Raw genomic sequence first — 138,265 nt, 5'->3', positions numbered from 1 at the left:
GAAGTGCGAAGGATACATTTTGGTAGGAAGAACGAGGACAGGCAATATAAATTAAAGGATACAATTTTCAAAGGGGTGCAGGAATATAGAGATCTGGGGGTATATGTGCACAAATAGTTGAAGGTGGTAGGGCAGGTTGAGAAAGTGATTTTTTAAAAAAAGCATACGGGATCCTGAGCTTTATAAATAGAGGCATAGAGTACAAAAGCAAGGAAGTTCCAATGAATCTTTATAAAACACTGATTCGGCCATGACTGGAGTATTGTGTCTAATTCTGGGCAGCGCACTTTAGGAAGGATGTGAAGGCCTTAGAGAGGGTGAAAAAAGATTTACTAGAATGGTCCCAGGGATGAAGGACTTCAGTTACGTGGATAGACTGCAGAAGCTGGGGTTGCTCTCCTTAAGCAGAGAAGGTTGAGAGGAGATTTGATAGAAGTGTTCAAAATCATGAGGGGTTTAGGCAGCGTAGATAGAGAGCAACTGTTCCCATTGGCGGAAGGGTCGAGAACCAGAGGACACAGATTTAAGGTGATTGGCAAAAGAACCAAAGGCGACATGAGGAAAAACATTTTTATGCAGTGAGTGGTTATGATCTGGAATGCACTGCCCGATCATGGCTGATCTGTGATCTAACTCCATATACCCGCCTTTAGCCCATATCCCTTAATACCTTTGATTGCCAAAAAGCTATCTATCTCAGATTTAAATTTAGCAATTGAGCTAGTATCAATTGCCGTTTGCGGAAGAGAGTTCCAAATTTCTACCACCCTTTGTGTGTAGAAATGTTTTCTAATCTTGCTCCTGAAAGATCTGGCTCTAATTTTTAACCTGTGCCCCCTACTCTTAGAATCCCCAACCAGCGGGAATAGTTTCTCTCTATCCACCCTATCTGTTCCCCTTAATATCTTATAAACTTCGATCAGATCACTCCTTAACCTTCGAAACTCCAGAGAATACAACCCCAATTTGTGTAATCTCTCCTCATAACTTAACCCTTGAAGTCCGGGTATCATTCTAGTAAACCTACGCTGCACTCCCTCCAAGGCCAATATGTCCTTCCGAAGGTGCGGTGCCCAGAACTGCTCACAGTGCTCCAGGAGCGGTCTAACCAGGGTTTTGTATAGCTGCAGCATAACCTCCACCCCCTTGTACTCTAGTCCTCGAGATATGAAGGCCAGCATTCCATTAGCCTTTATGATTATTTTCTGCACCTGTTCATGACACTTCAATGATCTATGTACCTGAACCCCTCGGTCCCTTTGGACATCCAGTTTTTTTTTACCATTTAGAAAGTACCCTGTTCTATCCTTTTTTGGTCCAAAGTGGATGACCTCACATTTGTCTACATTGAATTCCATTTGCCACAGTTTTGCCCATTCACCTAATCTATCAATATCCCTTTGTAATTTTATGTTTTCATCTACACTGCTTACAATGCCACCAATCTTTGTGTCATCGGCAAACTTAGATATGGGACTTTCTATGCCTTCATCTAAGTCGTTAATAAATATTGTGAATAATTGAGGCCCCAAGACAGATCCCTGCGGGACTCCACTAGTTACATCCTGCCAATATGAGTACCTACCCATTATCCCTACTCTCTGTCGCCTTTCGCTCAGCCAACTTCCGAACCAAGTCCGTACCTTTCCCTCGATTTCATGGGCTTCAATCTTAGCTAACAGTCTCTTATGTGGGACCTTATCAAATGCCTTCTGGAAGTCCATATAAATAACATGCATTGACATACTTGAAAGGAAAAAAAAATTGCAGGGCTCCGGGGAAAGGGCGGGGGGAGTGGGGCTAGCTGGATTGCTCTTGCAGAGAGCCGGCAAGGGCTCGACGGGCCGAATGGCCTCCTTCTGCACTGTAACCATTCTAGGATTCTAACTGAAATATCTAATATGCAAGATGATGTTTTAAACAAAACTACAAAAATCAAACAAACATTTTACAGTAGCATGGTTTACTTTTATCATTTGAATTGTCTTTTGTACCTTCATTAAAGTTTTCACTTGAAGGCCTCACCTCACCTAAATGCTTAATATTTTTACCCAGAGCTTTGACTCTGTGAGATAAATTTAGATGGAGAAATCTGAGCATATGTAGTGTGCTTAATCCCCTCGGATGCATCAGTACCATTATGTATTGATGGAATATCTATCTTAGGTTTCTAACATCTTCTGGTTAGTTATTTTTCAAAGTCATTTGAAGAAGAGCTAGAGGACAAATTTTAAAGGCTTTATTCAGGTAAAATTTATATTGTATATTTGTAATAAAGAAAATACAAACAAAAGGTTTTATATGTGTGTGTGGAAAAAATAATTGGGTAGAAATCGGGCGTAGCAGTGAACCGACACTGCTCGCCGCTCCATAGATTTATACTAACCCACTAACTTACCGCCATCTTTTCATCGGCCACTTTCTCTAATAGGAAGTGGAGAAGAGCCCAGCGTCAGTTCAGGCGAAGCTAGGACCCTGGGAGAAGCGAGAGGATTGATCTCTCCCCTCGATCAATGAGATCGCAGCATTTTTGACAGCTGCCTCTGTAGGCTTGGAATATTAAACCAGGAAATGAAAGGGACAACATTTTAAATCAATGTTAAAACAGTAATAGAGATAAAAAATGAGGATAAGAAATAATTGAATTAAATAAAATAGACCGAAGGGAAAAGTTTTTAACAAAATATTTTTTAATGTTAAAAAAAATGTAATGACCAAAAACAATTAAAATAAGGAATAATGAGACTCCACATTTTTCAGTTAATTTTTAGTTGTTTGGCAGTTATTAAGACTTACCATGCTGTTAAAACTTACTTTAGACCTGGTATTTTTAAGCATGCCTGTTTGGTGGCATAATTAGTTACTTTGTCAGATGAGCAAGTTTGCGCTGTTTCAATGATTTCTCAGATTGCAGCGTGCAATGTCCCTTTAATTCAAAGCTGTCATATCGGCAGCAAACCAATAGGAGCAAGTTCCGGATTTCCGCGTTTCATTGCGCATGTGCGAATGCCGGAACTTGCTCCTCCATTTCGCTACTAACAATGGAGAGCGCTGTTGAGTTCTCCATTATTTCCCAAGCGATTTCTGCCCCAACAGTTTAATGATTACCTGTTGTAGCTTCTCTTTTATCTTCTATAAACTTCAGAAAGAATATTAAATGGAAGGGAAAAGAGACAATGAGAGTGATTGGTTAGAGGGAGAGGGAGATTTCTTAATTGGTTTGAAAATTGAAATAACATTAACTATCTCATTGATACTTTCATGACAGTTAAAAAAGGTAATTGCTAATTGTTTACGCTGTGAGACAGCTATTCAAATTGCTAACATCTATAAGAGAGAGGCAATGTCTTTCTCCATTCTGATTTGATTTATTTTTATGTAAAACCATGCAAGTTGCATTTCAAAAGCAAATAAAGCTTCTTTTGAGGGAAACAGATAAAATGGGAGGGGAAGGGAGAAGAGAAACAAGTTTAGGGTGAGCAGCACTTTGGGCTTTCCAAGCCCACCCTCGAGGGAGCAAGTGGGAATGGTGGTAAGTAGATGGAGGATTAAGGATTTGGTGAGAGAAAGTTGAGCAAGAAGAAGGAGGAGATATAGGGGTTGAGTGAGTAGTTCAAAGAGATTGAAGTAGGGGTAGTGTTAAGAGTGAGGGGGTGGTAGGAAGGGGAGAAGGTAGTGAGAAGGGAGCTGTTAAGGACTTTATTATCTCTACAACCTGCAGCCCAAATCGTCCCTAGCTGTTGCTGGCTCCTTTCCCTGACATACCACGTCTTACCACCCACTGGGGGAGAAATTGGATATTGTTTTGCCCATTTTTTGGGGTGAAAAATTAAGATGGGGAGACCAATTTGAGGTTAAGATTTTTCGTACCTGGTCACCGCCAGATGTACGCCAGCTGCCAAATTGGAAGCCGACAACTTCTAACTAAGCAAGGCACCTTGAGTGTGCAAATTGGGGTCCTAACAATGGTTTTAAGACCCCAATACATAATAGGTTATCAACTGGGCAGAGCATGTGTTCTGGGTCTTCAGCCTAACTAGTGGTCCTTAAAGGGACCATGGGCGTGCTCCTTCTGGCTCCACAAAAATACTGCAGGCTACTTCCGGCCCGGGCTCATCCCCTCCCTCCAGCTCGCCGCCTCCACCTTTTGAGGACCTACCTGCAGGCTAGCTCAGAGTCTGAGCCGGCTGAAATTCCTGAGGCCCCAACCGGAGAGTTGCTTTGAGAAACTCGATTGGTATCTGCAGCTCAGCAGTTTCGTGCAGATGAGGCGGGAGGCTCAATTTTGATTGGGCCACAGGCTGTCATCTTGGCAGCCGTTCTGCACCGGAAACCAGCACATCTCCAATTTTGCCCCCACCATCTCCTGCCCAAAAGGGAAGAAGAAAAAATAGAGAAAAGCAAAACAAGACAGAAAGCGAAGCAAGTGTATGGGAGAGAAAAGTAGAAGAGAACAGACTGAAAGAAGCAGAAGAGAGAAACAGCAGCACAAAGACAGCAGGCAAGTATGAGAGAGACCAAATTCTCCAACTTATGTATGAAATACCATGAAGATGGACTAGTATGTAGACATCATGGCCTAGGTTTACCAATTGTAATGCTGACAGTAACCAATTTAAAATGAATGAGTTACCAATGGTATTATGATTGGGAAACCTAGGCCAAAAAGTAAGAACATGCAATAGCTGGAAATCTGAAACATGTCGGGTTGGGCCCTACTAATGAACTGAAAAATGAAAGATGAATAAGCATTCAAATAGAATTAGAAAATAAAGCGAGGAAGAGAGGAAACCAACAAACACAGAGAGGAAGTATTGCTGAATTGATTGTGAAATGATGTGAATAATCATCTCAGTCAGGCAATGGAAAGAAGCATTAAAGAAATGAAAGACAGAGAAACAAAGAGCATGTAAATATCTAATGCACTAAATGCCATGGTTACTAGAGCAGATCAGAGGCTCAAGAAGCTTGATACTATCCAGGACAAAGCAGTTCATTTGATGAGCACCCCATCCACTGGCTTAAACATCCACTCCCTCTACCATCGGCGTACCGTGGCTTCAGTGCGTCCCATCTACAGGATGCAATGCAGCAACTCGCCAAGGCTTCTTCAGCAGCACCTCCTAAACCCGTGACCTCCACCACCTAGAAGGACAAAGGGCAGCAGGTGAATGGGAACACCACCGCCAAGTTCCCCTCCATCACATATCATCCTGACTTGGACTTATATCGCTGTTCCTTCATCGTCGCTGGGTCAAAATCCTGGAACTCCCTACCCAACAGCATTGTGGGATCCCCTTCACCACACAGACTGCAGCAGTTCAAGAAGGAGGCCCACCACCTTCTCAAGGGCAACTAGGGATGGGCAATAAATATTGGACTTGCCAGTGATACCCACATCTTGAGAATGAATATTTTTTTAAAAAGTGAGTTTTGCCCAAAATGGTGGCAAGATTACTTATTTTGTTATTTGTTATGGAAATAGATATAGATCACTGGAAAACTGTATTCTGTTCTTTCATGTATTCTATGCAAAATAAGCCAGTTTGTTGGTTTGCAGTCAACTTTGACTCACTAGGCTGCTTTTCAGTCCACCTTCCTCAAAGAAAGGAGAATGCAGGAGGCATCATGTACAATGTCATACTATCCAGTGCATGCAAGAAGGGAGTTTATGTTATGATTCCCGGGTCACACTATTGTTTAATTACATATGGCAGTATAGGTGTAGTCCAAATCATAAGGGACATGAGGTCTGTTTAAGAGATTGATTGGTGACGCTGAGCCCAAGACAATATCTACTGTGGACCGGTGAAGTTTGTAACAGACAGAAATGAGTCTTGCTGTCGACCATAACTTGTATCAAGGCTAGATTTTAGAATACTAACGAAATATTCTGTCAATTTTAATTCCAATACACTAACTCCCACCCCATTGAGAGGAGACTCTTGCATGCATTTGCCATTAATACATGTATTCCTTCAGAGAAGTGATGATGTGGAGATGCTCGTGATGGACTGGGGTTGACAATTGTAAACAATTTTACAAGACCAAGTTATAGTCCAGCAATTTTATTTTAAATTCACAAGCTTTCGGAGGCTACCTCCTTCCTCAGGTGAACGATGTGGAAATGAAATCCTCGAAATGAAATCGCATTTATAATTCACAGAACAATGCATGGTGATTACAGACAGTTTTTTCAACTGCCCGTTGCCAAGGCAATCAGTGTGCAGACAGACAGGTGTTACCTGCAAGGTCTCAGAATATACAAATCACCAAAAAAAACAACAAACACAAAAAAAAACAGAGATAGAGAGGTAGAAACATAGAAAAGACAGCAACTGACCCGTTATATTAAAAACAGATAACATTTGTTCGCTGGTGGGGTAACGTGTCGCGTGACATGAACCCAAGATCCCAGTTGAGGCCGTCCTCATGGGTGCGGAACTTGGCTATCAATTTCTGCTCGACGATTTTGCGTTGTCCTGTGTCTCGAAGGCCGCCTTGGAGTACGCTTACCCGAAGGTCGGTGGATGAATGTCCATGACTGCTGAAGTGTTCCCCGACTGGGAGGGAACCCTCCTGTTTGGCGATTGTTGCGCGGTGTCCGTTCATCCGTTGTCGCAGCGTCTGCATGGTCTCGCCAATGTACCATGCTCTGGGGCATCCTTTCCTGCAACGTATGAGGTAGACAACGTTGGCCGAGTCACAGGAGTATGAACCATGCACCTGGTGGGTGGTGTCCTCTCGTGTGATGGTGGTATCTGTGTCGATGATCTGGCATGTCTTGCAGAGGTTACCGTGTCAGGGTTGTGTGGTGTCGTGGACGCTGTTCTCTTGAAAGTTAGGATATGACGCTCGACTCATCGATCGACAGTTCCGACGGGCCACAGCAAAAAATCGCATAGACCTCCTCAGGAGACTAACACGGGACACAACCAACAGAGTACCCTTTGTCGTCCAGTACTTCCCCGGAGCGGAGAAACTACGCCATGTTCTCCGCAGCCTTCAACATGTCATCAATGACGACGAACACCTCGCTATGGCCATCCCCACACCTCCACTACTCGCCTTTAAACAGCCACCCAACCTCAAACAGACCATCGTTCGCAGCAAATTACCTAGCTTTCAAGAGAACAGCGTCCACGACACCACACAACCCTGCCACGGTAACCTCTGCAAGACATGCCTGATCATCGACACAGATACCACCATCACACGAGAGGACACCACCCACCAGGTGCATGGTTCATACTCCTGTGACTCGGCCAACGTTGTCTACCTCATACGTTGCAGGAAAGAATGCCCCAGAGCATGGTACATTGGCGAGACCATGCAGACGCTGCGACAACGGATGAACGGACACCGCGCAACAATCACCAAACAGGAGGGCTCCCTCCCAGTCGGGGAACACTTCAGCAGTCATGGACATTCATCCACCGACCTTCGGGTAAGCGTACTCCAAGGCGGCCTTCGAGACACACGACAACGCAAAACCGTCGAGCAGAAATTGATAGCCAAGTTCCGCACCCATGAGGACGGCCTCAACCGGGATCTTGGGTTCATGTCACGCGACACGTTACCCCACCAGCGAACAAATGCTATCTGTTTTTAATATAACGGGTCAGTTGCTGTCTTTTCTATGTTTCTACCTCTCTATCTCTGTTTTTTTTTGTGTTTGTTGTTTTTTTTGGTGATTTGTATATTCTGAGACCGTGCAGGTAACACCTGTCTGTCTGCACACTGATTGCCTTGGCAACGGGCAGTTGAAAAAACTGTCTGTAATCACCATGCATTGTTCTGTGAATTATAAATGCGATTTCATTTCGAGGATTTCATTTCCACATCGTTCACCTGAGGAAGGAGGTCGCCTCCGAAAGCTTGTGAATTTAAAATAAAATTGCTGGACTATAATTCAGAGAAGTGAGTTTTTACATATCACTGCCAGTAGAGGGTGTGGTAGTCCTTCTAAGTATTGTATGAGCTGTGTCATTGCTAGTCGTACATTTATTGTAACCACTTATAGTAATGATGGGCTTACATCCTGTAAAAGTTTGATTAGCTCCATCCTAAGTTGAATTTTAATTTGTGAAACAATATTCAATGGCATTTCCTCCCCGAAATCTCACTGAAGTGATAGGATGAAGGATGTATGCTCACCCGTACACCACAAGGATTGAGCTCCTTATTCCAATCAGCCTGCCATGGAAAATTGATGCAAGCTTTCATTGCTGGACTGCCAGGAATTAGATGCTTCCCCCCATACTCTTAATGTAAAACTATTACGCTACCACCTGGAAGCACACTGCCAGAGAATGAGACATGGCTCAGGAAGGCAAAGCAATAGCTTAAAATTGAGCTTGAAAGTAAATTTTTTAAAAGTAGCACTCCAGTGACAGTGAGTTGCTGCAATAACTATGCCACAGAGTGGTAACACGAGTGTAGTGCCTGTGACATTCCTCACACAGTGAGTGCTCAATTAGAATTCCACAGTCAGTGAGATATGTCAAAAGAGGTCGGGCTCTCTCTCAGTAGGAAGGCGGGAAAATGGGAGGGTGTGCTAATTTACAATACCTTTTCTGCACCTCCTAGCAACAGGTTGCTAGGAAAAACTGGCTGACGCCTGTCAAATTGCCAGACCCACCCTTCAGCTTGGAAATGGTGTCTGCTGCAGGAGAAGGATTTTTTATTAAAAGCATTGAAATATTAACCCTTTCCTAAACGTATTGTATGCAATTCACATTCTATCCTTGAATATCTGAAAATATCAAGGAGCAGACCACTGTTGTGTTTGTTTTACTAACAGAAGTGAAGTTAGAATTTACATGCTTCTGATTTAGTTCTGTGAACTTGTAAAGGATACTTCAGATGGTAATGATGAAATTGTGTAATAAATTAATGTTTGCAATGTAATTAAATAACTAAGGTTAAAATGAACAAACTCCAGGAAAGTGTCTTTTAATAGTTCTACTGATGGATTGGTTGAGATCTTTAAAGCTGAAATTATTTTCTAACAATGTATCTTGTGTTTTTCCTCAGCCTTCCCCACCCCCACCCCTAATTCCTTTATTGCCTCTCTGTTTATGCGTGCACAGATAATCCGACTTGCACCCATTGTACAGTAAAGAAGCCATTGTGGCTTTGATAGTTTTGAAGAGGTTGGTTTTGCAGTGCATGTGCTGGTATGGATACGTTCAAACTCAAAACCTTTTGTAAAGAAAAAAGGTGACAACCCAATATTTCTATAGTAATGTGTTCTGCCCAGTGTAGAATTCTAATTATTTTTTTGTTTAACTGTGTAGTTGATATACAGCAAGCAAGCAGCTTATTGGAATAATAGCTACTTAAGTATATGCTTACTTATGTGAAGGAATACACATATCTGTTTTGGAAATATTAATAATTAAAGGTTAATCTGAAGAAGTGACAACCACTTCATTATTTGACAACAACTAGAGTCCATCTAATATAAAAACCAGATATCCAAGCTTATTTTTAAATTGTGTTCTATTATCATGAATCTAAAATTGCATTATTGTTGATTATGCATCTAAAAACAATATTATTACAACATAACAAGAACCTTTTATTAAAGTATTTTTATATCTGTTTCTCTCTGAAAATTCAGTCTTTGGGTTTCCAATGAAGGAATTTCATTATAGGATTATCCAGTCCATTAGTCATGTTCTTCAAATTTGAAATAAAGTTAATATGATCAGGTAAACTTCAACTAAAGACACATCATATGGAGAACCTGAGCTTTTATCTTTAGTTATGGCCATAATGTGGTGTATTATAGTTAAATCTTATTTACGCATGACATACTCAATTGCTAAATTATGAATTATAAATACAGTCTGTTTCCTAGTGGGTGCCTGTGCCTTCCTGAAATTGGCATGCTCAGATGCACAGATCAAAGCCAGACTCCGGACTCAATTGTAACTCACATCTGATAAAAGGAACCACAGAAGCCACAGAAGAAAATGTGCCTGGGGATTAAGATGTCTTGCAAAGACAAATGTACCTGCACGTGAAATGATCTAATAGGTTTCATCAGTGATTTTAAATGCCCTGGTTTCTCTATCTCCTTTGCAACTTCTTTATAATACACTGTAAGCTGATTCTCATCTCTTTCACTCCCTCCCCACCCCCTTTTTTCACTAAAACTTCACATTGATTGTACCTCCCCTAATAAATATCGAACTAAAATAATATCATTTTGTTGGCTTTATTTTTCAAGGATTTTTAAAAAATATATATGAAATAGCTAATGATTTTATGCAGTCAGCAAGGAGCTGAATAAAGTGATATACCACCTGTCACAGAAACTGCTGCTGAGCATTTAATATTAAACTGTTTATGTGTAAACATTATTTTGAAATGCATTCGTTAATATAGTTATCAGAATTTCCATGGCATAATATTCTTAGATTCCAAAGGTCTATCTCCACCACTTCCTTTGACCCCAAGATCATCGATGTGTTATTAGGCTGCCTGTCTGACATCAAATCATAAATGAGTCAAAATTTCCTCCAACTGAATACTGAGAAGACCAAAGCCATTGTTTTTGGCGTCCACCATTAGCTCTGGTCTTTTGACACTGACTGAAACCCCTCTTCAGCCCACCGAACCAAACTATACAATGCCTCGGTGCTCTGTTCGATCCAAAGTTGCACTTCAAATCCCATATCCTATCCATCACCGAGAATGCTTATTTCCACCTCCAGAACTTCACCTGCATCCACCTGTACCTCAGCTCCACTGTGATTGATACCCTAATCTACGTTTTTTTACCTCAACACTCATTGGGCTGGATTTCCCTCTTCTTGATGGTATTGCCGCAAGGTAGGACTTCTGCCCATGACCCCAGCCCACGATTAACCAAGACCTATTTTTGTGGGTTGATGGCCAGTAGGATCCAAGAGGGAACCAACTGCTGTAGAGAAGGAAAATAGGGTTTTGCTGCAGTGAGAGACTCACTATAGCACCGGAAGAGGAGGAGAACACCTTAAACGGGACAGAAGTGCTCCAAAGATGTTGTCAATTTTTTTCATTAAAGGCATCAAATTTGACCAAAGCTTTCAGTAGGTAAGCTCCTGCGGACATTATTTAGGGAAGGAGGTCACTACTGAGCCCTCTACCTTCCTTCAGAGACGTTGAAGACTCGAGAGTCATATTTTAATCTTTGCAATTATAATGTGAGCATAATATTACAAACAATGATTTTGCATATATTCTCTTGCTTCACTATTCCTTATGCTCTCTAGAAACTCCCAATATTTGAACTGCTGACTTGCTCCTAAGGGATAAACTGTTTCAGCTAGCTATTAGGAACATAGGAACAGGAGTAGGCCATTCAGCCCCTCAAACCTGCTGCGCCATTCAATTAGATCATGGCTGATCTGTATCTCAGCACCATTTACCCAATTTAGATCCATAGCCCTTGATAATTCTTACCTAACAAAACCTATGATCTCAGTCTTGAAAGCGCCAATTGTCCCAGCATCCACAGCCTTTTGGGGCAGAGAATTCCAGTGAAAAAGTGCTTCCTGATTTCCCTTATAAATGGTTAGTTCTAATTTTAAGATTATGTCCCCTCGTTGTGGGATCTCATGTTCTTATGTACAGTGATACTATCAGGCCTTTTGTGAATAATTATTAATGCATTCTGTTTTGTTAACTGTGAATTACATTCCTATGCATATTTGCCTTTCTCTTTTGCATTGTAACATCTATAATTAGATCGTGATCAGTTTCAGAACTGCTCCCTTTAACAGGTCTTTAATTCAATAAAACAACTTTTTCCACAATTTTGTTTTAACATATTTTTCAGGCTTTAAGGGTACACTTAAACAAAAGATGTATTCAGAATTAGAATAATTATATCCTGTTTTCCAAATCTAATAGTGTCTGAGTGAATAATATCGCTTTGTGTGTGAAGTACATTGACTTGCATATGAACCATATAGTTCAAGGGTGATATACTGGTTTTGAAACAGCATGTGCTAGTTATGGTGCAGATTGATTTGTGGGTGAATCATCCTGGAAAGGGCATTAATGTTGAAGAGACATCTGGTGCATCATAAGTAATGTAAATATACTGGTTTCCAGGGTGTGACGAATCAAAGTCTTTATAGATGTGGATGACACACTTGGGTGTGCCACCCAATGTCATTGTGAGATAGATTTTTTTAGGTGGGGGGAATAATAAAATATTAGTAGTCCTTGAGCTAAATATTCCTCATCATAATCACAAACCTATGTTCCAAAGAACAAACAAGTATATTTTCCCCTGATCTGTGTCTCTGTGGAGACATTAAAAGGGTAGAACTTCTGTGGGAGGTCGTCTGATCTCCCAACGTAACTTTGGCTGTTTACGCTATTTCTCCAGAGATTCTGCTAAAGTTATGGCAGGAGTTTGGGAGAACCCCCATGGAAATACTTCTCCAATAGCAGCCATTGAGTTGAGTTAGTTGGACACGGGATGCAGGACAGCCCCACTTGACAAAAGGATGACAGATATGTATCTGTGTTCATGAAATAAACTTTTTTTTATTCGTTCATGGGATGAGGGCGTCGCTGGCAGGGCCAGCATTTATTGCCCATCCGTAATTGCCCTTGAGAAGGTAGTGGTGAGCCGCCTTCTTGAACAACTGAGTGGCTTGCTAGGCCATTTCATAGGGTGATTAAGAATCAACCACATTGCCTTGGGTCTGGAGTGACATATAGGCCAGACCGGGTAAGGACAGCAGGTTTCCTTCCCTAAAGGACATTAGGGAACCAGATGGGTTTTTATGACAATCCGGTAAGGCTGCTTTCCCAATTCAGAAGTTCCAAGTAAAAGCAATAAAATATTCTTAGATCTTGCTGGAGTGGGGCATCTTGTGGCGTACACCGTTAGTTAGACTTCTTCCTGCACCCTTCAGCCGTAACTTGCTGGAAGCGTGAGCTTATAAGGGGGTAGCGAGGGCAACGGGGCATCTGGGACCTTAGTAAATGGTGGGACCAACGGTGTATCTCCTTAATCAATGAGATTTAAGAATTGAGAAAGAAACAGAGGAACAACGGAGAAGGAGGGTGAATTAGAATGGCTGAAATAGAGTCAAATCAGGTACAGATAGAGAAATAAAGAGAGGCAAAGAAAGATTGGATTAAGAGCGAGAGAGAAAAAAAGAGACAAAGGAAAAGTAAGAAAAAAATTTAAAATGTGACATTTTTAAAATCTCCAACAATTTACTACATGCAGGAATGAGATTGAACAGTTTAAATTGTTCCCTTTCTGGTTATCCGTGACAATTGTATATATTTCACAGAAAGATTAATAGAGCAGGACATACTGGACAAAATGAGCAATATACCTTACTCAAAGCACGATCACTTTAAAAAATCTACTCACAAATGTTAGTTAAAATTAATGAAGGGACATATTGGGTTATATTTACCTCTGTTCACTAATGCTAGCAAAAGAGTTGCTGTGAGCATAAAGGTTTATGGATATAAGTCAGCATGTATTTTTCACTAATATTAGCAAGTGGTTGAAAATATTCCCTGCTGTTTAAGAAGTTGGGATTTTTTTTTAAAACTTGTGAATCTTGCAATACGAACACCAAATTTGAACAAACGTGATGAGACCATAACTAATTATATGATGATCAGCAATATGCCAAATAATCTGCTGAAGTTTCACTTGATTTGAATCTGTCTTACAGTTAAACGGAAGATGAAGGTTATTTAATGTCATCATGACAGATAATTTTGTCACCCAATTGTCTAAACTATGAAATATAAAACCAATGTACATTCGTTGATGAAGTGGATACACCCAAGGTGTCACCCAAAAACAGAAATTATACATTCTACACCTTAAAAACTAACGTGCTTAACTTCAAGAACATCCTTTTACAAGAACCGGCAGTGTCAATTCCCTCAATCCCTGATCTCTCCGAGGCCGATTTTACTCACTGCACCGGGCCGAGCAGGTGGTGCAACTGTCTGTTTGGCCAGTTCGGCGAGATTTTGGAATGAACCTCCTGCCCACGTTTGTGTTCAATCTTCCTTGTAAAAATGATTCACACACAAGCCAAGGAAATTAATGATTCAACTCAAAAATGACACTGTTTTCTTTGCTGATGATGCCACCCTATAAATTCCCTATCTAAAAGATAAGTGGCAACTTAATCACTGTAGCTAAACACAAGCAATGTTGGGGTTTGAGCCAATAAATGGTATGTTATCATCAGAGCTGAGAAAGATGGACCAAAATATTGTCAATCTACTTTTACTATATAAGGCCTGCAAACTAATCAGCTGCAAGCATTCAGCTTTTTTGGAATGGTAATCACCTGTGTTGCACCAAGAAAGTGGTAAAGATTATTGGAAAAGCGAATGGTAAAAGGGGAAACCTCAAGAACCTCAAACTCTAATACTCACTTTTTTTGCCAACTAATACATATTTCAGATGTAAACTAATATAATTCACACACAAATCAGATAACTCTCCACAAAAATATGCTTATACTGAACTCAACATTATTTGGAAAGTACAAGTCTTTATGAACATAGCAGGTCAGAGCCAAAATCAAAAGAAGACTGAGCTTAGAAATTACAATGGGACAAAATTACTCTCGGGCCTAGAAATTTGATCGCACCCGAAAACGGGCATTGTATATTGTTCTTTTTTTTGAAGCAAGCTCAGAGATACATACTTCAGATGATTTTAATGATTTAAGGTAAGTGTAACATGCATCACAGATGTGGAAGGGGCAGAACCGGTGGCTTTAAAAAAGCTGTTTGCTTTGCAATTTTAATGTCACAAGTTCACCCATGAAATGCAGGATTTTTTTTTTACCAGTAGCCTTTACAACAGTCACTTGTGTTCTTGAAAAAACATCATGGAAACAGGTTTGATTAGTACTTATGGAATCCACTATCCTGTTATGCACTGTTGTGGAGCAACGGTAACAAATGCAGGACAGATCTTGGACACTATCTGCTCTTCTCAGGACTGTTGTTGAGGCATTTAGGTCTAAAATCAAAGGCATGATAAAGGCCCCAGCTTCCATATCACTAGAACAACTACAAGGGAAAGTTTCTGAGACTTCACACAAGTGAACCAATCTATGCTCACGCAAATTATGGGCGATTTAAGGACTTGTCCTCCAATAGCAAAATTTTACAGATACTATTATAATGTAAGTCATGACCTTGAAAACTTGCCTGGATCTGCATCGTACCAATAGCCACGAGTGCATATTGGGAAATTGTGCACCCCCACTTTATGACCATCCATTACAAATATTGGTTTAAAAATTATAGGCTGAGAGTGCGCAATATCTTAATATGTGCTCCAGGTGTGCTTCAGGTGCACTGAAGTAGACAATCTCTTCTACCATCTTCACCACCTCCCCTTCTACAGAGATACCAGTATTGGAAGAGTCAATCCTCATCACATCCACTGCTGCAGCTACCACAACCAGTTCTAGCATGACAATTACCACAGCTGTAAGATTGACCAAATCGTGCACACACATGTCTGCTACTATAGTCTTGTAGATGGTACGATGCAGATCCAGGCAAGTTTTCAAGGTCATGACTGTTACATTATAATAGTATCTGTAAAGTTTTGCAAAAATGCACTTAAGTGCATGTTTTTAGAGCTGTTTTTCCACTTACAACAAAGAGCACCAACAGTGAACATTTAGCAGGCCAGGAAATGGATTCTGCTGTGATGTTTAATGCACACATCACTGGCAACCAAGATAGCATGTGATGCCTACAAATTTTGCAGGCTTTATCTCTGTATTATGTTGAATGAGCTTGCACAATACAATTGGAGATGAATTAGAACAGAATTTCATTCTCGGCTTGTGTCAAAAATAGATTTTTTGGTTATTTATTTTGAGGAAATAACATCCCAGAAGAAATGATCAAGGTGTTAAGATCAGAAAGCTCTCAATCTGGCATTTTACAAGGCAGAATAATGGATAATAGGGTCTTCAGCTCAGATTTTAATCTCTTGATTGTCGTGCATGATACATCTGCTCTTTGCATTATGGAGTACTGAAGCTAGAAGCCTGCTCACCATCCCATATGCTTAGCATATGAAAATGTGTCCTAAAAGTGCAACCAGATTTGCACAGCTCTTCAACAACAGAACTAGCTCAGCCACAGTCAAGACGACCACAGCTTTGAATGTTATGCTGCTGGGTTGTTCCAAACAACGGCAAAAACTACCTGCCAAACCTCCAACCTGTATATGCAAGTGACAGATTCCTTCTTTGCCAGAGCTTCTCAAATCATCAATTTCCCCACAGGAAGCAGACAGAAACACAAAGCAGTACTGCACTTTTCCCATAGTGCAGCGCATTATTGATGACAAGGATGTGGCCATAAGGGTCACTACTTCCAATGTTGCTGCTTTAACTCTTGGCTTGTTGTGTCAAAAATAGATTTATTGGTTATTTATTTTGAGGAAATAACATCCCAAAAGAAAGGATCAAAGTGTTAAGATCAGAAAGCTCTCAATCTGGCATTTTCCAAGAATATGCTAAGATGGAATAATGGATAATAGGGTCTTCAGAACAGTTAAGGGTTTCATTTCATCAATGTACAGCTGGTCTGTGACCACAGGAACTGAACCATAATTGTTAATGGAAATTGCCATAAGAACATAGGAATGTAGAGGATCGGAAAATACCATTGTGATCTATCGGGCTGGTCTCAGTCTAAGAAAGATAACTCTCATATCCTCTATCAAATTTTAAACCAGGTACTTATCCAACTCTCTCTTGAATTTGCTGCTACAATCAGCCCCCACTGCCTCCCCAGGCAGTCCATTCCATATATTCACCACTCTGCATAAAGTAGTTAAATCTAAACTGTCTTTCACCCATCCTCTCCTAAATCTGAGGATATGTCATGATTCATTCATTTTACAGAAATCCATGTTCCAACATAATATTAAGGGTGAATACTTGATAGTTGGCTGCTGCAAGATCAAGGCTATCCACTATAGCCACGGCTGCTGACCCCATTGAGGAATCCAAGGCGAAGAGGAAAAGAACAATAAGGAGAAAATCAGACAGACCTATCAACAAATACCGAGATATTGTATCAGGATAAAACTAAGTAATCAGCCTAATCAATCCTGCAATGTCCTCCTCACTAACATCTGAAGGCTGGTCCCCAGTTTGTAAACAATTTTACAACACCAAGTTATAGTCCAGCAATTTTATTTTAAATTCACAAGCTTTCGGAGGCTTCCTCCTTCCTCAGGTGAACGAAATGAAATCCTCGAAATGAAATCGCATTTATAATTCACAGAACAATGCTTGGTGATTACAGACAGTTTTTTCAACTGCCCGTTGCCAAGGCAATCAGTGTGCAGACAGACAGGTGTTACCTGCAAGGTCTCAGAATATACAAATCACCAAAAAAAAACAACAAACAAAAAAAAACAGAGATAGAGAGGTAGAAACATAGAAAAGACAGCAACTGACCCGTTATATTAAAAACAGATAACATTTGTTCGCTGGTGGGGTAACGTGTAGCGTGACATGAACCCAAGATCCCGGTTGAGGCCGTCCTCATGGGTGCGGAACTTGGCTATCAATTTCTGCTCGACGGTTTTGCGTTGTCGTGTGTCTCGAAGGCCGCCTTGGAGTACGCTTACCCGAAGGTCGGTGGATGAATGTCCATGACTGCTGAAGTGTTCCCCGACTGGGAGGGAACCCTCCTGTCTGGTGATTGTTGCGCGGTGTCCGTTCATCCGTTGTCGCAGCGTCTGCATGGTCTGGCCAATGTACCATGCTCTGGGGCATCCTTTCCTGCAACGTATGAGGTAGACAACGTTGGCCGAGTCACAGGAGTATGAACCATGCACCTGGTGGGTGGTGTCCTCTCGTGTGATGGTGGTATCTGTGTCGATGATCTGGCATGTCTTGCAGAGGTTACCGTGGCAGGGTTGTGTGGTGTCGTGGACGCTGTTCTCTTGAAAGCTAGGTAATTTGCTGCGAACGATGGTCTGTTTGAGGTTGGGTGGCTGTTTAAAGGCGAGTAGTGGAGGTGTGGGGATGGCCATAGCGAGGTGTTCGTCGTCATTGATGACATGTTGAAGGCTGCGGAGAACATGGCGTAGTTTCTCCGCTCCGGGGAAGTACTGGACGACAAAGGGTACTCTGTTGGTTGCGTCCCGTGTTAGTCTCCTGAGGAGGTCTATGCGATTTTTTGCTGTGGCCCGTCGGAACTGTCGATCGATGAGTCGAGCGTCATATCCCGTTCTTACTAGGGCATCTTTCAGCGTCTGTAGGTGTCCATCGCGTTCCTCCTCGTCTGAGCAGACCCTGTGTATTCGCAGGGCCTGTCCATAGGGGATGGCCTCTTTGACGTGGTTAGGGTGGAAGCTGGAAAAGTGGAGCATCATGAGGTTGTCTGTGGGCTTGCGGTAGAGTGAGGTGCTGAGGTGCCCGTCTTTGATGGAGATTCGTGTGTCCAAGAAAGAAACTGATTCTGAGGTGTAGTCCATGGTGAGCTTGATGGTGGGATGGAACTTGTTGATGTTATCGTGTAGTCTCTTTAGTGATTCCTTGCCGTGGGTCCATAGAAAGAAAATGTCGTAGATGTATCTGGTGTATAGTGTTGGTTGGAGGTCTTGTGCAGTGAAGAAGTCCTGCTCGAACTTGTGCATGAAAATGTTGGCGTATTGGGGTGCGAATTTGGTCCCCATGGCTGTTCCGTGTGTTTGGGTAAAGAACTGGTTATCGAAGGTGAAGACATTGTGATCCAGGATGAAGCGGATGAGTTGTAGGATGGCGTCCGGAGATTGGCTGTTGTTGGTGTTGAGTATTGATGCTGTCGCAGCGATGCCGTCATCGTGGGGGATACTGGTGTAGAGTGCCGAGACGTCCATCGTGGTGAGAAGTGTTCCTGGTTCAACTGGTCCGTGGGTTCTGAGTTTTTGTAGAAAGTCTGTAGTGTCGCGACAGAAGCTGGGGGTTCCCTGTACGATGGGTTTCAGGATGCCCTCGATGTATCCAGAGAGGTTCTCACACAGGGTTCTGTTGCCTGATACGATAGGACGTCCGGGTGTGTTGGCTTTGTGTATCTTTGGGAGGCAGTAGAAGTCTCCCACGCGGGGAGTACGTGGGATGAGAGTGCGTAGGATGCTTTGAAGGTCTGGATCGAAGGTCTTGATCAGTTTGTTGAGCTGGTGGGTGTGTTCTTTGGTCGGATCTGCGGGTAACCGTCTGTAGTGTTCCTGGTTGTCCAGTTGTCGTTATGCTTCTTTGCAATAGTCCGTTCTGTTCTGTATGACGATGGCTCCTCCTTTGTCTGCTGGTTTGATGACGATGTTGCGGTTGGTCTTGAGAGCGTTGATGGCGTTGCGTTGTGCTCGGGTGACATTCTGGACTGTCTTCTGAGTGCGGCTGATGAATCTGGCATTGACGCATTTCCTGACAGCTTGAGCATACATGTCAAGCTGAGGGCAGCGACCCTCTGGAGGAGTCCAGTTTGACTCTTTCCTCTTCGGTTGCTATACCGCGGATCCCTCTGTCTGCTGTTCCGGATCGTCGATTGTCTCATTGGGTTCGCTGCTGAAATCTTGGGGTTTGTGGTAGAATTCCCGGAGCCTCATTCTCCTGATGAATTCCTCTGTGTCCGCCGCGAGACTAGTGGGGTCCATTTTGGTAGTGGGGCAGAAATTGAGCCCTCGGCTGAGAACTTCGATTTCGTCTGGTTGAAGGGTGTGGTCGGACAAATTGACGATAGACTTCCCTGTGGTTGCAACCGTGGTACCAGGGGAAGCTTGGTCGATGCTGGTGGTGATGCCGAGTTTCTCAAGCTTCCTGCTCTTGGTTTTCATGTAGGCAGCGTAGTTCCGTTGCCTCGTCTGTTTGGCGGTATATCGTAGCTGGTCTGCTGTGTCCTGAGTACAGGTTGAGAGTATGGACTCTATCTTGGTTTCGAGGTTGTGGCGTCTGCTGTAGAGTTGGTGTATGAGATGGTTGCGGAGTGTGCGAGAGGTACGGCGGCAGAGTCTCTCAGCGTAATCCGAGTTGTATGTGGACTTGAGTGGGTTCGTGATCTGTAGTCCTTTCGGGATCTTGTCTGCTTTCTTGCAGCTCTGTAAAAACTTGATGTCTGTGTCTAAATGCGCGATCTTCTTGGATATCCTTTCCACTGTGAGCCGGCAGTTTGTGGTGTCGATGGTAGCCATGATGTGGTACATCATGGCTACCATCATGGTCCCCAGTTTGGGAGACTTGTCTCACTGATTAGTCAAGCAACAGCCTGACCTAGTCATACTCAGTGAATGATATCTATCAGCCAACATCCCAGACTCCTCCCTCACCATCCCTGGAGATGTCTTGTCCTACCAGCAGAATAGACACACTAGAGGTGGGGGCACCGTGGTATACTGTCAGGTGGGAGTGGCCTTGGGAGTCCTCAATATTGACTCCTGACCCCATGAAGTCTCATGGCTTCAGATCAAGCAAGGTCAAGGAAACCTCCCACTGATCGCCACCTATCACCCCCTTCAACTAACAAATTAGTACTCCTCCATGTTGAACATTACTCGGAGGAAGCTCTGAGAAAAGCAATGAGATAGAATGTACTGTGAGTGGGGAACTTCAATGTCCACCACTAAGAGTGTCTTGGTAGTATCACCACTGACTAAACTGGCCAAGTCCTAAAGAATATAGTATCATGTGGTGAGGAAACCAACATAAGGAAGCAACCTACTTGACCTCATCCTCAACAACCTGCCCGTCACAGATACGTCTGTCCATGAAAGCACTGGTATAAATGACCACCACACAGCCCTTGTGAAGATAAAGTCTCAACTTACCTGTGAGGATATCCTTCATTGTGCAGTGTTGCACTACCATCATGTTAAGTAGGACAACTAAGGACAGATCTAGCAGCCCAAAACTGGACATCCATGAAGTGTTGAGGGCCATTAGCAGTAGCAGAATTGTAAAATCTGTCACTTCATGGCCCAGCATTTCCTTCTTGATCACGATTAAGCCATGAGGCCAAATCTAAATCAATGCGGAGTAAAGAGAGGTATGTCAGGACCAGCACCAGGCATACCTTAAAATCAGGGAACTTCACAAAATAGTGAAGCTACAACACATGGCTACATATATCCTAAATACCAAAAGCAACAGGCTATACACAGAGTTAAGCGGTCCTACAGATCAGATGGATCATGGAGGCCTAACACATCCAGTCGAGAATGGTGGTGGACAACCAGGCAACTCACAGAAGGAGGAGGCTCCATGAAGATATCCATCTTCAATTATAGTGGAGCTAAGCACATGAGTGCAAGAGACAAGGTTGAAGTGTTTGTAAGTGTCTTCAGCCAAAAGTGTCTTCTCCCACGGTCCCTACCATCAGTGTCTAGCCCAAATTAGTTCACTGCACATGACAGTAAAAAGAAACTGAGTGCGCTGGACACAGCGAGGGCTGTAGTACTAAAGGCCTGTACACCAGAGATAGTTGCTTCTCTAGCCACGCTGTTCCAGAACAGCTATGACTAGGTTAACAGATATTTACTTCTGATAATCAATTCCATTATTTTACACGGAATGAAAGTTAGACTAATGGGTCTGTAGTTGCCAGTGAATGTTTTGTCTATTTTTCAATATGGGGGCCACTTCAGCTTATTTAAAATCTAATGGTGCTTCCCCAGTATTCATTGACTCCCTCATAATGATTGTCAATTTCTCACAAATCTGCTCTCTAGTCTCTCTTAGCACTCTGGGATGGATACCATCGCTCCCTAAATAATTTTTGTTTTGAGCCCATTTAGCCTCATTAAGATTTCCATCGCTTTTATAAAAAGTTATTGATTTTACTTGGGATATCCCTTATGGTTACTTGGAGGAAGTAGCCTTTCAGAATTCTTACTGTTTGGTGCTCATCCTCAATTTTGAGGCCATTTGCATCTTTTATGGGTTTCACCTCTTCAACTGCCCTGTTGCTGCTGTGGTAATGATATAGTTTTTTACTGTTATGTTTAGCCTCAGGTGCTATGCTTTTTTCTAGGTCTCTGGAGTAGATCTTGACTTTATGCGATAGTGTAAAATGGGTGATGGCGAGTCGGCAGCCCGTTTTATATCTCTCCTGATTAAATTAAAATTTACCCCTCTTTGTCTGACATGTTTTTGCATTTTGTTTAATCCCTTCTCTTTTCTCTCTAAAGGATTTGTACAGGTCACTTTCCCCTTTATCCCACTTTTAATTTGTTGGTTAACCTATTTCGGGCCATTTTTGTTTCATCTGAGCTTGTTGGTTTGGGAATGTTTTTATCCTAAATGCTCACCATTGTACATTTAAAAGAACAGCTGGCTAATTGACGGCTAGACGATTCTTCAGCTCAAAGGTTTGTGATAAAGCCCAACAAGTGAGTCACCTGGGTCCACACACATCTTGTAACAAAAGTCAAAACATTTTTAGCTGACAATATATCATAAAAAGGTTGTAGACTGAAGGTGTGCAGACATAACTATTTTGATTCTACCTGTTAGACTGTATTAGTAAAGAAATCATGACTGGACTTTTTTAATATTGCTCTCAGGTAACAACCCCACCTGTGATTAAGTGCCCAGATATGAATATTATATTACCTGAATAATCATTTGTCCCCTCATTCTGAGAAAATAATAGTTACTGCTACTAATTAGTAATGGTGGTAATCAGAAGCAGTCACTATAGCCTAGAAATTATTTATGATATTTGAGGACAAAAACGTTCGTATTATATTCGTCTATCTGTTGTTTTAACAGAAATGTTAATCTGCATAAAATGAACCAATTAACACATCCCTTAAAACAATTGAGCGATGTCATATGAATGCTTTGGACATCCATAAATTAACACTGCAAACAGTAATTTCTGGCATTATTTTTTTTTATTCGTTCACGGGATGTGGGCGTTGCTGGCGAGGCCAGCATTTATTGCCCATCCCTAATTGCCCTTGAGAAGGTGGTGGTGAGCCGCCGCCTTGAACCGCTGCAGTCCGTGTGGTGAAGGTTCTCCCACAGTGCTGTTAGGAAGGGAGTTCCCGGATTTTGACCCAGTGATGATGAAGGAACTGTGATATATTTCCAAGTCGGGATGGTGTGTGACTTGAAGGGGAATGTGCAGGTGGTGTTGTTCCCATGTGCCTGCTGCTCTTGTCCTTCTAGGTGGTAGAGGACGCGGGTTTGGGAGGTGCTGTCGAAGCCTTGGCGAGTTGCTGCAGTGCATCCTATGGATGGTATATGTCTTACTGAGGACAGGATAAGGCTTGGTTATGATATCAATCCCCAAGTCAATTGTGCGGCACAAACATAAATAATGGCCACTTCAATGAGGTAGCAAAATGGACCTGGCATGTGTGGAACTGTAGCCCCTAAAGGAACCAAGAGTTTTCGGGCAGGAAGGGAGAGAATTGGGGAGAAATTTTTAACCTTCATTGTCTTTTTTTTCCAATGCTACATATATTTACAGCGTTTTCTATTTTCTTACTTTTTAAATGACGCCTTATACAAATAACCCCTTTAAACGCTCTGGGCACGATTGACAGTATAGTCAATCACACCAATTATAGCTCCACCCAGGCTCTTGCTCATCAGGTGCAGCGCTGGGCGGGGCGGGGAAAAGGTATTAAAGTCTGAGGGAGGTAAAACTTGAAGCAAGCAGAGAGAGAGGAGGGAATCAAACGGGATAAAAGAGTGGTTGTAGTTACCAGGGAGAAAAACTAATGGAAATGGCTTATGTGAAGACTGTTACAGCCAGTGAATGTTTTGATAATCAAGCTAATTCTACATTAGCTCTGCCGCCGCCCGACAAGCTAAGCACTCTGGCCCGAATGGACAGTGAGAAGAGAGTCAACAACCAAGTGCGGATGATGATGCAGAATAAGAAAAATCAGCAAACGACTATTAAAAAAGGTACGGACCCCCCTCTCCATGTTTCCTCTCGCTCATTTTGACAAAACGTTTCCATTCTCTTTAGAAATGTAATTAAGAAACAAATCAGATTTTTTGCATTTTTCATAATCTTACATTTCGAGTGATTATGCTTATAGCGATTAATATTAGAGTATTAGTACATTGCTTTATTGATGTAAAGTGAGTGGTGCGTTAATTACATTAATATCAACGTATTAATATCTGAATGTGATACATAAAATATGTTTAACATCACTGATTAAAAAGTTCTCTCGCGCGTGTTTAAATAATTTCATCTTTTGTAAAAAAAAAACTTTCAATTAATGCTATGTAAACACGTAGATAGATTCAGATTCAAAAATAAAATGTGTTCTTATGATCATTAGAGTTTACCTGTTATATATTCCATTTTGCCTCGTAATCAAAGGTAACTGTGAGGGAAATTGAAATGTGTACAACTGGGGTGCAAAGCTTCTTTGATCTGAATATGTCTTTCAGGGCATGATTTCTTTTAGTCCAACTCACATACATTAATCAAAGATGACAAGCATTTGTAATTTTAGATACTTTTTACTAAAATCATGTGTATATATAACGCAGTATATGTATAACACTGATCTTTATAATTCATAGGACAAGAATAATTGTGTTAGATTTCATTGGTTTAGTTCCTTTTTGCACAATTACCTCAATGTAATTAAAACTGCCCAATACAACTATCAAACCACTTGGGTTCAGATCAAGTGCCTCATATCATACAATGCTGGTGTGGGACATACTGCTAGAACTGACAACAGACAGATGGTACTATGTTGTGAAAGCATGGATTGGTAATTTTTTAAGTGATCTGATACACAATGCGAAATGGCAGATGAATATATTGTTTTAAAAATGGCTTTACAATGTGTTTTTTTTCTACTTCTGTCTGTTGAATAGAATGGTCAAATGGTCCACATAACGCAAACCAAAGGGAATTTTTTGACTTTGGAAGAAATACATTTTCAAATATGAACATGAAGAATCGAGGAACTCAAAGGCACAAGGTAACTTAAAAACACCCATAAACCTGATCTTTGCTAATAATAATAATAGACAGCATACCACAAACTTTCAAATCTTTTACAAGTTGTGGGAAGGTGATGTAAAGTCAGATTAATATTGTGTAACAATTCATGCAGCAGGTTATGGAATGCTGTCTAATAAATTGCAGCCCACATTTGTTTTTCAAATGGATAGATTCTACAACAGAATTCTTATCTAATTTCCAGTAGCGTTGCTAAAATCCTATTGATTTTTTATTCTTGAAAGAATGGGAATAAAATCCAATTATTCTTATCATTTGATTTTTTTACACTACATCAAAATTCTGTATCATTTAGTAAAATAGTACCTGATTCAAAGATCATTCAAGTGAATTTCTGTTTAATGATTTGAGTTACTGGATAATACTAAGTGTGAAATGGAGAACTATTATGAAAAAAAGAAAAAAGACATAGGGCTAGAAATTGCATGATGTATTTATTTATTTGTTCATGGGATGTGGGTGATGCTGGTAAAGGTGCCTGTCCTGAGTTGTCCTGAGAATGTATTGGTGGACCTTCTTCTTGAACCGTTGCAATCCTTATGGTGATGGTATTAGGCAGGGAAACAATAATTTATATTTTCATTGTAACGTTTGAAATATAGTTATTGTTGTTTTTAGGCAACCACAACAGCCAATTTGTGCTTAGCAAGATCCCGCAAACAGCAATGAGATGAATAATCAGTTCATTTGTTCTGTTGGTGTTGCTTGTGGGAGAAATGTTCGCTAGTACACAGAAACACTGCCCAGCTCCTGTTCTAATAGTGCAGTAGAACCTTTAGTATCCACCAGGGAACAGATGGATGGAGCATCGGTTTAACATCTTTTTTTAAAAGATAGCAACTCTGACAGCGCTGCAGCAGTGCTCCAGAACTGAACTGATGTGTCAGCCTAGATTATGTGCTGAAGTTCTGGAGGGGGTGCTGAAACCCACAACCTTCTGACTCCAACGTGACAGTGGTACCAACTGAATATAAGCTGACACTTAGGCTTAGAATTTTTTTGGATCGTCTCCTTCTCCGCTGCTGAAACTTCGCAGGAAGTGCGACGGAAACCCTGTTTACACATGGATCTTGTGCATCCCTCCGCCCCCCCCCTTCCTTTGCCTCACCATTGGTGGCTGTGTCAACCCCTTAAATCCATACCTCTCTCCACCACCCTCTCCTTTGTTAGGACCCTCCTTAAAACATCTTTGACCAAGCTTCAGGTGACCCCTCCTAGTATCTCCTTCTTTGACTCCACGTCCATTTTTTGATTACGCCTCTGAAGCACTTTGAGACGTTTTCCTGTGTTAAAGGTGCAATATAAATGCAAGTCATTGTTGTAACTCATTTTTTTGAGCAAAAGCCTCTTCCTGTACTGTTTTATTTAAATTGTTTAATTCACACTGCTGTATAAGTTGAATGTTTATCAAGCAAAAATGACATTGAATTAATAGGTTATAATGCAACCAATTGAGATGATTGAATTATGCAATATTGCTGGGAACATAATGGTTAAAGTATTTTCAAGCACAATGCTTTCAAAATGAAAATCAAAAATTGAATAGTATCCCTTATACCGAACACAAATTGTCCTTTCTTCAGTTTTGAGTAACAAGTGTTTTAAAATATCCTTCCTAAATTGATAATATAAGAGCTGACAACTCTTTCAAAAAAAAAAGTGATGTGATCAGTGTTATTAGTCTTGCCATTGTTAGATTTAATTAACCATGTTGTGGAACAAAGAATTATAATGAATTACAATTAAGTGGACTACGAACCTGTAAATGCATAACAGTATCCAGTTTATAAATATTTGAAAACATTGATTATTAATTTATAATAATCTGTGGTACTGAAATCTGTTGTCACTTTTGGTTGCACCATCTAAAGCTTATTGCCTTACTCTGAACCGTATGTAATTTTTTTTAGATTATCATTTCAAAATGGAAAAAGGCACGTTATTAATAAGATTGTATTATGGCAATAAAATATTTATAATTAAGATTGCTGCAAGTAAATTCACATATTTTGCAATGAAAACAACACTTCTAAATGTTTCGTAACAAATAATTATCACAAATTAATAGCATGACCAAACATTTCAGAAATGGCTATCTTTAATAAAATATGGCTTTAGATTGATTATTCCAATTATATTAAACACATGCTACTTAATTGTACTATTAGGAAACAGGATATCAGTGCTGCAAGAAATTATCTTAAATCATAGCTGCCAAATTTTGTAAAATATATTACTGTATAAAAAGGCAAATTAAAGGATTTTATTTAAGGCTGTGAAAGCTGTAACAGAAAATTCATATGATGCTCTTACCTTAAAAATAAACTAACTGTGGCAGGTGTGCTTGTATCAGCTAGTTGTTTTTGTTCATTAATTTTAGTTAGTGGTGGTAAAACGTTGTTATTATATAGAATCACTGATTCAGAAATAGTAAATCAAACTTGGCTTTTAAAGGTTAAGCACCTGGCAACGTATGGAAATCTGTATCAAAAGAATAGAGACTAGATTTTTTTTATGTGGTCAACGGCAAGTAACTACATAAATGATTTTCCATGTTTATAAATGGTGTTTATCTAGTTACTGTAACTTGATAATTTAAGATCATCACTGAGCTTATTAGTTACTTACATTTATCAGATTGTAGTGGATAGCTAAACATTTTAATATTTGATAGTTGAGAGAGTGGGGCTACAGCTACAAAACGATACATTTGAAAAAAAATGTTCTTTTATATAGTGAACCAAACAGACATTCATAGAAATGACAAAGAAAATTGTGACTTTAAATAAAACTACATTTAAAAGTGGTGCACTCAGAAAGCAGTAAAGAAAGAATTTGAATTCTCAAGATGACCCAAAGTGCTTCACATCCTGTAAATTACTTTTTGAAGTGTAGTCATTGCTTTGTATGCACAACGGGTTGTGTACACCACACCCACCCCGCCCCACCCCGCCCCGCCCCTAATGATCTTGTCCAGTCATATGTCCTCCATGCATCCTGCAATCCTCCTACACTGGATGACTTCTTGTTTTGCTTTCCCCCACATCACCAGCAGTGGGTGCACTATGACATTCTGTGCTTAAATGTGTTGACTGCATGGGCTATAAAATAAAAAAATAACTTGACCGCACAAAGTGGGACTGCAGGGATCAAAATTAATACTTGACCTTTGACCTATTCATGTCTGGTGGCCAGTGGATACATTCCAGTAGAAGGTCAGTTGATTGAGGGTTAGGCTTAGTATCAGAAGATCTTTGATTTAAACCCAGGTGGTTTATTCAACCCTTTATCTGTTCGAGTTGGGAATGAGTACTAAGTCTTGGGGAGAAAACGTGAGAATGCAGGAACTAAGCTTGCCTCACAGTTTAAGTATCATTTGGTAGTTTAGCAGTGGAAATGGAGAGCAGAACTACACCCAATTGACATTTTATGACCAGTTAAGACAGACTTCGGTGGGTAATCCCTCACTGCAGCCACATACTTCTTGTACAAGCTTTTTCAAAACCACTCCAACAAATGTGCATAAGATATAATAAGTACATTTCAATTTCTATTATTTACTGTGAATCTGTAATTTTTCTCTGCTGTCAAATGATTCTTAATTTCAATCACTACAACTTCAGAGAACTAGTATAACAAAGCATTAACTGAATGTTAGCCATATTGTCACAACTAACAGAACAGATTTCCATTTAAAAAAATGTTTTACAACATTAAGAAAAAGGTTATTATGTGTATAGTTAGAGTAAGCTGCTTTGGTAATTTGTGAATGGCATGACACTCAGAATATAATAAAATATTGGACAAAGCTTGTCCCTGGCAGTTTGAATAAAAAGAACAGTCTGCAAGAATCTCGCGTTTGAATCATTAACTTGTACAAACTGCATAAATTTCTCAATTTCCTAATCACTGGATCTAATATTTGAAATACTGCTCGGTCATAGTGTAGCCGCAACTTTTGGAAAACGCCTTCAACCCGCAGTAGGTCAAGGAAAAGCTTTTTTCCACCTTTTTAAAGAGATCCAGCATGCAGTAGAAGCTATTTAATCAGCCACTTTGGGAGCTTCTTTTTTGATTACACTAATGGAATTAACCAAACTAGTCATTTCTTGTTCAAAACAGTACTTAATGCTGACATTATTCCTGTACACTACCCATTTTCTTCTGTTTTCCTTACATTTTATGGATTATTTTTTGCCACTGTTTCAATATAAGTGAAAACATTGAAAAAACATTATTTTGGTAGCAGTAAAGAATAGCTGTAACCTGGTTGTGACTGGTTTATCTAACCTACATGTGAGTTTTCTTTCTGTAATAAACTCTGTGCATTGAAAATTATACCCTTGGTGATATCTCGTTCCAGACCCTGAAGGATGTACTTATCTTGCCTGTTCTATTTCATGTAGCTCATCTTATCCCCGTTTTAAAATTCCATCATGACAACATGTGCAGACAGGCTTTGTGTCTGATAAGCTAAATACACATTACTCATGCAAAAAGCTGAACATGCTTTTCTAATGCCATTTAAAAAGAGCTTAAACAGACTCTGTAGTTATCCTGCCACTTTCATGTTAACCCACATCTGGAAATGGCCACATAATGGCAGCCAGAGATAGCTTCCAAGATGTGTCTAATAGTCGAATTGTGTGCACCCACTCCTTTACTGTGCTTGAAACATGATAAATTAAGGATGCGACCATTTTTAACATGATACTTTAAGGATGTGTCCATTAACAATATAAATAAAAAGTATGTTTGCTAAAATTAGTGTAAAATATGAATTGCAGATATGTCTTAAAGTGAGTTGTAACAAGAATGAATTGAAAACTAAGTCTAAAACAGCTGCAATCACTGCCAGACAGAAAAATTAAAGGGTTTGAAGAGTTTTTGCCATAGTGCCTTTTCAGATATGGTGACTTTTAAAAACATGAGCACTTTATATATTTCTTAGAATAAAAGCTGTCACAGGTTTGGATAAAACTGAGAAAAAGCTGTGTTTTGATTATATTTGTACATTGTACAGTGCCATTAATTCTGACATTTTCCCAGTGAAGCATAAGTTGCCCTTCATGATGTCTTTCAGAAATAATCTGAAGTGCTTCACATTACATTATGCAGTTACTGTTATGTGGGAAAATGTGGCAACCATACTGCAAAGTCCACAAATAGCAATGAAGTAAATGACCAGTTGGTTGAGGGAAGAATGATGCCTAGGACATCAGAAATCCCTGCTCTTTGGATAGTGCCTTGGCATCTTTAATGGGCACCTGAACTGCCAGAGAGGGCTTTGTTTTAACATCTCATTGGAAGATTAGTACCTCCGATAATGCAGCACTCCCTTAGTAAGAAACACGGAAAACATCTATGATTGTTTTGGAGTTTGGAAGATTGAGCTGTAACGTGGGGTTAGGAGGGATCTATCTATTCTCATTGAAGTGAAGAAATTTGATAGAAATAAGATTCAAGTGTTTAAAATTACAAGGGAAGATGCTAAGGTGGAGGTTGATGTGTTCTTAATTCGGAATCAGAACTAAAAAGAACCAAGCCAGGATTCTTAGAGTTCGACCAGTTGTGCTTTTCCTCTGATTTTTCTCTGCGATGTTCTTTTGCCTATCTTCAGAAAACTGTGATGCAATTCAATAATTGGCAGCACCTCATCCAAGCACTCATTTTGGATGCGTAGTCTGGGCAGTGAGTATCATCAGGCTATTTGACTGTGATGCCATCACAGCTGAGCCAAATCTTTTTCTCATCTGACATCCATACACACACACTTCCAGCAGGAGTTACTGAATACCAATGAGATACAGCAACCCTGGTCACTTTCTTCTCTCTAGCCCAGAGGAATGGAAGAAATTGAAGCATCCCAATGATACCCCAGCAAAGATTGGCTAATTCAAGACAGATCAAAATTCTTTCTCCTGTCTGAGATATGATATTCCCAGTTTTTCCAATGGAAAAAACACTGTGCCATCTTGAGTTTCCTGGCTGGGAAAACCCTTCTTGAGTGCATTCCAACTCTCAGCCAGTGCTGAACTTATTAGTTGAGCCTTTTGACTAGGATCAGCATCCAGGACTTGGAGTAATGCCAGTTTCCATTAAGCTTAATGACTAACAACTAAACACCGTCCAGCCATAAATGTCAACTCGGCTAACCTTTGGTAGCCAGAACACCCAATGCAGCTGCTTCTCGACTCACATAATTGGGAACATCTCCTTTCAGTGTTACAGTTTCATTACAATCTTATATTTAGCAGGACATATTGGACGAGCAAATAAATAATTGGCTTTATATTGGTGTATTAACATTTAATTTCCCTTTATTTTCAAATAATAAAACATGAAGGAACATGAATGAGTTTGCTTCTGTTTTGACCATGTACTGACAGATTTTAAATCTTTTCTATTTCACTTGTCTGGTACAAAACAGTTACTGTACAACCTTAAAGACAATGGTTGGTTTGCCCCTTTAATGTTGGCACAAATTCTTATTTGTAATTAGTTAGTTCAGAAGTGTAGATGAAAGCAATTTTGCTACATGTCAAATTTGACATTATTATGCTTTGCAGATGGCGTATCCACACCCAAGCAGGAGAAAAAGGTGCTCTTGTTAACTTTTCCACACCTATTCTCCACCTAGCTTTTAGGGTGTAACGTGATGTAATCAGGCTTCCATATAAAGAAACTAGTTTTGCAACAAAACATCTGAATCCAGTTGCTGCACATTGCTAGCTTCTCATTTTAACTAACTTTTTCTTCAGGCAAGAGTAATAGTTTGCAGCCTGGCAAAATATTCTTTCTGGGAATTTCCTTCTCCCATCGGCCACCATAAATTCGGAAGACTCGCGGAAACTTCGGATACACGCGTAAACAGAGTTTCAGCTGATCTTCCGCCAAAGTTACAGTGGCCGATTGGGAGAACCCTTGGGGAAATTCATGGTGTTTGTACCAAAGGAAGTAGTTCTTACTCAGTGTGATTCTGATGGTATTTCTAAAGTTTTTTGACTTCAGTCAATTGTACTTGCAGCTTCAACTCTTATTATTGTATGTCAACCGTGGTTCTCGCCTCTGAGTCTTAAGGTTCTGGGTTCAAGTCCAATGCTCCCTCTAATTTTTTTCAGCCATGTGTGGAATGAATTTGGGTTTGTGCACTGATATAAAGGCTGTGTGCGCCACCATAAAAAAAAATCACAACTTTGAATAGAACATCATTTTAGAAATCATTATTCAGGGTATGTAACAAACAGAACAAATGTACAAAATAGTGGATAATTGTAACAATTTAATGTTATACTGGCTGATAAATTTATATAATGAGGGTGATGCTGGCAAGGCTATATTTATTGCTCATTGCTGGTCGAACTGAGGGCATTCAGAGTCAACCACATTGTGTGAGACTGGAGTCATGTGTAGGCCAGACCAGATAGTGATAACAGGCTCTCTTCCCTGAAGGACATTAGCAGCAGCTTCCATGGTCTTTTTCTGATGCCAGGCTACAAATGATCAGATTTATTGAATTCAGTTTTATAACTTGCCCTGGTGGGATTTGAACTCTCAACCTCTGAGGCTGCTGGTCTAGTAACCAAACCACTGCAGTACTGTCCAGACTCTCTCTTGACAGTTTGAAGTTTGGACACCGTGATGTCTGTGTTTCCTGTGACCCCCCCCCCCCCCCCCCCCACCCCAAAAAGTTATGCCAGCCTGCCCCATACCAGCGCTTGCTGCAGTCTCTATACCACAGCCACATTCAACAGTGCCATCCTGCCAATGCAGACATTAATGTAAACAAATCCACAAAGTAGACTTCAACCCTGTGCAGTCATTCTGTACAGTGTAGGAAAGATTTTGAATGCTTATAAGCAGTTGTCTAAAAGCTTAGTACCCCTGAGATTCAACTAATAGCTAGGACAATTTGATCATTATTGTTGGCACAAGGAACGACAGGATGGAGCAAACTTGGCAACCGCTCACTTGAGTAATCATAATCACTGTCATCTGGAGGCCTATAGGGTGAAACTGGTCTTCTGTGGTGGTGCAAAATGGGGCATCAATGGAAAAGAGAATCGGGTGGCGTGTAAAATGGGGTGCAGATCTGCTAATGCCGCTTTTGCGTTAGAAGCAAAGACCAATTTCACGGCCCTAGATATTAGTTGTCATAATAACAGGTCCTAAAGCCACTTGAACAGAGGAGCAAAATGATTTGGTATCATCTAGAATTGCAATAGTATGTTTTCAAAATGATGTTTATAATTGTAAAACTACTTGGAAGAAGTTGATATACTCCAGTTAAAGCTGAGTTGTGAATCTCAAAGGTTTAACTGTGAACCAGGCTATTCTAATTGGGCCTACCCAAAAGGACCTCCGTGCAGGGCTTTTGTTTCTTCATATATTTGACCCACTGACTCTGCTACAGTCAATGTTGCCTCCCCTCTTAAAGGAAATTGATGAGGTAATTGTCTAGCGGCTGGGTCAGAAACAATTAAGTCTGTCACCATATTAGATTCTGAACATCAGTGGAAACTGCAGTTCAAACTCAGGCTCCAGACTCTCTCGTGAAAGATGCTACATCTGGAACTGCCAACCTTTCAACTATGCTAATTCCTGGAGTAAAGCTGCAATGATACACACCTTATTTTTCTGAAGCTTTAGTCGCTGCCATTCCTGAAGTACAGCTCGCCGTTTCTCTATTTTCATTCTTTGTTCCTCTAACCTCTTTCTCCGATCTTCCGCCTGTTTCGCTCTACATTCGGACATTCTCAGTACAACGTTCCCGTCCAACCTAACTTTAACTCCTGCCCTTGCTGCAAAGTGATTGGTAGCTGACGTCACCTCAGCAGCGTCTCCACCAGAGAGATCTGGTTTGGTGCGCGGACAGAATGATTACTTGCGCGGCACACAACAAACTGCTGCGCAGCCATGCATGCGCGCAGCTTAGAGGGAACCGTGTTCAAGTCCCATTCCAGAGACTTGAGTACTTGATCTAGGCTGACATGTTAGCGCAGTTTCAAGGGAGTGCTGCACTTTCGGAGGTGCTGTCTTTCAGGTGAGACGTTAAACTGAGGCCTTGTCTGGCTCTCAGATGGACATAAAAGGTCCCATGGCACTATTCAAAGGAGAGCAAGGGAGTTCTGATTTGTTTCCCTACATTGCAACAGTGACTACACTTCAAAAGTACTTCATTGGCTGTAAAGCACTTTGGGGCATCCTGAAATCGTGACTGGTGCTATATAAATGCAAATTATTTTTTTCTTTCTGATCCCCTGTCATGTTCTCCCATTTAAAAAAATCCAGATATGCTTTATCAGTGACTTTCATTTTCTTAATAGGCCATAATTGCCGCAATAATTTGGGCATCTAACATTGTCTGCCATTAGTTAGACTTGCCCTTTAATGATTAGGTTTTAATATTTTTTGCATGGTAAGTTGCTGAAACTGCGAGCTGATAACGGCACAGCGAAGATAAACCGGGCATCTGGGTCCTGAGTGAACAGGGCAAATAACTGTGTATATCCTTAACCATCAGAATGAAGGACTGTGACATTAACAGCACAAGGAATGAAGAGAAAGTATAAGTTAGAGTGGGTGAATTCAGTGTCAAATCAGGTTCAGAAAGAGAAATAAAGAGGGAAAGAAAGATTGGAGTGAGAGAGAGAAAAAAGAGACAGAAAGGAAAAGAAAAAAAATAATAAAAATTTTACATTTTTAAAATCTCCAACAATTAAAACCTGAAGGAATGAGGCTCCCACTTGTAATAGTTAATTTTCAGTGCCAGAAAGGTTGACTGGCAGCAATTAACACTTATCACATTGTTAAAGGGGTACTTAGACTGAAATGGACAAGACTTAACTTTCTGTGGTGAGTTTAGTTCGTATCTACCGCGCAAATACAGCAACTTTACGCTGTTCAATGCATTTCAATGGTGAGGCAGAGTGTGCGATGCCGTTTTCACAAAGCTAACAGCGGAGCAGCGCAACTTGCACAGCAACTTTTGGATATTTGAGCTTAACTACGTAACTGCCCCTCGCCTGAGGTTGCTGTACCATTTACGCATAAATAACGGTGAGCGCCATTAGTCTCCCCTTATTTTGACAGCAAATTCTGGTCCAATAAAACAACTTGCTTGCTCCCTCACTGGGCTAGTTGTACCAAGCCATACAGACCAGAAGATCCCAGGGTTGATTCCTGTTCTGTTGTGGTTTTGATATCTCAGTCAGGGCAGTAGCTGAGGCAATGGGCAAACAGTCTGTTGGCTGAGGACAGGTCTCTGGTGCTCCCTCTGGTCAAATAGTGCAATACACATTCATTTTCTAAGGTAAACAAACTGTCAACATCCTCAGAAGTGAAATATGGGGAAAAAATGCCAAAAAACAAACTTTCCTCCACACAATATAAATTCAGTGTGGTTGGGGACGTGGATTAGCTTAACCTACGAATGCCATGAGTGGCTAACCGAGTGCATGACCGAAGTAAACCTAGGGGATGACGTTAGTTCAAGGACAGTGTATTTTCTTTTGGAGTATTCGTAAAAATTAAAATTATCCCAAATCTTCGGAAATTTTGATGTTTTTAGATGTTACACTCTTTGCCCCCTTTTAAAAGTTTATCAAACCAGCTAGCTGTAGTTTGTCTGCAAAAATCAATGGAATTGAAAAATGAGAAATAAAACCAGGGACATTTTTTGGTATGTGCTATGTCTACACTCTGTTAATGATTCAAATTTTATATATACTTTGTCAGTGGTAGGAATGGCTGTGTAAATATGGAAAAAGTCAGAGCTCTCGCACAAAATTTTTCACGTCACACATTAACATTTTAAAGTTGTAGCCATCCAGTTTGCAACTGATACAGTACATCGTGACCTCCTGTTGCTCCCTTCCTACCTGTTATATATCTACTTGGTTGTTTTTCTGTTGCCATTGTAATATGATTTATAAAAGAAAATATTAAAGAAGTCATCTTAGCACTACATTGGGAGGAACTGAAACATCTTAACTTCCTGTCTGTGGCATGATACGACTGTTATTACTTAATCATATATTGGACATTTAGGAGGCTGTGAGGCAGATTTTTGTGTTCCAACGACTAGGCATATTGGATCATCTGGGCCCAGCACATCAATCTGGTGAGGAGGATCACATGTCTATTAGGGAGCCCACCTCATTTTCCATCTATTTAAATTAATAGACAGGAAATTGTGCAGGCTCCCTTACAGGCATGCAATCTTTCCCATCTGCTTTTCCTCTATTCAATATGCCCAGGGGTTCCAATAAGCCCAGACACAGGAACAGGAAAATCTGGCCTTACAAGTTTTATCCGATGTAGTAGCTTCCTGAAATTAGCTTCAAACCCAACATCCAATGCATCACCAAGAAGTGCTACTTCCCCATCTGACACACCCATTCTCATCCCTAACTCATCCCCACTGCTGCAGAGATCCTCTTTCATATCTTTGTTACCTGAAGGCTTGAATTTTCTAAAGTCTTGCTCATCGGCCTCCCAAGTTCCTCTCTACATAACCTCTAAATCATCCAGAACTCAGCCACCTGCATCCTTTCAGGTACAAAGTTCCACTCATCTATTGCCCCTGTCAGTGTAAACCTTCATGTACTGAGGGATAAGGAGCCAATCGACTTCAAAATTCTCATCCTCATCTGCAAACTCCTCTATGATCTCGCTCTTCCCTATTTCTGCATCCTCCCAGCCCTATCCCCTTGCTTGCTTCCTCTATTTGCTGTACCAATGCTGTATTCTGTGACAAATTAGAACTAGTTGTCAAAAAGTAAACAACGAGGACCAATTGACACCTGTAAAATGGGCACTATACACAGAAAGAAAAATAGGTGATAATTCTTTGCCCCTGTTATGTGCCTGAATATCACTACCTCTGAATTTCCCATATGGCCTTTCAGGTGGTTAGACCTGACTGCACCTGAAGAGAGTGCATCAATTTAAATTTCATGCAAACGAGTGACAGAGACCTGTGCACTCAGATTTCCTGCTCTCGGGCCAGGTGCTGTAGCTTCCAGAGCTGCCATTTAAATGCTATCTGTCTTAGAGACAAGCTACCCCTGTCTAGAAAGGTCTTTTTTGGCATTTTGAATAAAAATGGGTTTTCAGCTAAGAGATTATAGCAGAATGTTGTTGCTCTTTCATTCACTGATGGACATTGGACATGTGTTCAGTACAGTAGTACTCCCCCCCCCCCCCCCCACCCAGCTTTTGCGATAATGGCTTATTGGGAGGCAGATATCCTTTGACAGGTGCTGAAGATAGTTGCCTGCCGCTCTCCAGAGTCATTATCAACTACTTCACGAGCAAAGGACAGGAATTTTCCTGACCCCTTTCCATATAATAGCTCCATTCTGCAATCAATACAAACAGAATCCTTCCATTTAAACCTTCATGGCAGCAGTTTGAGCTGTCATCATTTGTCTCTTGCTGCATGTCCAAAGTCTGTCTTTTGTATTCAAATGAGCACATCCAGGAAATCCAGGCATTCCAGTTCTGCCCAGGGCGTAGCACATTGCACACATTTCACCAAAAAATCAGCCCTATGTGTTCAACTAGCATCTGCCATGCAAACTTAGAATTCGCATGACCACAGTTTTGAAATAGAGATGAACGTGATTTCTTTCAGGTGTATACCTTTCAGTCTGAATCCGCATTTCTAGGCAGGAAACACTTGAAGCTTGCTTCATGACAAATTTTATAAAATAAGTGAGTTCAGAGCATGCTCCAAATGAGAAATGGTTCGTAGAAATTAGAAATGTAAATGGAAATGATTTTTGGGGGTATTCTGTCCATTGTGCAGATTTTTTTTAAGTTTAAAAATATGAATGCTCCAATAGTTAGCACAATAAGTAAACAAATCTACTGAGCTAATTACAGTATGACAAAAGGACACAATATTCAATTAACAGCAGCAATTATCCGTCTTTGTCACAAAGCAAACAGTAGATAGTGGGTGACAACTTCAGCTTTTTCTCTTGGAATAGAGATAGCACCAAGTGCTGTATACGGATCCACCCTATTTGCACAAAGGCTGTGACATGCCACACCCTATTTTGAAGTTCTGTATCTCTTATCTCTTGATCAAACTCCAAGCAAATTGCCACAATAGTTTAAATGAGATGATAGAACATTAACTCTTGCTGCTCTCTGCAAGGCATGCACATGTTTCTACAAAAATGATGTTGCATACAATTAAAATGATCAGTTGTACAGGAGCTCAAACTTGACCAGGCGGTCGTGTATTTGAGTTCCAGGACTGTCCATTACTCAAATTCACATTGGACAAGTTCAGTGTTTTCATTTGAATCAACAGATGAAATACTTGTATTGTTATGTTTTATATAATACAGTAGTTTTAAATCTTTAAGACTCCTTTTAATGCAAAATTCTACTGATTCCAACTATATTAAATATATTGTTAAAATTTTCAGTGCCCTACCCAATGCATAAGCAATAGAACTAGTTAGGGCAGATCTTTTAAGCATCTGAGCTTAAGGGATCACCTGAGGGATGCACAATAAAAAAAAATCAGGCAGAAAGTGTCACACACCTGAAATGGAGCCTGCCCAATCTTCCATCCTAACATTGGGAAGGCTCTGTTATGGGTATGCGATTCTCCATACCTGATTGCCCTCTCTTTGCTCTGCCCTGATGATCTCTTACACCCAAGTGCTATAAGAGGAAAATCAGCCTTGATATTGTCACTTATTTTTAATTTAATTTCCAACTGGCAAATAGAGAAACCTAGACACCGATACATTTTTCTAGTTGAGGTTAAAGCCACATTAAATTAATGATTTTCCTTTGTCAAGTTTCAAAGGACATTGCTGAAGTAATTCTTCAACAAATTACTTTTCTGTTATTTTTATGGAGCATTGAACTTTTGTTCTTGTAAGTATGGCTGAATTAACTCTTCCCACACCAAGGACAACTAGAAATTACTATTGTTGTTAATAGAGCATACATGCGTAATGTGTTTCATTGACAAATCTGTTCTCACGATTTTAACAGAGGCACTGGGTTAACATCCACATGAAAATAGCAGCTAGAAGAATATCATAGCAAATAGAGGGATCTAACATGAGTACAGTAAGCATTCACCTGCTAATATTAGCTGTCATTGTATTCTTTTGGGGATCAATCAATCAGAGGCCAATTTTCCAAAGTTGTTTCCACCTCCAAAATATAAAATAGGTCCCAGGAGGTACAGGAAATAAAATTAAGTATTTTAGAGTTAAATTCTAGAACAGATTATATTAGAAATTAAAATAATAAAAATGAAGGAAGAATGAGGGGAAAAAGTAGAATGAGGGACGGGAAGAAGAATTACTCACTGTAAAGTATTTAATAGCTTTTCAATTTAAAATTGTTTGTTTTACTAAACTAGCTTTACTAATGCCCCCAGGGAACCTGGAATTTCCCAAAGCCTTTCAACAGTCTATGGTTAAATAACATAGTGAGTTCAGCCCTGGTTAGTGGTTGGACCGAAATTACATTGCAAGATTGAGTTCACTATAACTTAGAAACACACACCATATTAAAAAAAGCAGGAATCTTGAATAGAAAGTTAATCTCAAATAATTACTGAAGTTATATCGAACATTTGTTGGTACTGTACTAACTTGTGTAATGTACTAGCTTCAAACATAGGGTGTAATAATAATTTATTTTTGATTTCAAATGGCACTGATGGTAAGGCAATCGCAAAAAGTTGAATTTGTTGCATAATTTCAATATATTTTGGCTGCATAGTACAGTGCAAAACACATGTTGACATCACATACGTGTATGCATGAACTGAAGCATGTGTGGGACTGCAGTTTCGCAATCTTTAACCTCCTAATTGGCGTGGGTGGATATATAGCTGTGATGTACACGCACACAACTCAAAAAGCAGTACAAGTATCGTACTGATACCAGCATAAAAACGAAAGCACAAGATTTAATCTGAGGTGTGCTCTTTGATCAGTCTAAATCAAACATTGTAATGGATTGCAGCACCGAATTTCATTCTAAAAGACTGCAATCATTCACCTTGATAAGCATAAAAGAGGAAAAGTCTATGGGACCTAAATTCCTTAGCTTCCCAAGCCAGGCACAATTCCGGCAGAACACAATGATGGCGCCGGAACGGGGAGGCCCAAGGACCGAAGTAAATTCGTCCTTGGGCCTCATCAGAATAAATCGGGCAAGATGCGGGTGCCAATCAGGCTACTCAACTGTCGGGGCCTTAAGTATTTTGGCCCATACCCATGGCCAAAGGTAAGTACATGGTGGTGGGGGGGGGGGGGGGGGGGGGGGGGAGGCGATCGGGAGAGTGGCGAGGGCGGGCTAATAGCGGCCGCTGTTGTTTTCTGTAGCCAGGAGGAGCACTCATGCTCCTTCCAAATGCACAAAAAACAAAATTTTAGAAGTTTTGTGGCCTTTTCTTGCAGGGCCCCTTTAAGGACTACTGGTTAGGCTAGTCATGACCCGGAAATGCCAATGGATACTTGCGCGTCACGAGCTCTGTCTAGGGCAAACAAATTTAGGAGGTTTTTTTAATTTGTTCATGGGATGTGGGCATCGCTGGCAAGGCCAGCATTTATTGCCCATCCCTAATTGCCCTTGAGAAGGTGGTGGTGAGCCGCCTTCTTGAACCGCTGCAGTCTGTATGGTGATATACAGTGCTATTAGATAGGGAGTTCCAGGATTTTGACTAGCGACGATGGAAATATATCGCCATTCCTTCAAGTCGGGATGGTGTGTGACTTGGAGGGGAACATGCAGGTGGTGTTGTTCCCACGTGCTTATGCCCTTGTCCTTCTAGGTGGTAGAGGTTGCGAGGTTGGGAGGTGCTGTCGAAGAAGCTTTGGCGAGTTGCTGCAGTGCACCCTGTAGATGGTACAGATCTGAAATGAGCGGAGGAGTTTCATTTCAATATCGAAATGAGGAAGCCGCCTAAAAGAACGACCCAGATCAATTCAGCAGTGGCCCGAACTCCCAGAGAGATCAGCCACGGGCCTCTGCACTGCTAAATTGGTTATCATTGCGCTCATTTTAGGTGCAACAAAATTAAATTTAGATCCCTATGATTTTAACTATATTTGGTACTAAGAGCTATTTGTATTTTTACCTTGCAGTTCTAGGCTTCAGCTCTAACTCTACAAGTAAATATGTTTATGTGAAGCCTTTTTTATCTTTAATAAAAACTGAAGATGTTCAATTCAATACTTAAACATTCTCTATTTTCTCAGGGTTCAGAGTATAACGGTACCTTGAATGGATTTTCCAGCATGGAAAATGGCCTGATTTATGGAACAGGAACCACAAGAGAGTACAGGCAAAAGAGCCTGTTCAGCTCTTCCCGCACAAAGGAAAACAGATCAATCAGCGTACCATCACATTTTCGTAAAAGTCCTGGTCCACTAAGTCCACAGGGTGACAATGAAGTCTTCATCCAAGGCATTTCAGCTAGTCGAAGTGAACCAGATCTTATAATTGCACAAAATATGCAGACAGCAAAAAGAGTGAGAAGCATGTACCAATCTCCAAACCGGACCAAGAGTCTTTATACAAGGAGTAGGAGCCAATATTCTCGCACGCTTCCAGATACTAAAAGCCCGGAAAACTTTAAGGTGGTGCCAATGGTCCATCAATCTCACCAAAAAGGAAACAGTAATCGGATAACAACAGATGGAATACGGTAAGTTTGATTTTGATTTAATTGGATAATGTGGCCAGGATTTTCCTCTTTGGCAACATTGCTTCCAGAAGTTTGGTGAGGCAAAATTTCTGCCCACCTGTCGAATTTGGAACTGACCCTAGCGGATTTCCCATGGTCGGCTTAATTAGAATATTTTTGGCAGACTGCCAGTGGTGGTCTTGCCTGCACTGGGGAATGAGCCATGTTAAGATGTGAAATTTTCCAACAATTGCAGGACTTCTCTGCCTGCAGCAACTAAAAGGTCCTGCCTGCTCCCCTTCATAAATAATAATGGGGGTCTTTTCTGAACAGTCATATTTTCCCAGTGTTTAAGAGTGCATCAGTTGCCCACTGATCAATCGTTGTCACGGGAGGAGGTGGGGGATTTAAACTTTAAAACCCATTCCATCAGCCTTAGCAATGCTGGACACTACGAATATGCTGGCATTCCTTGCTTGCAATGTTGCTGTGGCAGCAATGATAGAAAACCCACATATGAGCAGTCTCCTTCAGGAGCCACTGAATAGTAACCAGGAGCAGAACCCTGGGTGATTATTAATTTAAACTTCTTTATAGTGCATTTCTTTCAGTCATACAACTGGACAGGGATTACTGTTCATGGTCCCAGGTGTTAAAGGTCCCATTGTTCTAAGTCACATCCAGAGCAAGCAATAAAGATAGAAAAAAATAGCAGAGAGGTTTCTCAGAACCATAACTCTAGATTGTTTCTTTCCAAATCTTCAGACTTCTATAGGCTGCGTCCAAGATTCTGTTATTTCTGATATGAATCTAAAATAACATTAACCTTAATGGGGATTTACCTGTCTGTCAGACAGTTGCGAGGAGATTTGCTGGAGGCATTCAAAATCATGACTGGTCTAGACAAAATAGATAGAGAGAAACTGTTCCCATTGGCGGAAGGGTCAAGAATCAGAGGACATAGATTTAAGGTGACATGAGGAAAAACTTTTTTACACAGCGAGTGGTTAGGATCTGGAATGTACTGCCCGAGGGGGTGGTGGAGGCAGATTCAATCATGGCCTTCAAAAGGGAACTGGATAAGTACTTGAAAGGAAAAAATTTGCAGGGCTACGTGGAAAGGGTGAGGGAGTGGGACTAGCTGGATTGCTCTTGCATAGAGCTGGCGCAGACTCAATGGGTTGAATGGCCTCCTTCTGTGCTGTAACCTTTCTATGATTCTATGATTCTGTCATTCCATAGGAATCAATACAGAGATCCAGCTAATGGTGAGATTTGATTGTCTACTAATAAGTAGCTTTAATGCCACACAAAGTCCTGCACAAGTAAAAGTGCAACATACGCATGTTGTACAACACAATTACTGTGGCATCTAGTGTGTAGGTCATATCTGTGCATCGAACACTTTTGTATGCTATGTTTCCCATTTCAGTAAGCGCCCTGCAAAATCAGAGTTGTTGTCTACTTAGAGGATAAAAACACTTTAAATTCTACGTCGTGTTGTGACGTTGCACTGTTAGAACTGAGGTGGAGCAGGACTTTCACCTGTCTTCAGTTAGAGGCGCAGACCTGCCGTAACTTGCAGGGTCAGTCAATTTGCAGAGGCAAAAACATACAGGCTGTCAATATATAACCTGCAGTGCCTCCGATATGCTCGGAGGGTGGAAAACAGCACATGGGTGGGAGCAGGGCCTCAAATGGACCATGAAGAGAGGACAGTCGGAAAATTTCAGGAGGGGTCCCTGGAGCAAAGGAGATGAGGGAGAATGGGTGGGAGGTGCTGCCAGAAAATATCTGGAAGAGATACAGAGACTTGAATTAGCAGCAGAAATATAAAATCTGGGCAATAAGTTTGGCAACCGGCGGCAAAACATTAGAGAGCCTTGTAGCGTCCTTGTAGCGTGTCCTTGTAGCGGATATACAGAGCAGGTGGGACGGGCTCTTTGGGGTCAGGTGCTGGAGTCCTGCCAAGAATGTGGTACATGCTTTGTGGAGGGCAGTGGCTGTGGCAGTGAGAGTGACTACCTTGAATCCAAGGACACTTTTGCAGTGGAAGTAATTTAACAACCTCACCAGAGCAGCCAAGGTAAGCTACCTGCACCCTAAATAAAATCTGGAATTAAAATACTAATATCAGTAATGGTGGCCATGAAACTACCAGATTGTCGTAAAAACCCATCTGGTTCACTAATGTCCTTTAGGCAAGGAAACCTGCCGTCCTTACCCGGTCTGGCCTCTGTGACTCCAGACCCACAGCAATGTGGTTGATTCTTAATTGCCCTCTGAAATGGCCTAGCAAGCCAATCAGTTGTAAAATCTTGCTAAAAGAAGTCATAAGAATAATACCGTACGGACCACCCAGCATCGGACCACAAGGCACCGGACACGACAAAAGCAAACCAAGCCCAGTCGACTCTGCAAAGTCCTCCTCACGAATATCTGGGGACTTGTGCCAAAATTGGGAGAGCTGTCCCACAGACTAGTCAAGCAATAGCCTGACATAGCCATACTCACAGAATCATATCTTTCAGCCAACATCCCAGACTCTTCCATGACCATCCCTGGGTATGTCCTGTCCCACCGGCAGGACAGAACCACCAGAGATGGCGGTACAGTGATATATAGTCAGGAGGAAATGGCCCTGGAAGTCCTCAACATTGACTCCGGACCCCATGAAATCTCATGGCATCAAGTCAAACATGGGCAAGGAAACTTCCTGCTGACTACCACCTACCGCCCTCCCTCAGCTGATGAATCAGTCCTCCTCCATGTTGAACACCACTTGAAGGAAGCACTGAGGGTAGCAAGAGCACAGAATGTACTCTGGGTGGGGGACTTCAATGTCCATCACCAAGAGTGGCTCGGTAGCACCACTACTGACTGAGCTGGCTGAGTCCTGAAGGACATAGCTGCCAGACTGGGCCTGTGGCAGGTGGTGAGTGAACCAACACGAGGGAAAAACTTACTTGACCTCGTCCTCACCAATCTACCTGTCGCAAATGCATCTGTCCATGACAGTATTGGTAGGAGTGACCACTGCACAGTCCTCGTGGAGACAAAGTCCCGTCTTCACACTGAGGATACCATCCAACATGTGTGGCACTACCACCGTGCTAAATGGGATAGATTCAGAACAGATCTAGCAGCTCAAAACTGGGCATCCATGAGGTGCTGTGGGCCATAAGCAGCAGCAGAATTATATTCCAGCACAATCTGTAACCTCATGGCCCGGCATATTCCTCACTCTACCATTACCAACAAGCCAGGGGATCAACCCTGGTTCAATGAGGAGTGTAGATGAGCATGCCAGGAGCAGCACCAGGCGTACCTAAAAATGAGGTGCCAACCTGGTGAAGCTACAACTCTGGACTACATGCATGCTAAACAGCGGAAGCAACATGCTATAGACAGAGCTAAGCAATTCCACAACCAACGGATCAGATCAAAGCTCTGCAGTCCTGCTACATCCAGTCGTGAATAGTGGTGGACAATTAAACAACTAACGGGAGGAGGAGGCTCTGTAAACATCCCCATCCTCAATGATGGCAGAGTTCAGCACGTGAGTGCAAAAGACAAGGCTGAAGCGTTTGCAACCATCTTCAGCCAGAAGTGCCGAGTGGATGATCCATCTCGGCCTCCTCCCGATATCCCCACCATCACAGCAGCCAATGTTCAGCCAATTCGATTCACTCCACGTGATATCAAGAAACGGCTGAGTGCACTTGATACAGCAAAGGCTATGGGCCCCAACAACATCCCGGCTGTAGTACTGAAGACTTGTGCTCCAGAACTAGCTGCGCCTCTAGCCAAACTGTTCCAGTACAGCTACAACAATGGCATCTACCCGACAATGTGGAAAATTGCCCAGGTATGTCCTGTCCACAAAAAGCAGGACAAATCCAATCCGGCCAATTACCGGCCCATCAGTCTACTTTCAATCATCAGCAAAGTAATGGAAGGTGTCGTCGACAGTGCTATCAAGCGGCTCTTACTCAACAATAACCTGCTCACCGATGCTCAGTTTGGGTTCTGCCAGGACCACTCGGCTCCAGACTTCATTATAGCCTTGGTCCAAACATGGACAAAAGAGCTGAATTCCAGAGGTGAGGTGAGAATGACTGCCCTTGACATCAAGGCAGCATTTGACCGAGTGTGGCACCAAGGAGTCCTAGTAAAATTGAAGTCAGTGGGAATCGGGGAAAACTATCCAGTGGCTCGAGTCATACCTAGCACAAAGGAAGATGGTAGTGGTTGTTGGTGGCCAATCATCTCCACCCCAGGACATTGGTGCAGGAGTTCCTCAGGGCAGTGTCCTCGGCCCAACCATCTTCAACTGCTTCATCAATGACCTTCCCTCCATCATAAGGTCAGAAATGGGGATGTTCGCTGATGATTCAGTGTTCAGTTCCATTCGCAAGCCCTCAGATAATGAAGCAGTCCGAGCCCGCATGCAGCAAGACCTGGACAACATCCAGGCTTGGGCTCATAAGTGGCAAGTAACATTTGTGCCAGACAAGTGCCAGGCAATGACCATCTCCAACAAGAGAGAGTCTAACCACATCCCCTTGACATTCAATGGCATTACCTTCGCCGAATCCCCCACCATCAACATCCTGGGGGTCACCATTGATCAGAAACTTAACTGGACCAGCCATATAAATACTGTGGTTACAAGAGCAGATCAGAGGCTGGGTATTCTGCGGTGAGTGACTCACCTCCTGACTCCCCAAAGCCTTTCCACCATCTACAAGGCACAAGTCAGGAGTGTGATGGAATACTCTCCACTTGCCTGGATGAGTGCAGCTCCAACAACACTCAAGAAGCTCGACACCATCCAGGACAAAGCAGCCCGCTTGATTGGCACACCATCCACCACTTTAAACATTCATTCCCTCCATCACCGGTGCACTGTGGCTGCAGTGTGTACCATCCACAGGATGCACTGCAGCAATTCGCCAAGGCTTCTTCTACAGCACCTCCCAAACCCGCGACCTCTACCGCCTAGAAGGACAAGAGCAGCAGGTACATGGGAACAACACCACCTGCACATTCCCCTCCAAGTCACACATCATCCCGACTTGGAAATATATCGCCGTTCCTTCATCGTCGCTGGGTCAAAATCCTGGAACTCCCTTCCTAACAGCACTGTGGGACAACCTTCACCACACTGACTGCAGCAGTTCAAGAAGGCGGCTCACCACCACCTTCTCAAGGGCAATTAGGGATGGGCAATAAATGCCGGCCTCGCCAGCGATGCCCACATCCCATGAACGAATAAAAAAAAAAACCTGTGATCCTTCTGTGCAGTGTCTTTATACGTGTGGCATTCCTTCATGCATTACCTCACAATGCCAAAGGAGTCGCTGCAGAAGTCAGTCCCTGGCTTCTGAGCCTCTGAACTCAGATCTTTGGGTCTTTGCTCTAAAGAAAGGATGCTGGATGAGCATCACATTCACATGAAGGCACTGAGGACCATCTCAGAAAACCTGAGACAGATAGCAGGTGTCATGACTGCATTCAGTTGCATCCTAAGTGATAATACTGGAGAAGGATTTGACATAATTCAGTTGTACCTGAGGCGGGTAATGACAAAACAAACCTCTGCATCCACCGCCCCCCCCCCCCCCCCCACCCAATCCCTAACTGAGTGGCCTCCAGACCAGTTAGTGCAACTAAAGTGCATCCTTTGACCACTGCCCTTCACGCATTGAGGGAGCGTTTGGTGAGAGTGATGGAAAGCGGCTTCTGTGAGATGCAGGGCACCATCTCTCAGGGTCTGTAGGATCTAATTGATACCATCAGGTCCGTCCTCCCGCTGATCATTGGGCACTGAGATCTAGGACACAGTGCATGTGGCATGGCTAGAATCTACCTTCATGATGCCATCCTCTCATATGGCCCTTCTAGCCAGCTCCTCAGATTCCTACTCATGTAAGTGTCAAGATGCAGGGCTAGGCTGCCCATGCACCTGCAATGTTGATGCAGCCTTATGAAAGTCCTCCCAGGCCTCAGAAGTCCTGAGACGAGAGGCACCTTAGACGCTAGAAGCTCATGGTACCACAGTGCAGCCAAGCACCACTAGCATCCCTAGCCCTCCGATATCACCTCAGTGCAGCACCAGAATAAGTTTAAGAACAACACAGAGGCACCAGGGTAGGCACACAAAGAATGAGAAGTAATGTAAATACATATGTGCACAGTCAAACTAATTGTGATATGAAGTTTTCTGAAGTCAGTATGTTTTTTCTCTGATTGTGAACTCACTTCCAATCCTGTTCTCAATCAGAGATAGAGTTCCTTCTACATCTCCTTATTAAACTGTTTCCTCCTTAGGCAGACCTTATCTGAGAGATCATCAAGTGAGCAGCGTGGTCTGTAGACTCTGTTGGAAGGGTACTTCTAGTTGTTCTTTTTATTTGGTGTCGCCTTATCCCGCATGCCTCTCTCTCATTTCCTCTTCTGCCTCCATCATAAGGACAAATATGGGAATGCCCATAGTAAACCCCAAAATAAAGGCTCATGACAGAAGGTTGGATGGAAAAGATTTCCCACCTGAAACTGTTGAAAGGCAGCTTACAGAATCCTTTCTTAGTTGCACAGCTGAGAAATGATTTTTCAAATTGCTTCAATCAAAGCTAATGTTCCAGGCAAAATTTGTGGACATGCAAAGCCTGTGAACTTCCTGGTTTAAAAAAATTATTTTCTACAGGCTTAACTTAAATCTTCTGCAAGTCTGATGTAAATGATAACATTTCTGGAAGACATATTTGGCCCTTGTTATGCTTTCATTTGCATCCATGCACCATTTTGTGGATTGGGGCCTCTTCTGCCAGCAGCCAATTCTACTGGATTTTAGCAGGAATTTTAGAAAGGCTATAAATCTGGTGTATCTGACTTTCCCCCCAAATTATGGTTTGCTTTTTGCCAGAATTATACCACTTTTGCACCAAATAAAAAAATCAGATTTTCAGGCCCTAGGTTTTCACGATAAGTGAGAGTTCGGTAGGACTTTTTCAGTCCTATGACATTGGATAGTACAACCTTGTTACTCTGCTTATTTCAGTAGATCAGTTTTTGGTTTGAGTTTGATAAGTATATTAGACTTTTTAATGGGTGCTCAGGTCCATTTTAGATGTCTGTTCCTGTTATTGTCTGGATTTGCACTGAAGCTTTACAGCCTGTGTTTGTCAACACTGTCATAAAACCTGTTCTCAGCGCAGCAGAGAAGTATTATGATTCTGGGGCATCCCTGGAACAGTAGGGATCTGAGAATAGAGCATTGTAGGTCAATAAATTCAGGCACATACATCCTTCCTGATTTGTGCTTTTATCTAGATTGCATCAGTTTGCAATCTTTGTTTTCTTTTTTAATTGTTAAATTAATTCTAATTCCAAACACCCTAAGTAAAAGAATGATCATAGTGCCTGACATAATAAGCTTTATGATACAAATGGGAATATTGATCTGTTTATATTTTCTGTACAGTCCCCACCGCTAAACCACTCATGTTTAAATCGGGCAATCGTTTAAATCAACCGAAATGTGTTAACCATTTTCCATTTCCAATACATAGTCAATTAAAAAGTTGCCGCCTACAGCGTGACAAGTGTATCACTCTGCAGGGTATTTCAGGAAGCAACAGGTGTTCGCTAAGTAGTTCATGTGTCATTAAGGTATACCTTTATACTTAATCGTTTCTAACTGATGTTGGGTTGCAGCTTGCAGTAATCAGCACAGACTGCAATAAAACAAAGCAAATAGCACCTTGTTAAGTTCCAAAATACAAAGTAGCTGGCAGATAAGCTTTCATCTCTGCTGAAGTACGACCGCCACCGCCTATCCTTACAACTGCATTTAACTAGCCAATATTGATTTTTCAGCTTTCTGACTACACCTACCCAAGGAATATTCTAAAATATCCAAAATCATTACTTACTTCTACAAAGGAATAGCTGAATTATACATACCTGGCGACATTTTAGCATTAAATCTATCTCATTGATATTTCAGTTTTTTATTCGGAACATCCTGAGTGTTACAGATGAAGGGGATTAAACCATCCAAGACGGATAGCGGGCAAACACGCGGGTAAACGTGCCCGCTATAAGTGGTGGGGATTGTGGTACAGAATATAGCCTGGAGCTGCAAAGGGGGACAAAATGCAAAAAAAACCTAAGTTTGCGTGAAATTTATCTTTGTCATCTATTTTGCCTATTCTGTATTATTGGGAATCACAGTGTGTATTTGCAGATCCTAACTACTATACAATTAGCTGCAGTTAGCCAATGTCTATCTAGCGCATGGACTTCCGTAGCATAAAAATATCGTACGGTTGGGGCACGTATTGATGTTATCCAGATACACTACTCAGCAGAAAATAAAAACATACATTGTTCGTATGAACAATGTTGTCATATGTTCATAAACTGGAGCTGCATACTTCATTTATGACTTGTTTTCATTTTTGTGTTCATCTTTATGACCTATTCCAGAGATCTTGATTCAGAAATGAACTTACAAAAAGCAGTGGCACTTTTATCCAGCCATAATCCCGATGTTTTGATGTACGCTTCTTCCTACATCCAGCACGAGTGCTTTAAGGAGGACAGTGCAAAAACAGCGGTAAAGTAAAATGTTACAAATGTCTCTTGAAACAAAAAACTTCCAATGAATAAAATAGAATATCTAGACAGCAAAACAAAGGAAGTCCTCCCACAGTAGTGTTGTTGTCCCACAAGGTTGGTAAAATTAATAAGTAAATTCTCTAAATATTTATAGACTTGTAACAATGATCCATTTTAAAACCTGGATATCATTTCAGTAGTCACTGAGGGATAGCTTTGCAATCCAAACAATTCTAAAACATTCTGGTTAATAAATAATGTATATATACCTGGCTCAGACATATGGCAGTGAAATTCGATTGTGTGCAAAGTACTGTAATGTATATATTTTAAATGGCTGGGGTGGGGGTTCCTGCCAGTGTGATTTACGATTGCATGCTCTGGGCAATAGTGTAATGTCCCATTTCTCTGGTTCCCTGCAGTTTACAGAATCTGCTCAGTACAGAATTTTCATGTAGGCCTTTAAGAAAGAACTTGAACTTGTCTAGCTTCTTTCATGACCTCAGGATGTCCCAAAGTGCTTTACAGCCAATTAATTGCTGTTCAAGTATCGTCATTGTTATAAGGTAGAGAAACGTGGCAGCCAAATAGCACACAGCAAGGTCCCACAAACAGTAATGAGATAAATGACTGGATAATCTATTCTAGTGATGTTGGCTAAGGGATCAATGTTGGCCAGGACACCTGGAGAACCCCCCCTTGCTTTTCTTTCAATAGTACTATAGAATTTCATATGTCCACCTGACTGTGTCTTCAGCCTTCCCCCCCCCCCCCAACCTGCCCCCAAGTCTTTTATTTTGTGCTCTGTGTCCACCCCTCCCCTTTACAAAGCAGTCTGAGATGTTCCTTTCTAAGAAGCTCTATATAAATGCAAGTTTTTAAACATTTGAGACTGGTTGATGTTCAGTTTTTGAAAGTTTAAACTATATCTGATATTAACTGTTTGATTCTTGGATGCTTGACCATGTAGTATTCATGTTAAATAATTCATTATGTAGCATTACTTATCCGGCTAGAATTAATAAATCCTTATTGTTTCCAGATTTGCAGAATGGGCGCAATTCCTCAACTAATCAGCCTTTTAAAAATCAAAAATGCAAACTTTCAGCAATCTGTCTGTGGAGCCCTTCGAAATGCAGTTTACAAGAACACCACCAACAAGCTGGAGGTAAAGAGAAATGATGGAATCAAGCAAGTTCTTCAGATCCTGAGAGAAACACATAACCCGGAAACACAGAAGCAAATCGCTGGTACAAACTTTTGTTTTATTGGAGAACTTCTTATGGCGTAGCTCTTATCCCCTACTCCTCTGGTACCTTCTCCTTTTAAGCACCTCACCATCCTCCATCTCTCCTGTCTCTCATTTGAAATCCTTGTCATGTACCATCCTCCCAAGCCTCACATCAATTGCCCCACAGATCTCCTCCCTTAGCCTCTGCACTCCTCAAGTGACTCCTCAACCTCAGTGATTTCAACCTATACCTAAACTCCCCTACCCCTTTTGCTCCAACTTCTCTGTCCTATCCTTGCTCAGTTTCTTCCTTCACAAAAACTCTCCTAATCACACCTGCAATATCACCCCTTAAAAATTGCCATCTCTTGTGGCCTGTCCCACCATTTTGCTCACCATCTGCCACACATGCCGTTCCCCCAGTACAGTCCAAATCTTCATTCTCTCAAGTTTGAAGGCTGAAAACTAAACCCACATAGCACACAATTGATCTGGACATTCATAGCCAGATCTGGCTTGACCATTTAAAACACGACTGCGTCTCACTCTCCTCAACCAAATCCTCCTCCTGCTCCATGAGGGCAAGGTCAACCATAGGTTCAATTCCAGCTGCAGGCGCAGTGCCAGTAGAATGTTGCAACCACTCACCATTTTTAATATGTAATGGATGTTTGTGTGGGTGACCCTAGCAAGGTCTTATTTATTGCCCATTCTTAGTTATTACATATTGCAGCCACAGTATGGTAGAGGGGGTGGATATTGAATCCAGTGGCAGGGGTACAGATCAAGTCAACTGTTCTGTCTTGGATGGCGAGCTTCTTGAGCATTGTTGTGGCTGCACCCATCCAGCTGAGTGGTGTATATTCCATCACTCTCCTGACTTAAGCCTTGTAGATGGTGGAGCATCTTTGAGGGGTCAGGAGGTGATGCACTCATTATAGATATATATGTATCACTTCCTGCTGATAGTGGAAGTGTCTACTAGAGTTGTCACTTATCTCCAAGACAGAAATATTTTTAGAAGACACTTTTGCAAATATTGTGAAAGATGCTTTGATGCTTTTCCCAAAGTACACCAGCAGTTTTTCTTATTGTTAAGATTTGAGCTCCTACCAAATTTTTTTCTCATGGCCACCGCAAAAGGGTGATTCCACAATTGAGCCCATGCTCCTGATGAACAAAAGTGTGAGTTAAACCCTGTACATTCCTGAAAATAGTACAACGTGCCTCATATCCTCCTGGTCTCACCAACTAGCAGACAAATAACTCTAATAGACCACATAGGCTAGATTTTCCTAATTTTTACTGCCCATTTTTGAGTGGCGATGGGATGCTAAAGCAAGTAGAAGGGGGAAATATGGCCTCCTGCCACAATACCACCCTAAAAACCATTCACTAAGATTTGTCTCCTAAAAGCCTGTCAATCTGCAGTCCTGCCCACCTGGAGCCCATCCCTCTGCATGTAAATGTTGGTGGATGACTGTGGCCAACGTCCCCATGCCATTTGCCCCAAACCCAACCTCTGAATTCTGCCACTATATAAGTGGATGTATGAGCAGCACAACAGTATCCCTGAGGTGATACAGCATTGATGACGCCAATTTTGATTTTCTCACTGAAACTTGCAGACTTTGCCGACACATCAATTTTTAGTTGGTTCTTGCTGTGGAATTTCTCTGAAGATTTTCTCCTGACAGTTTGTGAGCACTTGAGAAAGTGAATTTCTGGACTGGAAAATGAAATGATGAAAAATGAAAGACAGACACAGAAAGACAATCATTTAGATGAGTGCAGAATAAAGACACCTAATTCTAGAATTTGAGCCAAGTTGATTAAAACTGAATTTGGCTAAAATGTCTTCACATAAAGGGTTTTGAAAATGTGGAATGCCCTATCCCAGAAAGGATTAGATACAGAATTAATTGAAGTATTTAAGGGAGATACTAACTTAGGAAGTAAGGGTATTAAAGGTTGTGGAGAAAGGGGAGAGAATTGGATTAAAAACAATAAGAACTGTCATGGCAAATAAAAATGGTGGAGCAGATTCATTAACTGAATGACCTACCCCAATTTCTGAGTGAAGATTAACTCAGGCACTAAGTTTAGGATTTGCCTTCGATATTCTCTCTGATCATTCCCATAAGCTGTCTGAGTGTCTTAGATTTAGGGGTGTGCCTGTAATGCCCAATATTTAACTATTCAATAGTGTAACCCAGGGATGTAACAATAGTATGCCCTTGTAATCTGCAATGGACATCATGTCTTTCGCATGTGCCTTCATGTACACTTTTCCAATCTTTTTGAAGGTGCACTGAGAAACACTTGATAAGACAAGGTCAGATATGAATCATTAAGCTGTTTTATTTCACAGGCACCAAGTGAGCATCCAGAGTAACAAAACAAATTCCCTTTACTTAGTTTAATCTCACTTTCCTCCTCAAACGCATGTGGAAAATTATAAACCCATGCATTCTATCCCTTTCATTGGCTGACTTACTTGTTTACAGCATTACCTTTCTGGTGAACTACTTCCAACTGAAAAAACTGACCTGTATTTTTAGCTTCCCGCTTCAGGCCTCAGGCCTACACCTCATGGTCTCTTGTTTAAAACCTGACTGCCCCATTGTTCCTTTCCCTGTTCATTCTGGTCCCAGAAGTTTGAGGAGTTATGTCTCTGATACCTTCCCATGCAGGGATTTTCCAGTAGGCTTGTCAACCCAACTAACTACCTCTTCTCCCAGAACCATGTCCCCCACGGACACCTTATGCCGTGTCCACATTAATAGAATCATCCTTACCACTGGGTATGAATATTTGTTCTGGCCACCTGAGACGTGATAATGAGTTGGTTAAAGTTCCTAGTTATTCTGGCTAATGGGTATGGGATGAGACAACAGATCCTCGTTCGATCAGATTGAAATTGGCTGTGAGTTGTAACAACACCCCACCACCAAAACCATTGATCTGATTTTGATATATGTTCCCCATGCCTGCAGCTTTTCTTTTCAAACCTGTGCAAATTTACTTTATTTTAAAACATAAACCTTATACATACCTCAGTCCCAAAAAGATGATCAAGAAATGTGACATTAGCAAATCAGCACCTAATCTAGACATTGAGATCATTTAGATTAAATTACTGGTTGAAATACTGTTAACCTAGAGATAATTGTGTTGTAAAATAAACATATGGTCACTTGGAATTTAAGCATTATAAATGAATAATGATGCAGGGAGGAATAACAAGGTATGGTTCCAATATAATAATACTGCCATTATATGATGTTCTTGATAAAAATCACATGGCACAAGAACTCTTAAGTGCTTAAGAAAGTCTAGATATGTTACTCTTTTCAACATATTTCCTGGATATTATTAATTGCCCAACCTTTCAGAACTTCACTCTGGTATGGGATCTTTTCAGGCGCACAGTACAGTCAACTACTGCCTACTGCTGTGGGTCCCCATGTCTTTTGCGGGTTATGAAAGTTGATGAAAGGACACACTATATGCACAGGAATAATAAAAACATAGCCTATTATATCTATTTACTGGATTAATATCATTAGCTTTCAGGAAGCATGTAAACATCTAGAAAGACACCCCTAGCTGCCAACTTCTTGTTTGCATTCATTGCCAGACCAAAAGTCCAGCCCACTTAATGTTTTTCTCATGATGTAGCCTGCTAAATTTGCCACTGTAAATATCACTCGTAAATATGCTGTTGTGAATTGATTCATAACGTGGAACTGATATCTGAAGTTGTACAGCCTTTGTGTACTCTTTACCAAGTTCCATGTTTGATGAGAAGCTGTTTTAGGAATGAAAGACACAAGAGAGGAAAACGATTAGGATACCCAAAAATGTTACTCTCTAAACAAGTGATTGTTTCAGTTTGTACATTGCATTTTTGGTCTGCTAATTATTTTTCATGTTGTTAGGACTTTTATGGAATCTTTCATCATGTGATAACCTCAAGGAGAACCTGATTATTGATGCCTTGCCAGTCCTGACTGAATATCTGATTATTCCATACGGTTTTGAAGAGCATGGAAACCTAAAATCTGTTGATGCAGAGATTTTCTACAATGCTACAGGGTGTCTAAGGTACGATAACCTCCCCTCCATTGGTAGGGGAATAAAACTGAAATGTTTGTGTAACTAGCCATGTAGAATGCATCATTTTTAAAAAAAATTTTTAAATTCATTCACGGGATGTGGGCGTCGCTGGCAAGGCCGGCATTTATTGCCCATCCCTAATTGCCCTCGAGAAGGTGGTGGTGAGCCGCCTTCTTGAACCGCTGCAGTCCGTGTGGTGACGGTTCTCCCACAATGCTGTTAGGAAGGGAGTTCCAGGATTTTGACCCAGCGACAATGAAGGAACGGCGATATATTTCCAAGTCGGGATGGTGTGTGACTTGGAGGGGAACGTGCAGTGACAGTAACTACTCTTCAAAAAAATTATTGGTTCCCTTTGCACTGTTAGGTATTCGAACACCATGATCAATTAAGAGCTGGGGGTGGCAGCCTGCTCTGGAACTGGCCACTAAGACAGTGTTGTCCAATACATTAGCTACCAGCACATGTGGCTAATTGGGAATCGTAGAAAATTTTACGGCACAGAAGGAGGCCATTCGGCCTATCGTGTCCGCGCCGGCTGAGAAACGAGATATCCAGCTTAATCCCACTTTCCCACATTTGGTCCGTAGCCCTGCAGGTCACTGTTCTTCAGGTGCACATCCAAGTATTTTTTAAATGAGTTGAGGGTTTCTGCCTTTACCACCCATTCAGGCAGTGAGTTCCAGACCCCCACCACCCTCTGGGTGAAAAAATGTTTCCTCATTTCTGCTCTAATCCTTCTACCAATCAATTTAAATCTATGACCCCTCCGCTAAGGGAAATAGGTCCTTCCTATCCACTCTATCTCAACCCCTCATAACTTTGTACACCTTAATCAAATCACCCCTCAGCCTCCTCTGTTCCAAGGAAAACAACCCCAGCCTATCCAATCTGTCATCATAGCTAAAATTCTCCAGTCCTGGCAACATCCCCGTAAATCTCCTCTGCACCCTCTCTCTAGTGCAATTACATCCTTCCTGTAATGTGGTGACCAGAACTGTGCGCAGTACTCAAGCTGTGGCCAACTAGTGTTTTATACAGTTCCAGCATAACATCCCTGCTTTCATATTCTATGCCTCGGCTAATAAAGGAAAGCATTCCATATGCCTTCTTAACCACCTTATCTACGTGTCCTGCTACCTTCAGGGGTCTGTGGACATGGATTCCAAGGTCCCTCACTTCCTCTACACCTCTCAGTATCCTCCCATTTTTTGGGTATTCCCTTGCCTTGTTTGCTTTCCCCAAATGCATCACCTCACACTTCTCCAGATTGAACTCCATTTGCCACTTTTCTACCCATCTGATCAGCCCATTGATATCTTCCTGCAGTCTACAGCTTTCCGCCTCACTATCAACCACACGACAAATCTTTGTGTCATCTGCAAATTTCTTAATCATGCCCCCTGCGTTTAAGTTCAAATCATTAATGTATGCCACAAAAAGCAAAGGACCTAGTACAGAGCCCTGCGGCACCACACTGGAAACAGCCTTCCAGTTGCAAAAACACCCGTCGACCATTACCCTTTGCTTCCTGCCACTGAGCCAATTTTGGATCCAATTTGCCACATTCCCTTGGATCCCATGGGCCTTTATTGATCAATCTGCCATGTGGGACCTTGTCAAAAGCCTTGCTAAAATCCATGTAGACTACATCAATTACGCTACCCTCATCGATCCTCCTTGTCACCTCCTCGAAAAATTCAATCAAGGTAGTCAGGCATGACCTTCCCTTAACAAATCTGTGCTGACTGTCCTTGATTAGTCTGTGCCTTTCTAAGTGACAGTTTATCCTGTCCCTCAGAATTGATTCCAATAATTTGATTCCAATAACCGAGGTGTGGCTGATTGTATTTTTGATTGGTAAATTAAAAGATGAGTGATAGGCACCATTGGGCATGTGATTTCAATACTCATATTCATGCAGTATATGCATGTGTACCTTTTTGTGTGTTTGTTGGTGAACGGTTGCTTTTCCGACTGGAGGGAAGTATATAGTGGTGTTGCCCAGGGGTCGGATTTAGGACCACTGCTCTTTTTGATATATATTAATGACCTGGACTTGGGTATGCAGGGCATAATTTCAGAGTTTACTGAAAACGCGAAACTGGGAAATGTTGTAAACAATGAGGAGGATAATAATAGACTTCAGAAGGTAATTTTCAGATTAGTGAAATGGGCAGATACATGGCAGATGAAATTTAACGCAGAGAAGTGTGAAGTGATACATTTTGATAAGAAGAATGAAGAGAGGCAATATAAGCTAAATGGTACATTTTCAAAGGGGGCGCAGGAACAGAGAGACCTGGGGATGTATGAACACAAATCTTTGAAGGTGGCAGGACAAGTTGAGAATGCTGTTAAAAAAGCATATGGGATCCTTGGCTTTATAAATAGAGGCATGAAGTACAAAAGCAAGGAAGTTGTGCTAAACCTTTGTAAAGCACTGGTAAGGCCCTAGTTGAAGTAATGTGTCCAATTCTGGGCACCACACTTTAAGAAGGATCCAAGGCCTCAGAGAGGGTGTAGAAGAGATTTACTAGAATGATACCAAGAAGGAGGGACTTCAATTATGTGGCGAGGCTAGAGCAGCTGGGGTTGTTCTACTTAGAGCAGAGAAGGTTAGGAGGAGATTTGATAGTGGTGTTCAAAATCATGAAGGAGAAACTGTTTCCAGTGGCAAAACGGTCAGTAACCAGAGGACAAAGATTTAAGATAATTAGCAAAAGAACCAGAGGCGATATGAGGATAATTTTTTTTACGCAGCGAGTTGTTATGATCTGGAATGCACTGCCTGAAAGGGTGGTGGAAGCAGATTCAATAGCAACTTTCAAAAGGGAATTGGATAAATACTTGAAGGGGATCAATTTGCAAGGCTGTGGAAAGAGCAGGATTGTGGGACTAATTGGATAGCTCTTTCCAAGAGCCAGCAAAGACACGATGAGCCGAATGGCCTCCTTCTGTGCTGTATCATTCCATGATTCTGTGAAATGGTAAGAAAAGCAGGTGTGCAATTTTTTTTTTGTCTTTGTATGTGCTTTACTTCCTCGGTTACTATTTATTGGTTATCTGATAAAATAGTGTATAACACAGATGAAAACACCAGACTTCAGCACGATGGAAACACCAGCAACATTGTATGGAAAGGGGAGCTATCATTGCCGTCACCTTGACCAATTGGAATAACTGCTCCAGCGCAGCAGAAGAAAGCAAGCCACCAACATAGTTCCCCTCCTTCCCTCTGGCCTTTCCCTCCATCAGTGCAGAGTTGGGAATGGAGGGAAATCGGCCAGAGTCCTAAGCCCCACTCCCTCACTGTCATTTACATGTGACAGGGTATGCAATGGGTGAGCATTGTCATCAGTAACAGTGTGGCAGAGGAAAATCTCAACAGCCAATTTTATGGTGGGGCTTTGGATGGAGGCCTCCCTGCCCCATGTTCCTTGATTCTCTATCCTGGGATGACTCATTTTTGGGTGGGAATTCAAGGAAAATCCTCCCTGGAGTGTTTCAAGTGTTTTGGTTTTCATTTCAGTCCTGCATCTGCAGGCTTTCTCTATTTTGTTGCTAATTTTCTCCATTACTTCCCTTTTTCCTTAAGTGGGCCCCTCGCTGTCATAGCTATTTGCATGTTCTTTGTTTCTTTCTAATGATGACCTTTTGTATCATCTAAGAATCTCCTGCGTTCCTTTTATGCAAATTGGAGGTTGTTCAGCCCATTAACCTCCTCTCTTTCATTGTAGTAGCTGCTGTTTTTTCCCTCTTCTGCTTCTATTAAGTTTGCTTATCTTTCAGTTTTCAGTTCTATAATGGGTTACACCCAAAACTTTAACCTGATCAGTTGTGTATTTACAGCATCTTTCTTGTTTCAGGTAAGATTGTTATGTTCGTGTGAAAGTCCATAGTTTGACATTTTAACAGATGTGTTAACTTAACCCATTTTAATGTAAAGAGGTCAACACATATTACATAGAATTGCAAAGAAATTACAAACACAGAAACAGTGTGCTCGGCCCAACCTGTCTATGTTGTTGTTTATCCTCCACATAATCAGTAATCCTAATCCCATGTGCCTACCCTGCTCCCATATTCCTGTATCCCCCTTTCCTACAACCACCAATCTAACCTATTCCTAAATGTTTACTTGATCTCTACTTCTATCACTAACTCAGGTAGTGTGTTCCACAGCCTTATATCCCTCTGTCTTTAAAAAAAAGTTTCTCCTGCTCTCTGCCCTAAATCTGCTACATTTAATCTTACACCTTTTGTCCCATCATTCGAGACCCTCCAATCACTGGGAACAATTTGTTTCTATCTACTTTATCCCATCCCGTCATAATTTGAAACACCTTTGTTAAAGTATTAGAGGAATTTCATTTGAATGTGTTAATGTGTTTGTTTGCTAATATTGCACAGCATGTGTTTCATCCCACAAATTCTATCAGCTGTTCTTTTGGAATTACTTAGACTTACTGAAAATGAGAACTATTATGTTTAATTTTTTACTTGGATCCTGCTGAATAGTGCTCCCAGTGCTACAAACTACAAATCATGTGAATTCTTGGATTCTCAAGTTATCCCATTGCTCTACCAACTAAATTGCCTTATATCATTTCCTGTTTTGGAAATAGCCAAGTGACAATCATTAGTTTCCACTTTTTAAATGTAGTTATATTTCTGTTCAAATAAAAAGAATGCTTGAAATATATATTCTACACAATTTTTAACATAAAAAATGAACACCCTTGAAACTCCCTACTGTGCAGTTCCCTTTTTATCCTGGTGCCTTAATTCCTAACCGCACTGGGTTCAATCACATCATTGTGCCACAGGTGATTTTGAACATTTATTTTCAGTATAACTGTATTCACATATAATTAGGATTGTTTTTTAGGTTTTTGTGAGAGGATTGGTTGGCTTGTTAGCATTCATTCACATGACAACGCAATCATAGAATGATACAGCACAGAAGGAGGCCATTTGGCCCATCGTGCCAATTTTGCAAAAAGCTGATTCTTCCATCTGTATTGGTTACTGACATTTTGGGGTGCTGTCTATTTTTGCACAGTGGGAAATAAAAACAGAAAATGCTGGAAATACACAAAACACCAACCTGCCTTTTATCTTTCAAATACTGGATGGCAGATCATGGCCTACTGTATATTTCCAGCATTTTGTTTTATTTGAGATTTAACATGGTTTGTTTTTCGCTTTATGTAGTAGAAAATTAGAGACTATGGGAAAAGATTAATTTTACTTATTGACCTGGATGGATAGTGGGCTGGTGTAAACAATTTATAAGTTACAGTTCCAGAATGGGACAGATGGAGACCCTTCAGTGATTAGTGATGAATGCTTTGGGGAAAAAAGAAAGACATGCATTTATATAGCGCCTTTCACGACCTCAGGGCATCCCAAAGTGCTTTACAGTCAATGTACTTTTGAAGTGTAGTCACTGTTGTAATTTAGGAAAATGGAGAAAAGTACGTGTGAAAGACATTTCAAATGCAGAGGTAACGATTATTGTCCAGGGTTAATAGGTGAATTTATTAGTAATTTGGATGACATGAATACTAGTAATTATTAGGCTTTGCTGTTATAGGTGTGTCTTGCTTTTGGTGTAAGGAAATTGAGGACTGTACCTAATAGTCGTAAATGTGATGGATTGGCAGAGAGCTTTAATCAAACTTTACTAAACATGTAGCGCATTGTATTTAAAGAACATCAAAGTCAGTTTGTGCCTATGCTTGGAACTGCTATGGAGCCAGCATTTTAAGTGTTGTGAACTGAAGCGTTAACTTGTTAATTATGATTAAGATTTTAAAGAGTAAACAAGCTACCACAAAATCTTTGTAAAACTTTGCATTTATAGACATAGTGGTCATACACTACATGGTTATACTTGAGGAGAGGGAATAATAATTAATTTTATTTTTTTTAACAAAATACCATAGGAGAAGGATTGCTCTGATCACTACATGTAGCAGTGTCACAAATGTGTTCTTGAGGATTTCCTCTGCTTGATATTTCCAGCAAAATTGTAAATGCATCCTTTTAGCATGAAGTTTATAACTTCACTACAAACATCGAACAGAGGAATTCTAGATGATGGCATTGATAGTAAAGCTACACATAGTGATCAGATTCCCATGTGAAGTATATTCTGGAGCTTTATATAAAATTAATTTTTCTAATTGAAGAAAACTTTGTTAATACAATTAACTTGTACTTTGAATAACATCATAACATTTTTACTCACTTTTTGGCATTCATATAGCCAAAAAATTACTGGCAATTGCACACTTCAACGGAGAAAAGCTTTCTTGTGCTTTGAAGTAAATTTTCCCTTTTAGCACTCTTGGTTGCGAAGCTCTGCACTAGGAGCACTAAGGATGTAAATGTATATTTATATCAATTTAAATTACTGAATTTGAGGCTATTATAATTCTCTTAATTACATTAGAAATATTAGAAAAGTTGTACCCCAATGGCATAATAAGATTATTCAATGATCAGCTCAGCTTTCAAGACCAGGGAAGTCCCTAGTTTGACTTGCTATTTCTGCATAGTCACTGAGCTCTGCCAAATCGGTGGCTGCAATGATCATCAGTGCTCCTGGGTTAGGGAGGGTGAAATTATCCAACATTTCCACTCCTGGCCACTATCAGCAACTCCAGCTGGAAATATGAACATGTGAATATCAACTCAAGATGGTAAGGGTATATCTGGGCAACATGATTTGTAGCTAAGCAAGTTCCTTCACATTCTTCTGAACAGTGCTTTGTTTTCTAAAGATGATGTTACACTTTGCAGCAGGGTGTGTACTAGTGTTTATTTCTAATTCAAGTATACATTTCTTCAATTAAAAAGACAAAGCTGCTACTATGTACTGGGTGTGGTGCATAAAGAACAGTACTTGGACTTGTATTAATATTGCACACATCATCTGGCAAGGACATTAATATTAACAACAGCAACACAGAAACTGTAGATAAGACCTTTTTGTTATTGCTAGGGTATTTTAATCTTTTATGGATGTATACATCATTTTGTCTTGCAAACTTATTGGTGTATGTAAAACATGCACTGGATTGTACTGTATTCAAAACATAAGAATATACCAGAACAATATCATTTGTAGTCAAGCACGTTCCCTTGCTTTGCTGTGAGTAGAGCAGTAATGCTCCTCCACTGTATAAAATGAAAACAAGTTAGACACACAATTGTCACCATTAAATAATGAGGATCTGCCAATGTATTATTAATGACATTTATTTATTATGATGTAAAGTAGGGTCTAAGAATTAGAATGTATGGTTTACAGGAATCAAATTTCAATTGAATTCCTTTTAATTGTGTGGTGGTTGTTTTTAGTTCTGAGTACAAGATAGTTCAAATTGTCTTAACAAAAGGCAAAATGTTGACAATTGCATCTCAAAAAACAAGGAAATGTTGTAATGAAGCTTGTGTACCATTTTCTGTTTACTGTTTTAGAGCCAGGAGTGAGGAATGATCGATGTCTTTCTTAATGTGTAGTTGATTTATAGTCTAGGATTGTAACATTGTGTGCAATTACAATATTCTGAAAATTCCTCCTGTCTTACTAATTTAGGGATTACTTAGGGCAGTGTGCTTCCTCCCCTCTCCCCGTTCAATTTCGTGTCAAAAGACCTCCATTTATTTTCTTGATGTGTCATCTTTTGCTAGTTATTTCACTTTATCGTCACATTGCATATCCTCAGCACACACAACTTCTATTTTTCTCTCGGTGAAATTGCTGAATCAACAACAACTTGCATTTAAATAGCCCTTTTTAACCTAGAAAAATGTCCCAAAGTGCTTCACAGAGGCGTAATTAAAAGTTGGATGCTGAGCTAAAGAATAAGAACAAGGACTTATATTTACATAATATGTTTAACATGGAAAAAAGCCCCATGGCACAGAAGCGCAATCAGACAAACATGGATGCAGAACTAAAGAAGGAGGTATTTTGGAGGGGTGACCAAAAGCTATGTCAGAGTTTGGTTTTAAGGAAGCTCTTAAAAGGAGGATAGGGAGCTGGGGAAGCAGAGCGATTTAGGGAAGCCGTTTCAGCCCGTGGGGCCTATGCGGCTGAAGGCGTGACCACCAAAGTGAAGGAGGGGAGCGAAGGGAGGGGATAAACAAGAAATCAGAAATTGGCATTTTTAATGATGGAGAGGATATGGGGTCGGAAGCTCAGCTCGAGGTTGAATAAAACATTGAGGTTGTGAACATTCTGGTTCAGCCTGAGACAGTGGTTGGGAAAAAGGTACAGAGTTTGTGGCAGAAGGCCAAAGATAATGGCTTTGGTTTTTCAATGTTTGGCTGAAGGAAATTGTGGCTTATCAAAGACTGGATGTCAGACAAATAGTCTGGCAACAGAGACAGTGGAAAGGTCGCTTGAGGTGGTAGAGCTAGGTGTCGTCAACGGACATGTGGAAGCTGTCCCCATGTCTGTGGATGATGTTGCCAAGCAGCATGTAGATGGCGAAGCGAAGGGGCCTCCCGAGGTAATTGTGTGGGGGCGTGAAGATAAGCTATTGCTGGAACTGCTCGAGAAAACTAGACCTTGATCTCCTCCTTTCCCTTCAATTCTTCCAGTTCTTCAAAAGACAGTTTTTTCATTTCCCTTGAAAGCCCAACCAACAGGGCAGGCCTTACTCCTTCTTCATCTACCAACATTCTTGGCCTGACTCTCTTAAATGGAACTCCCATAACTCTTCCATTCGTAAAGCGGTCTCCAGAAAGTTTGATTCCTCTATCATGCCAAATACTCCTTTTCCCTTAATAACTATTAACTCCGTATAAATCCCAAGACCAACCAAGACTTGAATACTGCTTCTACATCTGGATAGATTTTTCTAATGTTTCTAATACCCTTCTCTGCATCTGATCACTCTGCATCTCAACCTTTCTTTCCCTATGTTGTTGATACTGCACTTTCCACTCTGTTCCTCATAAGCTGCAAATACTTTATATACTCTTCATCCTCCTTTAAATCAATATTTATGACACAGCTTTCTAACCTACCCATTCTTTCCAATGTAGGAACAGTGCCCTGTAAAATTGCCCAAAGGATTGCCTTCGAGATTCGTACAAAAAATACCCTGTGGCTGCTTGGGGATGCCCCTACAACATCGAATTCAGCTGTTGCACTGTGTGCTGGGAAGTGAACGTTGAATACAGGCCTTTAAGCAATTAAGTCGTTAAGTCATTATCCTTGGTTCAGATCTAGGGAAGAAGCATTTAGTGAGTTGTAAACAGGTCATGACCTCATCTTTATGTGTTTCCCTTTGTTAAAAGTAAGGCCGTAAAATAAGCGGGGTTGTAAAAATGGAGCCAACCTGTTTGGACTTCATTGCTTCAGTACTGACATGTTGAGGGTGCTACTATGTACTGGGTGTGGTGCATAAAGAACAATACTTGGACTTGCATTAATATTGCACACATCATCTGGCAAGGACATTAATATTAACAGCAGCAATGATGTTGGCGAGCCCTTCTGACTCATGGGTCACTTAGAAGAAGAGTTTTTATTTGTCTTTAGTAGAAGTAGCAGTCTTAGCCTCTGTGTTAATCAGAAGAAGACTTTTATATCCTGCAAGAGGCATCATTACCGGTACAAGTTACCTTTTAAGGACAGAGTGTCAGAGATTAGAAGCTAAATTGTGGTTGCACCACCCTGTTACAAGCAGAGCTAAAAGTGTCATTTAATTACGACTAGTCTAAGATCGAGAAAGGTGAGGGAAGCCAGCTCAGATATCGTCACTCGTGTGTAAAATGGGTTTAGTCAGAACCAAAGATCCAAGTGAACTAGATAATACCACCATGAAGGGTTAATTAAATCAAGACTCCAGGAGATAATGCCTGCATCCCAAGGAAACCAAGAGATTGACTCAACCACGCTACTCGTGAGGATGAGGTTGTGTAAACTCTGAACGTTATTAATTGCACACATAGGCTTGAGTTCTTTGATGGACAGGCTATTCAAAGTTGTTAACTTTTCAGCTATCTAAAGAATTACTCTTAAAGTAATCTCTCCAATTTATAATCTCAGACTCTGATCACTGCTATAGTTAATACTCAGCATCCGTTAGTGCTGATTTACAGTGATACATTGAATTGCCTGTGTAACCTTGGCTATTTGTTTTGTTAAGTAGTTCCATCCATTAATGATTTGATACTCAACTGCTAAGTAACTCTCATTACATTTATTCAAGTCTATTACATGTCCACATACTCAATTTTAAGGTGTGATTTGTAACCAATAAATAGTGTTTAGTACATGACTTGTAGGCTGGCTTCTTCCTTGATGATTTGATAAGAGAGTTAATTCACTCACTCAGCAGCTTGAGCGTAACCTAATCGAGAGTCAGTAAATTATATTTATTTTGATCTGAACTGATTAGTGTAAAATGGTTCAGCGAGCTGAGACAGGCATCATTCATCCTTAGATGTATGCTGGGAGGTAAAGACCCAGGAGTTAAAAAAGGGAGTTAAGAGCTTGTGTGGTCCCTCGACATACATTTGTCAGGACACCGAAACTCAGCTTTCTTACACCTATCACCTCTAAACTCCTTACCTGTTCCATGTTTACTTTCTTCTGCAACCTGTAGGCTTTTAAATTCCGAGCTTACTATCACGTAATCATTACTTCCTGATTTAGCTCATCTCTTCTTACTTTTTTTCAGCTTTGGTGGTGCTCTGCATTGTGGGCTTTGACCCTTCAATTTGGTTTCTGAATTTTAAAAATGTATAACATATTGTAAACCTTGCTATGCAGGAACCTGAGCTCTGCTGGTGAGACCGGCCGCCAGTTGATGCGCAAGTGTCCTGGTTTAATTGAATCTCTAATGTCTTATACTCAAGCGTGTGTTGATGTAAACGAAGCTGATGACAAGGTAAGTAACAGTTAATCTAGATCAGTGTATGATTATGTTGATAAAGATACATGTATATTTTATCGCCAAATTATAAAAATATAGGGCAACCTAATAACAGAACTATTAAGCTGTATAGCTCCATTCCAAAAGCTTTGCATACTTTTGGGAGATACTCATATTATGATTTTTGGTTGATGTGATAGTTTTCCTCGGTTATCAGCCCACTCAGTGTAAACAAGGTGCTTCACTATGGAGAAAAATGATATGTTGACTTTCTTGCAAAGAAGAAACTATATGCTCTCCAACTCTCCACAATTCATCTGTAGAACAATCCTAAGGCTAGAAACAGGAAAAAAAAGCAGAAGCTTATTTGTCACAATATCTGTAATATAGCAAATAATATGCATATTTAACTTTGAAATGGCCTGAAAATATGTCCCAATGTGAGTAATGCTAATGAAAAGTCCATTCTTTATTTCTGCTGTGATCAGTCACCCCAGCATATAAATTGTAATAAATAGAGAAAATTTAAAGGACAATGTCATCATGAAAAAGTAGTAAACATTTTTTAAATACATTACTGAGTACTCATATGGGAATGTGTGTTTTTTTGTGGATTTATATAATGTCTGAAATAACTGAAACTTAACATGAGAGTTTTTAAAAATAAATTTAGGGATACACTCCTGAAGTTGAGCCTGGAGCGCATGATTGAAACAGAGCATGCAAAGTTTTACAAAGCATCTAACTGTCCTGTATATGACTTGGACATGTTTGATCCTGACATTGTGAGCCTGAAATGGGAAGTACCCTATTCCCTGGCATTAAAGACCATCATCCTGATAAGCACAATACTTTAAGAAAACAACTCAAGTATTTTGCTTATGTTTGTCTGAAATTCTTTTCCATCTACAATATAAAGCAAATGTCAATTCTCCAAATAAAAAATTGATTATTTTCCATCATCAGTGAGCGAGGCTACACCATGCTCTTCATTCGTCTGCCTTCCCTCACAGTAAAAATAGGCCAATATTTTTAACACACAATGGGATTTCATTTCCTCTTGTAATAAAATGGTTAACATACTTGCATAAAATTCCTGTGTGTGCCAAATCAGATTATTGACTGCCTTAAAACAGTGTGCAAAGTGAATAAATGCAATCATATTAGCTGACGCAATACTTCCATATTGCTTGAAAGCTAACATAGGAACAGGAGTAGGCCATTTAACCCCTCAGCCTGTTCTGCTATTCAATTAGATCATGGCTGATTTGTACCTCGATCTTTACCTGCCATATCCCTTGATACCCTTACTGAATCAAAATCTATTGCCCTTAGCCTTGAAAGTTTCAATTGATCCAGCATCCACAGCCTTTTGGGTAGAGAATGTCACATTTCTAGTACCCTTCGTGTGGAAAAAGTGCTTCCCAATTTCACTCCTGAATGGCCTAGCTCTAATATTAAGATTGTGCCCCATTGTTCTAGATTCCTCCACCAGAGGAAATAGCTTCTCTGTATCTACTCTATTGGATCCTTTTATCAATTTAAACCCCTCAATTAAATCACCCCATAAGCTTCTAAACTCAAGGGGGAGGAGCAGATTTACTTAGGAGGGGAATCACTTTAGGGCCAATCATGCAGTGCAATGATTACGACTCAGACTCTTACAGGGCTATGGTTAGGGGCTTGGCTATTGATGGAACTTTCAATCAGTTAATTATCTTAGTTCTTGCAGTCTCAGATACCCTACAATTTGAGGAACACAGCAATATAGTACTTTATATTCAGATTTCATTTATTAGTTAAACATTATAGCTACCTTTTATAGTGCTTTCTGTTTATATTAACTCTGCTGTGCCGTCTTTTATTTCTGCCAGTCTGTTGAAAACTGTGTCTGCATCTTACACAACCTTTCGTACCACTTGGATTCAGAAATGCCAACTGCGTTCACCCACTTTAATGAGGATGGAAATGTGCAGAACCGAAATAAAACAACAAAGAAGTCCTCTATAGGCTGTTTCAGCCCTGGAGGTGATCAGTTTGATGAGGTGACTATACATGTGAATTCTATCCTTGAAAAGATGCTGTTTGCATCGCTTTCACAATGTTCCAATAAATTCTGATCTGCTTTGAGGCCTCAAGTCATAAGTCCAGTTGTCCATCTTTGAATTCCACTAATCATTTTCAATATGGTAATATGAACCCTTAGCAAGATAAACATATAGGAGCAATTTTATTTTTCTTCTTCTAACAAGTTTCCCCCAAACACTAGGAGCATAAGAACAGGAATAGGCCATTCAGCCCCTCGAGCCTGTTCCACCATTCATTAAGATCATATCTTAACAGCATTTACCTGTGTTGGTTCCAAATCTCTTAATATGCTTACCTAACAAAAAATCTATCAATCACAGTTTTAAATTTTTTACTTGACCTAGCCTCAACATCTTTTTGGGGGAGAGAGTTCTGGATTTCCACTATCCTTTGTGTGAAAAAGTATTTCATGACATCACCCCTGAACGGCATAATTCTAATTTTAAGGTTATGCCCCCTTGTTCTGGACTCCTCCCCCAGAGGAAATTGTTTCTCTCTATCAACCTATCAAATCCTTTAATCATCTTAAACACCTCAATTAGATCACCCCTTAATCTTCTATATTCAAGGGAATACAAGCCTAATCTATGCAATATTGAACACTAAAATGTCATTGTTAAAAGTGAAGAGAAGCAATATTCAGTAACACAGACTGCCACCGACTACTTTCCCAGTGGCACTTACTATGGTTTTAAAAGAAATGGTAGTTGAATGCTTTACAGGTTGCTCCACCAAGACGCTATTTGTTGTGGCTTTAATTTACCCCATGTACTAATCATGAAAAGTGAATTCCTAATGAAAATAACTTCCTTTAATGTAGAGTTTTCTTTTAAAGTGGCAACTTCTTGCTGTTGGGAAAATATGACTACATAGTAGAACCTCCTTTGTTTATCTGCCAGAAGGTTCACAGGACAGAGCCTTAAGTGACATGTGCCTTCATTGCACAACCCACTAAAACAACTTTCCTCATGTCTGACACAAATAAGCTCCACAGCCAGAGAAAAACTAGTCAGCTGGTATTATTTATATTTCTATTGTACCTGTCTTTATTCTGATAACTAGGGTATTACTGTGCATTAAGACTGCAATTTCAGGACTGTAGATTATCCACCAAAAGTCCCCTCTGTTATGGCTACAGTGGAGGATCCATTGGGGGAAAAATTGGATAGGGGCCGTTTTTGGGCGTTGGTAGCGTGATGTGCTATTACCCCACGCCCAATGGCCCCTGCGCAGGCAGGATACAAGTTTCAGCCCACCAGAGGATTTAACTGCAGTCAGCGTTCCATTCCAGGTCTTGCATGTGGAATCAATGCAATTTGCACTTTTCACCACCAGAGGGAGCGCAATCTCTTAAAGGGAGGATGTTTCTTAGAAATCTCTTAAAGGTAGCTGGTACCTGTTATTTGCTGAAATAATAGTCTACTGTCTGCACAGAGTCTGAACAGAGATCAGACATCGCACACGTGAAAGACAGATCAGGTCCCATCCCTATGTTCACACATTGATGAGTTATGTTAAAACATTGAATAAAGGTTGTGCACTACTAATTCCCACATCCTCCAATCTGCACTCCAGACCTCGCCAATCTGCCGATCTGAGTTGGTACCAGGCCTGAGAGAGTGTCTGCACCAAGGTTCTCTGCTGATGCACTAGAGACCTTGGTGCAAGAGATGGACAGAAGGAGGGACATCTTATATTCACAGGGGTGGGGGTGGGGGGGGGCTGCAAGAGGCCCTCTAGACATATATCCAAAAGGCAGCGGGGGACAATGCCAGGCGCACAGCATCATGAACATGGATGCAGTGCAGGAAGAAGTTCAGTGCTTTGACATGAGTGGTCAAGGTGAGTGAGGTCAACTGTCAAGTGGCATCTTCTACCAACTGCACCACACACTACACCCCCCATCACCCACATACCAACAAACTCTTTCCATCAGTACTCAACCCTTCCAACCAGATGCTTTCTCTCACCCTTACACATTATCACTATTTCAAGCCACCCGCCCACAACTCACAGGCCATACACACTGGCAGCTATTCAACCATGACAGGCACATCACCCAGACACACGTCCTGCTTTCTTGTAGGAAAAGGTGGCGCATATCAGGAGGCAGCAAGTGACAGTGGCATTTAGCCCCTCGAGCCTGTTCCACCATTCAGTGAGATCATGGTGGACCTGTGACCTAACTCCATATACCCACCTTAGCCCCATATTCCTTAATACCCTTGGTTTACAGAAATCTATCAATCTCAGATTTAACATTCACAAGTAAGCTAGCATCAACTGCTGTCTGCAGAAGAGTGTTCCAAATGTCTCCCATCCTTTGCATGTAGAAGCATTTTCTAACTTCACTCCTGCACGTCCTGGCTCTAAATGTTAGACTATGTCCCCGCATCCTAGTATTTGAGTTGAGGAGACCTCCAAAAACAAATACAAATGTCTCGATAGCCAGAAGCAGTAATCCTACCACTAACCTGTAAAACCTGCATGGTCCCTTTAAATAGCGCCGGTGGGGGATCCTCCAGGCACTCTTAAGACACATTCAGATGGTCAAGGTTAAGACTTTGAGTTGAGCATTAAGTCCCAAAATGGTGTCTATCACTTTAAATCAGCGTTGCACACTGATTGAAGCCATTTTCTCCCGACTTTACATGATTCCAGCGTGCATTATCTGCTCCTACGCTAACTCCTATAACAAGATGGCGTCTGGCGCACGTCATGCTGGAAACATGCGTGCGCATCCAAGATCTTGGATGTCATCTTAGATGTCCGAGATGCCACGTAGCGCCGAAACAAGCGGCGCTACACGGCCTAATTTAGCGCCCATTGTATTTGAATTGACAAGACATTGGCAAATAGATGGACGTTTATAACCCCCATTTCAAGAACACACTGCAGAGCCATTGTCCCACCCACCAACACTGTCTAAGGGGAGCAAACATAATGATGGGCTAATCTGGGACAATAGTTTTTGAGTATGCATGATCCATTTATTAATATTGGGTTCAATCTGGGGATAGAATTAAACCACAAGTAGTCAGTGATGAGGAAAAACTCGTGATAGGAATCACAGTAGATATGGGTGGAACTTTGGAAAATTTTGGTTATAAATTAATTTGGTTTTCTCTTTTTTTGAGAAAACTATTACAATTGAATTTGGAATCATAGTAATTGCATGATTATTTGTGAAAAGAATTATCATTCAATTAGGAATTCCTGATACTAAAAAAGTTCCATGCCAGAATTCCATTTAAGTTATTGAGTACCCAACCTAAATTACTAATAGTATTTAAATTCTTCCAAAAATGGACCCCTTGTTAAAATTCTAATAGTCAAAAGTTTAGAATTGTGTATGATAACAATTAGATTGTTTTTTTTGTTCTCAACGGAGAGCTTTACTGATGTTGCTGACAGTTGAATCTCAGCTCTGGTCCGCGTGTGATTTGTTCAGTTTATTATATCACAGAATGAAATACTCCATACAAAACAGGGGTACCATTGTTACGGAAAGCAAGCCTATGAATAGATTTAGGAATCTGAACACTGAGTTTAAAAAGGGATCTATTGACTCTTTGAATTTTTTAAGGTTTGAGGCTGTCCCTGTAGTCTTAGAAATTGACACAGGAGGAGAGAGGCAGAAGTTCTGTTCAGAGTGTGCAAGGGGGTTCAGTCCCTTTTTTCACATACTGCACGCATTAATTTTTAGATGAGTTACTTCAATGGGACTACCATCTTCACAAATGAAGCAGGTAGCAACTCTTGACTGGACATTTAAAAATGTATCAAAAGGTCTATGATCGCACCAACCTTTATACTTCTAGCTCTCAATTGGCTGATAAACTGGTCTTTGGAAATGACTTTCAGCCAATCAGAAGACATCTTTTTGAGCTGGGAGCCTTTGAAAAATGTTTTAGTTCAGAGTACATTAGAAAGCTAGTACATTTTGAATAGTATAAAGAGAGAAAGAGACTTGGAAAGAAGAGATATTAGGGGACAAGGGAAGCCATGGTCGTAGAATAGAGTTAATTTTACAGTAATAAAGTCGTTCCTAACCTTTTGTAGTTTTGTTATTGTATTAAAGTTTATTTCAGCATTTGAATATGCACAGTGAAACTTTAAAAATAAACTAGTTTATCTCCCATGAGTCAAGACCAAGTGTTGTCTTCCATTGGAGCGTGATTAGAGAGGCAGGAGGGAGATAATTGGAGCAGGGCACGCAGACACATAATTCAGAACCCATTTTCAAGTCATAAATTCTGTCCTTTTATAGTCCCATTATAAATTCTTATGTTTATATTTATAATGGAAGCTGCCTATATAAACTTGTCACATTTTAATTACACCCTCCTGCTAGTGGCAACTCTGCAGCACGTTCCCTGGCAGGAGGCATTAATTGCAGGATGACAAGTTTTCATATTTTCCATTACCAACGTGGACACAAGAATTTATAATGGGAAAAATTGATAGCAGTGTTGTGTTACGAAAGATTTTTAATGTAAGATGTCTTGCTGGTGCTGTAAGATTTAATATTACAATTTCACAATTCATGGAACTCCCTTTTTTGTTGACATCACTCACCCAAAACCAATCATTAATTACAGTTTATTTTTGTTTCATGTATCATTCTTATTATTGATAGGTTTGAATCTCTTTCCCAATGCCAATACTGCATATATTTTTGCAGAAATACCTGACCTATTGCTACCTCACAATAGAAAGAAAATAGGGGGTGATTTTCACTTTCGGTGCAGGCAATAAACTAATGGTTGTGTACTGGCTGCCTGTTGTACGCCCCATCTGAATTTCCTTTCCATTGGTTTTAATGGAACTGAAGATCAGACGGCCAATCCACAACCACCAGTTTGCCAAAAGTGAAAACGGCCCTTATATGTTCGTATGGACCTTTTTATAATTGTATTTTCTTTTCCTTCCACAGACAGATTTAACTAACATGGCTTTCTATCAAGAGGATAACAGTCCCAAAGGTGTTAACAACCTCTCTCATTCGAAAGCAATCAAAATGTACACAGCTCTTTTGAGTAAATCCAAGTCCATTGCCACACTGGAAGCTTGCACTGGAGCTCTGCAGAACCTTACTGCCAGCAACAAAATGGTACAAAAACTTTGGGTGGAGGGAAGAGGAAGGGCTCTTTTCAGATGGACTACCAAAACATTGTTATTTAACATACAAAAGGGATTGTGTTGTACATTGGGCTATTGTGCTGCCTGTTCATCTCGGGAATCAAATCCAGCCTGGTCTGGGTGTCCTCTCTATGTTAACTGTAAGGATCCTGTGCAAAATGAGACTGGGTAGAATCAGCCAATTCATTGGATGCAAAAATGATTTACATACTACATTAATGCTATTTTTTCTGCAGTAGAATAACAAGCACATTTCCTATATTAGTATCAATTTTTAAAGTTTGGAGTTTATTTTCACTTTCATAAATCATTGGCAAACATGGGCAAAAGATCAACATGTATATTCAACCTATTTGCACAGTTGTGAAACTTTATAATTCCTTTTGATTTTTTTTCAAGTCATCATACCTGATAAGTTCAACAATAGTAGATAAAGAAAGGGCACTTCCTCAGGTGGCAAACCTTCTCAGTTCAAGCAACTCGGACTTACAGAAAACTGCAATCTCATTGCTGAGCAACATGTCAAGGCATAGTAATCTCCAACCAAAATTGGGTGAGACATTTGCTTATAACACTCTCCCAAAGAGGGCAATTGGTTATATATTCAATTAACTGTACCAAAACTGTGGAATCTAGCAGTGTTCAGCCAGAGATGATACCAGCAGTCTTATCTATTTCTATAAATAGAAATTGAAATATGTTAATGTGATTTTATGAAATTTCTTCCCATTTTGCATGTAGTCATTGCTCTCCAAAATGTTCTTACTAATTTCAATTGTATTGTTCTAGTCCCTGGATAAATAATTAACTAAATAATTGTTTATGCTGTCCAATTGAATGCTTATGATTTGTAAATGATATTTTATTTTATTCAATCTTGGTACTAATCGTGCTACATACTTGAAAAATAAGTGACCTAAAGATACGAAAAAGAAGGGATAAGAGCAAAGGTCAGAATGATAAAGATAACATAAATAGTCTGGGAACAGAAAAGGTCACAGGAAGTAATAATACCTGTTAAAAATAAAACAGGAGTGATGAAAAATAAGAACATATTAAATTACAGACTATCAACAACAAAAAATGTGATGAGTCAAAAAGTGTGAGAAATATACCATCAAGTGACTGTTGCCCAAATACGAGTTCTGTAAATAAATTCACATAGCATAAGTAATAAAACAAATGAGTTCGAAGCACAAATTCAGTTTAAAGGGTATGATGCAGTTTCCATTCCAGAAACCTGTTTACAAGCCGGGCATGACTGGGAGCCAAATATCCCAGGCTGTAGGATCTTTAGAAAGGGAAATTGGGAAAGGAGGAGGAGTAGCTATAATGATAAAAGACGCAGTCACAGCAGAGGAAAGAAAGGATTTCAACATGGTTTTTAGGCAGTGGAAACATTATGGCAAGAACTAAGGAACAGTAAAGGAATCAAGACTCTGGTGGGAGTTTTCTATAGATTTTCTGATCGTACTGATGTAGTGGAGGGATGTATAAATACAGAGATCAGGGAAGCATACAGCAAAAACAATGTGGTTATAATGAGAAATTTCACATGGACTGGGAGAAGCAGAACAGCTCAAGTAGCAAAGGCTACAAATTTCTAAAATGTATCCAGGACAGTTTTCAGGAATAATGGAGATGAAATTCGTCAACGAGCCCACGTTTGGGCACTGCGCAGATAGCGAGTGAGCGCGTGCGCTCACTAACCGGAGGCCCGAAGCCAGCTCAAAATTGGGCCTCAGGCCTCGTCTAAATAATGTAGATGACACGTTATTTATATGAGGTCTAAATAACAAGGAAAATGGGCATAATGATTACCAATTTCTACCCCAGTATGTTTTAGAACTGACAAGGGAACAGGTCATACTAGATTTAATGATGAGTAACAAACCAGAATTGGTTAACAATCTTATCTCAAGGAGGCTGGAATGCAATGGGGAGGAAGTTATGCTTCAGTTGTACAGAGCCTTGATCAGCTACCATCTAGAATATTGCATTCTGCTTTTGGCACCGCACCTCAAGAAGGATTTATTACAGCGCACATTCAGCTGAATGATACTGGTGCTTATAAGGTTAAATTAAGAGGATAGGTTGCATAAAATTGGCTTGTATTCCCTTGAGTTTAGAATATTGAAGGGTGAACTAATTGAGGTGTTTAAAATGATAAAGGGTTTTGTCAGGGTGGATACAGAGAAACCATTTCCTCTGTTGGAGGAATCCAGAACCAGGGGTCACAATCTTAAAATTAGAGCTAGGCCATTCAAAAGTGAAAGCAGGAAGTACTTTTTTACACAAAGGACAGTGGAAATCTGGAACTTTCAATCCTAAAAGGCTGTGGATGCTGGCGGTCAATTGAAACTTTCAATATTGAGACTGATAGATTTTTGTTAGGTAAGAATATCAGAGGATATGGATCAAGGGCATGGAAATGGAATTGATCTACAGATCAGCCATAATCTTAATGAATGGCAGAGCAGGCTCGAGGGGCTCAATGGTCTACTCCTGTTCCTATGTACAATAAGAGGATGACCTAGTTAATGTCCTTGAGAATAAACAGCGTAAACGACCATTCCCTTTCTCTGGAGGTTCCGCTGGTCTCCCACCAAAGTAACAGCAGGAGTGTGGGAGAACCCCATCCATGATTACATTCATGAGAAATACATTTAATTGTAAACCATGGGCACGGGGATTTAACACAAAAGAGGTAGAATACCACAAAGTTCAGATGTTGGGAGACCCAAGATTGTGATTTTAATATTAGTGTCAAAAGATCTAAAGGATTAACCAATTTTTAAACCCTCTGTCAGCTTTTCAGACATTGCCAGAGTTAGCACGGCTTCTTCCTAGCGGAGGCAGTAACTTTAAGACTTCGGATGACACCATCGCCTCTGCCTGTAACGTTATGCGAAATCTGATGCCCAGTAATTCCAGTATGGCAAAAACAGCCCTACAGGGTTCTATGTTGAGAAACTTGATGTCCCTCAGTAAATCCAGGTAAATGTTCGATCTTTGTCAGATATTTTTTCTGTTAAAACAACCAAGCTGCTTTTTAAACTCTTCATCGTCCCATTATAACTTGAAGCTGTTAGTGCACCAATAAACGGGTTAATGCCTCGACTAAAATAGTAAAGAACCTCAAATGTAACGTTTTAAGTATTTGTACACTGGTATCCACAACGTCACTTCAGGGCCTCTGTTACTGAAGTTGACTGAAAACCTTATTTTGCAAAATACAAGTTGATTTATTATTCAAAACAAATTTCAAATCAACATTGCTATGCAGAAACTGACCATTTGGCTCTTTTAACTCTGTCAGTGTTTTTCTCCACCAAGTCTAATCCATTCTCTTTTTTTCGCTTCCTATACTTTTAATTTCTTTTTCCAACTGCTTTTTGCCCCTATTCCAGAATAGAACTTGCTAGTGATTGTATTGCTATAGTAATAATTATGATTATTTTCAAATTGTGATTATAAAACCAGGCCAACTTGTCAGCATTTCTTCAAATTTAAATAATTGAGCTTTAAACTCATTAGTCTGGTTATGAATTGTGCAGGGAAGATTGTCACATGGACCTCTGTGCGACCATGAAAGCATTTACAACCGAGAAAGAAAAGAACTTGCATTTATATAGATCCTTTCATATCCTCAGGATATCTTTTTTTTTTATTCGTTCATGGGATGTGGGCGTCGCTGGCGAGGCCAGCATTTATTGCCCATCCCTAATTGCCCTTCAGAAGGTGGTGGTGAGCCGCCTCCTTGAACCGCTGCAGTCCGTATGGTGAAGGTTCTCCCACAGTGCTGTTAGGAAGGGAGTTCCAGGATTTTGACCCAGCGACGATGAAGGAACGGCGATATATTTCCAAGTCGGGATGGTGTGTGACTTGGAGGGGAACATGCAGGTGGTGGTGTTCCCATGTGCCTGCTGCCCTTGTCCTTCTAGGTGGTAGAGGTTGCGGGTTTGGAAGGTGCTGTCGAAGAAGCCTTGGCGAGTTGCTGCAGTGCATCCTGTGGATGGTACACAATGCAGCGACAGTGCACCGGTGGTGAAGGGAATGAATGTTTAGGGTGGTGGATGGGGTGCCAATCAAACGGGCTTAAAGCACTATATAGACAATGAAGTGTAGTCACTTGTTTTGCATGCAAATGTAGTCGTGAAATTGTGAATAATAAGGACCCCAAACAGCAGTAAAATGATAGACCAATTGAGCTTTTTTTGGTGGTGTTGTTTGAGGGGTAAATGTTGGCCAGGATACCTGGAGAATTCCCCTGCTCTTCGGATAGTGCCATGAGATTGTTTTACATCCGCCTGAGAGGACAGAAAGGATCTCAGTTCATAATTTCATCCAACAATGTGGCACCCTCTGACAACACAGCACTCCCTCCGTATTCCACTGAAGTGTCAGCCTAAATGTGCTCAAGTTTCTAAAGTGGCACTTGAACCCACAACTTTCTTAAAAAATGTCACGTACACTGCCTTATGCATTTGAAGGACTGCAAATTATATATGGCTGTAGTCTACAAAAGACACTTAACTTCTACAAAATGAAATTGCTTTATTTGTTGGAATAATAGAACTGAACAGTTTTTAGGACCAGGAAGTGATCATTAGCCATAACAATGTTTCAGAGGTCAACTGCACGAAAAGAACTAAAAAAAGACTCAAAAATAATAATAATTTCAGCATTATATTTATTCAAGTCTATTGGTATCTAAGTAAAGCGAGTTTTTGTAATCATGTTCAGTTTTTAGCCGTTCAAACAGGCATTGTGTTTATTATGTACGTTACAGTGAAGAGATGATGGTTATAACGGGCGCTGTCTGGCAAAGATCTTTTGGGAGTAGTCAGACACAGAAAAGCCGAGTGCTTCAGTAATGTATTTCAACAAGAGCCAATGAACCTTCCGATTTTCTGATGTGTGCTACAAGTGGGCGAAGTTCCCAGCCACCAACATGTGCTCGGAAAATTACCCCGTAAACTTCTCATTAACGTACGGAATTACCATTTTATTAAAATGCACTTAAAATCTTAAAAGTAAATATTTCCTGCTATGTTTTTACAATGAAACCCCAAGGAAATTCCCATGTATGATTCAGTCTGAATTTCAATACAATGCAAGTAAATAGATATTATGGCGTGGAATTTCCGCTAGGGACGCAATCGGCAAGATGTACCAAGAATGTGCTGGACACTGCGTTGGTTTTGCCGAGGTGAAGTTACACTTAAGTTTCCGCGCAAACTCATTAACATAAGCCCAAACATAAAATCACCCATGAGTCAGCACAATCAAGCAGCCTAAGCAATTCGTGACTGGAACAGGACACTCTCCAGCATCATAAAGAGGAGTGGGATTGCCAGGAAATGAGCCATTCTTCAACTGACCGGTTTAATACTCTTGGTCTTACTTTTTAATTGGCTTCAATTGACTGCTTTGATCTGCCCTTGGTAAATAAGACGTATGACCAGCAGTCAATTGACGTCATACAGGTATGTCCTGTTCTGCTGTAATTGACTGAATTTAGAATAATTCAAACTTAATTTAAAGTAATTGCAGCGGCAACAGGAGAAACAGACCTGGGTCAAGCTTCAATTGACTTTAGCTCACTGCAGGTACAGGTGATTGATGCTGGATTCATGTGACCACAGGTACCAGAATCTGGGTGTAATGTGATGAACACCCCCCGAGCAGGCGCAAACTCGCCAGTCCAACCTGAGGATGTAGCAGTTTTGTGGGCACGAACTGCTTCAGACGAACAGACCTTTGAACCAGTATAAAAGATCGCAGATACTTCAGCATAAAGTGGCTCACTTACGTTTAAAATTCCACAATCTTTAGTTATTTCATTTGATTCCGCCCAGATTACACTGATACCTGAGCAAAATCATGCAGAATCTCCTCGTCTATGTATTAGTATGTTGTATTTGATCAGAATTATGTACATCTAAACTCCACTATATATTTATTTATTTCTTCCTCATTTTTGTAGTGCTTATCCCTCAGCTGGCAAAGCTGCTTGTCTGTTCCTGTGTGAACTGTGGGCACAGAAAGACTTGCACAGTTTCTTCAAGAGGGTATGTAATAAGTCCTTAGACGTAGCTTGATTTATTTCTGAGTTGATTCTTATCCTTCAAGATGATGTGATAATTCACTTTGAATGTCCTGACATGTTGCCTATGTACACACACATACATGGTGTATTTGGTAGAGCATCCAATTCAGAGGAAAGCAAAAGTCTATGGTGTGGTTTTTTTTTTAGTTCATTCTCTGGGATGTGGGTGTCTGGCACAGCCAACATTTATTGCACATCCTAGTTGCCATTGAGTGTGGTGGTGAGCCTTCTTCTGGAATCACTCCAGTCCATGTGGTGCAGGGGCTCCTACAATGCTGTCAGGTAGGGAGCTGGAGCTCCAGAATTCTGACCCAGCGACATATGTCCAGATCAGGATGATACGTGACTTGGATGGGAACTTGGACATGATGATGTTCACATGCACCTGCTGGCCTTTTCCTTTTAACTGGTGGAGATTGTGAGTTTGGGAGTTGTCCTAAGACTGAAATTAATAGATTTTTGTTAGTTATGGGTATCAAGGGATATGGATCAATGGTGGGTAAGTAAAGTTGAGGTATAGATCAGCCATGATCTAATTCAATAGTGGTACAGGCACAAGGGGTTGAATGGCCTACTCCTGTCCCTATGTTCCTATGCTATCAAAGAAGCCTGGTCAAGTTTCCACAGTACATCCTGAGGATGGTACAAACTGCAGCCACAGTACGCCGGTGGTGGAGGCAGTAGATGTTTAGGTTAGTGGATGAGGTGCTGATCAAGTGGACTGCTTTATTCTGGATGGTGTTGAGCTTCTTGAGTGTTGCTACAGACGCATTCATCCAGGCAAGTGGAGAATATTCCATCACACTCTTGATTTGTGCCTTGTAGGTGATGGAGAAGCTTTGGGAAGTCAGAAGGTGAGCCACTTGCTGCAGAATACCCAGCCTCTGATCTTCTCTAGTAGTCATAGAATTTATGTGGCTGGTCCAGCTGAGTTTCTGGTGAATGGTATCCCAAAAGATGTTGATGGTGGGGGACTTGGTGATGGTAATACCATTGAATGTGAAGAGGAGATGGTTAGGCTATCTCTTGTTGAACAGGGTAAGTGCCTGGCACTTGAGTGATGCAAATGTTACTTGCCACTTATCATTCAAGCCTGGAAGTTGTTCAGATTTTGCTGCATGTGGGCATGGACTGCTTCATTATCTAAGGAATTTCAAATGGAGCGAAACGCTGTGCAATCATCAGCAACAGTCCCACTTCTAACCTTATGATGGAGAACGTTCATTGATGAAGTAGCTGAAGATAGTTGGGCCTAGGATGCTACCCTGAGGAACTCCCTGCAGCGATGTTCTGGGGCTGAGATGATTGGCCTCCAACAACCACAAACATTTCCCTTTGTCACCAGCCACTGGAGACTTTTCCCCCTGATCCCCATTTGCCTCCGTTTTACTAGGGTTCCTTGATACCACACTCAATCGAATGATGTCAAGGGCAGTCATTCTCACCTCACCTCTGGAATTCAGATCCTGTGTCTATGTTTAGATCAAGGTTGTAATGAGGTCAGGAACCAAGTGGTCCTGGCAGAACCCAAACTGAGCATCAGCATCGGCGAGCAGCTTATTGGTGAGTAAGTGCCACGTGATAGCAATGTTGATGAACCCTTTCACCATTTTGCTGATGATTGGGAGTAGGCTGATGGGCGGTAATTGTTCGGGTTGGATTTGTCCTGCTTTTGGTGGACAGGACATAGTTGCACAATTTTCTACATTCTCGAGTAGATGCCAGTGTTGTAGCTGCAGTGGGGCAGCTTAGCTAGTTTTAGAGCTCAGCTCTTCAGTACAAGACATCAGAGTTAACCAGGAGAGGTACTGGGCTGGATTTTGCTGTAAAATTAACTGTGAGGCTAATAGCACTTCCTGTTATTCATGTGTAAATCGGACAGTGACTTCCGGTGGCTGCACATGCGCATTTAAACGCAGAAATCCAGGAGTAGTTGTACAAGATGTAATGCTCCTCCTAAAGCTGCATGAAAATGACTCCCCGTTCAAATGTATCGAACGGCATGAAGTACCTGTAGTTACCTGATGGATACGGACTAAACTCACCAAAAAAAGTTGTCATGTCATTTCAAGATGTGGAGATGCCGGTGATGGACTGGGGTTGACAATTGTAAACAATTTTACAACACCAAGTTATAGTCCAGCAAATTGATAGCCAAGTTCCGCACCCATGAGGATGGCCTCAACCGGGATCTTGGGTTCATGTCACGCTACACGTTACCCCACCAGCGAACAAATGTTATCTGTTTTTAATATAACGGGTCAGTTGCTGTCTCTTCTATGTTTCTACCTCTCTATCTCTTTTTTTTTGTTTGTTGTTTTTTTTGGTGATTTGTATATTCTGAGACCTTGCAGGTAACACCTGTCTGTCTGCACACTGATTGCCTTGGCAACGGGCAGTTGAAAAAACTGTCTGTAATCACCAAGCATTGTTCTGTGAATTATAAATGCGATTTCATTTCGAGGATTTCATTTCGTTCACCTGAGGAAGGAGGAAGCCTCCGAAAGCTTGTGAATTTAAAATAAAATTGCTGGACTATAACTTGGTGTTGTAATGATGTGGAGATGCCGGTGATGGACTGGGGTTGACAATTGTAAACAATTTTACAACACCAAGTTATAGTCCAGCAATTTTATTTTAAATTCACAAGCTTTCGGAGATTTTCTCCTTCCTCAGGCAAATGTTTCAAGAGCTCCTTGAAGCCTACGCATTTATACATATTGAACAATACATGGTGTTTACAGACTGCCCCTGCAACTGCCCGTTGCCAAGGCAATCACCGTGTTCAGACAGAGAGGTGTCACCTGCAGAACCCCCGAATACACATTCAACAAAAAAACAAACAGGGAAAAAAAACAGAGAAAAAAAAACACAGAGAGAAATGTTATCTGTTTTTAATATAATGGGTCATTTGCTGGCTCTCTCTGCCTTCCGGATGTTTCTGCCTCTCTCTGTGTTTTTTTTTCTCTTTTTTTTTTCCCTGTTTGTTTTTTTGTTGAATGTGTATTCGGGGGTTCTGCAGGTGACACCTCTCTGTCTGAACACGGTGATTGCCTTGGCAACGGGCAGTTGCAGGGGCAGTCTGTAAACACCATGTATTGTTCAATATGTATAAATGCGTAGGCTTCAAGGAGCTCTTGAAACATTTGCCTGAGGAAGGAGAAAATCTCCGAAAGCTTGTGAATTTAAAATAAAATTGCTGGACTATAACTTGGTGTTGTAAAATTGTTTACAATTGGTGTTGTAAAATTGTTTACAAATGTCATTTCAAGTGTAAGTACATTTTTAACGGCATGGTAAGAATTAATTACTGCCAAACAACTTCTCTGGCACTGAAAATTAACTTTTACAAGTGTGGAGTCTCATTCCTTCAGATTTTAATTATCGTTGGACATTTTTTTAAAAATTAAATACGATGCTTTAATCTGATTGGTTAAGGAAATACACAGTTGCTTGCCCTGTTCACACAGGTCCCAGGTTCCCTGTAGAGGGCGCCGTGCTTTTTGATTTCTAATTTTCAGGAACTTGCCCTGCAAAAGCTCATAGAAAGTCTATGGGCAATTGCAAATCTAACAAACGGCTGCCACCGTTCATTCACCCCTCACAACAAAATCCGGCCCATTGAGTATAACAGCAGCACAGTGATGTGCTTCATATTTTACATTGGTTATTGGGGTGTTAAGTCTGCTTTCGATTGGAGCCAACACAATACTAATTCATTGAAAGGCACTTTACCTTGTGGGGATTTCATTCTGGCTAGCACAGTGAAAAGCCAAACATTGTCATCAAATCTATACTCAACGTTCCATGCTGCATTGTGAATTTGACAATGTTAAGGTGACACTAAAGCTCAAGTGTAACAGTACTTGCATCCATGTTCACATACTCAGAAAATAACTTTTAGACTGCTAGAGCAATGTCGTACAAAAGGGGTGCCAGTTCTACCTCTTTTGTGATGTTTTGGGCTAAAGTGCAGGCTTGATTGATAAGGATGTTTTTAAGCCGTAGAATTAATGACTTAAGTTCAAATGTTTTACTGTAGTCCAGAATATACCATCAGGCTGCATTTTCAAGTAAAGTAAAAAAAAATGTAGGTACTACAAGAGCAGGCCAAAAATCTGAGACTTAAAAATTTGACCTGCTGTTGATATGGATCATGACTGCACTGGGTCACAGGTGCTCCTGGTGCAAAGCTAATGGTTGGTTGGTTTTGTCATCAAAAAGATAAAAAATGTAAATATACCAGTTTTTCTCTTCCTGATACAGGATTTGATTAACAGCGATGAAAACTAAATACTTCTAAACAAAGGTGCAGCAATGTAACAATACGTTTCTGTGTTTTAACAGGAAGGATATACAAAGAAGGACTTTGTAAATAATCTGACATTGTCTGCTGTCAAATTGGCTCAGCCCAATTCTGGGAGGCTCCAAAGCAAAAAGTTCATTAACTGAAATGTTTATGATGCCACGGTACTCTAAAGGTAACTGTAGAAATAAGCCCTTAAGTTTTCACTGATTTAAAATTAGATTTCAGAGTGTGATTTGCTACAGGTGTAGGTCTAATATATATTGTAGTTTTGGTAAAATAATCATTTTTATTAGAGGCACGTTCTTTGTCAGAACCTGAGTGGCTTGATCGGAGTTGAGGTAAACCTGTGGCATTCAGTGCCACAATTGAGCTGGAACACATTGAATTTAGATTGTTACCAAGCTTGAGCCAAATCTTCTCGCTGTCTTCACCTGGCGGGAAAGCCACAGTGGCTTACCACCTCAGGCCAGAGTTAAAATAGCAGTCGGGGCCCAATGACATCATGGGACCCCCAGTGTACATATTTTAAAAAGGGCCCCGCCTGCTCGTGATGTGATAGAAGTCTACTTCCCAAACACTGTTTCCTGTGGGACTGAACACACTCTCCTGGGACATGGTTCCTTTTTAAATTTGGTTTGTCAGGTGAGCGCTAAGTTTTCTGTCTATCTTTCCTCGGCCATTGGGCATCGTTGACCAGCTTACCTCCTACAATCCTGCTCTGTTTGTACTATCCAGGCCTGCCTGGGATATGAAACCCTAGAATCATGTGCAGTGACACTTGCCACCACCCCAATCACTGACCCACCAAGCCCTCCGCCTGAATTTGCCTTAGCCCTCTGTGCTTTTTCAGGTGTGAGGAGCCCTAGACCTTGTGCACATCGGTTATTGACTTCAGCAGCTGCCTGCACTGGACCAATAAGGTCAGCCCTGCACTGCATTGAACTGAACTCCTCATCCTTGAGCTGCTTATCTATAACCCCCTTGGTATCTATGCCACCCCCTATTAAAACTTTGAACTCTATGCACAAGTAAAATCACACTTCCATAACCATTGCATAACCAAAATATTCCAGCCAAACTCTGGCCGTGGGTACTTCTGTGGTTATTCATATTCACTGAACCTTGCCTTTTAGATAATGTGGTTCTTCACCTGGGCGCCATATACTATTGTGAAACAGCAACCAGTGTTTCACATCCTCTTTACATGTATCCCATTCACTGTATCCTGATAAAAGTGTGGGGTCAACCCATCTACATCAGTGGTCACTGCTTAACTGGCCATCTTATATGTTACGAGCTCCTTTGGCCTCCCAATTTCCATCACTGGATTGGTCACAGACCAGGAGTGGTTCACTTTGTTGTCTACTCACCACATTTAAAACATTTGACCTCACAGTCTTTAGATCTCTGACTGGTTTGGCCATGGGATCGCGTGAGACACACCTGGGGGGGTAATTTTAACCTCCAAGGACAGGTGGGTTGGGGGCAGGTGAGAAGGTTAAAAATTGTGAAAATGTAAAACCTGACTCCAACCCAGCCACTTCCGGTTTTAATGGAGGCGGGTCTGGGGGGGGGCGACCAAACCACTCTCAGTAGGCGGGTCGGTCAGTAAATGTTTTAAGGAGCCTGCGAGCCTCCATTTTAGTAGTATTTTTATTTTTAACTCCTGGGGGCCGGGATTCCAGTCACGTAAGACAAGGCGAGAAGGCCTGGATCAACAGGTAATTGTCTTTATTGCACAGCTTGTGGGCCAGGAGGAGCAGGAGTGTTTCCTCCAGGCCCAACAAGCTTGCCTGCTGCGATCCAACATACATGATCGGTCGATCCGCCCCCCGATGTCCGATCCGCCCCCCGATGTCCGATCCGCCCCCCGATGTCCGGACCGCCCCCCGATGTCCGGACCGCCCCCCGATGTCCGGACCGCCCCCCGATGTCCGGACCGCCCCCCGATGTCCGGACCGCCCCCCCCCCCAGTCTGAAGCCCCCAATGACCGACTCCCCCGATGATCAGTGGCCCTGATGAGAGACCTCCCCATGAGCGCCACTCCGATGACCGCCGACCCCTGATGATCGCTGATCCCGATGTCTCCGAACCTCCCCCCACGACCGACCCCCACACAATGTCTCCGATCTCCACGATGACCGACACCCCTCCCCCCGATGACTGACACCCCCCCCAAGCCCCTGATGTCAGACTTACCTGCTGGCACTCGCTCTCTGGCTGCTTTCCCATCCGACAGACAGCCAGACTGTCAATCTGTCCTTACGTCAAAATTTTACAGACATCCGGGAAACCCATACTTACGGGTTCCCTGTCCGGAAATGCTCCCCCACCCGGTTCTCTTCACAGCTCGGAGTAAAAATCCTCTCACCAAGCAATGGCTTACCAGTGCTTGTGAGGCCATAAAATGATCAGCAAGTATGCCTAACTGCTTGAGAGTTTTTATACTCCTGATCAAGTAACCAAATTCTTAAACCATTTGGACCTTTTTTACCAAAATCTGTCCCTCAGTATTAAATGGCAAAGGTCTTCTTAGTCTGTCACGGCTTCACTTTCCAGCCACATCTGCCACATGTCCTATAGCTGGTTAACTGTTTCTCCAGCTAATGGTGGTTACCAGCTAGCAATTCAAATGTCAGATAAAAATATCCATATCATTCCCCTCTTTAAAACAAGATGATATTTCTAACCACTTAGTCTCAGCCTTTGTTGGGTCTGACTGTCTTCTCTCCCTTTGTTCCCAGTCAGAAAGGGTGTGACGTGTTTTTTGACTTCCAAGACAGGCTGATGATTTGCTTATTATTAACAGCCTATAGAGAAACAGCATCTTCACTCCCTATCGCCTTAGAGCATCTTTCTTTTAAAACTTTTATGAGTACGCAGTGCTATTTAAATAAATTTAAATGTAGCTCTAACTCCTATCTGGACCCTTATGGGCTGAGAAGCAGAAAGTCCCAAAGTCTGTAATGTAAGGCTCCACTGGGATTTCCCACCTAATGTTAAAACTCGACATATCCAGGTCCCAGCCTTTTCCCCAAGCTGTTCTCCCAGAATTATGACAGGAATTCAGTGGAATGACTGAGGGACTTAGAAACATAGAAAATAGAAGCAGGAGTAGGCCATTCGGCCCTTCGAGCCTGCTCCGCCAATCAATATGATCGTGGTTGATCCTCTATCTCAATACCATATTCCTGCTCACTCCCATACCCCTTGATGCCTTTTGTGTCTAGAAATCTATCTATCCCCTTAAATATATTCAGTAACTTGGCCTCAACAGCCTTCTGTGGTAGAGAATTCCACAGGTCCACTACCCTCTGAGTGAAGAAATTTCTCCTCATCTCAGTCCTAAATGTCCTACCCTGTATCCTGAGACTGTGACCCCTCGTTCTAGACCCCCCAGCCAAGGGAATCATCCTCCCTGCATCCAGTCTGTCTAGCCCTGTCAAAATTTTATACATTTCAATAAGATCCCCTCATTCTTCTAAACTCTAGAGAATACAGGCCCGTTGTTACATTTTGGGGACCAAGAAACTATTTGGAAGTTTCAAACCATTTTTTTGTCTCTCCTCCAGGGCTGGCCACTCCATTCTCCCAGTGACATTCCAAATTGACTCTCAAAGATTTTGAAACTGACTCTTAGGGTGTAATTTTAAGCTAACGTGCCTTTTATTCTCCAGTGAAGTCATTGTAGAATAAAATCGCACGAGGTGTTTGACCTGCTCCTGTCAGTTTCCTGGCGGGTGAGTTAGCTTAAAATTAAACCCTTAGATTCAAACAGAACAGCTTTTTATATCCCAGAAAAGAGTTACTGGGACTTCCTGAATAATGAATATCTGACCACTCAAATTTAAAAAGGAATTTTCAATCATATACGGCCTGGATCAATCACACAGCATCGTTTAAGTGTGAATTATTCCCCTCTCCAGTCTATTCCTGATTAAACTTGCAACATTGTATCAAGTTACGCTTGATACACAATTCTGACTTTAGCTGCCTTTTATGTATTATGACTGAATTTAAAGGAACAGCCACGAAACTAAACTAGAGAGACAAAAATACCAAAGTTTTGTCATGGGCACCTCTGATAATGCAGCACTTCCTCAGTGTGCTACCTACTGAGCCAAGCTGACATGACTATATAGCTTTACAAGTGCAAAATTGTGGCATTTGCTAAGTGCCTTTCAACTCAATAACAGTTCAATTCTCAGACAGCAGCGGGGAGGTGTTTCTTTTTAATTCAAATGAAAAATGCACAATTATTCTAAACATGTTTGTTCTCTCTCCTTATTTGTATGTTTTACTACTTTTCTGAGTAGACCCAGATTCATTCACTTTTTTAGCATTGCATTACTACTACAAATCTGAAACTTACCTCAATTAATTTCTTGCAGCCTGCGATTGATAGTTGTAATTTTTTTTTGATCTGGGCATGCCTTAAAGCTCCTAGTACCTTCTTATGCCTTTTTGGTATTCCTTGTGGCAATACAATTTAGCTATTATTTCGTGGAACATTTCTGAAACACTTCCTCTCAGTTTGATTTATTTGATGTTCTTGAAATACATCTTTTACCTTTTCACAACTTCACTTAACATTTAAAACTGGAGTGACAGTAACATAGCTCTAATCTACCAGAAATTTTGCTGTTGAACATACAAACATGTACTACATTTTAATGTGAATTGTATTTGTAAATAAACATAATTTATATATTGTTAAAGTCAAATCTGATCACCTAAAATTAATCCACTGTAATTAAAAGAATCAACTTTATTTTCTAGGTGGATTCGCTTCATCATTAATGACTGAAGATCACTTCAACAAAACTATTACATTGAACTAATGCAGAAAATGTGTATGTTGATCCACAGGTGAATCTAGTGGAGGATGTGGGTGGTGAAATTAAAATTGATAGCAATTTTTTATTTTAACTTTTGCTTTAGTTTGAAAAATTAAGTTTTGCAGGCTTACAGTTCACAATGTACATTGATAAGTAAATGTAGCAAAATTTTCATTAAGCAGAATGCCTCACCCTGAATTGTCAACATGTGTATTGGATTTCTTCGGTCAAGTTGAAATAAACATGACAAACATCAAGGTGGCTAACAGGTTGAAGTGTTCTGTGGAAGATATTGGATGCTTATGTCAACATTTTGAAAAAATGTGTAATAAAGAACTTCAGATAATGTCACATTATTTCAGTATAATACTTTTGGAGTAAATAAAAAAAATAACTGTTATATTTAGATATGTGCCAGAGAGGACTTCAAATCTCCAGTCCTTTAAAATGAATACGCAAATCTGTTCTTAAAAAAAAATCCTTCTAATGTGCAACAATTCCTCAACATTTTAATATTTGTCTCTGGGAACATTCCTTAAGAATGCTGTAATAATGAACATGAAGATGAATAGGGCAGCACAAATGCCATGATTTACTGTGTAGGGATGAGCAGATTTAGTCATAATACAAAGTATCAAATGACAAAGCAGAATTTTCATTGTTTAATTAACCCTCTTTGATTTGTTGTGTACTCTCGATAAGCATGTGCATTGCGCTGTTTGCACACCTGGACTGTACACAAAAGTACATTATAATGCTTTCTTTGTTCCTTTCTTTGGAATAAGCCAATGCTTAAAATGCTTTTGTTAACATCAAGTTACATCGAGTCCACAGCACAGAAACAGGCCATTCGGCCCAACTGGTCGATGCTGGCGTTTATGTTCCACACAAGCCTCCTCCCTCCCTGCTTCATCTAACTCTACCAGCAAACCCTTCTATTCCTTTCTCCCTCATGTGCTTATCTAGCTTCTCCTTAAATGTTATTTGCATCAACTACAATTCCCTATTGGATTTATTAGTGACTATCTTATATTTATAACTTCTAGTTTTGGATTCCCCACAAGTGGAAACATTTACTCTGATAACCCATTCATCATCTTAAAGACCTCTATCAGGTCACTCCTCGGCCTTCTCTTTTCTAGAGAAAAGAGCCCTTGCCTGTTCAGCTTTTCCTGATACTGATAAGTATATCCTCTCAGTTCTGGTATCATCCTTGTGAATCTTTTTTGCACCTTCTCCAGTGCCTCTATATCCTTTTTATAATATGGAGACCAGAACTGTGCACAATTTTCCAAGTGTGGTCTAACTAAAGTTCTATACAAATTTAACATAACTTTTCTGTTTTTCAATTCTATCCCTCTAGAAATGAACCCAATGCTTGGTTTGCCTTTTTTAGCGTCACTACTTTTAGTGATTTCATTTCTGTACCCCTTTGCTCCTCTACCCCATTTAGACTTATTATCTAGGCAGTATGTGGTCTCCTTATTCTTCCTACCAAAATGCACTACCTCATACTTATCTATATTGTAATTAATTTTCCAATTACACGCCCATTCTACAAGTCTTTTTGTATATTGTCGCATTCTTTGTATTAACTACACCCACCACCCCCCCCAATTTGGTGTCATCCCCAAATTTTTTAATTGTACACCCGATTCCAGAGTCCAAATCGTTAATGTAAATTGCGAACAACAGTGGTCTCAGCACCGATCCCTGTGGAACACCACTTCCCACCTTTTGCCAGTCCGAGTAGCTGCCGTTAATCCCTACTGTCTTTTTTGTTTTGCAACATGGTGTTGGGAATTTACATCTATTAGGTCTGTACCTCTCCTAATGCCCGTAACATTTTTTGGTTCTGTGGGATTGCTATGTTAAGTATGTATCACACAAAAATGGTTCAGCAATAATAGGGAGAAGAAGCTTGGAGAAAATTTTATACACAATTTTACAGTAACGAGAATCTTGTACTACAAGAGCTTAAGCAGGAGCAAACAGAAGCAGACAGACCATTACTGGGTGGGGTACTATCAGTGCCATTGACTTGCGGTTTGCTGAGTTGACCTCTGAGCCAACGATGAATATTGGGCTCCATTCTAACAGTTTAGAATTTTATTGACTGATTTAAAACAGCTAATTCAATCACTGATCATAACCCTGTCTGTTAACTTTTTAAAATCGTAGATCAGATTTTCTTCAGAGTAAAAAGAAAGCCTAACTCTAGTTCTGATTAATTGCCTCTCCGTCTTTACAGTTGCATGAAAGTATTTGGTTAATCTAGCATGCTTAAATATTGTGTGCCGCAAACAAACCTTTTGGACTGTTACTGATTTAAGTCTGCTCCTTCAGGCAATAGGTGTGCCATTCCAATTGTATCGTCTTTCTTTACAGAAATACAGTTGGAATGTGCCCTTATCTGAAGGATCTGAACAGGGGCAGATTTTAAACAAAATGCTTTAGAATCAGCAAAAACATTCTATACATTCTACTTTGACACATATCTGATCTGATACGCAGTATATGTAATACTTAGCTTTAACAGTAAAGCTTTACTTCCAGTTAAACTTGGATAAGTTTACTTTGGAATAGATAACCATAACATATAATCTTGAATTTTGCACAACTTTACAATGTTCACTCTCCAACTTTGTAATGTACAATTCCTTTTCAATTATGTACTTCAAAAACATCCACAAATTCCTCAAAATGTTCTTTGTTCATTACATTAAATGCTTATTGCTTTTGTGTGTGGTTATGGGAGATGTATATGGAGAAGGTTCAAAATGTTATGTAAAGGTTGCTTGCTGCTTAGTTTTATAAAGAAAAGGAGTTTGGGAATTCTCACTTTATCCTTTTGTTTATAGATTTGTATTTGCTCAATATCAGCTTTTTGCTTCGTAAAATCAGACTTTATGGGGAACTTTTCGGCCAACAATTTAAAAAGTACTAGCTCGTATCATGCAGGACATTTATAAATCAAAATTAAGGCTTTGAGTGTTATTCCCATTGATACTGGTTAGTATTAGAGCTGTATTTGCACCCCTGATACTTCTGTATCATAACTAACACTTAGGTGGAGATATCCTATTAACTTGCTGAAGTCATTCTTTGTTCATTTTAAAACTTTTGCCCTCCAACCAGTTCAGAGTCTGTTAAGTAGTTGCTTTACTATGTTTCACTTGGTGTCATTGACACGTCCTGTATAATTTCTCATCATCCACCATTAACAGGCTAGACCAAAACAGTTTCCATGGCTTGGAGAAAATATTATTTTGGAAAGCTGTTCAAAACAAATGTGGTTTTGTTGTGGTCTCATGCTATGGTGGCTGCACCTTTACTGCAGGCTGGTTTTGCAATACTAATGCAATGCCCCATGAACTATTAAAAGGCCTCGTAATCATTAATTTTCCTCTCTAAACCCTTGAATCCAATCTTAATTTGTTGACATGTCCAACCTCATGTCATGTGATGAGCATGTCATGCCATTGCATATGTGATGAGTTGACCATATTGCATAACTGACATATGGTGCTAGAAATTAGTACAACTAGGGGAGGAACAGGAATATGTTACACCTCTAGTTGCACTAATTTCTAGGGGAGGATAGGCAAGCAGGGCAGACATATAGATGACACTGAAAGTCAGACAAATGGGAAAAGGTATAGAGAGTATGGAAAAACAAAGTGGAGAAGATAATAAAGTGGTGTAGACCAAGGAAAAAAGACTAAATAATGAATAAAATAGAAGCAGAGAGAGTACAGAGAAATTGGAGAAAGTGAAAGAAAGTTGTCGGGGCCAGTTAATTGCATCTACGATATTACGAAGTATTACAACAACAACTTGCATTTATATAGTGTCTTTAATGTAGAAAAACATCCAAGACGTTTCACAGAGGCGCAATCAAAAAAATGTTGAGCCAAAGAAGGCCATATTAGGAAGCGTGATCAAAAGCTTGGTTAAAGAGGTGGGTTTTAAGGAGGGCCTTAAAGGAGGAGGGGGAGATGGAGAGCCAGAGGGGTTTAGGGAAGAAATTCTAGAAGGTGGGGCTTGAGTGGCTGAAAACCAATACACCAGCTACGAAGCAATCTGTCTGCTGATATTAAGAAAATCTGACATGGAAAATTTTTGTTTTGTCTGAGATTGTATAACCACAGAATATTCGAGATCATGTACAGTTAGATCCCTTATATTTCTCATGTTTTAGTACAATATATCAATTTCTTTCTAAATAAAAGCTATTTTAAATGAAGGAGTTTTGCTGGTTCATTGACTTAATTTAATTGTAAGTTGGTGTTTGATATTTTTGTGTTTGATAGGAACAAGATTTCTGACTGGAAAGTCTGGTGAAGTAATATTACTGGATCTGAACAAACCGTTTTGGTCCAGTTACATCTGCAGTCCACCAAGCCCATTGAATCTGGAGCTAGGAATGAATTATTAAATGAAAGTCCTTGAGACTATCAATAGAGGAGATTTTAACTACCAGAGAGCGAGCAGGTGGGCCATCTGCCCAGTCCCAATGGTGGGAGGCCAGGTCCATTAACAGGGCCGGGCCTTGATATTAACATACAGCCAGCAAGCTGCACGCTCACCAGCTCTGGTCCTGAGCAATCACGTCCACATGTCCCTTAAGTATCACATAAACCTGATTTGCCTACTGTGCCATTATTGTTTACAAATGTCTTTCCTATTTTTCATAAACCAAACAAGTCCCGATGGACTAAATATGAATCACGGCTTATCCATCATCTAATATTGACTCCAGTAAGATTTGGCAGCAAGAAAGGAAAATTCTGTGGCAAAACTTAATGCTTTGTGAATTCAGCAGAAATATTGTTTTTGAATGATAAGTGAATCTTTGTTAAATATTTACCTCTGATTGCAGGAACCACAGCAAGCAAGACATCTTTGTACAGGTGCCAACTTAAGAGGGCGAATTGCGTTCTCAATATTAGGTGTAATGTAACCCATGCCAAGGTTGCAGTAATTAGCAGCTACAATATCCTTTTGTAGCTGGTGGCACTTTATTCATATTGCCTGGCTTCGAGCCCAAAACTTGGAATTGAGCGATAGATCAGTGGAAGAAGAAAAATGGGGCGGAAAGGCCTTCCACCAGATCTCTGACCATTAGAGCACCACTGGAAAATTTCTATCCATTCCTCCACCTACCAGGCAACTCAGCTGCCCAACTCTTAATTGTCCCACCACATTTAAATGATGATGGATAGGTAAGCCAGAGAAAGTGGCTGATTTACAGGATACAGCAAAGGCTATGGGCCCCGATAACATCCCAGCTGTAGTGCTGAAGACTTGTGCTCCAGAACTAGCTGCCCCTCTAGCCAAGCTGTTCCAGTACAGCTACAACACTGGCATCCACCCGACAATGTGGAAAATTGCCCAAATATGTCCTGTCCAGAAAAAGCAGGGCGGTAATTGGCCGGATTGGATTTGTCCTATCAGTCTACTCTCAATCATCAGCAAAGTGATGGAAGTTGTCGTCGACAGTGCTATCATGCGGCACTTACCAATAACCTGCTTACCGATGCTCAGTTTGGGTTCTGCCAGGACCACTCGGCTCCAGACCTCGTTACAGCCTTGGTCCAAACATGGACAAAAGAGCTGAATTCCAGAGGTGAGGTGAGAGTGACTGCCCTTGACATCAAGGCAGCATTTGACCGAGTGTGGCACCAAGGAGCCCTAGTAAAATTGAAGTCAATGGGAATCGGGGAAAACTCTCCAGTGGCTGGAGTCATACCTAGCACAAAGGAAGATGGTAGTGGTTGTTGGAGGCCAATCATCTCAGCACCTGGGCATTGCTGCAGGAGTTCCTCAGGGCAGTGTCCTAGGCCCAACCATCTTCAGCTGCTTCATCAATGACCTTCCCTCCATCATAAGGTCAGAAATGGGGATGTTCGCTGATGATTGCACAGTGTTCAGTTCCATTTGCAACCCCTCAAATAATGAAGCAGTCCGAGCCCGCATGCAGCAAGACCTGGACAACATCCAGGCTTGGGCTCATAAGTGGCAAGTAACATTCGCGCCAGATAAGTGCCAGGCAATGACCATCTCCAACAAGAGAGAGTCTAACCACCTCCCCTTGACATTCAACGGCATTACCATTGCCGAATCCCCCACCATCAACATCCTGGGGGCCACCATTGACCAGAAACTTAACTGGACCAGCCATATAAATACTGTGGCTATGAGAGCAGGTCAGAGGCTGGGTATTCTGCGGCGAGTGACTCACCTCCTGACTCCCCAAAGCCTTTCCACCATCTACAAGGTACAAGTCAGGAGTGTGATGGAATACTCTCCACTTGCCTGGATGAGTGCAGCTCCAACAACACTCAAGAAGCTCGACACGATCCAAGATAAAGCAGCCCGCTTGATTGGCTCCCCATCCACCACCCTAAACATTCACTCCCTTCACCACCGGCGCACAGTGGCTGCAGTGTGTTCCATCCACAGGATGCACTGCAGCAACTCGCCAAGGCTTCTTCGACAGCACCTCCCAAACCCGCGACCTCTACCGCCTAGAAGGACAAGAGCAGCAGACACATGGGAACAACACCACCTGCACGTTCCCCTCCAAGTCACACACCATCCCAACTTGGAAATATATCGCCGTTCCTTCATCGTCGCTGGGTCAAAATACTGGAACTCCCTTCCGAACAGCACTGTGGGAGAACCTTCACCACACAGACTGCAGCGGTTCAAGAAGGCGGCTCACCACCACCTTCTCAAGGGCAATTAGGGATGGGCAATAAATGCCAGCGATGCCCACATCCCATGAACGAATTTAAAAAAAAAATTTCCTTGCCTCCTGGCTAATGTAAGAGTCTAAATGAGGTAGAGGAGCAAAGGGATCTCAGGGCACAGATACACAAATCACTAAAATTAGCAATGCAGATTAATAAGGCCATAAAAAGGCAAACCAAGCATTGGGTTCATTTTTAGAGGGATAGAATTGAAAAGCAGAGAAGTTATGTTCAACTTGTATAGAACCTTGGTTAGATCACACATGGAGTAGTGTGCACAGTTCTGGTCTCCATATTATAAAAAGGATACAGGGTATTGGTGAAGGTGCAAAAAAGATTCACATGATGATACCAGAACTGAGAGGATGTCCTTATCAGGAAAGTCTGAACAGGCTGGGAGTCTTTTCTCTAGAAAAGCAAAGGCTAAGGAGTGACCTGATAAAGGTCTTTAAGATAATGAAAGGGTTTGATCGAGTAGATGTGGAGAAAATGTTTCCACTTGTGGGGGAGTCCAAAACTAGAGGTCATAAATATAAGATAGGTCACTAATAAATCCAATAGGGAATTCAGGAGAAACTTCTCTACCCCAAGAGTGGTAAGAATATCACAAGGAATAGTTGAGGCAAATAACATAGATTCATTTAAGGGGAAGCTAAATAAGCACGAGGGAGAAAGAAATAGAAGGGTATGCTGATAGGGTTAGACGAAGTCGGGAGGGAGGAGCATAAACAACGGCATAGACCAGTTTGGCTGAATGGCCTATTTCTGTGCTGTAGTCTCGATGTAATTCGATGTACTAGTAATGCCAGCTACCATCAGAAAAGGGAGGGTGGTATCTGATGATCCAGCAGCGGAAAGCCTGTTAATGGCTCTGTTGGAGGGAGAGGGCCTAGTACTGGGCACCTCTCCCTCTCATCTGCCCCCATACCTGCTCGCAAGGAGGTAGATGCTCAGTGAGGAACTCACTAAAATTTTCTAAAAATTCTCAAGGCTTTTATGCTCCGTTTAATGCAGCCTCCCACTCTTTTTGCTGTGTCTTTCTGCAGCACCATTGAACTTTGCTTCCTAGCTGTGGTGAGCTCCACCTATGTGACAGAGTTGCCAAAGAGAGCTCGGCTTACATTCAAAATGAACCCTCTCCCACGAATATGAATAAGGGTCACAGCAGGGTAGGGGCAACAGGCAGCATGTCCGCCCTAACCCACCTACAACAGGAAACCTGCTTCAAGGGGGAATCCAGCCCCAATTCACTGGTCCATGAGAGAGATCCATCAGTGATTGCTTACAAACAACAACAAAGAATGACTTGCATTTATATAGCACCTTTAATGTAGAAAAACATCCCAAGCCGCTTCACAGCTAAGTGGAAAATTGACGTGTGAGGGAAGGACAAATTAGGAGAACTAACAAAAAGCATAGTCAAAGGAGTTTTTTAAAGGAAGAGAGCAAGGAAGGCACACAGAGGGTTTTAGAAATGAATTCCAAGTAGTAGGACCTAGGTAGCTGAAGGCTTTGCCACCAAAGGTGAGTAAAAGGGAGGAGAGATGCCAAAGAGAGCAGACTCAGAGGAACACTGTGTTCAGGTGGATAGATGTAGGGTTGTCAAAGGTTTCAGGGGTAGGTTGGGGTGAGCCCGTGGAGTGATTTAAAGATGCGGACAAGGATTTTAAATTTGAGGAGCTGGGGATGGGGAGTCACTGTAGGTCAGCAAGGATGGGCTACTGGACAAAAGGGTCTTAATATGAGACAGGATATTTACAGCACAAGTTGAAGAAGTTGGATTTTATAAAGAGTGGACAACAAGAGGTTGATAAGGAAAACATTGAAGTAGTCCAAGTGTGGAGGTGACAAAGGCATGTATAAAAAGGTAAAGACACTGAGGTGGAGCAGAGGTAAGCAATATTGCAGAGGTGAAAGTAAGTAGTCTTTGTCTAGGAGAGTATATAGCATCAGAAGCTCAGCTTAGGTTTAAACAGGACTCTGAAGTTGCAAACAGTCTGGTTGAGTCTGAGACAGTTGCTAGAGAGTAGGAGGGATTCAGTGGCAAAGGAGTGGAGTTTATGCCAAGTGCTGAAGATGATTTCTCCTCAATATTGAATTGGGGGAAGAAAAGACTCTAAGTCTGGATTTCAAACAAGCAGTCTGAGACAAGGCAGTTGAGGGAGTTGGGAGAGGTGGCAGAAATCAGGTTGGGGGGCAATTAAAATGGAACGGGGGCCTTACCCACTCCTTTCCCACCCTAATTTGGCCGACTGCAGTTTTAGATTGCAGGCAGCACGGACTCCTGCCCCAAACCATCGGGGTCGTCTTTAAATACCTGGACTGACTCCCGACTCCCTTAACAGGGATTCCCCTCCTGAAGCACTTCAATGGACTTACCATGTGCCAGGAATGTTTCCCCGGCTCCCCGGCAGTGACTTCCTGCTGCCCCAATTCCCGCTCCTGCCCACCGGCCAGGCAGTGATTCCAGCCACGTTCGGGCGGGTCTTGCATATGTAAATGAGGCCCGGGACTTAAAATCTCTTCGGGCCTCAGCACGCAAACTCTGGCCTCCCCAACACACCAATCCTCCCCCAAGTTACAATTGAGGCTTTGGTGTCTGAGGTGCAGAACTCTGCTTTCACATGGCAAATTTTAAATGCTTTAAGAGCAGAGGCAGGAGGGGCAAACCCACAAAACATTTAAGTAATCTCTGCTGAAATTTAATGGCCAGGGACACCCTCTGAGGATTTTTTTAAAACTAGCTTCACACCACACTGAAGCTATACTGTACACAATGTCAAACCAAAGTGGCCTCCTTCAGGGGTATCGCAGCACTCTGCTCTGGAGTCAGATCAGAAGCCCTAGCAACGCAAAAGTGGCTGTACATCTGAACTCAGAGATGAGGCTGATGAAGCCTGTAATCTTCTTTTGTCTCTTGGAGGCAACATTAGAAAGACTGGGAGAGCAAGGGTAACAACCTTAAGGAAAGCAAGAATCTAAAGAATTATCAGCACTCACCACTCTCGAGAATTACTCAGCTTGCTGCTTTGCAGGCTTACTCATAATAATACCGTGCAGTCTGCAGGGCCCACCCTACCTCACCTCACCACCTTGAATGAAGCAAGAAATTGTTAGTTAATCCTCCTAAAAGCTATCAGTGTGTACAGAGATTTAACTCTGTATGACAAATCGTTGATCTTAAATGTAATTGTATCGAGCTGTGAAAGTATAATTTTTAATTATACTCAGTTTGGAAGATTTGGAGGTGTGCTTAAAATGGGGTTGTGATACTCTTTCTCATAAACTTCCATTCACTTTTAATTATTAGTTCCCTTACTATTTAATGCAAAAGGCTGATTGTGGAAATCTGCTTTAAAGCAACAGGTCTGGGGCTCATTCAATAAATGAATGAAGTCAATAAATGAATGCATAAAAACTAAACTATTGTGCTGTATCTGCACCCCCAGATAGTATGCAATCTTGGGTTTCTACTCACTGTGCTTGGGTGCACTTTAAAACCTGTTTCACCTGTCTACATCCACTTCTATGTAACATTGCACTGCACGTGCTTTAAAATTACAGCAAGTCGGACATTAATTAGACCTCAATCATACATGTGATCATCCTCACTTTCTATCAAGCCCTTGTTTTTAAGTGTTTGATGCTACATCAATAATTTTCCTTTGTCTTTATTCCTTATGGATGGTTTTACTTGATTGTTTCTGGCTGTTTCTTTTGCACAGGGGCCTTATTTTGTATACAGGGTCCTAATCTCATGATTCACGTGTGCATAAGTGAGCTCATTTTCTGTCAGATTGGGTTTTCTGAATTTAATTGCTAAAAAGCAATGAACTGGGTGCATTTCAGTCTAGCAAGCCATATGATAAATAAAAGCATTTTTGAAACCTGAAGCCAAATTCCCTAGAGGCTTCCTCTATAATAAAGTAATTGCTTTGGTGGCATTTTGCAACTGTGTTTAAAGATTGTAAACAATTTTACAACACCAAGTTATAGTCCAGCAATTTTATTTTAAATTCACAAGCTTTCGGAGGCTACCTCCTTCCTTAGGTGAACGATGTGGAAGGACCTGAGGAAGGAGGTAGCCTCCGAAAGCTTGTGAATTTAAAATAAAATTGCTGGACTATAACTTGGTGTTGTAAAATTGTTTACAATTGTCAACCCCAGTCCATCACCGGCATCTCCACATCGTGTTTAAAGATGTATTTGCATCTGTGTCAAATTGTTACAGATCCTGATAATTGGGGCAATTAAAGCAACCTTGGCACTGTCGCCCACATCCTGAGAACAGTATTAAAAAATTAACAGTGATAGTTGAACCCACAGAAAAATATTCAGAAAAGTGGGAAAAAAGAAAAAAGATCTAGATTGTTGACTTATTCAAATTGTTCAATGTTCCTGTGGAGGACTCCTGTTTTAGTGCTGATGCTTATGAAATGTTCACACGATTCTCTGTGCAGTTTATACAGTCGTTATTTTTCACACGCTGACACTGCTTGTCAGTAAAATCTACTTAGTTCATTGTTTTATGGCAACTTCAGTATATGTTGTGTCATGCATCTGTAAGGTGTTCCATTTTCAACTTCTAAAACAATGGTTTGCTTTATTCATCTTGGCCAACTTTCCAAGGTGTGGCACAGACAGGGTCTATGGAGAAGTTTATGCCCCTGATTATCCTGGCATCACCTTTGGAGGAGGATGCATTATGATGATTAGCCAATACGGAGAATATATCGAATCTAATTAAAAGTTAAATATAGGAATGTAGGAATAGGAGTAGGCCATTTAACCCCTCGAGCCTGTGCCGCCATTCAATGAGATTGCACACTTCCAACCTACAATTTTCCATCCATGAACATTAATTTTTATCCCTGGCTTTCTTGTTATAACATTTAAGTTGTATTTTAAATAATCCCAATGTTTTTACCTTTATCACCTTGCTTTGTCACTTTGAAATATTGAAGTTTATTGAAATAATATTGAATTGCATCAGAGATTCAATCAAAAGCTACTGAAAAGAACTAGCAGGGTTCGGATTATCTATTGTTTTGAAACAGATTATAAATTGTGCAGGTCTGTACTGTTAGCATCTTGGTGTGTCTTACTGCTGCTCCATATTAATATTTTACTTGTAAATAAATATCACGTTATACACATTGGTCTGACATTGTGGTATTTACCGCCTTTCAGAGGAGGCAAGAGAATATGAAGGTAACCCAAGAGATCTCTGATGTTCATTGTCATCACAATAGTGTGACCTTTGGTTCTGGGCATGCTGTCTCAGACACAGCGAGCTGATAATCCAATGTCTGCTCCTTGTATTATTGGGCACAGAGGTCTGAGGCTTACAGGCCCCTGAGGCTGTCAAACACGGGCAGCCAGCGCAAAGAGGGCCAGGAGCCTGTGCACAAGTTGTGAGTAAAACTCATTAAACCACCATCGCCCTCCCCCCACCACCAAAATATATTAAAATTAGGCATGTGTATGAGTCAGAGAAGTACCGCTGTCTTAATTTTGTGTTTAAGCCACATAATGGAATTTTTTGAATGGCGAATTGATGTAGGATGAGATAAAGGATGATCTTGAAGCCATTGCTATTTATTTCATAGGGTTACTTAGTGCATGTAATTATGTTTGGCTGTGACCTGATAAAGCTGATTAAGCAACTTGACTCATTTCCCAAAACAACATTTGTTGACCTGGGTACAATTGACCGGCATGCTACATATAGCAATCTCATCCATCCTGAGATAAATTTGGCACCATGTTTTTATTTTCTCTACAAAGGCACTGAGGCTGCACGAAATATTTATTTGGAATCCAAATAATACCACAGAATTGATGTGAAAAAGATGGAAACAGATGATAGCTATGTATGAATCATTATAGTCCCTCCCTACCGTGAATCAAGACTGAACATTTGGCCTTAGGTTGATCAGATCTGACAGAACTTGTGGATGCTGTTTTAGAAAGCTACAATTTGAGAGAAAACAGCTGCTCTGCTCATCTGCTCCCATTCCCCTGTATTCCTCATTCCCCTGTAATCTTCATTCCTTTGTATTCCTCATTTCCCCCATATTCCTCATTCCCCCATATTCCTCATTCTTCCATGCGACACTTATCCTTTTTACTTGGCTTATATGCTGCTTCAGTAACTAGGAAGGAAATCCCATGTAAAAACAAAAACAAACAAAATTTTATGTGCAGGTCTTTTTTTGCTTTTATTGTAATTTGGACTTTCTCTTCCCAGTTTAATCCATTATCTCTGAATTAGTCTCGCCCTCAGCTGTAGAGCCATGCAGATTTCAGTCAATTTGGAAAATATGTAATTGATTTGGAATTATGATCAATGACTATAAGAAATGGAAGTCTGAGTGAATAATCAGTTTTAGTTATATTGATTGATAGATAAGTGTTGGCCAAGACCTAGGAAGAACTCCCTTGCTCTTCTTCAGATTGTATCATGGAATTTTTTATGTCCACCTGAGAGGACAGATGGGTCCTCAATTTAACATCTCATCTGAAATATGGCACTTTTGATAGTGCAGCTCTCTGTCAGTACAACACTGAAGTGCCAGCCTAGATTATGTGCTCAAGTCTCTGGAGTGGAGCTTGTAGCCATGACTTTCTAATTCCGAGGCATGTGTGCTGCCCTGAGCCAAGGCTGAGACTTTAATGTTGAATCTGTGACCTCCTTGATACATCTGTGAACAGCAAATGTGCTGACAATGCAAATGTTTCCAATGTTAGCCTGGAAGGATACCAAAGTGTAAAAATTGAATTGGTTGGCTATTAACAGTGCTGGACAAATGTTACATGCTGTCTGGAACTTTATCTGAAGGAGGTGGCACAGGCCTGTCACTGTCTTCCTGCTGAACCTCGACCTCCTTAGGAAACTCTCTGCTATCATTACCATGTAGTTGTTCCTGCTTTGGTGCGACTTGACATTATGCCTTGTGTGCTATTGGATATCACGGGTGGCCCTTTCCCACTCTTGCTGATGCCCTCTGCCAAGGTCAGTGCTAATGGAGTACTGAATACAATCCCCATAGTGTACAAAAAGCTAGAATGTGATAAGACTGGCAGCACTTCACCTTGGAAAGAAGACGTCAGCTTTTTCATTGCAGCTTCCTTAGCAACACTTGTTCCATTTGAGCTAAATGAACAAGCAATGCCAGTATGGCAACGTATTACATTCTTAATTAACTGAACTCTCGGCTTCACTGAGATGAATTGGTCTATCACAGACAACAATTTCATAACTAGCAGCAAATAGGCAGTATACCACCTCCCTGATATTACTGCCCACTATTGCATACTTAAAGTCATTGTTAGGCTTAGAACCACCAAAAATTTCTAAGCTAATTAAGCAAGTTTGATCTGTAAAATCTCAATAGGCCGATTCTAGGATCTCTCACCAATCATGTTAAGTTTAGTTGTTTTAAACATGTTTAATGGCAGTCTCAGCACTAATATGGGTTTTTAAATGCTACTCAACATAACTAATTTGAGCTACCAAATCTGTCAGAATCAGATGGCTGTTGGTGTGATTGTGTGCATCTATTTCCAGTACAAATGACAAAGTCGAAAACAAATTATGCATCATGGGCTACAAATTCGGCAGTGTAGCACCCACTGTGTAGGCGCTACGCAGCCTCCTGAAGTTCCAAAATGGCATCCTGAATGCGCGCGCACACTTCTAGAGTGACGTGCGCTGGACACCATCTTGGCAAAGGGGTTCGCGCAGGCGCAGGTAACGAATGCCGGCTGCATGTAACGTAAGGAGAATATGCATTAGATCAGTGTGCAACACTGATTTAAAGGAATAGACACTATTGTGGCACTTAACGCTGCAGCCAACGCACTATCTTAACCACAATCATCTGAACATGTCTTAGACGGCCTTGAGGACTCCCCCACCAGCACTATTTAAAGGGACCATGCAGAATTTACAGGTTAGTTGCCGGATTATTGATCCTGGTTGCTGATGCAGTTGTACTTGTTTTTGGAGTTTCCTATACTTGAATACTAGGACGAGGGGACATAGTCTAACATTTAGAGCCAGGGCTTGCAGAAGTGAAGTTAGGAAACACTTCTACATGCAAAGGGTGGGAGAAGTTTGGAATGCTCTTCCGCAAACGGTTGTTGGTGCGAGCTCAATTGTTAATTTTAAGTCTGAGATTGATGGATTTTTGTTAACCAAGGGTATTAAGGGATTTGGGGCTATGGAGGGTATATGGAGTTAGGTCACAGATCAACCATGATCTCATTGAATGGCGGAACAGGCCTGAGAGGTTAAATGCTACTGCCACTTGCTGCCTCCTGTTATGCGCCACTTTCTCCTGCAAGAAAATGGAACGTGTGTCAGTGAGTGTCCTGCAGGATGTTTGGTCAGATGTGCCTGTCATGGTTGAATAGCTGCCAGTATCTGTGACCTCTAAGTTGTTCATGTGCAGTTGTGTACAGTTGTGTGAGGGTGAGAGGACACATGTAATTGGAAGAGTTGAGTACCGATTGAAAGAATTTGTTAGTAGGTGGTTGATGGGGAGTGAAGCACGTGGAGCAGTAGATGCGGCTAGTGGTGCAGTTGGTAGGAGACGCCACTTGACAGTTGACCTCACTCACCTTGACCACTCATGTCAAAGCATTGAACTTCTTCCTGCACTGCATCCATGTTCATGGTGCTATGTGCCTGGCATTGACTTTGTCCCCTACTGCCTCTTGAGCATATGTCTGGAGGGTCTCTTATCACCTTACGGATATAGGATGCCCCTCTTTCCGTCCATCTCTTGCACCAAAGTCTCCAGTGCATCAGCACAGAACCTTGGTGCACGCTATCTCGCAGGCCTGGTACAAACTCAGATTGGCAGATTGGTGAGGTCTGGGGTGCTGATTGGAGGATGTGAGATTTAGTGCTGCGCAACCTTTATTCAATGTTTTAACATAACTCATCAGTTTGTAAACATAGGGATGGGACCTGCATCTATGTTTTACATGTACGATGTCTGATCTCCGTTCAGGCTCCGTGCAGACATGTATCTCATATTTTGCACTTAAATATATGGAGCAGGCTGCCTTTAAGAGGTACAGGCTGCCTTTAAGAGGTGTGAGCAATTCACTCAAGATATGGGTCCCTCCCTTGCTTCAATCAGGTAAATGAGGTGGCAGCACAAATCTAACGTGCTGCCTGCGTCGGGACCACCGGGTGCTGGCTAATCACACACCACAATGCCCGTGCCCGGATTCGGGCCATTTCCAATTTAACCCCCCAAATGTCTTAACAGCATCACTGACAGCTCCCAGTGTGTATTGTGTCATTAGGTCACCAGCTAGCCAGCAATCCTCCCAGCAAAAAGATAACCCAAGAAAAACAGATGTATTGATGTGTTCTTTATGTTCAGGTACTAGTCCTGAGGTGTTCTTCCCTCCCCCATTATTACTTAGATTTTTTTTCCCCTTACCATCATTATTAGTTGCCTTTAAGCATTCCCCTTTAGCTGGTTGGGTGCACAAATTGGTCGTAGATTCATTCATGGTTTCTAGCGTTAAAGGGGTACAGTCACATAGAATTATAGAATGGTTACAACACAGAAGGAGGCCATTCGGCCCATCAAGCCCATGTTATCTCTTTGTAAGAGCAATCCAGTTAGTCCCATTCCCCCATTCCTTCCTCGTAGCCCTGCAAATCTTTTCCCTTCAAGTATTTATTCAATTCCTTTTTGAAAGCCACGATTGAATCTGCTTCCACCGCCCTTTCAGGCAGTGCTTTCCAGATCATAACTACTCGCTGCGTAAAAAAGTTTCTCCTCATGTCGCCTTTGGTTCTTTTGCCAATCACCTTAAATCTGTGTCCTCTGGTTCTCAACCCTTCCCCCATGGGAACAGTTTCTCTTTATTTACTTTATCTAAACTCTTCATGATCTTGAACACTTCTATTAAATCTCCTCTTAACCTTTTCTACTCTAATGAGTACTGCATTTTTAGAGATGCTGTCTTTTGGTTGAGGTGATAAACCTAAGCCCCTTTTGCCCTCTCAGGTGGATTTAAAAGATCCCATCGTACTATTTCAAGAAGAACATGAAAACATATCCCACATTTCTTGCTCTTGTTCACAAATTACACAACATGATGGTGTGCTACATTAACGTGCATCTTTGCATCACTGTAATGAGACATCATCATGACAAAAATAATAAATAGCTCTTTTCCCATTCCAAAAGGAAATAAAGGTTTGACAGCTAATTTTGTTGTCTGCAAGAATGAGACAAACCTACTATTACTCATCCAGAACTGAGACAGAAACCAGACAAGATAACAAATTTCAGCCGTGTGCTGGCCAGCTCCCAGACTCAAAACCTACAACTGCAGAGTGGTGAGAAAGCACAGAAAATAACACATGGAATTGCTACGTCTTTGTTAACATTTCTCTATGTAGGTATACTGTTTTTTTGAATACCTCTTTAACAGCTGTGATTTTGTTTTATGTCCACATATGTCCTACACTGCTTCTTTACACAATTGCTCTCTTTTGTGCTCTTTTTAAAGTCAGGCAACTTCATTCTGGCCTTCTATCAGGTTCTCCATGTACTTACGTTCAGTTCACGTGCTCTGTAATGTATCTTGCCTACATATTATCATTGGGGAGAGGGCGCATTCCCCTTCCAAAGGTTTCATTATGCAATTTTACATTACACACTCCCAAAGACAACCATAAAGAGGACTTTATCACTTAGCAAGTTCACAACAGCCATTCTTCCTCCACAGCTGAATTCTGCTTTTATACCAACTGACTGCCACATTAACTGTATGAAAGGATTGTTATCACAGGCACAACACGATTGATTGATTCTTTTGCCATTTCTGCCAATGAAACCATGCATGTTCTGTAAAATTTGAGTGCATTTTGTTAAGATGTCATTAAAAAATTATTAAAAAAGGGAAAATCGATTAAATCAACCAACGGTGATTCATCTTTCAAACCTTTGTGGGAAAACACATCTTACCTCACCACAGGCACCGCTCACTGATGTCATGGCAAGATTGGGATTTACCACCTGGGGAAATACCAGCGTAAGCACATGTCCTGTCATTCATCAAATACTGTGTTGTTGGAACAGAAGTATTGAAGCACCAGGTTTCAAAATAACAAACTTTAATGCCATGAAGGAGAAGCTAGGGAAATTTGACTGAAAATCCACGATTCAATCTAACTGGCTTCTAATTTGTCCCACTATGAAAGTCGTTCCAAAGATAGGTGAACTTTATGCAAGGACTAGCTCCAAATCTCAATTTGCAATATTTATATTTTCAGTTGAGGCTCGATTTCAGCCAATAAACCCTTTATGACCTCCATTTGGCAGAGTTACAGGAAAGAGAGGGAGAGTGAAAGTAAGACATATGCTGAGAACTAAATTATAAATGGCAAGGATCAAGTGTTGGTTTAAAAATGAAGGCATAATTTAAAGCCAAGCAGAAAGGTTTCACACTGTTCAAACAATATTTTGAATGCAGTATTTACTGCCTGTCTAGATTTCCATGTATCATGAAACATTCCCTAGCTAAGTGTATAAAATAATGGAATCGATTGAATATGGATAAGAAATTGGCTGTAGGGTAGAAACCAATTGATACTGGTTAGAGGCATTAAGTTAATATGGGGTGAGTATTGAGTGGGGCACCACAGCATTGAGAACAGCTGCTTCCAATTTACATCAATGACTTGGATTCAGAAATTCAATGCAATTTAGTCAAACTTGCAGATGATACATTTGGAGGAGCATGGAATTAAAGGAGCCAGCTAACACAGAATAAGCTAAACAAAATATGTGAGTGAGCCAAACAATGGCAAATGAAATTTAATGCAGACAAGTGTAAAGTATTAGAAATAAAAATGGGTAACATAAGTACTCCACGACTGCTGTTGAACTAGCTAAGGATGAGATTGAAAGAGATCTAGGAGTCCTAATAGACTCAATGGTCAACGTGTCCAACCAATGCAGAGTGACAATTAACAAAACCAATAGAATGTTCAACTACATAGTCTAAACAGTAGAATATAAGTCATAGGAAGTTAAGATCAAACTGTACAGTGCTCTGGTAAGACCAATACTTTGAGTACATACACAGTTCTGGTTGCTGAGAAATGAGGGAGGCATTCAAGCACCGGAGGCGGTTCAGAGAAAAACTGTGAGGCTGATTCTAGTGTTGGGGTCTGAGCTATGTGGAGAGACTGCGGGGGTAATTCTAACCCCCAAGAACAGGTGGGTTGGAGCTGGTGGGAGTTGAAAATAGTTGTTTTTTGGGTCACGACCGCATCCCAGCTCCACATCTGGGTTTAACGTGAGCATGTGAAAGTACAGGCTTCCCACTGGGAATGCAAAGTCCAAACATTTTGCAGTTGCGATCCAAAAAAACAACTATTTTCAACTCCCACCCACCCCCAACCCACCCATTCTTGGGGGTTAAAATTACCCCCTTTGGTTTTTCAACTTGGAAAGGAGGTGCCTGAGTGGTCACCTTAATACAGAGGTATATAAGAAAGTAAATGGCATTGAAATGGTTAATGCAGAATACTACTTTAAAATAAACAGTGGGCATAGGATATGGAGACACAGGTTCAAACTGGTAAAAGATAAATTTAGAACTGATATCAGAAAGTTTATCCTCACACAGAAAGTGTTCAACACTTGGATTTCGGCTGATAAAGATAAGCACCACGCTACCTTCAGAAGTTTCTTTTTATTCGTTCATGGGATGTGGGCGGCGCTGGCGAGGCCAGCATTTATTGCCCATCCCTAATTGTCCTTGAGAAGGTTGTGGTGAGCCGCCTTCTTGAACCACTGCAGTCCGTGTGGTGAAGGTTCTCCCACAGTGCTGTTAGCAAGGGAGTTCCAGGATTTTGACCCAGCGACGATGAAGGATATGTTTCCAAGTCGGAATGATGTGTGACTTGGAGGGGAACGTGCGGGTGGTGTTGTTCCCATGTGCCTGCTGCCCTTGTCCTTCTAGGTGGTAGAGGTCGTGGGTTTGGGTGGTGTTGTCGAAGAAGCCTTGGCCAGTTGCTGCAGTGCATCCTGTGGATGGTTTACACTGCAGCCACAGTGCGCCGGTGGTGAAGGGAGTGAATGTTTAGGGTGGTGGATGGGGTACCAATCAAGCGGGCTGTTTTGTCCTGGATGGTGTCGAGCTGCTTGAGTGTTGTTGGAGCTGCACTCATCCAGGCAAGTGGAGAGTATTCTATCACACTCCTGACTTGTACCTTGTAGATGGTGGAAAGGCTTTGGGGAGTCAGGAGGTGAGTCACTCGCCGCAGAACACCCAGCCTCTCCCTGCTTTTGTAGCCACAGTATTTATATGGCTGGTCCAGTTAATGGTGACCCCCAAGATGTTGATGGTGGGGGATTCGGCAAATGTAATGCCGTTGAATGTCAAGGGGAGGTGGTTGGACTCTCTCTTGTTGGAGATGGTCATTGCGTGGCACTTGTCTGGCGCGAATGTTACTTGCCACTTATGAGCCCAAGCCTGGATGTTGTCCAGGTCTTGCTGCATGTGGGCACAGACTGCTTCATTATCTGAGGGGTTGCGAATGGAACTGAACACTGTGCAATCATCAGCGAACATCCCCATTTCTGACCTTATGATGGAGGGAAGGTCATTGATGGAGCAGCTGAAGATGGTTGGGCCTAGGACACCGCCCTGAGTAACTCCTGCAGCAATGTCCTGGGGCTGAGGTGATTGGCCTCCAACAACCACTACCATCTTCCTTTGTGCTAGGTATGACTCCAACCACTGCAGAGTTTTCCCCCTGATTCCCATTGACTTCAATTTCACTAGGGCTCCTTGGTGCCACACTCAGTCAAATGCTGCCTTGATGTCAAGGGCAGTCACTCTCACCTCACCTTTGGAATTCAGCTCTTTTGTCTATGTTTGGACCAAGGCTGTAATGAGGTCTGGAGCCGAGTGGACCTGGCGGAACCCAAATTGAGCATCGGTGAGCAGGTTATTGGTGAGTAAGTGCCGCTTGATAGCACTGTCGACGACACCTTCATTTTTACTTTTTATTTTTGGGCCTTGTATTTGGCTTGTTATCAACTATAGTTTGGAACTAAGAAGGTGGACCTCCTGCTGGGAATGCTTTTCTACTTGCTCACTTTGCAGAAGGAAGAGGAGGCATGAGAGGAAGGTTCACTTAAACCAGAGGCAGACAATCCATACTGGTCCTTCCATGCTTATGGGCCAAATTACACTTACATGCCTCAGAATATCTGCCTTCATTGCTTACACTTCATCAGTGTGACAGTCATAGAATTATTGCATCTCCTGAAACTTCAAACAGGTTCCATGAGAAGAATGGCACTACTAGTGGTTGTCAAGGTGACTAATGCCTTGAACTTTTATGCTACTGGATCCTTTTAAGCAACGGCAAGGCATATATGCTAAATGTGGATCTTACTACCATAAGGAGTAGTTGAGGTGACTAGCATAGATGCATTTAAGGAGAAGCTAGATAAACACGAGGGAGAAGGAAATAGATGGATATGTTGTTAGGGTTAGTAGTGCACTGATACGTAAAACAGGTGACAGATGTCTTGATTGCCACGAATAAATCCTTCATCACATTCTCCCTGGAAAGCAGAAAGCAACCAGCAGCACAGAAGAGTTGCTGAGTGGCAGGTTTCTACAAAATACAGAACAAAGAATTACAAAGAATGTACAGCACACAAACAGGCCATTCGGCCCAACAGGTCCATGCCAGTGTTCATACTCCATATGAGCCTCCTCCCACCCTTCTTCATCTAACCCTAACAACTTATCCATCTATTTCCTTCTCCCTCGTGTTTATCTAGCTTCTCCTTAAATGCATCTATGCTAGTCACCTCAACTACTCTTTATGGTAGTAAGATCCACATTCTTACCACTCTCTGGGTGAAGAAGTTTCTCCTGAATTCCCTATTGGATTTGTTAGCGACTATCTTATACTTATGGTCCATAGCAGAGAAGTCAAGAAGGATGAGGAGGGATAATGCACCATGGCCATGATCGATCACAGATAAATTAATTTGTGACTTTGGTTATCCTTTTCTCAAAAAACCCACCCTTGACTCCTCTGTCCTTGCAAACTATCACACCATCTCCAACCTTCCTTTCTAAAGTTCTTGAACATGTTGTCTCCCAAATCCTTGCCCATCTCTCCTGCAACTTCCTGTTTGAATCGCTCCAATCAGATTTCCGCCCCTTCCACAGCATCAAAACAATCCTAACCAAAGTTACAGATGACTCAAAACTTGGAAGTGTAGTGAACATTGCAGATGACACAAAACTTGGAAGTGTAATGAACATTGGAGATGACACAAAACTTGGAAGTGTAATGAACATTGGAGATGACACAAAACTTGGAAGTGTAGTGAACATTGCAGATGACACAAAACTTGGAAGGGTAGTAAACAGTGAGAAGGATAATGATAGACTTCAAGAGGATATAGCCAGGCTGGTGAAATGGGCAGACACGTGGCAGATGAAATTTAAAGCAGAAAAATGCGAAGTGATACATATCGGTAGCAAGAATGAGCCGAGGCAATATAAACTAGAGGGCACAATTCTAAAAGGGGTACAGGAACAGAGAGATCTGGGGGTATATGTGCACAAATCATTGAAGGTGGCAGGGCAGGTTGAGAAAGCAGTTAAGAAAGCATACGGAATCCTAGGCTTTATAAATAGAGGCATAGAGTACAAAAGCAAGGAAGTGATGATAAACCTTTACAAAACATTGGTTCGGCCACAACTGGAGTACTGTGCCCAGTTCTGGGCACCGCACTTCAGGAAAGATGTGAAGGACTTTGAGGGGGTGCAGAAAATGATTTGAGGGATGAGGGACTTTAGTTACGTGGATAGACTGGAGAAGCTGGGGTTGTTCTCCTTGGAGCAGAGAAGGTTGCGAGGAGATTTGATAGAGGTATTCAAAATCACAAAGGATCTAGACAGAATAGATAGAGAGAAACTGTTTCCACTGGCGGAAGGGTCAAGAACCAGAGGACATAGATTTAAGGTGATTGGCAAAAGAACCAAAGGTGACATGAGGAAAAACTTTTTTACACAGCGAGTGGTTAGGATCGGGAATGCACTGCCCAAAGGGATGGTTGAGGCAGATTCAATCGTGGCTTTCAAAAGGGAACTGGATAAGTACTTGAAAGGAAAACATTTGCAGGGCTACGGGGTTAGGGCGGGGGAGTGGGACTAGCTGGATTGCTCTTGCCTAGAGCCGGCACGGACTCGATGGGCCAAAGGACCTCCTTCCGTGCTGTAACCTTTCTATGATTCTCTGATTCTCTGTGACTGTGACCATGGTGCATTCTCCCTCCTCAACCTCTTTGACATTTGACATCATAAACCACATCATCCACCTCCAATGTCTCTCTTTTGTTGTCCAGCTTGGTGGGACTGCGCTTACCTGGTTCCAATCTTGACTATCTGATCGTAGCCAGAGTATTTACAGCAATTGCTTCTCTCCCCACCTTCACACTGTTGCCTCTGGAATCCCCCAACAATCAATCGTTGGCCCCTCCTCTTCCTCATCCACAGACATGGGATCGGCTTTCATATCCTACACTGTGACACCCAGCTCTACTTCTCGATCACCTCTCAATCCCCATTTCCTCCAGCTAAATATCAGGAAGACTGAATCCATCGTCTTCATTCTCTGCTACAAACTTCATACCCTTGCCCCTCCTCGGTTACTGAACTAGACTCTTCGCAACCTTGGCATCCTCTTTGACCTGAGCTGAGATTCTGATGCCATATCCTCTCCATCACAAAGACCCTTTACTTCCATCTCCATAACATCATCTGCCTCCACCTCTACCTTAGCCCAACTGCCATTGAAACCGTCATTCATGCCATTGTCACCTCCTAACTCAACTAATCAAATGCTCTACTGGCCGACCTCTTATCCTCCACCCTCCGTAAGATTTGACTCATCCAAACTCTACTGCCCATATCCTACCCTGCACCAAGTCCCGCTCATCCCTCACCCTCATTTCCTCACTGACTTACATTGGCTACTGATCCCCAAAGTCTCAGGTTTAAAATTCTTATTTTGTGTTTCAATTCCTTCATTCCCTGCAAAGCGTGCAAGCACAATGCTATGCTACATTCCAATCTGCTGGATAAATGGAGGTCCATGTAACATTTCTAGGTCTCCAGTAGCCCACATACCAACTAACTCCCATAGTGTCTCTTACTACAGCTAATTCAATTGGTAATATTTCTACTAAAGCCACTATTTTAGTGATTGTGAGACCATTTTGGAATTGCAGTTCCTGGTGGAAATCACAAAAACTTGCTCCTGCTTCCATTTGGTTTCCTCTAAGAATGGAAAGCAGTGACTGAAAACACAACAGGGGTAATTTTGACTTTGAGCAAATGTAGATTGAAAATTGACTAAAATGGAAACGAATATGAGGAGAGATGTCTAACGGGCGTGTAAGAAAAGCATTTTACAAGCTTTCTATATCATATTGTTAAGCTTGTTAAGGAAAAGCATTATGTTAGTTTCCCCTGTGAACAAAGTCTTTCCACCTGTCCAAAACAAGCTTTTTATGACCTCGTGCAAAGAGGGCCTCTTTGAGTAATGAGTCATTCTGGCCTCCTGTTTATAAGATGGGTAAGGGGAGTTGTCTCTAGTTTGGGTAAAAATAAGAGTTCTTGATCATTCGGAAGCAACTAATCATAAGGGAGGCTAACAATGTCAGGTATTCTGTTATCTGAGATGTCCGGGGAGTTTTTGTATGCACAGACCCTGAGCAGTTTTGATAAGGAGGGTTTGAGTAATGTGAATAACAAATGTTTAAAGATTAAGTCATAGCCTTGTGACAGAGAAAGCTATTGATGTTTGCATACGGCCCATATGGAGCTAATGGGGGTAATTTTAACCCCTAAGAATGGGTGGGTTGGGGGCAGGTGAACAGTGAAAATACTAAGTTTCCCAAGTGGGACCGCATTCCAGCTCCAACATGCCCACTTTCGGGTTTGACCCAGGCACATGAGGATGTCCGCGCGTAACAGACCCCAGGATGTCCCACTATTTAAAGGGCCAATTTAAAACACATAAGGAGATTAAATTTTTGTGGATTTTGCAAGAGAATTGAATTGAATTTATATTGAATGTTTCTCCCGTGGCTTCTGAAACATGCCATTGAAACGGAGGTGAGTTGCAGCCGAACCTCATTTGGATCTTCAAACCAGTGATTGCTACCCCTCAATAAAAGGTGAGGTTTTGCAGCTGGGCACTCAGTTCTCTCAGACAAACCACTGACTGGGAGTTCTTTGTGATTTCTTTGTTGAGACTGAGAATTCTTGTGTTCAGACAAATTTACCTACATTTTGTGTTTTGTTAACTCCATATTTAAATGTTATAATTCTCACCATCACTGCCATGTCTTGCCCATTCTTGTGTCCCTTTTGTGAAATCGCCTTTCAAACGCTTCATCATGAATGCCAAGACATGATGCCCCCCATTGGGCGCATGTGCAACAGATGTATGCGTGGTTGAAAGACTGTCTTCTGCGAATGGAGGGGGAAAACCTACATTTTGGACCCCCTCACACTGACAAGATCAGGATGGGTGGCGCAATGGATCAATTCCACAGTACATCTGAGGAGGAGGCACATCACCATCAGACACGGTGTGCAGTTCTGGGATCTGCAGGTGCACAAGACATAGGTACATCACAAGGACCTATAGAAGAGCAGAGAGGGGACGAACAGAGGGGCTGAGGTTGCAGAATGCACTACTCACATGAGAGGGTCTACAGACAGAGGCTGAGCTTCCTGGACCTCTCTGAGGAACAGTGCCGACGCAGGCTGAGATTGAGTCGGCAGGTGGTTGCAGTCAGTTGCAGGCTCCTTCAAGCAGAGTTGTGCTCGGTGGCCATGCATTACCCGTTGCAGTTAAAGTCACCACCGGCCTCAATTTCTTCACCTCTGGATCCTTCCAGGGCGTCACCAGTGACATCGTTGGGATCTCTCAGTCGTCTGCGCATAAATATATACGACAGGTGACAGATGGCTTGTCAACTTCCCCATTGACGACATCAGCCAGACTGAGAGGGCAGTGGGTTTTCACTTTCTTGCTGGTTTTGCATGGGTACAGGGCTTAATTCATTGCACATACACAGCAATCTGAGGATCTTCACATGAGCCAGGACTGTTCATAAACCGAAAGGGATATCACTCCATCAATGCCCAGCTGGTTTGCGACCACCTGAGGAGGTTTCTGCAGGTGTGTGCCAAACTCCCTGGCAGCTGCCATGATTCCATCATTTTGCGCAAGTCCAACTTCTCGTAACTCGTCCACACACAAGACACATAAGGGCTGGCTCCTTGGAAACAAGGAATACCCCATGCAGACGTGGCTCATGACACCTGTGAGAAATCCCACCAACGAGGCAAAGAAGCGGTACAACGACAGTCACATCACCACCAGGTCTGTCATTAAACAAGCCATAGGAATGCTGAAGATGCACTTCAGGTGCCTGGATTGATCTGGGAGAGCCTGCAGTACTCGATAGCGAGGATGTACATTTTAATAGTCATGTGTTGCGTCCTGCACAACACCGCTCAGCAGAAAGTGTTACAGGTGGAGGAGGTCGAATGCGCTCATGAAGCATCTGCATCTGCCTGCAACATTGAAGAAGAGGATGAGGATGAGGATGAGGATGAGGAGGACGAGGACGAAGATGGGGAATGCATTGCCAGAGCAGCAGCATGCATGGCTGACCATGATGCCAGGGATTCATTCATATCTAATAGGTTCTCATAATGAGATCTGCAAATTGAAGAATGTAAACTACACAGGCCACCTGGAATAACTACCACCACCACCAGCTACCCCACCCCCCACCTCCCCCTCTGTTCCCAAAAGACAGTCCTTCAACGACGCATACACCTGTTGCACACGCACCCAATGGGTGGCATCATGTCTTGGCATTCATGATGAAGCACATGAAAAGGCGATTTCACAAAAGGGGCACAGAATGGGCAAGGCATGGCCGTGGTGGTGAGAATTATAACATTTAATGTGACGTTAACAAAACACAAATATAAATTAACAACATGACATACCATCAAACACCCTTGTGCATACCCTTGGTGATTACAAAACCTTAACCTTACTCTTTCTAGTGCTTCTACATGGTGCATCCCCTGTGGCTTCAGCAGAGGTAGTGGCAGGTTGCTGAGATTCATGCCCTGAGATGTTCTCGCCCTACGACCCTTGGGTTTCAGAGTCCGTGAGGGTCCCACCAAAGACTGCTCCACCTGCACCTGTGCAGGAGCTGACTCAGCCAGCGGGAGAGGAGGCAGCATTGCGGGTAATGATTGAGGGGGTGGCAACGGGTGAGCGGTGGGAGCGCTTTGACTGGAGTCCCCACTTCCATGTCCCCTTTCGCCATCATCCCTCTCCCAGGCCAGCGCAACATCACTCCTACCACTCTGCTGGACAGCAGGCTGGTGAGGAGATGTGCCACATTCAAAGGCCATGGCTGAAGTTTCTGTTTGCCTGTTTAAGGTCAATGGAGGCTGCCGCTCTCTCCATTGAAGACATTCCCGCACTTACCTACGCCACCAATCCACTACCGATGGAGTTGAACTCCTCCATCCTATCCACTATTGTGGAGAGCGTGGGTGACACCTTTTCCATTATCTCACAAAGGTGGAATTGTACCTTAAACATTCTCACTCTTCAATGATGTGCCCTGGAATTCAGCATTTGTGACCAGCAGAGCAGAGCTTGGAGAGGAGTGCGCACCCCAATGCAGACTTTCTGCAGCTGCCCCTGCCGCCAGTGTCTGCTCGTGAGTGTTGAATCACCAGGTGACAACTGAACTATCTGGCTAACAGGACCCACCGAAGTCCCAGTATCTGCGCTGGTGCATGGATGGGTGTCTTGTGATGGCGCACCCTCAGTAGGCTTGAGTTCCTCTGAGGAATCGCCTTCTTCCATGACGGCTGCCTCCTCATGGCGGAGAAGCTGCAATGTTTCCAAATGAGCATACCAAGGCGGATAAATCCCCTGGACCTGATGGCTTACATCCTAGGGTCTTGAGGGAAGTGGCAGTGGGGATTGTGGATGCTTTGATAATAATTTTCCAAAATTCTCTGGACTCGGCAAAGGTCCCGGCAGATTGGAAAACTGCTAATGTAACACCCTTATTTAAAAAGGGTAGTAGACAGAAGGCTGGAAATTATAGACCAGTTAGCCTAACATCTGTGGTGGGTAAAATTTTGGAGTCTATTATTAAGGAGACAGTAGCAGAACATTTGGACAAACATAATTTAATAGGACAAAGTCAGCATGGCTTTACGAAGGGGAAGTCATGTCTGACAACTTTGCTTGAGTTCTTTGAGGACATAACGTACAGGGTGGATAAAGGGGAACCAGTGGACGTAGTGTATTTAGACTTCCAGAAGGCATTCGACAAGGTGCCACATAAAAGATTATTGCTCAAGATAAAGAATCACTGGATTGGGTGTAATATTCTGGCATGGGTGGAGGATTGGTTATCTAACAGGAAGCAGAGAGTTGGGATAAATGGTTCCTTCTCGGACTGGCAACCAGTAGCCAGTGGTGTTCCGCAGGGGTCGATGCTGGGTCCCCAACTCTTTACGATCTATATTAACGATTTGGAGGAGGGGACCGAGTGCAACATATCGAAGTTTGCAGATGATACAAAGATGGGAGGGAAAGTAGAGAGTGAGGAGGACATAAAAAACCTGCAGGGGGATATAGACAGGCTGGGTGAGTGGGTGGAGATTTGGCAGATGAAACACAATATTGGAAAATGTGAGGTTATGCACTTTGGCAGGAAAAACCAGAGAGCAAGTTATTTTCTTGATGGCAAGAGACTGGAAAGTACTGCAGTACAAAGGGATCTGGGGGTCCTAGTGCAAGAAAATCAAAAAGTTAGTATGCAGGTGCAGCAGGTGATCAAGAAGGCCAATGGAATGTTGGCGTTTATCGCTAGGGGGATAGAATATAAAAACAGTGAGGTATTGCTGCAGTTATATAAGGTATTGGTGAGACCGCACCTGGAATACTGCATACAGTTTTGGTGTCCATACTTAAGAAAAGACATACTTGCTCTCGAGGCAGTACAAAGAAGGTTCACTCGGTTAATCCCGGGGATGAGGGGGCGGACATATGAGGAGAGGTTGAGTAGATTGGGACTCTACTCATTGGAGTTCAGAAGAATGAGAGGCGATCTTATTGAAACATATAAGATTGTGAAGGGGCTTGATCGGGTGGATGCAGTGAGGATGTTCCCAAGGTTGGGTGAAACTAGAACTAGGGGGCATAATCTTAGAATAAGGGGCTGCTCCTTCAAAACTGAGATGAGGGGAAACTTCTTCACTTAGAGGGTGGTAGGTTTGTGGAATTTGATGCCCCAGGAAGCTGTGGAAGCTACATCATTGAATAAATTCAAAGCAGAAATAGACAGTTTCCTAGAAGTGAAGGGAATTAGGGGTTACGGGGAGCGGGCAGGAAATTGGACATGAATTTAGATTTGAGGTTAGGATCAGATCAGCCATGATCTTATTAAATGGCGGAGCAGGCTCGAAGGGCCGATTGGCCTACTCCTGCTCCTATTTCTTATGTTCTTATGTACCAAGGTGTGCAACAGGCCAATCATTGATAACATCAATTCATGTTAGAAGGATGTTAAAGTTCTGTCACCAGCCATCTGCGGGTTACTAGTCTCTCCATTTCCAATGGCCAGGCATATAACTGTTCATCATATGTCCATCGTTTCCTCCTCTGCATCTGTCAAGGATACTATTCGTGGTGGGCCCCTTCCAATTCTACTCCTCTCCCTTAATTTTGTGCTCTCTACTCCTACCAGGGGAGAAAGAACAGACATGTGAGTAACTGAAGGTGACGAGTTCACCCAATGGATGCATTGCTTTGGGCAAGGCTGACAATGAAGCAGATGCATCAGAGGGTGACTATCAGACAGATTCATCACATTGCATCAGGATTGGGGTAAGTGGGAGTGGTGGGTTCACAAATGAGGAGGTGAGGAAATGCACAGAAAGTGAAGGTAAATTGATGATGAGACTTAAGTGGGAGTGAGGAGTGATGTGATGGAGTATGCTTGGCAACACAGAGTGAGAGAGGTGGGGTGAAATTCTTGTCACAGGATGTAGGTGAATCACCAATTGTACTCACTTTTCCTGACCTGGATAGGTCATTAAATCGCTTCCTGCCTTGCACCCATGACTTGGACACTGTGCTCCTGCTGCTCACCTCCTCTGCCACCTCCAGCCACACCTTCTTAACGGCAGTAGCATGGCGCTTCCTCCTATCAGCAGGATAAAGGACTTCCCCCCTGCTTCTGACACCAGCCAGTAGCAAGTCAAGGGAGGAGTCGCTGAAACAGGGCGCTGCCTTCGCCCTATATTGCTGCATTCTGGATGCTCCTCCTTTCTCCTTCAAAATCCATTTTTGCTATGGCCCTTTAATTATTCCAGTTCACAGCACATCAATCGGGTACGCAGTATGCCTGCTGCGCAGTTTGGAGACACGAAACCCGGAAGTAAAATTAAGAGCCTTCAGTTCAGTTGCACTCGCTCAAACTGACACGCAAAAATTTTTTCCAGGCGACTAATCACCCACCGGCTGACTTCCCCACCGCCATGTTAAAATCATGCCCAATGTGTCTAAAAAACGTATTTACCTCTTCGAATCGATTAGAACGTTCTCAGAGCGGCTGGGCAGCTCGGTAGAACAGGGAACTTATGGGCTTGATCAGCCCAGAAGCCTTGGACAGTGATAAATTTTGTCAGGATGTATTCATCGTACTAGTATGTTTAATTTTAACTTATTATAATTCTTAATAAAGCTATTAAACTTTGAAACAAAACACCTTGTAGCCTTTTTGCTTAAAGACTAAACCTGTAAAATAGATTACTCACAGAGCAGCTGATTCAATGTCAGCTGTTTCACATTATCACCCAAAGTCAAAATGATCCCCCTGTATATTACACCTGCTATTTGGAATTTACCAATTTGCTGTAGTCATTGAATTATAAATGTCATTGACTTAATTGTTTTATATGGAATTAATTGCAATGATTTGTAGTTTAGAGTAAAACTCCCACACCTCTGGTAATACGATATTCTTGACAGACAGGAATAAATAGCTGACTCGAATTTCCTGCTCTTTTGTGCAATAATGAACATCATAGTGTATGCCATGGGATTGAAATACAATATTATTCAGCTCTTGAAGTGAATCAGGACCGTCATGAATATGATCCCCAAGAACATTCAGTTCAGATCACGTTGTTCGAAGCTGAATTCAATGTCTGGGGTTACAGTAAAAACATAAGGGCGACTGCGCCGCACACTGAGGGCAAACGGCTGACCTTGCACTATAATACAAGATCAGCTCATTTAAAAATCTTTCTGGTGCTTAGCACAGTGACATGCTCAGTGATCTATCAGGGCCATGCCTGGATTATTGGGCAACTGTCTGTTCTTAAAGTTGTGGCAGTGTTGGGCGAACAAAAATGGTGTCAGGAAGAACTGCCCCCTTTGCGAATCCAGGAAATCAAGCAATAGGAATTCCATTATAAAGAACGGCCCTATATGAAGGAGAGGGTAACCCAAAAAAGTGTGACATTTTGTTATAGTCTTTGCTTGAAGCACCAATTTGAAGTGGGCTTTGAGAAATGGAGCACTTTATAGGCGTTCATAGGTTGCTTTCTTCATTTACATTAAATAAACCTTGCGCACAGTTGTACTCAGGCTCAATGTGCTAAATGTGCTTGTGGCCCACATTGTCATGTGCTACATGGAGCGATCGCTGAGTAGGCATCAGTGTCCAATAATACGAGGCCCTAATGTAGCCACGTTTAGCGCGTCTCCAATTGCATTGTTGTCCCCATTGTTTAAAACCTGTTAATTTAGACCAGTCAAACCTTGCTTACAATTAAAGTTTGTTTCTGTAAACTTTACAGGCCCAATTTTAATCCTACCCGCCCGGTAACAGCCAGGCAGGCGGGCAATTAAAACAAAGGCAGCAATTTACCCCCTCCAATCCCTCTGCCATCCCTCAGGGTGTAAGTTTAACTGACTGCTTTTAGCAGGCACACGGGACACCCGCTGGGAAGCAGTGAATTCCTACTTTAAAATCTCTTGAACCGCATGCTGCGAGGGCTGACAGGTTTGCCACTCACCTTGGTCCCTGCCCGCACGACTCTCACCGGGAATTAAAATCAAGGCTTATGTTTCTATTTCCTCGCTCAAGGACAACAATGAAAGCAGACGCAAATAACCGTGATTTCCAAACATTTGTTTTTTTTTGCTAATTGTTGAAGAGTCAATAAGTAATATTTCTCACTGTCAGCCATATGCATGTGAGAAATGAATTTAAAGATAGGTTCTATACCGCTCATAAATAACTATCTGCAATCCTGTTCTGATGGTGTTATGCAAATGAGTTAGGGTGGAAACTTGAACTATAACTTCGATTTGGAAAAATAGCACAATTTCAAGCACAAGTTGCGCCCAATTTCCCGATTGCGCCCAAAGCAAAAACTCTAGGCCTAGATTCTTACTTTCTCTTCAACAATTCTTTAATTCTCACTTTCAAAAAGATCCAAAGACTTGTTTCAAACAGATCTTATTTGCGTAAAGTTCAAGGAATCCATTTTTAGTTGTTGGTTGTAGTGAAATTGTCAAGCTTGCTGCTTATAAGTGGTAATTTTCTATTTTCTCCTGGTGGGTGGGGCTTTCAGTAGTGTCTTGCCTGCCTTTATTTCTACAATTACCTACTGGCTGCTCGAACCTATTTAAAGCAGGAATGCATCTCTTAGTGTGAGATAAAAGTCCCTGCTTTCACATTCCACTGTTGTACTGCTGTGAGGAACGGAATCCCTGAAATAAGTGACATGACTGCCCATAGGTTTTCAGAATGCCTCCCTGCAGGTCTTGGTATAGGAGAACAGAGCAAGGAGGGAGATACTGTTCCCCCACAGGATCATCCACATGTTTTCTGCACATCTGATGCAGAGCATTTCCAGCATTTTCTGTTTTAGTTTCAGATTTCCAGGATCTACAGTTTTAATTTGATGATCCCTCATCTTTGATTCCTCAGCCATAGGAAATGGTCTTTCCCTATTCGCTCTATCAAAACCCTTCATATTTTTAAAAACCTCCATTAAGTTACATTAACCTTCTCTGTTCCAGTGCAAATAATCTTAGGATCTCAGATTTCTCCTTATAACTATAGTTTCCTATCCCTGGCATCACCCTGGTGAATCTATGCTACACAGTACTCTAACTGTGGCCGAAACATTGCTTCATACAAGTTGATCATTACTTCTTTTCTCTTGGACGCTATGCCTCGTTTTATAAAATGCTATTGGTGCCAGATTACATAGAATTTACTGCATAGAAGCAGGCCATTGGACCCAACAGGTCTAACCGGTGTTTATGCTCCGCATCTGCCTCATTCCATCTTACTTCATCTCACACTATCAACGCATCCTTCCAACATTTGTCCAATTCCTATTTTAAGTTGCAGAATTTATTTTTTGTTATGTTATGTTATGGAACCTGTTGAACGAGTGCCTTCTTTGAGATTTTGGCCATTTTTTTTCTTTCCATGGTATTTGGTAGATTGACAAGTGTAAATGTGACAGCTGGAGGTGGCAGTTAATTTTATAGTTACCACCGGTGGGAAGGGTTGGGCGGAAGGTCTGTGTCATCAGTACTTGTAAACTGAGTTTTATTCTGGAATCTCTTTGTTATGCTGCCTAAATGCTTTTTAACCAATTGTTTACAGACCTGCCCCCAAGAGGGAAGAAGTCCAAATGTGCCCAAGAGAAGAGGGAACTGATTTTAACTGCCTGAGCCTGGTGTAAACAGGGCAGTAGCGGCCTGAAAATAGCATTGGGTTACTTACCACCCTGTTTATGGTGGCGCTCTGGCTGCTGCCATGTTGAGTAGGATCCTGAGAAGGGCGGCTGGAGCACTCACCTGTTTATGACAGCAAATATGCAAATCAGGACCCTATGATATACGTAGGACCCCAATTGTAATTTTGAAGTACAAATAGGCAAGGTGTGTATCGCACACGCTCCGCCCATTTGTACCAGCATTGAGTGGCCTAACCAACATTCCTTAAAGGGACCACTGAAGGCTGCTCAAAAGACAGTCTGAAGAAATTTTGAGCTTCATTTATACACCAGCCTGTGTGCAGGCATCCCCCCCACCACATTCCACCCGTCCCTCCCCGTCCTCCCAGATTCCCAGATTGCCTCCCCCACCCCCACTGGCTCTGACTGTCTTCCGGCTGTCACCCAGAGCCAACCGATTTGCCACCTTCCCCAACTGCAGAGCTGCCACTGAGAGCCAGTTTGGCGCATGCAGTTCACCGGCTGCATGCAAATGAGGCCTGAGCCTCAAAACGGCGATTACTACAGACTGGCAGCAGAGACAGTCCACCCACAAGCTAGCTCAGCACAGACGAAGAATCAATGCTAGGGTCTGTTTGGTCTGTACAGCTCAGTACCATACACTTAACCATTGAGCCATTAACCCAATCAAAGTGCCTTAATCTTTAATTGGTGAAAATGCATGATTTTAATTTTGAGCCTAAATCTATAACCTGTAACGTAATTTCATATTCAACACTAACGTACTAAAGGATCAACCTTTACTCGTAGAAAAACAAAAGCCTCTGATGAATTATTTCAACAGGCAGATCAGCAGAACAGTTATTAATCCGATGACAGGTTTCTGCTGCTGCTCCAGGCACTAAGCCTCATGTTTAACTAACTTGAGGGCAGTGTGGTTCTTTTTTGGATAAACCTAATCCCCAGAAGTATCAGGGTTAATACGCACCTAAAGCTCAGATAAACAGTTGCCATTTTGGCTCCAGGTCAGTTTGTATTGCAATATTTTCTGTGACGCAAACTGTTGCAATTCACTTTTTGTGAACAATTCATCTAATTTTTAAATTTAACAGACAAAATCAGTGCCCTGATGATGTCACGTGTTATCAATTGCACTATCATTGACATCCAAACAGAGTGGTGGAGGTGAAAATCTTGGAATTATTTAAGAATCAATTAGATGTTAAAATGGGGAGACTTTAGGGTCTTTCTGGGTGGATGAATTAAGATGGGCAGAGTGGCCTCCCTCACACATAATTATCTTGAATTTTGTGATCTCGGCTTGCAGTCCGAGTAAAATTACAGTTAAGTTCCTTTACCAAACTGAATTATACGCCATTAAATTAAAGAGTAGGCGTTAATGTGCACGTTCATTGTCTCATGGTGGTACATCCCACAAAACTAACAGAAATAAAGTTTGTTGGTTAATATTGTTGGCGGTGCTGTCTTTTGGATGAGACACTAAGTGCATCTGCAGGGATGTAAAACGTCCCATGGGGATATTCAAAGAAGAGCAGGGAGTTGATCCGGAGTTCCTCAACCAACACCACCAAGACAATTTAACTGGTCAATCATCTCACTTGCTGTTTCTGTGACCTTGCCATGAGCAACTAGGGCAAAACAAATTCTAGTTCTGTTTTTTTAGCAATGACCCGAGTGCTGCATCAAACTTCCATGTGGGAAAACACCTGGCCAGCTCTGATCATATCATTAAGTTTAGTGTTATTGGCCAGTCCAAGGCTGCAGCCAATCTATTGCTGGTCTCAAATTTTAAGAGGGCTAACTTTAAAAATCTGACAAAAGTTGATTGGGCAACCCTACTAGATAGGCAATTAGGTACTGAGGAGACATGGGTTCTATTTAAAACCCTTCTAAAACAGAATGAAGCTATGTATGTCCCAATGGTTAAAAGAAGGGGACAAAACTATTATGGTTGACTAAGAATGTACAGAGGCATATTCGATTGAAACAGAAGGTATTCTATACACTTAAGGTATTTAACTCACAGGAGAATAGGGGAAAGTATTGAATGCAATTAAGGGAGACAAAAACAGCCATGAGATCAGCCAAGAGATCTCTGGAAAAGAAGATGGTGTGTAATTGTGGCAGTAATAGCAAAAGCTTTTTTTACTATGTCAGAAATCAGAAGACTATTAAGGACTGTATAGGACCACTAAAGGATACCGTAGGACAGATTCAAACTGATTCTCAGGTTATGGCAGAGCTGCTAAATGACTATTTAGCAACAGTCTACACTCCTGTACTTGGTACTTATGTTCCAGATGAGGGGTGCTCAGTATTGAATAGCATTATTAATATTAAAATAGATAGTAATGTCATCTTGGATAGATCAGGAAAGCTCAAAATTGATAGAGCTCCAGGCCTGGATAACATCCATACAAGGGTGAGTATAGAGATGTGACAGGTGCTCTGAGCTCCTTGCCTATATCTTCACTAGTTCAATAGAGTCAGGGTTAGTTCCCTTAAACTGGAAGCTAGCTCAGGTAGTTCCTATTTTCAAAAAAGGGGGCAAATCAGAGCTAGGGAACTACAGGCCTATCAGCTTGACATCCATTATTGCAAAGATGTAGAAGGGATCATAAGAGATGCCCTTTATGATCAGTGAGAAAGGGAAGGGGTCATTAGAAATTCGCAACATGGCTTCTGAAAAAATAGGCTGTGCCTAACAAATTTGACAGAGTTTTTGAGGAAGTCACTACAACAACAACAGCTTGCATTTATATAGTGCCTTTACTGATGTAAAACATCCAAAGGCGCTTCCCAGGAGCGTTATCAAACAAAATTTGACACCGAGCCATACAAGCTTGGTCAAAGAGGTAGGTTTTAAGGAGCATCATAAAGGAGAAGAGAGAGGTAGAGAGAGGTAAAGAGGCAGAGAGGTTTAGGGAGTGAATTCATGAACTTAGAACCTAGGCAGCTGGAGGCACAGCCGCCAGTGATGGAGCAATTAAAATCAGGGATACGCAAGAGGCAAGAATTGGAGAACACAGAGATCTTGGAGGGTTGTAGGGCTGGAGAAGGTTACAGTGATAGGGAGGGGTGAGGCCACGGAGAGATTTGAAAACAAGGATGAGAATTTTAAAATCAAGGCATTCCCAGACCAGGAGCCAATGTCGGTCAGTGAGCACAGGGATGAGGGATGAATGGGACTTGGTGCGAGTTAGGATATGGGTAGCAGAGTTTTGGATGAGCTCAAGTTTATGGAGGATGGAAGATGGGAAGTTGGCCAGGAGAGCATTGGAATAGTTGAGCCTAGAGGTAACAAAGGCATGGATGAGGGTTTCAGCAGCAGATGAGCTGAGGCAGGGGCAAAGACGGTCGATGCTACGGAAGTGGAAGTAGGCAGTCTTGTTGATGGAGCTCATCTCAGCGTCAAATAGAATCGCAAGGTTGAGAACGGTTTGGTTCAGCCTCAGACAGTGGCCAGAGAGAGGAATGGCATTGGTGGCCGGGGAATGGAGTTTGTGGCGGGGACCAAAGACAATGGCTTTGGTCTTCCCAATATTTAGTTGGAGGAATCTTTTGCTGTCGAACAAGCAGTGTGACAATTAAGAGACAGTGAAGGGGCCGAGAGAGGTGGTTGTGAGGTAGAGCTAGGTGTTGTCAGTGTACATGTGGAATCTGATGTGTTTTCAGATGATGTCACCAAGAGGCAGCATGTAGATGAGAAATAGGAGGGGGCCAAGGATAGAACCTTGAGGGACTCCAAAGGTAACGGTGCAGGAATGGGAAGAGAAGCCATTACAGGTGATTTTCTGACTACGACTGGATAGATAAGAATGGAACCAGGCGAGGGGAGTCCCACCCAGCTGGATGACGAAGGAGAGGCATTGGAGCAGGATGGTGCGGTCAACCGTGTTAAAGGCTGCAGACAGGTCGAGGAGGGATAGTTTACCATCATCACAGTCACATAGGATATCATTTGTGACTTTGATAAGGGCAATTTCAGTACTGTGATAGAGGCGGAAACCTGATTGGAGGGATTCAAACATGGAGTTGTGGGAAAGATGGGCACGGATTTGGGAGGCGACAACACGTTCAAGGACTTTGGAGTGGAAAGGGAGGTTGGAGATGGAGCATTAGTTTGCAAGGACAGAAGGATCAAGGGTGGGTTTTTTGAGGAGGGGGGTGATGACAGCAGATTTGAAGGGGAGGGGGACAGTACCTGAGGAGAGGGAACCATTAATAATATCAGTTATCATGGGGGCCAGGAATGGAAGTTGGGTAGTCAGCAGTTTGGTGGGAATACGGTCAAGGGAGCAGGAGGTGGGTCTCATGGTCAAGATGAGCTCAGAGGGCATGAGGGCAAGTGGAGAGAAACCGGAGAAAGATGCGAGTTCAGGGCTCGGGCAGGGGGGAGTTTGAAGGGCAGTTTGACTCAATGGGCCAGGGGAAGGGAAGGAAGTGGCAGAGGCTGCTAAACGGATGGTCTCAATCTTAGCAACAAAGAAACCCATGAGCTCCTTGCACTTGTTGTTGGAGGTGAGGGTGGAGGAGGCAGGGAAGAGGAATTTCAGAAGATGGTTTGTAGTGGAGAAGAGAAGCCGGTGGTAGTGGATGAGGGAAATCTGTTAGACATTGTCTACCTGGACTTTCAGAAAGCCTTTAATAAGGTACCTCACACTAGGTTACTTCACAAGATGTGGTTTAATAGAAATTTGAAACGTTGGATTAGGAATTGGCTCCAATCTTGCAACCAAAAAGTTGTAGTTAACAGATGTAGTTCAGCCTGGAGACATGTTACTACTGGTGCCCCCCAAGGATTGGTCCTGGACCCACTACTCTTCACGGTCTTTATTAGTGACCTGGACAGCGGTTTTGGGAATATGGTAAGTAAGTTTGCAGATGACACCAAAATCTGTGCAAGGTTTAAGACAGTAGAGGAGCACAATCAAATCCAAAGGGATTTAGATGTGCTAGCAGAATGGGCCACACATTGGCAAATGGCATTTAATTTAGATAAATGTGGCATTATGCATGTTGGTAGGGCTAACACAGAACACTTGCATCATTTGCAGGGAACAATACTGAAAGAGGTTGAGAGGGAAAAAGATCTTGGTGTTATTGTGCACTAAAGGTTCATGACCAATGTAGAGAAACTACAGCTAAAGCTAACAAGGTATTTAGATATATTATTAGAACCATTCAGTATAAATCAAAGGACACCATTTTCAAACGATGCAGGTCGCTGGTCAGACCGCATCTAGGGTACTGTGCGCAGTTTTAGTCCCCTCATATGGTGGGTGATTTATGGCCTTGGAAAAGGTCCAGAGGAGAGCTAAAAGAATGATTCCTAACTTAAAGAACCTCAGCTACTCAGATAGGCTCATGGACCTTGATCTATTTACTTTAGAGCAGCGTAGACTTAGAGGTGACCTGATAGAGGTCTATAAAATAATTAAAGAACTGGATAGTGTCCCCATTGACAGATTATTCCAGTTTAACAGATTGGGGAGGACCAGGGGACAAGAGTTTAAACTATGGAAGAGTGGGAATAGACTGGATGTTAGGCGGTTCTTCTTTCCCCAGACAATTGTGAGCCTCTGGAATACATTGCCAGCTGGTGGGTGCTGATTCACTGCATGCCTCCAAGAGGAAACTGGACCAGTTCTTGACTGGGGCAGAGATTGCATCATATAGATTGCATCATATAGAAGGTATGTGTCTTTATAGATAACACTTGGTCCATGTGATCTCTTGGACTGGTTTCGATTGCCTGAGGAGTTTGGTGGGGAATTTTCCAGAGTATTTTTTTCCCTTTTGGGTTTTTTCTCTTTTTTTTTTGCCTGCCCCAAGAGATCAGGTGGCTTCAGGGGTGGTTGGGAGGTAGGGGGGGGGTGGGAAAAAATGTTTAGCCATGATGGTTTGGCCATCGTGGTGTGCGGTGGGCTTGATGGACCAGCTAGTCTTTTCCCGCCCGTCAATTTCGTATGTTCGTAACTAGGCAATGTTTGCCTACATGACAAAAAGCAATGCTTTGGACATGATTCGCTTTGGCATATCCTGAGGACATAATAAAGTGCTATATAATTACAAGTTATTTCGTTCTTATATTACTGAGTGGATAGAACAGTTTATTGGGTTTTATATTTATGGAGAAATCTGAATAGAATCATGCTAATTTTAACCCATCTCAACGGCTGGAAACTCATGGGATCGAGTGGAACGCCGATTTTACACCCTGCCCAATATTTCATTCTATTGACTTCAATGGAGAGTAAAATCGGGTGGGGGTGTAAAACCAGCATTGTACCCAATCCCATCAGTTTCCAGATGGGTGGGTCAGGTTAAAATTGCTCCCTTAGAATTTTACAACACAGAAGGAGGCCATCCGGCCCATCATGCCTGTGCCGGCTCTTCGAAAGTGCCATTGAATTAATCCCATTCCGCTGCTCTTTCCCCACTGCCCTGCAATTTTTTTGCTTTTCAAGTATTTATCCAATTCCCTTTTGAAAGTTACTATTAAATCTGCTTCCACCTCCCTTTTAAGTAGTGCATTCCAGATCATAACAACTTGTTGCATAAAACAGATTCTCATCTCCCCACTGGTTCTTTTGACAATTATCTTAAATCTGTGCCCTTTGGTTATCAACCCTTCTGCCAATGGAAACAGTTTCTCCCTATCTACTCTATCAAAGCCATTATTATTTTAAAAATTATTTTGCAGTGAAGCTTCAGGTGAAAACTCTGAAAATGCTGCCTACTGGGAGGTCTGATATTACTGTGAATCTACTCTCTGCTCAGTCTTGAAGTCAAGGAGTGCCTATCTTGATATTCACAGGCATTCCCAAGCCATTGTTCGTCTTCTTGGAGAACTCCACCACAGAACCTGGCCTAGTGATATGTAAGATGGATAGAAGAGTAAGTTAATTGTAGCAGTCATTGTAAGAAAGTGTGTGTTTTGTAAGGAGGATGTAGTTTCACTGCTGGTTTGGCCAAACCACTGTTGGTAATGATGGGGAGAGTGTTGTGCTGTGTATAAAGTGTCACAGGATACTTTCAACATTTCACTTTTGTCCTCTCCCATGTTTCTTTGTGATTAAGCTAAATTAACAAAGATAATGTGGTACAGTTAGTTATATTTTAGATCTTATTGCCATATGATATATCAAATTATACGATTCAAAATCCCACACAGGTCAGAAATAATTAGACTAAGTGAATAATAATATGGAATAAACAATCTCTTGTACTTTTCAAGGTTCGGTTAGTGAAAAGGAACATTCATATATAGCAAAACCTACTTATTCATGCAATAATCATTAGTTACTGAGAGTGTCAACAGGCTAGGGTCTTATTTTCAAGGAGCTTAACTATGTTGCATGATCAACATCTAAAATATCCTTAACAGTTCAACCAGCACATAGATTTCAAATGCAAAGATTTTGGAGGAGTGGGCATCCAAGCATATAGGCCCCGATATTACTAGAGAGGCGGAATGGCAGCGGGAGGGCGACTGGGTGCATGGGTAACCCGCCCAGTAAAATCCATCTGTTCCCCACGTGATCTCAGGTAAATTGAAGGCACTTACCGTGGCTTTCAGGCTTCTCGTCATCAACCTGCGCAACGGGCGGACTGCGCATCCGCATCACAGGCTGTCAGCTGAAGGAGCACTATTTACAAGGGCAGTCCTCCAATGCTGCTCCTGCAGCAAACAACCAAAAATACAGAATGGAGCAGACCAGGGGAAAGGCTGCTCCCAGATTTACCGATGCCTCACTCCTGGTCCTACTGGATGGGGTGAGGAGGAGGAGGGATATTTTCCACCCAGCGGACTGGGGGAAGTGGCCTGTCTCTGCCACCAAGAAGACCTGGCTCGAGGTGGCAGAGGAGCAGCAGCCACATCTCCCGCACATGGATCCAGTGCAGGAAGCGCTTCAATGACCTAACGAGGTCAGCCAAAGTGAGCACACTTACTCATTCTCCTACACTCCGTCTTCCACATCACCACCCCCACCCCACAACTCGTTTAGCACTGCCAACACTACTCTGTCACATCACTCCTCACACCCACTCAAACCTCATCCTCAACTTATCTGCACTTACTCACCTCCCCGGCACTCATCCCACCACTATCACTCAACCCAATCCTCATACAATGTCATGACTCTGTCTCATACTCACCCTCTGATGCATCCCTTTCACGGTCAGCCTCACCAAACCAATGCATTCAGCGTTTGGCCACGTCACCATCCCTCACTCACGCCTCTCTACTTTCTCCCCTTATAGAAGAAGAGAGCCCAGAATTCACGGGCGTGGGGGAAGACAGGAGGGGGGCCGCAACATCAGATCGTCCTCATGGACGCGGAACAGGAGGCTCCTGAACTAAGCCGCACCTTTGAGTGCCTGTCCGTCGGGAACGCCGAGACTGCCACCCGACAAACGGCTGGTGACAGAACTTTAACATTCAGCACTCACAATAGCAAATGATGTTAACATGCCTTGCCGCTTTCAGCACCTCAACATCTGTCATCATGCTTAATATTTCCTTCTGTTCTCTAACAGGGCCTTCAGCGACCGCCGTGACGGCGGAGGGCATTTCCTCAGAGGACCTGCCGGCCTCTGAGGGGGCACCGTCACATCTGAGTGAAACATCCACCAGCGCAGATACACACACTTCAGTGGGTCCCCGTCCTCAGTTAGTTGGGGTCGCACATGGTGAGTCACCACACACATGTGAGCATGAGCATTGACTGGCGGCGGGGCAGCTGTGGAGAGTCTCCAGGCTCTGCTCAGCTGGACACAGATGCTGAATCCTGGGGGCCATCCTTTAAAAAGGAGAATGATCGAGGGGCAGCAGCACATTTGCGAGGTGCTGGAACAGGTGCCACGTGCACTGTCCACAATTGCGCAGAGGATGGAGGAGTCCAACTCCTGCATGAGTGGAATGGTGGCACAGGTACAGGAGGGAATTTCTGGACTTGTCCATCAGTTCAGTCACATTGAGCCATGATACTTCAGGAAGTCCGTTCATCATAAATACCCCTGTTAAACCTAACCTGCTGCATAGTACCTTTTTGTGGAAATCCTGTTGGATTCTAAAATGCAACATTTAATCAACCTCCTATTGTTCACAATGCACTGTTGCCTTCCAGCCCTCTGGTCAAAAAGGAAGGAGTGATTTTGGAAGGCAGCTAAATCATGGAGAATTATGAATTCCCTGTCTTGAAAGATATATTTATCTATTGCCTTCCTTTTCAAATTGCTGCTTCTGAGAAGAGGGTGGGCTATGCTAAATGCAGTGTTTTCGATAGCCCTTAGTTCTGCTCTGGGACTGCATTTGATGGTACTGGATTTTAGAAAGGTTCTGTCCCTTCAATTGTTCGTCCATTTTTCCTGACTTTTGCCCTCCCACAGGCAAGATGTTCACTCATCTTCTCCAAATATTGGTTCCTTCTTACTGCCTTAAAAATCATGCCTAAAACCTTTCCTGATCCAATTTCATGATTTATTGTCATGGGCCCAACCACTTTTCAGTGTTGCTTTACATTCTGTGATTTTGATCTTATTTTTTATTTTATCTTTATTTGTATTTTTCTTTGGTTTTTTATCACATGTTCTAGTTATTGCTCTGTAATTGAAAAATAAAAAGCAAAAAAAAATACAAATATCACAAACAAAGGTGTCACCATCAAATGGACCAAAGTGTGGCAGCAGCATGGGCACTGGTCTCATTGATGGATAGAAACTCGGGAAGCAAGAGCACTCAAAGTTGTTTTGTGACTCCGTGCTCCTGGTGAGTGAAGCTCCCTGCTGAGAATGTGAAATCAGAGTATTGCCCCTAATACGTCAATTCAGGCAATTTATCTGCAGTTCCCATTATCAGACATAGTCTGCCATTTTGGAAATACAATTCAAACCTTTGGAAACTTTCATAGAATCATAGAATCTTATAGCACAGAAGGAGGCCATTTGGCCCATCGTGCCTGTGCCAGCTCTTTGAAAGAGCTGTCTAATTTAATCCCACACCCCAGCTTTTTCCCCATATTCCTGCAAATTAATCCTCTTCAAATACATATCCAATTGCCTTTTGAAAGTTCCTATGGAATCTGCTTCCACCATCCTTTCAGGTAGTGCGTTCCAGATCTAAACAACCCTCTGTGAAAAAATTTCTCCTCATCTCCACTCTAGTTCTTTTGCCAATTATTTTAAATCTATGACCTCTGGTTACTGACCCATTTGCCAGAGGAAACTGTTTCTCCCTATTTGCTCTATCAAAACCCCTCATTATTTTGAATACCTCCATTAGGTCTCCCCTTAACCTTCTCTGCCCTAAGGAGAACAATCCCAGCTTCTTCAATCTCTCCACACAACTTATTTCTGGTATCATCCTGGTAAACCTCCTCTGTACGCTCACCAAGGTCTTGACATCCTTCCTAAAGTGCGGTGCCCAGAATTATACTCAATACTCCAACTGAGGCCTAACCAGTGATTTGTAATGGTTTAACATGACTTTGTTTTTGTATTCGATGCCCCTATTTATAAAGTCAAGAATCCCATGCACTTTCTTAACCGCCTTATCAACTTGCCCTGCCACCTTCAAAGATTTGTGACTATGAATCCCCAGGTCCCGCTGCATTTGCACTTCCCTCAAAATAGTACCATTTAGATTATACTGCTTCTCCATGTTGTTCCTCCCAAAGTGCATCACTTCACAATTATCCACATTAAATTGCATCTGCCATGTATCTGCCCATTTCACCAATCTGTCTAGTCCTCCTGAAGTCTGCTGCTATCTTTCTCACTATTTACTACGTTGCCAAGTTTTGTATCATCCGCAATCTTCAAGTCCAGGTTCGTTATATATAACAAGAAAAGCAATGGTCTTAATACTGATCCCTGGGGGACCCCACTGCATACTTCTCTCCAGTCAGAAAAACATCCGTTCACCACTACTCTCTGCCTCCTACCTGTTAGCCAATTAAGTACCCAAGTTACCATTGTCCCTTTAATCCCATGTGCTTCTATTTTCTGAATAAGTCTGTTATGTGGTACTTTAACAAATGCCTTTTGAAAGTCCATATATACAACATCTACTGCACCAACTTCATCAGTCCTCTCTGATACTTCGTCAAAGATCTCAATCAGATTAATCAGACACGATTTGCTTTTAACAAATCTGTGCTGGCTGTCCCTTATTAACCCATGCTTCTCCAAGTGAGAATTAATTTTGACCTTGACAAAGGTCTCTAGTAGTTTTCCCACCACTGATGTTCAACTGATTGGCCTGTAGTTACCAGGTTTATCCATCTCCCCTTTTTTGAATAGGGGTGTAGCATTTACAATCCTCCAGTCCTCTGGCACCACTTCCATATACAAGGAGTATTGAAAGATTGTGGTTAGAGCTTCTCCTTGCTTCTATCTTTGCTCCCATTAGCAACCTAGGATGTATCCCATCTGGACCAGATGGCTTGTTAACTTTGAGTGATGCCAACCTATTTAATATCTCCTTTCTATCTATTTTTAGCCTATCCAATATCTCTACTCCCTCCTCCTCTACTGCGACATTAACTTCATCCTCTTCATTTATGAAGACAGACGCAAAGTACTCATTCAGTACCTCACTCATGCCCACTGCCTCCACAAGAAGATTGCCTTCTTTGTCCCTAATCGACCCCACCATTCCTTTAACTATCCTTTTACTTTTTATATGCTTATAAAAGATTTTTGATTAACAAGCCTCCTTAATGAAACCTTTGCTCCCCTCTCCGTGCTCATTAGTGGACGGAAGCTCCCTGTAAATGTACTAGATTTACTAGAATGATTCCAGAGATGAGGTACTTTAGTTATATCGATAGACTGGAAAAGCTAGAGTTGTTCTCCTTGGAACAGAGATGGTTGCGGGAAGATTTGATAGAGGTATTCAAAATCATGACGGGTCTAGACAGAGTAGATAGAGAGAAACTGTTCCCATTGGTGGAAGGGCCAAGGACCAGAGGACCTAGATTTAAGGTGATTGGCAAAAGGACCAAAGGTGACATGAGGAATAACTTTTTTAACACAGCGAGTGGTTAGGATCTGGAATGCATTACCCAATGGGGTGGTGGAGGCAAATTCAAAAGGGAACTGGATAAGTACTTGAAAGGAAAAAATTTGCAGGGCTACGGAGAAAGGACGGGGGAATGGGACTAGCTGGATTGCTCTTGCATATAGAGCCGGCGTGGACTCGATGGGCCGAATGGCCTCCTTTCGTGCTGTAACCTTTCTATGATTCTATAAATTAGAAAGGCACTCCCACTGAGTGTGCCTGAGATATGTAGAGCAAATAAATAGAGAAAAACACAAAGGAAGTACTGCCCTGGAACACGCAATAATAGCCACTTGCGAGAGCTACCAGAAGGCTGATGCTGGTCGTGAAGCTGAACCCCAGTACGAGTTGCTATCTTCGAGAAAGGAAGGGGGGAAAAAAAGACGTTTTAAGTAAAGTATGAATAACCCATTTTCCAGCCAGCCAATTTTGGAATTTTCATTACTTTCATGGAGAGTTTGGAAGTTCTGTTGGACACTTTCTCTATGAACTGCTTATTAAGCCTCTAAAGTTCTGATGCCCCATGATTTTCTTCCTTGTGTAGAGGTCAATTTGTATATATGTGTGGAAAGTTTATCAGCTGCCTTGTGATTTCAAAGCATTTTGTGAAATATCACTTGATTCCACACACAGGAATGTTGCCAAACCATTCCATTTTTTTGATAAACCAGATCATAAATTCAAAGTTACATTGTTTGTTTCAAATAACTGCTTTGATACATAATATCCTACATAATGGGACCAATAGTTAAAGAGATAATTTAACTATTAATAACTTTTTAAGAACCAAATAGTTAAAATAATTCAGATTGTCCTTGATTTCCTGTTTGGGAGTTTAATATCTATTGATACTTTTCGTATGTGGAATACCTTTGTTTAAATAGTCAGTGTTGACATAGTCAACATTATCAGAGGAATTGGCTGGGAGGAGCTTTTGAGATTGATGGCGAGGGAACTGAATCAAGAGTGCATTCACGCAGCAACTGTAGCATTGGACACGTCCACGCAAAAACTGCAATTATAACATAAATACAGCTTGAATTTAGCATCAGAGCCCAACCTGACATTAGAACGTAGCAGAGCGAGATTCCCTGGATGAAGAAATCGCACTCTGCTTCAGGCCTTCACACCTGATTTACATTCCAAATTTAGTGTTGGTGTGAAGGAATTTTGACTTTGCACTGAGGGCAAACTTGTAGAATGTGAATATACTGTAACAGGCACATTGGAAATTGCAAACTCACTGAAGTGCCACAGGTTGCTCACAGTCGAATTGAAATAATGCTGTGTGATTTTAATGACAAATGCATTAACATGTTTGTGTAAAATCTCTTTTCCTGCTGTGTTAACTAACCATTTATTTTAAACATTCAATAGTAATATCGCACAATATGACTCCAATCCCTAAATCTGCTCATCTTAATTTTGCTCCCAACCAGCTCCATAATGATTTCATCAGTGTTAAAACACAACAAAAGATAATGCACTTTGAACTGGAAAAATCCAGGTAAATATAACTTCTAAAACAATAAAGTAAAATAAAATTAAAATGTTGATTAAAATAAATTTATAATTATAGTTATTTTGTACAATTAAAATCAATATTTCACAAACATTTACATGATAACAAATTAACAATTCTGTACAGCTGAACTGAATCAGAATAGTTTACACAGGAGCCCTAATTTTCCAAGTACTCCCCAACGGTGAGGAATCTCGCATGCCACCCAATCATAACAGGAAATCGTGGGCAATACTGATTTCCCGATATGCACAGGCAATGGGTAAGGTTCCTCACTGCCAGGGTCGACTCAGAAAGTGATCTCCAACATCTTTACGTCAAATTTCCACATTACTCAATAGCAAAGAAATTTCACCAATTGGTAGAGTACAAAATAATAGGAATATTGTCTAACATATCCAGGATATGCTATTCTCTAGCAACTTGCAGTGGAGTTTATCAGAGTATCTGTGTAGTAATATATCATGCTAAAGTTGTATTTTAGTTCAAATTACATCATTCAATACTACTACAATTGTTGTCTGCCATGAGATCTGCCATCAAAAACATTCAGTGCAAAGTGAATAAAGCAATTGACTTATATGTACAGCATAGATTCACCAGGATGATGCCAGGGATTGGAAACTATAGTTATGAGAGAACGCTTGAGATACTGGGACTATCTTCTCTGGAGCAGAGAGACAAAGAGGAGATTTAATGGAGGTTTTTAAAATTGTGAAGGGTTTTGATAAGGTGATTGGACAGTTAGTGACAAGGGATCATCAATTTAAAATTGTCACTGAGAGCAAGGAGAAATTTCTTTACACAGTGAGTTGTTGGTGAATTGAATGTTTTGCCACACGGGTGGTTGAGGCAGAGACCTCTGAATCTTTTAAGAGAAAATTAGATAAATGTTTGAAGCAGAGGAAGATAGACGGCTATGGGGTGAAAGTGAACAATGGAATTCGCTTTGGATAGCAGTAGCAAAGGCACTATTGGCTTTTGAGGTGTAAAACACTCTGATTCTATTTAGAATAGCAAAGAAGGCAATCTGTTTACACGTACACATCTCAAAGTTCAAATAAGATTAATGAATCACTCAAGCTTTTGTTCTTACAATTTATAACATCATCTAAATCCTACGATGTACTACAGCTTATGAATTAGAAAATGCTTACCGCACATTGAATAAAACTAATTCCAAGACGAAAAGGGTCAAATACTGTGACTTGTTGATCAAATGCAAAGTTGGGATATAGGATTACACAGCTGCACAGAACTGATTGAAATCTCTTGTCTGAATGATTATCAAGTGTGATGCGTAAGAGTGTAAGCATAAGAATGAGAAAGGATATATTGGACCCTTTAGCTGCCTTTGTTCAATCCTTTGTGGTAAGAACTAGATGTCATGTAATCTACACCAATTTGCACCAGAAATATGTATCTCAGTCACATTCATATACAGTAGTTTCTGTTTGGTGGGTCTGGTGAAGATAACATAAGTCTGAAGAAAAAAGAAGTAGGAAATGAGAGTAAAAGTCAGACCAAGGTAAGGAATAAGGGTAACATAAAAGGTCAGGGATCAAATACAGTTATAGACCATGAGTACAAAATGACTGTTAAAAATAAATAACGAAAAACAAATTAAATTGCCTGTACAGCAATGTAGACAGCATCTGAAGCAAAACTGGGAGCAATAATTATTAGCGAGGAGCCAAGTGTGGTAGGGATAACTGAAACGTGGCTACATAAGGAACAAGACAGGCAGTTAAATATTGCAGGATATAACATACTTAGAAAGAATAGGGAAGGAAGAAGGTGGGGAGTGGGATAGCTGTACTAATTAGAGACAACATAATGGCAATAGATAAAAAGGGACATAAGTAACATTAGAAACAGAATCCATATGGATTGAGACAAAGGATAAGAAGGGATCGATCA

General features: G+C 41.7%; 1 protein-coding gene across 2 annotated transcripts; it reads left to right on the top strand.

The window, feature by feature from the left end:
* Positions 1-23,689: 23,689 nt before the first annotated feature.
* LOC137344438 (plakophilin-1) lies at positions 23,690-93,310 on the top strand. 2 transcript variants are annotated; one of them, XM_068007406.1, is made up of 14 exons: positions 23,690-23,936; positions 24,873-24,979; positions 41,268-41,716; positions 50,189-50,318; positions 51,363-51,570; positions 55,493-55,658; positions 66,472-66,589; positions 68,449-68,619; positions 73,599-73,775; positions 74,204-74,357; positions 76,615-76,801; positions 79,794-79,878; positions 84,264-84,397; positions 89,006-93,310. In XM_068007406.1, the coding sequence occupies exons 1-13, from the start codon at positions 23,747-23,749 to the stop codon at positions 84,366-84,368; spliced, it is 2,247 nt and encodes a 748-aa protein (XP_067863507.1). In that variant the 5' UTR covers positions 23,690-23,746; the 3' UTR covers positions 84,369-84,397; positions 89,006-93,310. The 2 variants fall into 2 exon arrangements, with proteins under 2 accessions (XP_067863507.1, XP_067863508.1); XM_068007407.1 differs by lacking the exons at positions 79,794-79,878; positions 89,006-93,310 and having other exon boundaries at positions 84,264-84,382.
* Positions 93,311-138,265: the final 44,955 nt, after the last annotated feature.

The sequence above is a fragment of the Heptranchias perlo genome, chromosome 27 (genome assembly GCF_035084215.1).
Source record: "Heptranchias perlo isolate sHepPer1 chromosome 27, sHepPer1.hap1, whole genome shotgun sequence".
Taxonomy (NCBI): Eukaryota; Metazoa; Chordata; class Chondrichthyes; order Hexanchiformes; family Hexanchidae; genus Heptranchias; species Heptranchias perlo.
The sequence above is the reverse complement of the archived record's forward strand: the minus strand, read 5'-3'. Positions and strand labels throughout refer to the sequence as shown.

Bases quoted from the DNA above. Each gene is read 5' to 3' on its own strand.
- LOC137344438 (XM_068007406.1), top strand. From the start codon at position 23,747: ATGGAAATGGCTTATGTGAAGACTGTTACAGCCAGTGAATGTTTTGAT. The intron at 23,937-24,872 runs GTACGGACCCCC...TCTGTTGAATAG, and splicing joins GCAAACGACTATTAAAAAAG to AATGGTCAAATGGTCCACAT. The intron at 24,980-41,267 runs GTAACTTAAAAA...CTATTTTCTCAG, and splicing joins GAGGAACTCAAAGGCACAAG to GGTTCAGAGTATAACGGTAC.